Source organism: Mustela erminea, chromosome 2, assembly GCF_009829155.1.
Source record: "Mustela erminea isolate mMusErm1 chromosome 2, mMusErm1.Pri, whole genome shotgun sequence".
NCBI lineage: Eukaryota > Metazoa > Chordata > Mammalia > Carnivora > Mustelidae > Mustela > Mustela erminea.
This window is the reverse complement of record NC_045615.1, coordinates 138,595,498-138,721,589: the sequence shown is the minus strand read 5'-3', so window position 1 is coordinate 138,721,589 and position 126,092 is coordinate 138,595,498. Positions and strand designations below refer to the sequence as shown.

Sequence of the window (126,092 nt, the reverse complement as noted above, 5' to 3'; positions counted from 1 at the left end):
GGGGTGACAGAAGGGTCTAATTTCAGGCGTATGTACGTAGATATCCCAGTTTTCCAACACCATTTACTGGAGAGACTCGCCTTTCCACCTTGTGTGTTCTTGGCACCCTTGTCAAAACATCAACTGACTGTAAATAAATGTGAACATTTATTTCTAGATTCTCTTTTCTGTTCCATGGGTCTGTTTTCAGGCTGTCACCATACAGTTTTGATTATTATGGCTTTATATTCCATTTTAAAATCAGGAAATGTGATACCCCCGCTTTGTTCTTTCTGTACAAGACTGATTCGGCTACTTGGAGTCTTTTGATGTTGTACTGAATTTTAGAACTGGTTATTTCCATTTCTGTGAAAAAATGCCCCTGGAATTTTAGAAGGGATTGCATTGAATCTGTAGATCACTTTGTGTAGAATGGACATTTTTAACAATATTAATTCTTCCAGTCCATGAACACAACCTATCTTCCATTATTCTGTGTCTTCTTTAATTTTTTTCATCATGTTTTATAGTTTTCAGTGTACAGCTATTTAATCTCCTTGGGGAAATTTATTCCTGGGTCTTTTATTGTTTTTGATGGTATTGTAAATGGGATTGTTTTCCTTATTTAATTTTTGGATGGTTTGCTCTTACTGTACAGAAATGTCACTGATGTTTGTATGTTGCTTTCATATCCTGCAACTTCACTGCATTTTATCACCACTAACAGCTTTGGGGAGTATTTACAGTTTTCTCTACAGAAGATGGTGTCATACACAATATTTCGATATCTTTATAATGAGTAGAATCACACTAGCGAACGCCAGCCCAGGACTAGCCTCCCTTTACGTTCTTAATGAAGCTCTTCCTAAAACCTTTCAAATTCTGCAGCACTCAACTTGGGAGAGAGGAAATTTGTCTGTATCTGGGGCACCTTAGCCAGGAAAACAACCAAGGGATCTGGATCGGGTTTACGGGCTTTAGGGGGAGTAGGAGAGGGATGTCAGCAGCTAGCCAGCTGGAAAATCAAGGAAGAGCCAGGTAAGCTATGGTAAGGATGTGGGCAAAAGGAAGTTGGAGAGAGTGAGTGGAAAAACACCTCTTCCTGCCCTCTTTTCCAGGGTGTGTGTAGAGCCCTGGTCTCAATAATTAAGCTCGTAAACATTAAAAGTAGAGACACTTAATAGTTTCAGCTTCCCCCCCCACCACTCCACTGGGGCTCAGATCAAATCACAACACAGATTTGCAAACCAACTCGATAACTGGTCAGTTCAGGGAAAAGTTAGCTTTTGTACGTACCCAGGCAGGCGCGGTGGCTTTTTGGCATCTGGTGGGCACAGTCTCCGTGTAGCCTCCTTTCCCTTCTTCCATCAAGAGGTGGTGATTTTGACAGACAAGAAAGCTGGAAGCCAAACAGGAAATGGAATAAACAGCAAAGAGCCTGGAGAACATTCCAGAAGAACTGAATGGAAGGCAGCACCCTCCACTGGAGAAGTTTCCACCATCATCCAGTTAAGAATCCTCCCCATGCTGGTGTGTGTGTGTGTGTGTGCACGTCCGCTCACGTGCTCGCACACTCACACACACGCATGTGTGTCCACGTGCAAGCTAACGGTCATACGCACACCTGTGCTCATGCCCACACCTGTGTTCATGCCCATGGACAGGTGCAGCTGCTCATATTTTATTGAGGCATAACCAGAAGGATGTGGGAATGTCAGTTCCAGGACAGCAAATAATTCGTGGAAGCGCTTTGACACGTACTCCCTGAAGTGGTAAAGCAGCTGTTTCCAGCTACATTTTCTCTCTATTTCCCTTCTTCTTCCTCACATCTTCTGTCCTCCTCACCCCTCATTCGCAGAAACTGTGATTCCGGATACGTCTGCGGACTGGTTGGGTTTGGGAAAAATGATCACAGGCAGTAGGAAAGGAGGAGAAACCCGATGTAGGGCGAATGGAGCATGGCAGCGCTGAAAATAGTGTCTGTTGAGTGACTAAGGGATGGGCTAGAGTGAAAACAGGTAGGAGGTACTAGCTAATTAGGGGCTGGCTAGTAACAGCAACCACACTGAACACTCTACACCAGATGCTTCCTGGGTATTTTACATACAGCCGTACCTCGTTTGTTGTGCCCTGTTTGTTCTTTGCGGATAGTGCATTTTTGACAAATCAAAGGCTTGTGGCAGTGCTGCATCTAGAACTTTCAGTTAGAGAGAAGAAATCAATGTCTAGCTTCAAGCTTCAAAGGACAGGCTGACCCTCTTGTGAGGGGCTAATGCAGCTGGTGACATTAGGTTGAAACCAGTGCCACTTTACCATCTCAGAAATCCTAGTGCCCTTAAGAATGATGTTGAATCTACTCTGTGTTTTAGCAACAGCACGACACAGCCTGGATGGCAGCACATCTGTTTACAGCATGGTTTACTGAATACCTTAAGCCCACTGTTGAGATCTGCTGCTCAGAAAAAAATTTCCTTTGAAAATATGACTGCTCACTGGCCATCACCTGGTCAGGCACCCAAGAGTTCTGACAGATGGACGAGGTCAATGGTTTTGCATGCCCGCTAATGCGACATCCATTCTTCAGCTCATGGATTAAGGAGTCATTTTGACTTTCCAATCTTATTAATTAAGAAATTTTAAAGAAATTTTATAGGGCTATAGTTGCCATAAACAATGATTTCTCTGAGGGAGCCAGGCAAAGTACACCGAAAACCTTCCGGAAAGGATTCACCATTCAAGATGCCATTAAGAACATTCATGATTCATGGAGAAAGATCCAAATAGTCACATTAACAGAAGTTTGGAAGAAGTGGATTCCAAACCTCATGGAGGGCTTTAGGGGTTCCAGACTTCAGCAGAGGAAGGAAGCACAGGTGTGGTGGAAATAGCAAGAGATCTAGACTGAGAAGCGGAGCCTGAAGAGGGGACTGGATGGCTACAAGCTCATGATCCGACCTCAACAGATGAGGGGCTGCTTCTCATGATGAGCAAAGAAAGTGGTTCTCGAGATGGAAATGCCTCTTGGGGAAGATGCTGTGAAGATTGTTGAGATGACAACAACAGATTTAGAATTTTACCTAAGCTTAGTGGATAAAGCAGCAGCAGGGTTCGAGAAGATTGACTCCAATTTGGAAAAGTGGTCTACTGTGGCTAAGATGCTATCAAACAGCACCATGTGCTACAGAGAGATCGTTTGTGAAAGGAAGACCATAGATGAGGCAAGCTTCATTGTCGTCTTGCTTCGAGAAACTGCCACAGCCACCCCAGCCTTCAGCAACCACCACCCCGATCTGACAGCAGCCCCTAATATCTAGACAAGACCCTCCACCAGCAAAACAGTTATGATTTGCTAAAGGCTAAGATGAGGTTTAACATTTTTTAGCCATATCTTTAAATTGAAGTATGTACATTATTTTTAGACATAATATTATTGAGCACTCACTGGACTCCAGTAGCGGGTCAAGATAACTTTTACATGCACTGGGACCCCAGAAAGTTCGCTGGACTTGCTCTATCATGATGTTGGCTCTCCTGTGGCAATCTGGAATCCAACCTGCGCGATCTCCAAGGTGTTGCTGTACGTGATCTCATTTAACTCTCACGAGACCCCCATGGGGTAAACCCTGTTGTCGATCCCAACACGTGGATGAAGAAACTAGGCTCCGAGGCCGAGAAGGGCTGGTCAGTGTTTAACAAGCAGCTTGGGGAGGGAGGACGGTGCTAATCTGCAGCATTTGTCCATGTTCATGGCATGAAACATCACCATGGCCAAGGTCAAGCGGCCAACAGAAAGTCACTGAACACAGAGCTGGGAAAAGACATAGCAAGGCGGTTCGCACGTGCCCGCCCAATCGAGGCAGCTCTGGTGCATGGGCTTGGAGGGAGGCTGGGCAGCTTCCCCACAAGTGCTCACCATGGCACACGAGTGGCAAAGCCAGGGCTCGAACCCAGTCTCACTCCAGACTACCCTTCTCACTGAGGTGCTCTCGCACGCCTTCTGAACTACCAAGACGTCAAAAGGGTCCGCACTGGGGAGATGACTGTGCCATGGGGGAGGAAAGAATAGATGCGGGTTTGCAGAAAGCACTCTAAGACACATGGTTTTCCACAGTTGCAGCCCAGCAGCCTGAAAGTAAAAAAAGCAGAGTTCAAAGATCAGTGACTAATTAACATCCAGCTGCCAAAAAAATTACTGTGCTTTGATCTCAGCAGAATATTACATAAACTCTCCCTGGGGAAGAGACACCTCAGGGAGAATTAAGAGGTGGGACAGGGAGAGTTCATTTAGGAAGGCTCAGAAGTACTTTCCTGTATAATCCCTGGAATTCTGGCGGAAGGGTGGAGCCCAGGGTGGGGTGGGGTCGGGTGGGGTGAAGTGGGGGGAGGGTGGGAGAGGGTGGGGGGTGGGGCAGCTCTGTCACAGCGCTTGGTATTATGGGATTAAAGAGTCAGGTTTCAACAGGTATTCCCAAACTGAAGACAGGGGAGGGGGGTGGTATTGGGGGTAATTTCCAAATTCTGCCCTTAAGCTTCCGTGCTGCCTTATGGACCCAAACTGGACTGTCGTGGCAAAGGCTCTGGCTTCATCAGGGCCCTTGGCACATGGTGACAGCGGAGCACAGTGTGGCATGTTGGAAAGAGCTCTGGACTGGATTCTAGTCCCAGCCCGCCCTTACGGGCTGGCCCCTGTCGGCTCTGCTACTCGGAGCCTGTTTTAGTCATTTACAACACAAAATGTTTGGACTGGATTAATTTTTTTTAAAAATCCGTTTCCATTCTAAAAGGCTCCAATTCTGTGCCGCTTAAATATATTCATTTCCTAAGTCCTGTGCTGCACGAAGACACTCTGATGAAGCAAATCTAACGTGAAAATAGAGTCACGTCCGTAAGCTTTTATACGGTGCTCGGGAGCACCAGACACTGTTTTAAGGGCTTTGCCCGTGTTCAATTATTTAATCCATACAGGCCATCATTTGAAGTGACTTTATATGAGATGATAGAGGCTAATGGAAGTTACTGTAATGATCTTTTCACACTATATGTGCGTCAAGTCATTGTGGTGAGCACCGCAAATGGATACAGTCTGGATGTCAGTTATAGCTCTATGAAACCGGGAGGGGAGAGAAATAAGTTATATTATTATCTTCATTTTGCGGATAAGGAAACTGAGGCACAAAGTGGTTCTATAAGCCAATGGGATAGGTGCTATTCTTTTTTTTTTTTTTTTTAAAGATTTTATGTATTTATTTGACAGAGAGAAATCACAAGTAGATGGAGAGGCAGGCAGAGAGAGAGAGGGAAGCAGGCTCCCTGCTGAGCAGAGAGCCCGATGCGGGACTCCATCCCAGGACCCTGAGATCATGACCTGAGCCGAAGGCAGCGGCTTAACCCACTGAGCCACCCAGGCACCCCGGTATAGGTGCTATTCTTATCCCTGTTACAAGGATGAAGAAAATGAGGTTTAGGACCCAGCAGCACATGGCCCAAGGAGGCTGGGGAGGCACCTGCATCAGGTCCAGTAAAGGCCTCTGGGGGATGGTGGGACGGGCTGGGTCTGAGCCACACCGCAGGGCTACAAGGAGCGGCTCTGGGAAGCTCACTTCCAGCCCCTCATCTCCAAACCATGCTGCATGGCTGAGTCTGCCTCTTGGCTGTGGTGGCCCCAGGTCTGTGGGGAGATGTGGCGGGAGGGCGGTCTGAGGTATTCCCTTCCCAGAGCCCTGACTGATGCCGTCAGCATTTCCCCGGGCTCATGTCACCCATCTTGAGGGACCCTGGTCTCATCCTCCTCCATACTGAGGAAGCACAACTCCTTCCTGCCTTCCTACTTCCGCTCTCCTTACCCCCTCCAGTGCCTCAGACCAGCAGGGGCAGCTTCCGACTTTCCACTTCCATGATTTCAGATCCTCCCGTCCTCAACAGCAAGCCTGTGGCCTAGGCTTGGTGAGCAGAGCAGGATCTACTCCATTCAGTGAAGGAAATTCCTGGGCTGGGTCCTCTGAGACTGGTTCTTGACCTCGTTGGGAGAGGCAACCCGCCATGTTCTTCCTGGGTGTGCCAAGAAGGCAAGCAAGGCTTTCTCCTCCTTTTCTGGATGCTTCTCAGGGAGCAGCCTGAGGGCTGAGGTGACCTCTTGCCACAGACGAAGAGCAGGCCTTCTCTAACAGGGTTGCCTCCCTAAACTCTGTGTTCCCTGGCCATGACACACACCGTTCTCACCACCTTGTCCCCAGCTTTTCTTGTGAGCATGTGGGGAGACCAGTGAAGAATGTGCAAATGGGTACAAATGTGGTAGCTCCAAGGGATTCTGTATTCCTGTGCTGGTCACACTCAGCCTTCAGCAATCCATTACAAATCTTCGTTAAATTCTTGTTACTGGCTTGTACGCACCCAGCAGCCTCCGCCTGGGGCCGAGCAAGGGCTCATGGCCCCTTCCTCCTGGGAGGTGCCTGGCTTCCCTTAGATTTCAAGTCTGTGGGTTGATCTGTGACTTCAGCTCCCTGAGAGGTTCGAGAAAAGTGGGGAGTTTTCAGATTTCTCGGCAGACCCTCACTTGCTTGATTCAGACCCAAAAACACTGAAGAGAAAGGCTGAGCTAAACCAACCGGATGAAATGATTCAGCAGTGAACAGAGACATCAGGGAACAAATCACCCAGCAGTAAGAGGAAGTTCTTGGAAATTAAAAAACGTGATAAGGAGTGGCCTGAGCTGAGAATGAGTCCACAGGTGACTTGGTTGTCGCTAGACTCCCGTCCGAATGTCACCATCCATGACCATGTCCATGTTTTACTTCGATGGGAAAGCTTTAAAGTTACAGGAGGACAGAAAAGTCTGATTACTAACAAAGTCAGAATAACAGGGAAAGTGTCTGATGGCACGTGGTCAGTAGCTGCCGTAGTGTGGGAATGTACGAGCAAAACAACAGAACCCGAGTCTGGCCCACTGAGAACATCTGAATCAGCTCCTCTCCAAGAAACAGAAACCAGAAGTCCAGGCAGGGTTGGCTCCTTAGAAACTTGGCATGTCTATGCTTCTTGTTCACCTATTCAGTGACTGTAAAAAATCGAGTTGCAGCAACACCAACTCAGCATCTAAGTATCCCTTAAAATGTGTCTTCCTAGAATTAAGCTGCATGAGATGAGCTGTGGGTAGCAGGCCTTACACCCAGACAAGCAGACACATTGCAGCGGTTACAACAATTCATGTTGGCTTCAGCCAAGCTTCCTTGCAGCCAAGAAAGGCTTTGCCATCTGCGGACCCCCAGCAGATCAGAGTTCTCGGAAAGATCGCACCCCTAAACATTCAGCCATGTCGGGGTTCTACTGGTCTGAAATCACTTTCCTCAGCCAAGCATTTCCAGAAACACATTTCCAGAAGGAAATGAGTCATAATGACACGATACGTAATATTTTAGCCGTTAGAGAATTACTTGAACCTTTTCCATTTAGTTGCTTCAAAGTTAATTTGAAGAAATAACTAGCTTTCCCTTACTATAAGATGAAGTCAGATCAAGCAGAAATTTGGAACTTTGGAAATGCAGAACAATCTTACCAGCTTACGGGAAAGAAATGGTTATCAATATTCGGATTGCTGGTTTCCACCTTGGCCCTGTGGCTCATCAGAAAAACAAAACAAAGCAAAAAACAAATTCATTGAATTTCATCTATCTTCCTGGGCACAGATAAATCAAAACCAAGAAGCTCTAACAAAAAATACACTGGAGTCCCATTGAGAAAAGTCTAATGTTATAAAATGATATGCAGTCCATATTCTCTCTTTTTCCTGAGAAGTGAGGATTTGGAGCCAACAGGGTCTTGAGCAGAACAGAGTTCTGCAAAGAGAGGATTCCTACTGCTTCCAGAAATGGATAGAATTGCTCGTTGTCACAGCCAGGCTCGCCTAGGGTCAGAAGCTTCTAGTTGCTAAGCAGCCTCCCCTAATTCCAAGCTTCCTGCTTTACTAGGCAGGAGGGAGAGTTTTCTATTACAAATCTGCCAAAGCAAGGGCTTTCCACACTGATGAGTTTCTAACCACAGCCAGCAGAGGGGGAAAAAAATTTCCTTGGGTGGGAAGAATAGTCTTCCAGTGCATAAAAAGCTGTATTCCTTCTGTATGGTTATGGAGCATATATGCAAATGCAGTTTGGAAAGTTGCTAATTAGCCTGGAGGAGCCGTGTGGTTAGAAGTTAAGAGTCTGGGGCTCTGTGGCCAGATTGTCTGGTTCGAAGTTTGTCTCTTCTCTTCTTTGTGACTTTGGAGAAGTTGTTACACCAGTGTGTGCCTTTGATAATTTCATCTGTTTAATGAGGATAATACATTTGTAGTGAGGGCTTCAATGAGTTATTGTCTACAAAATGCTTAGGACAGAGCCTGGGGCATACAAAGCACTCAGCAGAGGGTACCCATGATTATTTTGGTGGCAAACTTCTCATGTCTCAATTGCTTGTGATCCCTGAGCCATCCTCTACTGACCAACAGAGGAGGAACAGGACAGTTCCCACAGGGTGTTCGTTAAGGGACCCTCTTTCAAACCCCCATCCCAGAAAGGATTTTCCTAAATCATCTTCTGGTCTTTGAGGTCATTGACAGCTTTGTGGTTCCGTCATGCCAGCTGAGGAATTTATCTTTTTGCGTACTATATCACATCTGTATCACAACTGCATCACATCTATATCACATCTGTATCGCAACTGTACACATCTATATCACATCTGTATCACAACTGTACACATCTGTATCACATCTGCATCATATCTATATAACATCTGCATCACCTCTATATCACATCTGCATCACATCTATATAACATCTGTATCACATCTGTATCACATCTATAGCTCTGCATTGGGCCCACTGGCCTGATTCTTGGGCTATATGAGGGTTTACACACTCCTAGGCTAAATTATTGCTGTCTTCCAGAACAAGAACCAGGAAATTCAAAGATTTTGGAACTTCCAGAAAATGGGTGATATCCTATTCTATCATGTTAGTATAAGTTCTTTGATTGACCTAAAATACATATACCAAAAAAGGGTACAAACAGTAAGTGAACCACTTCGTGAGTTGTCACAAAGTGAGGAAACATGTATTACAATCATCCTAAGATAAAGTTAAGGCCAGAACCTTGAACTTTGAACTTCGCCCCTCACCCATTCTCTTTCCAAATGATCACTCCTTCTCTCTTACTCAGAGCTAGCCACTGTCCTGATTTCTAACACGATAAATTAGTTTTCTTGGTTTTGAAACTTAAATACATGGAATAACAGAGAATGAATTTGCAACTTGTTTCTTTCATTTTATATTAGAACCAAAACAATCACATACGCTGTTGTATGTAGTTTGTTCTGAACATAGATTTCGTGCTCACTTTGGCAACACATTTACTAAAATTGAACATAGATTTCAATGTCTTTTTAAATTTTTTTAGATTTTATTTATTTGAGGAAGAAAGAATGAGCATAAGCAGAGGAAGCAGAGGGACAGGGAGGATCTTGCTTCCAGCTGAGCAGGAAGCCCCACATGGGACTCGATCCCAGGTCCCTGGGGTCATGATCCAAGCCGAAGGCAGATGTCTAACTGACTGAGCCACCCAAGTGCCCCTATGTAAGCATTTCTTTTTTTTTTTAAATTTTTATTATTTTTTTATAAACATATAATGTATTATTAGCCCCAGGAGTACAGGTCTGTGAATTGCCAGGTTTACATACTTCACAGCACTCACCATAGCACATACCCTCTATGTAAGCTTTTCTGATGAGTATATAACTAGTGGGGAAATGATCAATCACTGCATATCTGTATGATAAAACCAAACAATTTTCCACAGTATTTGTACCAAATTGCACTTGTGCTAGACACACATGAGTTCCAGTTGCTCCGTATTCTCATCAAAACTGGGTATTGTCAGTCATTTTATTCTAGAGTGAGAATAGGAGTGTCTCCCTGGGATTCTGATTTGCATCTTTCAGATGATTAACTGTTATGAATCATCAGATGCTTAATTAATGAATCTCAGATGCTTAGTTGTATGAAATCTTTTATCTAGGAAGATTATATAAATTATATGATTTTTTCTTATTTTATAAATACAGTAGATTGCATTGATTGATTTTCAAAAGTGAAACCAATTTTTCATTTCTGGAATAAGCTCAATTTGATGATCTTTATATTTTGGTTCAATCTGATGTGATAATTTAGAGCTTTGTACCTATGTCTTAAAAGAAATTGACCTACAATACTTTTTCCTGTAGAGTTCCTAGGTTACAATGACATTATAAAACAAGATTCGAAGTGTTAGTGTATCTCTTCCTTCAGTGTTTGGAAGAACTCATTGGTTGGGACACCTAGGCTTGAAGTTTTGTTTTATTTTGCTTTGTAGGAGGGTTTTGCTGCTATTGTTAGCTTCTTGGGCAGAACATTAGGAAAGTGCTCATAAGTACACAGCAATACATTTCCAAACTGAGTATAAAGCCACAAGGCCAGATCCCAGATTGAGAAACACAATCAGAACATAATCAGCACGTAATCAACATTCCAGTGGCGTTTTCTGGTCTTATTCCAGCCATTAGCTCCCTTCCCAGGGTAACTGCTCTCCTGAATTCTGAGACCATTATTTAGTTTTGCAGTATTGGTACTTGATCAGATATCCGTTGAGACTTACTTTTTGATCCAGCATATGGTTAGTTTTGGTATTGTTTTGTGTTTGCTTAAAAAATAAATTGCCTATTTTGAAGTTGTTGAAAGCAGTGTCCTATGTGTCAAATTAGTCAAGTTTGATAATTGTGTTGATCACATGTTGAGTAGCTTTCATGCCTAGTTGTTGGCTTGTTCTATCGGTCAGTGAGAGAGATGGGATAAAATCTCCAACTATGTAGACTTGTCAGTTTCTCCTTTCGGTCCTATCACTTTTGGCTTCTTATATCTCGAAGTCATGTTACAAGGTTCATAAGATTTAGAATTATTTTATTCTCTTGGTGGATTGAACATTTTACAGCTCTGAAATCTCCCTCCTTATCTTCAGTAATGTTAATTGTCTTGAAATCCATTTTGTCTGATGTTAGAAGTGCTTTACCGGCCTTGTCTTTGGTAATGTTTGCAATGACTCATCTTAACCTACCCTATTATTTAAATATTTTGGTATTAAGAGTTGCCTCTTACAGGCAGCATATAGTTAGGGTCATGTTGTTGTTGTTCTAAAGATCTTTGTCTTTTAAGTCATGTAATTTGTCCATTTGCAATGAATCTAATTCCTGATGTATTTGGGTTTACGTGTACTATCTTACTGTATGTATTATACTATGTATCCTGTGTTTATCTCTTTTCTTTTCTTTTTTTGCTTATCTCTTGTCTTCTCTTCATTTTCATTAGTTAGATTACTCCATTGCTTCCCTTTTATTAACTTGTCCTACACATTCTGTACCATTTATATCTGATAGGATTTCAATTCAGCCTGAACAATTTCCTTTAATATTTCTCATACTACAAAACTGCTGGGAACATATTTTCTTGATTTTCAGTTATCTGAAAATGTCTTTGCCTTTATTTTTGAAGGATATTTGCACTGAGTGTAGAAATTCTGGGTTAACAATCTTATTATTGATGTTAGCTTTCTGAAGGTATTGGTCCAAGATCTTCTCAAATTCTTTGTGTTTGATGAGAAGTGAAGGTTACTGAAATGATTGTTCTGTGTATAGTGCTTTGGTTTTTTTACCCTGCTACGTATGTGATTTTCTTTTTCTTTAGTTTTCAGCAGTTTGACTATGATGTGCCTAGGCATGGTTTTACTCGTATTTATCTTATTTCAGGTTTCCTGAACTTCTTAAACCTACAAATGTATGTGTTACACTAATTTGGGGGGAAATCTTGCCTTTGGTTCTTTATGGGTTTTTGGTTTGTCTTTTTTCTTTTTGTCTCATTTTTCCCATTTTTTCCATCTGAAACTCCAAACATAATGTATTTTAGATCTTTGCTGGTGTCCCATAGATGCATGAGCTTCTATTCATTTCTTTAAAATTTTCCTGTTTTTCAAATTGGATTACTATTCAGTAATCTATCTTCATTTTTATTGAATCTTCTTCTTGTGAACTTTTCATTTGAGGTATTTTTTACTGCTAGAATTCCCATTTGGATGTATTTTATAGTTCTTATTCTTCTATTGAGATCTCCCATCCTTTCCCTTCAAAATGACCATGTTTTCCTTTATGTTTTTAGCCAGTCATTACATCCACTTTAAAATTCTTATCTGCTAATTCTAACATTTGGATCACCTCAAGACCAGCCTCCATTGATAATTTTATCTCCTGAGATTTGGTTATATTTTATTGATTCTTCACAAGTCAAGTAAGTTGGGGTTGTATCCTGGATATTGTGATTGCTTTGTTGTGGAAATTCTGTGTTCTGTTATATTCCTCCAAAGGGTGTTCGTTAACTTGCTTAGGTTCAAATAGCAAATTCTGTCTATTGTGTGGCACCTCACATTTCAGTGATTTGATCTTTAGCTGGGCTACTGGCAGCCTGCCCTGCATATGCGTGATTCAAGGATTGGCTTAACATTTGGACAGAGTTTATGTGCAGAATTTGGGATTTCTCCTTCTTGGCTCTGTTTCTGGGATTCCCCTTCACTTTCTAGAGGCTATGGTTGCCCTGAAATCTGATTTCTGGTTATTAGAAAGGCTGCAGAGTTTCTTGAAGTTTTGCTCATCTCATGTGGTGCAGACTGGAGCATCACAAAAAGCTAAAAAGCTAAACTCAACTAAAAGCTGTCAAAAATGAAAAACTTTTTCTGTGCCATTCTCTTAACTCAGGTGTCAACTAACCTTCAGACTCTGCCTGTTTTTGCCTGCTCTTCAGTGTTTTCAGGTCATTATTTGTTTTTCATTTATCTTCAGTATTTTATGGTTTCTACTTTAACATGTGGCTGCTTTTTAAGGTTTTCTGTCTTGTTTATTTCAGAGGTTTTACTTGTATATTGCTTTGTATTTGTCCTGTGTGGGTCTTGAATTGGGGCCTCCTATTTTCATTAGTTTAGGAAAATTCGTAAGCATTGTTTTTAAAATATTCCCCTGCCATGTCCTCTGTCCTCTTTTCCCAGGTCTGAAATTATTGGTATTTTAGACCTTTTCACTGTGCTGTAAATCTCTTGACTTGTTTCTATGTTTTCCACCTTTTTATTTCTTTTTTAGTTTCTTGGTTCTTCAGTCTAGATGTTTTCTGATGTATTTTTTATTCATTAATTCTGTCTTGGTTGGGCTTATTACTCTTCTGTGAACTCCTATCCACTGGGTTATTAATTTCATCTATTAAAATTTTCACTTCTATAATTTCCATTAGATTCTTTTTTTACAGTTTCCAATACTCTGCTGAAATAGTCTCTCATAAATATAATTTATAGTTATTTAAAGGCCACATCAGTTAATCCTCATATCCAAATTTCTTATGGGCCCTTTTTCTATTGTTTTTTTTCCTTCCTTAATAAAGTCTAGCCGCTTTTTGTAGGTTTGGTTATTTTTGAATGATTAACATTAAATAACATTACATTGTATACAAGAAATCATAGATACAGTGTAAAGTTCTGTATGATATTTCTTTAATAAAAGAAATCACTTCATGGTTTCAATAGTCTTATAGATCTGGATATAAAAAAGTGGAGCAAAGACAGCTGGGAAAATGGGTTCTGGTCTTGGAACTTTGAGGACTAAAACTGCTCCATCTGTCTTTCAGGGAACGGCATATCTCGTAGTTGCTTTTTACTGATGCTCTGTGCCAATCAGCTTTTTACTTATTGACATATAAACAATGTAAAATGACAATCTAGGAACACCTGGGCAGCTCAGTTAAGCTTCTGCCTTCGGGTCAGGTCATGATCCCCGGGTCCTAGAATCAAGTCCCATGCCAGCCTCCTTGCCCAGTGGGGAGCCTGCATCTTCCTCTGCCTATTCTGTCTGCCATTTCCCCTGCTTGTGCCCTGTCCCTCTCTAACAAATAAATAAATAAATAAATAAATAATAAATAAATAAATAAATAGACAATCTATCCCAAATCATCATGATATTATAGATCTCATACCTGTCTGTTTCCTCCTGTCTGTTTCAGTATATTTTCATTCAGATTTCTGAAAAAGAGAGTGTGAGAGGCTCAGTGAAGTCTATGGATTGGTACCTACTGGGACAGGCATGTACCCTGGGTTAGTCAGCCATAGCCGTATCCATAGGTGTGAACTCACATATTCAAAAAGGGCAGAAAGACTTACTGAGAAGTAAGTCTCAGCAGGCATGCCTGGGTGGCTCAGCTGGTTGGGTGTCCGAATCTTGACTTCAGCCCACATCACAGTCTCAGCGTCATGAGATGAAGCCCTACATTGGGCTCCATGCTGAGCACGGAGCCTGCTTAAGATTCTCTCCCTCCAAGGTCCCCGGGTGGCTCAGTCATTTAAGAGTCTGCCTTCAGTTGGGGTCATAATCTTAGTGTCCTGGGATTGAGCCCCACGTCGGGCTCCTTGTTCAGTGGGGAGCCTCTTTCTCCCTCTCCCTCTTCCTGCTGCTACCCTATTTGTGCCGTCAAATAAATAAAGTCTTAAAAAATATGGAGCACTGGGTGTGGTGCAAAAACGATGAATCCTGTTACGCTGAAAAGAAATTTAAAAAAAGAATATATATATATATATATATATATATATATATATATATATATATATATATATATCCTTTCTCCAGTGACCTCAATTTCATGGCTGAAGTGTAACCAACCCATATGTTCCCACTTCTGAAAATCATCCTCTCCCTGAACTCTGTGTTTCCCCCGGATTTGATAAAATTAGCAGAAGGCGGCACCGGGAAGTCCATCAGAGACCCAAGCAGCACACATAGGGCTTACATGCCTCACCTTTCCTTGTGGCAACCTTTTTCGCCATATCACATGGCCCCCTCCCAAGCTGCTGGAGGTGAAGACATCTGCCCGAGTCTAACCCTCACTCTCCCACCTTCCAGCCATGTGACTTAGCACGAGCTACGTAAACATTCCAAACCTCAGTTTCTTTGGTATACTTCCCATGATTCTTGAAAGGTGTCTCAGGAGACCAGGGTCAAATACTGGTGTTTACACAGTATAAAACCTCACTGGCTGCCTTCTTTTCTGAAAGGAGTTAAATATTGTCAGTAAACCACCAACTGGCCCTCCTGTCTCCTACCTCCCTTGAATCCATTACAGTTTGCTGGCAATCAAGTCTCAAAATCCGCGAGTACATACATGACATCAGTATAGAAGGTAGCAAAGATGATTGTGTTATACCAGAAAGTCTCACGTATTTTTTTTCTTGCTCCCTGTCATGGGTATGTCACCTGCAATGTCATCTCACTGTGGTCAGAATTGAAAAAGTACTTGACCTCAAATGCCCCTTTATATCCCCAAATCTCCATGCTGGAGCAAGAGGGAGAGAAGGTTGTAGGAGCCTTCTAGCAACTTATCCTGAGAACGGCGGTGGGCTACGGGGGAGACCTAAGTCCTCCAACTGCTTCGCTGCAAAGATTGTGACAATTGGACAGTACTGGGTCTCTGCTAGCCCATGCTCTCCCTGTGCCTGGGATTGGGGTCTCTGGAAATTTGTCAGTAGGGGAACTCCCTTTTTTCTGAGCACTGTCCACAGGTTGGCCCTGCTTGCTTCATGGCTCCCCCCGCCGCCGCTGGAGGTTCCCTACCCCTAAATCTCTCTGCCACACAGTCTGACCCTTCATCTCCTCAGCTTCCCACTCCCCTTGCAGAACCCTTGGGGGTCTTCCTCCCATGGGTGTCCTCCCTTCTATGAAAATGCTTCATGGCTGGGCCTGGGGAAGGACACTCCTGGAAGACAGACCTCCCCATTCTCTCTCTTGTGGGGAGTGGGCTGGGGTGCTCTGCACCTGTCACTTCCATCTGGTGAGTGGACAGGCTTACGGCCAGTCTCCAAAGGCAGGCAGAGGGGTACACCCTCCAGGAGAGGGAAAAGAGGGCATTTCTCAGTGGCTAGAAGCCTCGCACTGTGTGGGAGTTTTGAACTATAGTCGGATGTCCTCAGAGTGAACTCTGGGGATCTGGGAGGTCATTCCTCCATGACGGAACGTGCTTTACCATCTCCTGCTTGATGTAGCTGCCTCGGTACATTTCATATCCTTTTTCCCGAGATATTTCTTCTGTTGGAATTTTTTGGGTCAATTACATATCTCTTCATGACAACCACAAACGCCCTGTCTTGAAAAGCCCAGTCTCTCTACTGTCCCTATATCCTATCTCTGTGTCTTCCGTAGCACCCAAGAGTCAACCCACACCAAGTCCCAGCTAACCCTATAATGCCGTATTCTCCAGAGGAATTCTTGGCACCAACAGAGTGTCTTTCTGGTCTACCACTTATCAGTGGCTTATGCCACTTACACCAATGGGCACAGACCCCCACGCCCCGAGGTCCTTCCAGATTTTTCAATCTGTCGATTTTCTATTTATCCCAGTCCCCCACTCGGCACACTTAAAGATTTTAATGCCTGTGTTCCCAATTTCACCTAAGAGTTGTGCCTAACGTACAGTTGAAGTCTGTTGCTACAATGATCACACTGCAAATGTGAAAATCAACCTCGATGAGAGAAATAGAGGAGGAGGAATTTGAAGCACTAGTGAGCATTCAGGCATGCAGAATAGGGTGCGAAAAGGCACGCAGTATTCTATTAGGGTGATCTGTGATGGAGTCATAACTCCTGTCCAAGTCCCACTTTCAAGAAGGTGTAGGTAGCAGCCCCCACAGGTAATGAAGCCAAAATAAAAAATAAGCGAGTAGACACGAAATGGAGTGGCTTTTTTTTTTTTCTTTTAGAGATGGAGGCGGGGAGGGAGGAAAACAGAGAGAGAGAGAGAGAAGTGGGGACGGACAGAGGGAGAGAATCTTAAGCAGGCTCCACGCCCAGCACGGAGCCTGCCATGAGGTTCAATCTCACGACCCTGAGAACATGACCTGAGCCAAGATCAGGAGTCGGACACTTAACTGACTGAGCCACTCAGCCGCCCCGAAATGCGGGGGCTTTTAATATACTATTGAACGTTGGCGACAACTTTTTGGTGAATGAGTTCACCGGCTGTGAGTACAGCTGCAACTCTCATCATCACATTTATCCCGAGATTTCTAGAAAATACTAGTTTGAATTTCAAATATTCAAATTTCGGTAATTCCGAGATGTCTCAGCTAGTAAGTGCCAGAGGCAAAAAAATAAACAAAAAAAACAAAACAAAAAACCCTCCTCAGCTTACCTTCTCATCGCCCCGGCTCTTCACAGCCCACATGCTTCAGAGAGTGGTTGCAAAGGCGTTATTTCCAAAGGACTGAATACATTTCCTCAGAAGAGATTACATTTTAAATGATGTTTGAAAAATTTCCATTTAATTAGCGTAGACAATTTGTGTTTCTCAGTTTCCAATTATTATTGTCAGCATAGCCCACTTACTCACTGTAATTTCTGAGCAAGGACTTGTACACAGGGGACGGTTTTGGGTTTTGTTGTGGCAATTAAAGATAAATGTTACGAACAGATTCTGGTGGGAAATAAACCCGACCGTCTGCTGCTGAATGTGCCAAGAGCGGTGAGCAAGCTGTTTGGGATTCCCTTCTGCCCCAAGGGCTTAGGCTAGTAGACAGGGCCAGGAAGCTCTTGTATCATTTCCTCACGCGCTAGGTTTTCCCCTTCCAAGCTGTCACTAGGTTCCACGGGCAATTCTCCTTTAAAGGGATCACAGAAGCTTCTCTCTCATCTTCTACCTGGAAGTTCCTTCTTCACACGAAGATATGGGGAGAAGGTTCAGGGGAGTCAAAAGGGGGGGATGCATGTTGCTCTGTGGGGAGCACATCCTGCCTCCCTGTGGGTTCAGATGAATCAAGAAAGGTGCTGTCCGGGAGCTCCCTCCCCTCCTCACCCCTCTAGCTCTGGGGCGGAGTCCGTGATCTTCCATCTTTTCCTGCAGGTAATGTTTTCCATTTTCTGTTCACTGTGCCTCTATGTCCCATTATTTCAAATAGCGGTCTTTAAAAAATGCGCTTCTGGGGGCGCCAGAGTGGCTCAGTGGGTTAAAGCCCTCTGCCTTTGGCTCAGGTCATGATCTCAAGGTCCTAGGATCAGCATCGGGCTCCCTGCTCAGCAGGGAGCCTGCTTCCCCTCCACCCCCGCCCTCTCTCTGCCTTCTTATGATCTGTCAAATAAATAAAATCTTCAAATTTCGGTAATGTGCTTCTGTTGGAGCAACCATCCTGCAACCTCTTGCTTTCATAGGTCTGCGGCAATGCAGCTCAAGCTGGGTGTGTGCGTGTGCATGTGCGTGTGCATGTGCGCGTGTGTGTGTGGGGGGCAGGCATTAGTCATCTATGCCCTCCCCAGGGCATCCTGCTCATTACATTGCTGGAGAACCTCATTTCAATGACTGGGGTTTTTATGCGGACTAGTATTGCCTAGAGAAACCCACCTCGTGTTCCTGTTTTGTAGGGTTGCACAAAGTGCCTCGTGACTTTCTGCTGTTCCCTGCGGCCCAGGTTGGGCCCGTCCTACCGCTGGCCCTCTCCCAGTGCTGGCCGTCCATAGCCAATGAAGCTTTTCCTTCATCTCTACCTACTGACTCTGTAGGCGTCTGCAAGAGGATTTTCCAGAGTTGAGCCCAGCTTTGGTCCAAATGATAGCGGAAAGCCCATCTGTGTCACCAATTTAAAATGGAGATTCTGTTTTAGGAACCTTGTCTTCTACCTCCTGTCTTGTCTTCAAGCTCCTGGGAGTCTTAAATAAAAGTCTGGATCAGTCCTTGTGGGTTCTCTGATCTTTACGTGAGGTTTCTTAGGTCCTCACGATTCTCTGCCCTGCATGGTCTTGTGACTTGCTTCCTTCTACGTGCATTTTCGGGGCACCCGCGCTGTGCCAGAGGTCTGTCACTGGCGAGCTGATACTCCACCATCAGACAAGTTCAGAGTGCTAAGCGGGGCTGATACTCGCTAGAAACTAATTGGATGGTAGTACCAGAGGCAGTGAAGTGGGCACTTCTGCCTGGCTCTGGCATTTTCCAAGCACTCAATTATTAGCTCAGTTTTAGAAATCTGCAGCGTATGATTGCGTATCTTTTTAATTCACTGTCTGGCTGAGGAGGGTTTGTACTGTTCCAGATGAAGAGACTAGAGAGAGGCAGGACAGCTACGTATGGTGCTTTTCCCCGGATTACGAATGAAATTGCTATCAAGGCCAATATTGGTATGAAGAGAGAGATTTTAATCTAGACTGTTTATTAGGTAATAGAACTGTATCAATGTGAAATTTCTTGAGTGTGATCCTTGTATCGTGGTTCTTAAACTGTCCTTGCTTCGAAATACTAGGTATCAAGCATCATAATGTAATTTACTCTTGGTTCAGGAAGAAAAGTGTTATCTATCCACAGAGAGAAGTGTACGTATGTACAGACAGACAGACAGACACACACACACACACACACACACACACACACTCAGAACGCCACAGAAAAGGCGGCAAAACGTTAACAGGCAGAAAATCTAGGTGATAAGTATATGGATGGGTTGAAGTTCATTATATTTCTTGAATTTTTTTTCTGTAGCTTTGATTCTTCGGTATAAAGAGTTTGGTGGCGGGGGAGGGAGGGACCAAAAAGTAAAAGAGAAAATGCTTTAAAACTACCTTAAGTGGTTTTTGAAGCAAAATCCCAAGAAGAGAAGAAAGAACTCACGAATTGGTTCTGAAACCAAACACAAATACTTTTTATTTATGGGATATCATTTTACATCAATTCCATTAAAACCTAAAACCAGTTTGCTGTACTCAAGTTAGGTGGCAGAACAGGGTTTCAGTTAAGCTGGAGTCACAGAACTTGCACACGTCTATGGGCGGAATGCAGATACTGACGACACGAAGCGTTCACAGTTACAGGCTGGCTGCCGTCCGTTTAACAGTAACCCCCCAGGGAAAGGCCTTAGGATGAAAAGCAACCCACGTTTTGGTCTCATTTACAGACACCCAACACTTAGTTGGTCAATGAATTTTATACATTTATTATACAACATATGAAAGAATAAAAGATAAGGCTTACAGAGGTATTTTAGCAGTCGTAAGAATAAAAACCAAGGGCACACACTAACTCGGAAAGCTTTCTGTATAAACTTCAAAAGCACTGTTAAAATGGAGACGGAGAGGCAACAGATGTGTGTTGTTAAAGGAGACGGTTAGAGGCTTGTCTAGTCGGACTTGTAAAAACTTAATTCAGAGTTCATGCTTTGAAAAGGCTGCATGTAACATTATAGTGGGTGTTTATGGCAAATCCAATCGTGAAATTTCTGACCTACCAGTAAACACCGCAAAGTTTTATCATGACGACAGAGTATTGCAATGTGTAGTTCAAGACACCGTGGGAAGAGAGAAAGGGTGTAGACAGGTAAGAAAGAAAAACCAGAAGAAGGCACCCTAATTTCTTGAACATTAGCCAGTAAGTAAGTGTCTGATGACTGCTCAATTTTATGTAACTTAGGGACATTTTTTAAAAAGAAAAGCATCTTGTTACTCGTTTGGCCCCTTTTCGTCTCCCTAAAAATAACTGCATAAAATCAAGAGCCAAGGGCAAGCAGTCCACAGGCACAGAGGCTTCCTTTTCAAGGGAGCTCGAAAACTATCTAGAGTCTTCTAAATGTACGAGATGGTCACCGCTTGGGGATACTTACTTTCCATATTCCAGATCACGAATAGTTTTCCCTTGGGTTTCTTCCCCACTGATCAAAATGTTCACAGTGGCTGAAATGGAACATCTCCCCATAACCATCCTCTTATGTTAGGATTAACTGTGCTTAGTGTTCCCAAACATTCTCCAGTACTAACCGTAACTCTGAAAATAATTTCATCTATGATTTCTACTTGTTTGAACAAAACTAGAGCGGATCGAATCTAAGAACTATTGCCTTTAAAGTGTGATTTTTTTTTTTTTTTAACTTTGAGGGATACTTCTGAAAATGAATCAAGTTCTTCACAAATTCACACCTGCCTCTGGCCCATCACCCTGGAACACGAGGCACCTGCTGGGATGGAACAGATCGGTCCCGAGGGCTGTGCCTGCATCAACACCTTCTCTTCTCTTCGGTTATTAACTTGTGCAAACTGGTATGAGGTTGTAAGGTAGAGAGGCGAGTCTACCATTCCTAAGCAAGGAATGATGAAGTCTGCTTAATCATTACAGAGTTTTTCACACTTCTGGTTTATTTCACAGCAAACCAAACCTTTCTTTTTGGTAGAAAAAGGGAGTGATTTCATTCTACCGCATCATGATTTTGTATATGCACACACACCGTATATACATACAAAATTTCTGTCTTTGGTGGTTCAGTTAGGGAGAAAATAATATGAAAATCCAAACACTGTTTGCAAAGAAACTGTGACATAGTGGTCAGGAGTAGCATTGTCTGTGTGCTTTTGCTCATTTAATGCCATTTAAAGGTTCACATTTAGTCCAAGAGATTTTTTTTGGCCAGATTTTGTGATAACCCGAACCTCTTCCAATCATTATCCCATCATGGATCTTACTCATACCTACTGCATGCACCTGTCCGAATGCACCATTAGCTTTTTATCGGTTTAAATCATTAGACTTTTATGTTTTCACAAAACTTTAGGGACTAAATTAGTCATTCAATAGCACCAGATAGTTGAGGGGGAAACAGGTTATCTATACATTTCCTCAAGAAGGGTAAGGCAAGGAAAAAAAAAAAAGAGAAAAAAAAAGACATAAAATACAAACCTAAAAATACCATCCTGTTTACTCTCGTTTCCTCATCCACATAAATAATGGCTATCACCTTTCTGTACAAACTACTCGGGTAATGAATGACGAGTGGCCCCTCTAGGAAAGGTCCTACCGTGTGATAAAATGAGCTCAATGCTGGTGGTTTCGTGTCCATTGCCTGCAATGGACATTCTGCCAGGAAAAGCCTAGCATGAAAGAAAATGAAACAAAACACCTCTCACTTATAGTATAGTTCTTTTTCCAAAAAAACTAGAAAATTAGACACCATGAAAGCTTAACTAAAAATCTAAACCACAACTAAAGGTGCTTTGTGGTTACAAACTGCCAGCAAACCATCAGGTTTCCACGGAGCAGGCAAAATCAATGTTACCTAGAATGGCACAGGAAGCATCGGGAGACCCAACACTGACAAGGAGAAGGCAAAAGGGAAAACAAAAACAAAAACAAAAACAAAAACCCAAAACAAAAAGAGCAAAGGAAGTTTACAAGAGTTTCAAACTCATTTAAAAAAGGTGCAATTTTAATTTGTTCATTTGTACCAATATTCAAACTACTACGGCCTAACATCAGAGAATAAAAACCTACACCCTGCGTGGTGGAAAGCATCTGTGGCATGGTACGTGTCGAGATGTTCAAATAATTGTTCCTTCCATCATTTAAAAACACTCACATTGAAGTAAACCAAATTATATTTGGCGTGTGCCTCTGAGAAGGTCTGACTCGCACCTCTTTCCACTAGTTGGCCTCTTAAACGATGAGGTTAATTCTGGCAACATTCGCTTATGGTAAAGGTTGTTCTCTCTTGTGTTCTGAAATGCTACACTGGAGACCAAATAGAGTATAACTGGTTCGTTTGAAAAAAGGGACTAGAAATATGCCACAAAAATTATTTTTACAATACAGTTTTGCAGAAATAATCTCTAGGTGAAGCTTTGTCTTTTTATACACATATACAAAATTTAAACAGCAATATACACATCATCACAGTGAGGGCGCTGGCCAAGTCACCAATCTGTAGTGTTAGGTACAAACTGCAAAGCAGCCTGCCAAGAGGACGAGGCTACACAGCAAGCAGAGCCGGCCCGTTCAATAGCAAACACCAAAACGTCCCTGCAAACGGGAGACAGTGCAAGAAAAGCAGCATGCGCTTGGATACAAACAGCAATTTATGGCTAATGGTTGACAGATCTGTGGTAACAGTGACTCTCTCGCTGCTATGCATAAAGTCCTAGGACATCTGTTTGTCTTTATACCACTCCACAAACTCGTCCAACAAAACTGGCCCTGAAGAAAGAGAGAAAACAAAGGGGCTATAAGGCTCTTCCCAGTGAGGAGGGTGTGCTGATGGACGGGGCGGCTGGGATGGGGGCGGGGTTGATGTGTGTGTGAGTGTGTGTGTGTGTGTGTGTGTGTGAGAGAGAGAGAGAGAGAGAGAGAGAGATTGAGAGAAAGAGAGAGAGACTGAGAGAGAGAGAGAGAGCGAGCACGAGTGCACAGCCAGTGCCCGGTACTTACACGCTCCGTCTTCGTCGTAGTTGCTGAGGTCAAGGTTAATTGTCCTGCTAAACTCTAGCACATTGCACCACTGGTCTTTGTTAATAACTTTATATTTTGATTGCTGATGGAGGGAAAAGTAACATGAATTACTGACACTTACAATGAACAAATGACCCAGTTTCAACGGCTGTGTGCATCAACTTAATAAAGTTCATGAAGGTTAACTCTTTCATCTGAGGCATGTTAAGCACCAATCTAGGAGAGGGACAGAGACAGCAAGAGTAGAACTTAAGATGACAATTCCCATTAGGAAAATATTATGAGGGCGCAACACAAAGTGACAAGCACATCAAAGAAAAATGATTTTTATCCCTAGAAGTGAAATTTCTAGACTGCCAAAGCCCTTATTAACCTACTTCATAGAGATTCTGCAAGAATTACAAGAGATAATTTATGTAAAGTACCTCATTCAGTGCTTGGCAGAAAGCAGGTGCTAAATAAAGAGTAGCTCCCCATTAATAATCCCTGGCCTGATCAGCATGTTCAATGTCAAGTACACACACAGCAGGAAGTTACTCTCCAGGAACTGACAAAGGGCTAAGCAGCGGTCTCAGAGCTAGGTGCTCTAGCTGTTGGAGAGAGTTACTGTTCTAATCATTCAAACCTTGAATGTGATCATAAAAGTAATAAATCAGAACACCCATGAAGTACTTCTCCTATTCCACTCAGACAAAAAATATGCCACAGGTATTTTTTTTTTTCAAAGTACACAATTCCTGTATAAGGACTGAAAAATTAAAACTCAGATTGAACAGTTTTTAAATCCTACCCACTAAAAGTCAGGAACACTGGGAACCAATACGAGGAGGGGAAAAGCAGAGAGAGCTGAGCCCACGGTTTTGAGGGTGCAAACACAAGAGAAGCTCAAAGGAAACGCTCCCTGTGTCCTTTGAAAAGAAAAAAAAAAAGCCAACTAATGTAAAAGAAGAACAAAGCACAGACTACAAGTTGAACTTCTGAAGCAACTCAAAGCAAACATCAGTCTTGGAAACAGCTAAAGATGCTCCTGGAACCATGCAAAGTCAGATTGGCTTGCGGCAAGGTCTTTCAGCTACAAAACTCCTTGCACCGGGGCTCAAATTCTGCTCTACTCTGAGAACAGGACTTACTTTTACTCATTTTTTGAAGAAAGCTAACATTTCATGGGATGGCCAGAGAAATTAGAACAGATCGCTTGTAGCCATGGACTGTCACATCAATAAATACTTCTTATAGTAAAAACTGTATCTTATACCCGTCTTGAGGAGTCCTGGTTAGTGACCGTTAAAAGCAATTTTTAGTAACAATCCTCAAAGAATCAGATCAGCTGAAAGTTTTTCTGGATCACTGCATAAAGTGGGCTGTAAGAAAGATTAAGGAAAGAGTGAAGCTGGAGTCAGGGTAGGTGCCAAGTTTTTCTCAAAGACCCAGGACCCTCGTCCTTTGAAGCAAAGGGCACTTTTTAAGGGGTCTGGGTCTGGAGGGCAAGAAGGATGCCGTCCGTGACAACCCCGAAGCTGAAACTTACGTCTCCATTACTTTCAGGTCCTACAGTATCACAGGGCATCAAAACCAGCTCCGATAACGAGCAGCTCAAAACGTTTGATCATTAACACTTAGAGCAAGCAAACCTCGGTGGAGTCAAGCTCTGGAGACTTTTTCTAATGCAAACGCAAAGGAAATGGAAACCGAGGAAGATGCCGTCAGTGTGCCTAACCCTTAGATTGAGCTAGGTGCCCGCATTCTTGGAGATAAAGAGTACAGGACCAACTCCTATCATCAGAAGGTGCACAGCTGTTTCTGAACCTTTGCTTCATAAGAGTGAAAATTCATCTACAGCCACAAAAGAAAGTAAGCCTTGTTTTACTGCTGCTATACAGAGCAGGATATCCTAGCGGAGGTCAAGGGGGGCAAGAGAGTGGGAAGGACAGAGCCATGGCCGTCTCCGATGCACCCGCACCCGAAGTGATGCGGCACAGACACCCGGCCCCCCCAGACAGCCTCAGAGAAAACGGGGAACTGCTCACGGACAACGATTATGTCACCATCATTCCTATAGGCAGAAAAGTACAACAAACAGAAAATTATGTGAAATGGTTAAATGAAGTATACTTGGTAGTTCTAAGCAAGCAAACATACATTCCATAAAATAACAATTTGGTACCTCTAAGAATTGGTGAAAAACTGGAAAAAGGGGCCAGATTTTTCCTAATAACAGTCCCAACATGCACTTGGCAGTGTTTATGTCTAGGCTGCGCTGGTCCTTTTCCTGTTTAACAAACAAAAACAAGGATGAGCCAGATGCCCCCAAATAATAAATTCCAATAATCCAAATTTCTATTTCACTTCAACACAAAATTAGTAAATAGCTCATTTGTCATACACCATAAAATCCCTGAACCAAACCTGAGGTGGGGGAGGGGGATGGTTCAAATGCAAGGGACGGCTTAATCAGTTCGGTGCTGTATCAGTTTACCGTGGGCAAGATTCATGTCAACTGAGTGATCGCCCTAATGCAAAAGCAATTAGTTAGGTAGTCACGGTATCTATGATCATTTCATGGGATAAAGAAAAATCTACAACTCAATCACTTGCTGCGACATTTACAATAATTATCCAAATCATAATTATGGACCCCAAAGCCTGTAACTTTACTAAATGGAATTTAAAGGTTTCGATTTCCATGCTTAGGAATCAGGTTTCCTTAAGAAAAATCATTTTTTCCCACAATTTTATTTCACTGCTAAGTGTTTTTCATTGTTTTTCTTGAACCTAAAAAGCTGGAATTAAATCAACTCCTAATAAATGCTGGGGCTCTGGAGATTCCGAGAGGATGAACGCATCCACGCACTGGGGAGCACAGTGTCTAACATGCTGTGCTACAGTCCTCCTTACCTTGGATTTATTAGATGTGGAATATCTTAGCAGAACACCCCTAACTAGGAGCCAAGGGAAAGACAACATTTTATAAGGAAACCAGAAAAGCAATAATACATAAACCTGAATATGGGCAGATAAAGTTCAAGTTCACTTCTACTTGCGATGAAGGATCCTACTTTCTCGTTCTCACCTTTCCCACAAGTTTCCATTCCAGAAATACAAGCAGGCTGTTTCTAAGTAAAGGGACCGAGGACCTGGGCCCATGAGCGGTAACCTCACATACCCGAAGCTAGCCTCCTTGTGGTATTTTAACTACAGCGGAAATGGGCAAAAGGATTTTCGACAAAGGGAGAGTGAGCGCCTGGCCATCCCGCTTGGGACGGAATCTCGGTGTTCGTCAGATTCAGGGATGATGCTGGGACCACCCCGGTCAGCCATGTCTGAGCCACACATACCTTGCGACCAAATTAACTGTTACCTCGAGGACTCTAACACTGAGGTGCTCATTAGTACACACGGAATCTCTGGCCATGACACTGGATTTGAAAGTGAAGGACTTGAACAATATGGCCCATGGGAGGGCCCCGCTCAACAACAGTACACAGGGCAGATGCAGATACAGGAAGATGGGCAACAGGTCTGTCTTCGGTCCCAGTCACAAAGGGTTAAGGACTGTTCCCCGACAGACCAGGTCAGTTGGTCCAAGTCCCCCTTCTCCATTACAGGCCACGCATACGGAGTCTGACGATGGTGGGGGCCCAGCTCCACAGTTCCATGCAAACAGGTGGGACCTCCTTTCCACGGCGTTCTCTGCCTGTCTCCTGGCCACGCATATGCTCTTGCTCAGGGCTGCGGGACTCACTTCCAGGGAGAGGAGGACAGGAGGAGAGGCGCACCCGAGACTGCCCACCTCTCGCCAACCACCCTCCTCGGTTTGCTGCATTTCAGGGGCTCACACTTCTGCGAGGCACTGTGCAAGCAAAGGGACAACTTCCCCTTATCCTGTAACACGGGTGTGGCACACAGCAACAGCACACCACACTATAAAGCAATCCACAAAAAAATAAAATAACGAGCAAACTGTTGAAAACACACGCGGCACCACGGGACGGGGCCCAAAGTTCATTTGCTGAACAACCGCTCAGGTAGCACAGGGCTGAGGCCACCGGTGTCCTGCACACCCTCTCCCCCTGAGGAGTTTGTAATCGCTCACTACGCCTAACGTCGCTAGTCTTGCCTCGATACAGTTGTGCCTTCTTCCAACATCAATGCCTCTGTCCCCATCACGATGGACATACACTAAGGTGACAAAAAAAAAAAAAAAGATACAAAGGACCTGGACAGACTCTTTGCAACAATATAATCATCTGACAAACTGATGATCATGAAGGAATTTCAATGCATGTGTTTGGCAGTGATGCCAAAACATGGAGGAAAGGCATCAGACTCACAGGACCGGAAGCTGAACAGCACTCACTTACTCCTGCTCTGCAAGGGTGCCAGCCGGCAGCTCGCAATCACTAACACCATCTTCTGCCTAGCAAATAAGAGAAAGATATTATGGACGCACTCGCGGTCTGAACGGTGGCATCTCGCTGAAAACCAACATTGCCAGTGGGGGGGATACAGACTAAGTGCAAATGAACATGAATGGAAACGCTCAAAGTTCCTGGGAACAGCACGGTTGAGAGCTCCCACAGCACACATCTCCTAACCAGCAAAACTGGAGACACGCCCAGGGGGTTCTAGACAATGATCCTAATGGCCGTCTCCGCAAAAGGGCTCCCAATCAGAAGTGAAAAGAATCTTCTAGGATGCTATGAGGCAGCCATCGACATCATGGGCAGTTAAAAAAAGAAAAAAAAAATCACCTTAACAAATTCAAGGAGTACAACAAAGAAATACTGAAGCTCCTTGAGAGAAATTTGAATAGTACCTTGTCAACACTGACCTGATGACCCTCTGCTCTTGGAGCAACCAGGGAGCAAAGGACAGATTTCTGCATCTCAAGGTCAGAATCTAAGCAGAAAGGACCTTGAGGCAGTCTTGTCAAGAGCCCGTCAGCACCCCCAAAGGCCCATCAAGGCTAAAGGAGAAGAAACCAAACTTTCCTTCCTCCCTACTCCTGACCCAAGAAGTGGGGGTATCTCTTGCACGCACTTCCATTGTCTAGGAGAACAGCTTAGAAAAGCAGTTTATTTTTCAAGTAATAATAGGAACCAAACAGGTTCTAGACACCAAGGATACACTAACTCCCTACAACACACAACTAGAACTAGATTCTGCCTTGCTGTCTTCCTTAAACAGAGATTTTTAAAAGCGCAGTTACAGACGAATCGGGCCTCTTCATGGGGCAGCCGTAAAACCAAAGGAATGTACTCTGGAGATCTGAGGAAGTTATGTGTCATCTCTGGACTAAATGCATTCCTCAAGCTAAAGTCTAACAGCAGCGAATGTAGAAAGTGATGATGTTTATCAAGGTCTGATTTTTTAAAGTTGCAGTACCTATTTACATATATTCAATATATACATAAAAATTACCTTTGTTTATGTAAGACTGTTCCAGGATAGGTCTTCTTGTAAAATATGAAAATTAAGCACTTTTTTTCTTAAATGGCTCAAATGACTTAACAATAACAGAAACAAAGCGATTTAAATATGTAAATACGGTATTACAAAATGAATCTGTCACCACCTAGGTATCTAGATATTCTGTACAAGAGGTTCCCAACTTCCAGATTCTCTATTTCCAATTTTCACAGTGTTAACAGCTTAAAACTTGTATGTGAAATGGGGCGCCTGGGTGGCTCAGTGGGCTGAAGCCTCTGCCTTTGGCTCTGGTCATGATCTCAGGGTCCTGGAATCGAGCCCCACAACAGGCTCTCTGCACAAAAGGGCGCCTGCTTCCTCCTCTCTCTCTCTCTCTCTGCCTGCTTCTCTGCCTACTTGTGATCTCTGTCAAATAAATAAATAAAATCTTAAAAAAAAAAAAACTTGTATGTGAAAAGGGGAGCCCCAAATTATTAAAAGTATAAAGAAAAAAAAAACCTTAAAAAAAAATCCCTCTTGTTTTCAAGAGAGACTAGGTGAACTCAAGAAACCGACAGTGACTACAACTCACAAACATAAATGGAAAATACCAAGGCAGAAATTGGTGCGTGAAATCAAAAGGCCTAAACTGAAGACCTATGACACATGCCCTGCAATTCTTCTAAGTCACTACTGGCATTATAAAAAAGAAAGCAAAAACGCAGTCCTCCTAAACACAGCTACCTAAGGGAACAAATGCAAGGTAAAGACAGCGCTAAAGAACTCGAATTTTGCTACGGTTCTGTTTTTGAAACTGATAATACAATAAATCAGTTTTTCAAGTGGGAGTCTTTTTTTTTTTTTAATGCATGTGAAAAAACAAGCAAAATGTCAAAAAACCCAAGAGTGCCCTTCCACTGGGAAAAGTGAAATAGTTTTGCTCTTAGAACTTACCCAGCATTCATTAAGATAACAATGTTTGCAAAACAATTACTTAATTAAGCTAAACTATTGACACTTCCTTTAAAACAAAAGAAAAAAAAATCTGCCAACAGTCTTTCCTTGTCATTTTACTTGGCACAGATTCCCTGACTGTAAGCACTACTCTTGGAAAACAAGTCATTATTTGGAACTTGAGCTTTGCAGACAACCTAAACCATGTCAGTGTAGAATAATTGAACAACTGTTCCTAATTCTATAGGGTAATTTAAGGACTACTTCAACTGCACCAAAAGCTGTGAAAGGCGCCTTATACTGAAACACATTTAATACAACGACTCTGTCAGGACAGGGGCTATTATAACCCCCACTTTATAAATAAGGAAACTGAGGCACGGGGAGCTGAAAGACCGTCGTCAACCAGTCGGTGAAGTCCACGCCCGAGCTCTTCCGTGAGTAGCACAGCACCTCCCTGAGAACGGTTCAGAGGCAGCGAAGTCGCATCAGCTTTACAGCTAGCGGCTGAGCAACCGCGTCCGCCCCGCTGACCCATGCGGCTGAGCAACCGCGTCCGCCCCGCGGACCGATGCGGCTGAGCAACCGCGTCTGCCCCGCTGACCCATGCGGCTGAGCAACCCGTCTGCCCCGTGGACCGATGCCGCTGAGCAACCGCGTCTGCCCCGCTGACCCATGCGGCTGAGCAACCGCGTCTGCCCCGCGGACCGATGCCGCTGAGCAACCGCGTCTGCCCCGCGGACCGATGCGGCTGAGCAACCGGTCTGCCCCGCGGACCCGATGCCGCTGAGCAACCGCGTCTGCCCCGCGGACCGATGCGGCTGAGCAACCGGTCTGCCCCGCGGACCCGATGCCCAGGGTAAGGAAGCGGGGGTGAGCGCACCGCCCCTCCTGCCTACTTTCATCCTCCCCGGGGTCTACCCCGTTTTCTTCCGAATTCACAATGAAGAGCAGGAGAAGAAAGTGGAAGGATGGCGGGCGGCTGTGTGCCGCGGGGGCGTAGACAGGGAAACGAGGCGACTGCGCCGCTGACGCCCCGAGACCGACCCACGCGAGGAGAGAAGACCAGCGGCTCCGAGATCGCAGCGGACTCGGTCGGCGTCAGCGTCGGGCCCAACTCTCTGCCGACACGGGCCGCTGCGCCAGGCCTGCGAAATGCTCCTTAGCAGCTTCTGCGTTGCTGGTTTGCAGGGAAATGACTCAGCTGCCGTTTCACTTAGAGGGAGACGTGTGACCTCTGCCATCCCACCCAGGTGCTGGGGCCCGCCCCCCGCAAAGCGCGCGCCGCCGGGGACCGCCGCGGGGAGCACCGCACCAGCCGCGGGGAGCACCGCACCAGCCGCCGGGAGCGCCCCGCCTGCGCCGGGAGCAGCCTGCCGCCCACTAAGCCCGCGACCGCGCCTCCCAGGAAGGGGCGCTCGGGCTCTTCTGCCTCCGTGGAGCCCTCCGGTTCCACTTCTTCAAGCTGGACCTCCAGGAGTGCGGGGTCAAGAACTCCCGCCAGAGAACTTGCCCGCTCTTCCCGGCGCCTCAACGGAAGGCCTCCCTGCCTCCAGCGGTGGCCCCTCCCACCTCCTCTTCCTGCCCTCGGTCTGTCCATCCGGATCATCTCCTGCACTCTAGGAGGCCCCCCACGTCCCCTCTCTCTCCTTTCTGTTCCGGGCCGGACCCGTGACCGCAGCTGGCTACCTGCCTCTGCCATAGAAAATGGGAAAAACCAAATGTAACATATTTAATAACTCTTCCCAGATCAACACAAATTACTATACTTAGTCTTTTACCTCATTCCATTCGTCCAATCTTATTCTCACTAGATCCTTAAAAAAAGAAACGAATCAAGAAAAAATGGCTGTTTTATTTTAAATGAGTCCATATAATGATACTTGTTTATGTAGTAATATTTACATTTGGGGGGGGAACCCTTCTGCAAAAATGCCCACTTGTATGAAAGAATTGGCCATTTCAACCCCTGAATGTGTGTGTTCCACCATCTTCCTCCACCAAGACACCACAAGATGGGGACAGTGTGAAGTCAGGGAAGGCAGCGGGGCTCTGCGAGAGCCCCGTGCTGTTCCCTCCTCTCTGGCTTCCAGTCTCAACATCTGCATAATGACAACACTGGACCACATGGTCTCTTGTGGTTTCTTTCAGCTCTAAAGTTTCACAATTCTAAGACATCCATGAGACTATAAAAATAAGTTCAAGTCAAAAATTAAGTTAGAAAAATAATGACAACAAACCACTATTTTTAATTGGCTACAAGTTTGAAAGTGAGGGAAAAAAAACATCACATTCATAGGGCTATGTAATCTTGGTGGTGTCAAAGAGGTCATCTTGCCATCTTCTGGTACTGTATCATAGCTTCTTTCCTCATATATTAAAGTATATTGGAAGTATTTAACATAAACCATTGTTATTTATAATAGCGAATACTTAGGATACTGAAACAATAAGAAAGCTTAATTTCTGTTAAAAGTTTGGTTTTAAAAGGTCTGCTGTGTTAATTATATGTTATTACCTCTAGGAGTTCTTTCTTAGTAAGGAAAAAATAAATATTAGAGGGCAAAAAGAGGAGATGGACTTTTCCCAACCAAGATGAAGTTAGAGAAATCAGATTTCCCCTCTCACTTTGAAAGACTGGGAAACTGGACCAATTATCTGAAATGATGGCTGTCACACGATGGACAACAGGCAGCACAGGACCATGACCGCTAGAAGGAGATAGGACGGAAGGCCTAGGGTGATACCCGCTCATTGTTCTGAGGCAGGTTCCAACCCAGAACACAGGAGGAAGAAGCCAAACCAAGCCCAGGGGTTCTTGCTGAGTTGGAAAGGACAGAGGCTATAGTTCAAGGAGGCAAAGGTGATTATGATTTGTGGGACAAAATACCAGCAAGGTGGGGGCCTACACAGAGAGGTATCTGGAAATCCATAGAGTGTCTCCCCTAGTCATTGGCCAAGGACTTATCTGTGCAAGTGCGAGAAGAGACTGAGTGCAGGGAAGGCAGCAACCACTCACTGAAAAGGAGTAAGAAGAAAGTCCCAGACCTCCGCAGGGCTGGGGAAAACCCTGTGTTCCCACCAGCTACAGTGGAAAGATCTAATACACATGGCCTTGGGTAGAATCCTCAAAAGAGACTTACCAGTGGGGTTGAGTCATCCCAAAACTGAAGGTTGCTCCAGACCAGGACTTTCATAGGACCAGTCTGGTTCCAAGGAACTATAACTGTACACCAGGAAAATGCTTAAGCTCAATCTTATTTAAAGGAATACAGCAAAACTCAGGAACCAATAACACCTGGCATCCAATCAAAAGCCAAAAAAACAAAAACTACTAGGAATGCAGAGAACTTGTCAAATATGATCACAATCAAGACAAAAATTAAGGAATAGAAAGATACGTAAAAACGAGAGACGTGATGGTACCAGGAAACAGAGTTTTTAAAACACCTGTCATAAACATGTTCTAGATGTTCAAGAAGGTAGAAGATATTATCACATAACGAGGAGAGAAATGGATATAAAAAAGGCTCAGATGGAACTTCTCCAGCTGAAAAATACAGCACCTAAAATGATAAATATACAGGCCAGGATTAACAGCAGAATTAGACACTGAAGAAGAAAAAAATCAGTATTAGCAGGCATCATAAGAAATATTACAAAGGGTAAGGGGAGACCCCAAAACTGAACATGGAATCACTTGGCTTGTGGAACAAAAATCAAGCTTCTAACACAGGTGTTAACTCCTGACCCAGAAAGACAGAAAGGGGGAACAGAAAAAATGCTGAAGAAATAATAGCTGACAATTTTCCCAACGTAATACAAACTGTAAGTCCACACATTCAAAAAGTGAACAAACCCTAACCAGAATGAACAGAAGGAAAATTATGCCAGGGCCTATCGTAATCTACTCGCCAGAAAGGAGGGAAAATGAATAAAACCAGCTACAAAACAAGACACTATGTTCAACGGAAAAATGAACATCAGACTTATCATCGGAAACTATTTAAGACAGAAGACAAGGGAAAGAGATCATTTAAAGAATATTAAGAGTCAATCTCTAATCTTTTATCCAGAGAAGCACCTCCTGTATCGAAGGCAAATTAACTTTAGAGAACTCACCGCCGGAAAGTCTGTACTATGAGGAATGTTAAAGGGAATTTTTTAGGCAGAAGGCAAAGAATACCAGGAAGAAATGTGGATCTACGTCAAAGAGCACAGACATGGCTCATAAAAGATATCTTTGTCTATTTAAAGCAAAAGTGATAACAATGTATGCTATGGTCTGATGTTTGTGGCTCCCCCTGAATTTGTATGTTGAAATCCTAACCCCCAAGGTCATGGGTATTAGGAGATGTGGCCTTTGAGAGGTGGTTAGGTCATGAGGCTGGAGGTGAATGCCATTCTAAAAGGAGACCCCAGAGAACTCCCTCTTCCCCTCTGCCACGTGAGGGTACAGCAGAGAGCCATCCAAGATCAGGCTTCAGGCAACCACCAGAGACCTAACCTGCTGGCACCTTGACCCTGGCCTTCCCAGCCTCCAGAACTGTAAGAAACAGATTTCTGTTACTTAATAAGCTACTTAGTCTCTGGTATCTTGTTATAGTAGCCTGAACAGACTAAGACAATATACTGTGAAATTTATGGTACAAGTAAGTACAATGTCCCACAGCAGTAGCAGAGAGTATGGGAGGGCAAAAGGAAAGTCTGCTATTGTAAAGGTTCTTGCATTATACATAAAGTGGTAAAATATTATTTGTAGATTGTGAAAATATAAAGATGTATACATCAAGCCTAGAGCAACCACAAGAAAAATGAAACAGAGAGGCAGCTATTAAGGCAATGCTGGAATGGAATGATTAAAATGGGACCATTTAAAAAAAATACCTCAATCCAAGAAATCATGATAAAGGGGAAAAAGGAACAAACAGATGAGACAAACAGGGAAAAAAATACTATAGGACACGTAAGTTTAACCATACCGATAATTACATTAAATGTACATGGTTTAAGCATCTCGAGAGGGTATTTTCAGACTGTCTATATGTTATCCATAGGAAACTATATCCTACCTGTAAGAAACCCACTTTAAACATAAAGACACGAATGGGTTTAAAGTAAAAGGGTGGAAAAAAACAGATCCTGCAGACTTTAATCAAAAGAAAGTAGGAACGGCTGTATCTGTATCAGACAAAGTAAATTTCCGAACAAGGAACATTACTGGAGATAAAGAGACATTTCATGATGCTAAAGGATCAATGCTTTAAAAATCTGTAACCATATGAACTGTATGTACACCTAATGTCTGCACTTCAGAACACGTGAGGAAAACGACAGGAGGACTAAGGCTGGAGAGTTCAGTGCTCCTCTCTCGGCAACGGACACCACCCAGAAGGCAGGCAACGGGAAGGACAGAGAAGACCGGAACAACACTATCAACCCGCGCGACCTAACTGACCGTCCTAAAACACTTCACCCAACAGCTGCGGGTACCCACTCTTTATGCGTTTTACACAAAAACACATTCATCACGGCAGGTTGCGTTCTGGACCGCAGACCAAGTCTCCACGCGTGTGGTGAACTGAAATGACACGTGCTGTGTGTGCTCTGACCACAACAGAATTCAACCAGGGATCACCGCGAGGATTACCTGGAAAGCCCTAAATACGTGGAAAATAACACCAACGACACGTTTCTAAATAACCAACGTGTCAAAGAAGAAATCACAAGGGAAAATGGAGAATATCTTGAACCGAATGCCAACGAAAACACGTACAACACCTCAAAATGGCGGATGCGGTGACGCAAACCGAACCGAAGGGTCCAATGACAAAGCCATCTCAGAGCGTATTTCGGCCCAGCTGAGTGTGTCTGGTGAGGACTAATATGGGCGGCAGTTACTCATCTTACCTACCAGTAAGATGAGTTCACTGGCAGCGCTCAGTAAAGGAAGGATCTCTGCTGGCTGCTACTGGGGATGCAAGGAAGGAAAATGCCGACTTCCTGGCTGCGTCCGAGACAGGGCAGGCCCGTGCCCAAACCCCACAGCCGCGCTGGAGGAGGCAGCAGTGGTGGGCGGGGGCAGGACCCGAGGGTGTGAGGGCAGGGGAGGCTGTGGGCAAGGGGACAAGGGGATGCGGGTGGCTGGGCCCAGAAGCCCGACGCGGCAGAGAGCTGTGGGAGCGCAAGCAGGGCTCCGGGCGGGGGGCCCGATGACGAAAGGCAGGAAGCAGAAAGGCCAGAGCAGATTCAGCAAACAGTAGGCTGGACGTCACAACACATGTGTCCCATGAGAAAGGAAACCCGAGGTACCCATGGCCTGGACGTGGGACCGGAACCTGGGTTTGAGTCCGGATCTACTGCTGATGGACGGCGCGACCATGGTGCAATGTCTCTGCTTCTCCGCAGCCCACTCCCCTCCTCTGTGAAGGAGGCTGAACCCACCCCTGCTTGTCACACACCATGTATTGCGGGACAGCCACACCGAACACATGGCGAAGCACGACATACCCTGAAGGCCCAGGGGGCGGAAGGAAGGCTCTGCAGAGCCGGAAGGTGGCCCGGTGACCCTGGGGCTGAAGGCAGACGAGGGACACCCTCCTGACGGGATGCTGGATGAGAAGTGACAGGATGTGGAAACAAGGTGACTGTGGCGGCGCAGGCCTGGAGTAACTAGGGCCTCGAGTGGTGAGGCTGTGGTGGAAGCACCAAGGAAGAGGCCAGCAAAGGGGGCTTCTGCGACAGGCCACACTGACAGGCCACACTGATGGGCCACGGATGCGGCAAGCCGGGGCGAGGAGTAAAATGGAACTCGGGGCTAAAGCAGTGGGTGCGTGGCAATCTCTGACCCCCAAACAGAAAAGCTAGAAAACGGCTTATTTTGGTGAGAAGCTATAATGCTTTGAAACACACTTCGCCCATACAGTAAGAACAGTGGACTCTGGGAGGAAACCGGTCTCATGTAATCAAATGGTTAATCCTAAAAACCATGTAGCTATTCTAAAAGCATCAGGCAAATAACTCCCATGTACAACTTCACAAATGCCATTTAGTACAACACTGTGTCTGAGCTGCACCATATCATTTCTAACATAAACTTTGATGTGTTGTGATTTTATTGGTAGGTTATAGAAATGGAAAAATTCACAAATGAGGCCATGCTAGAGAACTACTAATGTGTTATTACAGATGCACCAGAATTTACCGTCAAGTAAACCCTTGGGGCTGACCTACCAGAGTCAACGCATGTAAAAAGGGAAAAAGATCAGCATGGTGATTATGTTTAAAAAAAAAAAAAAAAAAGAGTTCTCTGTCCCTGAACTCTCTGCTTTAAAACCCAATCAATCAAGAAAGCCTCATCACCTGAATCCACCAAATGCACAAGCCTAACAGAGACCGCAACACCGTTCCTGAATAGAGTATAACCGTATGGGCCGTGGGCTGTGTGTGAATGAACACAGCGCCAGCCCGAGCCTCGGGACTCCCCACCCACGGTGACTCGGCTGAGAAAACGAGACTTCATTCACTCCAGCAGAACCACGGTCACACACTCAGATGGGCCTCACCACGTGACAAACAAGATTGCTCACTTTTCAGCACGATGACTAGAAATTATGTCTGAGTCACGTTCACTGGAATCCGCTTGGGTCTAAACTTCAAACGATTCCCAAACACAACACAGCACCCAGAGGGAAGCTGGATTCTACCTGAGTGGTTTACTCCGGTAACGCAATGGGTGAAGGTCTGCTGTTTCACCAGAATGACAAGCTTTCCCAAGCCTGTCTCAAAGACATTTAAGAAAACGGTCTACCGCATGCCCATTTGTAATTGACTTCTAAGCCAATCTCAAGAACAACTGAAGGTCTGCCATCACAGCTTTCTGCTAACATGCTACATTTTTGCCCAGAATCAGTTAGTTTAGAAAGCGTACATGTAGAAAGAAGTTCTAACTAGCATCCTGGGAGTAACTTACTCAACTTTGTTGCTTGCAGCATGTAAAAACAAACCTCAAAAGGCAGTAAGAAAAGGGGGTGGGGGAGGGAAACATCTGGAGAGGCTCCAGAGAACTCACCCGTGCAAAGTCAAATGCATATCTGTAAATAAGTTTAAAGTTTGTAGAATCATTTAATAATGATCTTAAGTATTCCAAAGTATTTCTGAGTTTTTCTGTTGTATCACATCTAGAAAAACAGAATAAAGGCAAATTATAACCTGAGTTTTTTTCTTAACTGGGTCGTTACATAAAACAGAATATCTAAAGAACACATTCATGACAATCTTATTTTTCCCACATTTTTGACTTAAAAAATTTTCCAATGTACAGAAAAATGGAAAGGACAGTAAACAGGCACCCACATACCCATCCCCTAGGTTCATAACAAATACTGTCAGATTTGCACCTTCTCACATACAGGCACTTTTTTCCCGTACCAGCTACTACTTCAAAGTAGCTGGCCAACATTACGACGCTTCAATCCTAAACGTATGAATACCATCATCACTCTTAATATTTTACCAATGTCAACTTTCTTAGCTAATGTACAATCCATATACAAAACTTCCAACTGTTCCCCCAATTTTCTTTATAGATGCTTTTTCTTGATCCAGGATCCAATCAAAGCTCATGTACTGCGTTTAGCTGTTCATCTCCTTAGTCTCTAGAAGGACGTCCTGCCTTTTTCTGTCTTTCTTGACAATGCCATTTTAGAAAAAAGCCGTTCTGCAGAATCCCAGTTTGTCAGATAATTTCCCTAGGATTATACTTCAGCTAACTACTTATGGTAAGAACACTGCCCATGAGATCCTTCTCCCTGTGTCCCATGGGGAAGCTCCTAATGTCAGTCTGGCCCATTGTGAGTGATTCTAAATTGCTTCATTCAATTTAAGTACCATCCCCCAGATTCTCCACTAACAGGTACTTTCCCTCCTCTGAAATGGTATATAATTTATGGGCTGCTATCTTGAGACTGAATCCTGTTCTCCTCAACAACTTTCATCCGGTGGCTTTAGCACCCACCTGCTTGAATCGACTTCAAATTTGAAGATGTGAAATGGTGATTTTTCTGACTCTCTCCTGCTGTGACACTACCGGCTGGAGCTCTTCTATAAAGAGAAGTTCTACTCACCCCCTTTCTTCTCTTCTGGACTTAAGGATTTTTGCTTTTTATTCAGTGTTATAATCTTGCATTGCCTTTCGTCTTTGTGATGCACAAATTGTCCTCATTTGGGCAGCAGCCCCTCCAAGCTGGTGCCACTGTCCTTCTGACATGTCCCCGTCAGTCTCTGAGCACGTCCTTGCTTCTGGCACAAGACATCCTAGCTCACTTTGTACTATCTCTACCCTAGACCTGAAATCAGCTATTTCTCCAGGAAGCTTTGGTGATAAAAACCCATTTTTTACAGGTAAATGACACACGGTTTATTTTTCCTAAGGAAGCAGACTAATTGGCTATTTTTACAAACTGATTTTCTGTTCCTAATATCTAGCCCTTAAAAAGGAGAACCAAGAGTCACCACTTCCACCAGTGATATTAACCTTTTCAATGCTGGATGTGCTTCTTACTAAGTATAAATAATGCATACTATAAGTCTTATCAAAGTAAACATTTTACATACTTGATAAACTAAAATATGATTCATACTAGAGCACACTGATCTATTTTTAGCAATAAATCTCTAAAGGTTTCTTTTTTGTAGCTAACTACAAAACAGTTCCCATAATCTAATGAGATAATAAAATATTTAAAAGCCAAAAATTAGAGTAAATGCTTCATTTCTATGAATCTACCACAATTCAGAATGTCCTCTATTTCTTCCTGTTTAGAAAGTAAAAAAAAAAAAAAAAGATAACAATTAGAGTATTTTAGAAGTCAGAGAAGGCTTCTTGAAGGGACTGAAATGTTTGCTGACAGTTAAAAGCAGACACCAAATATTTTTAGCAGAGAGGGTCTTTCAGATAAAAGGAACAGCACGTGCAAAGGCCCAGTGGCAGAAGGGGGGCATGCCAAGTTAAGATGAAAAGGAAACCACTGTGACTAGACAGGGTAGATGAAGAGGGGAAGTGAAAGGGAGGTGGGGCCAGGCTGTAAAGGGTTTTGCGGTCCAGACTGTTTTGTTTTTTTAATTGAATGCTAGAAAAAAAAAATGGAAGCCACCCTCTACACCATGGGAGAGACCACAATAACTGGGCTTGCATCTTGAAAAGCCCACTCTGGATCTCTATGGAGAAAGATTGGGGAAGACAAAAAAAAAAAAAAAAGATGTTGCTAGCCTAGATAGATCTAGTGTCAGACCCCAAATGTGGGGTGAACAGTGGCTCAAAGGTGATACAAGAAAGCAGTAAGTGGGAGTCTAGGAAACAGGAGGGGAACAAGCTATCTCTGCATTGGGCATTCTACTGTATGGTTTGATTTTTTATTGTTTATATATACATAACTAATAATATTTTATTAATAATATGGGGGAGGGTCAAGGAGGAGAGCAACCAGCTAACCCCAAACATTTAAGGCCGAGGCCTCTGCTCTTCACAGGAAGGGCAGGTGAAGGACCAAAGCCACAGGACATCGGCCAGATATGGGCAGGTGGTTTAGGGGACTCCTGCCCAATGAGAGGAAGAAGAAAGATGTTTGTTGCAGCAGATTCGAGGGCAGGGACCACTCATCTAGACAAGAGCTCTGGCTGCACAGCTAACAGAAAAGGAAGGAGCTGCGAGTCTTCAGGCAGGACCACAAGGCCAAACGTGAATGAAGCTCAGTTGCCTGCCTGCGAGTCCTGCCCCCACCCCGGCCAAAGACATCCTTCTGCTTGAAAGACACCCAGAGCTCCTGTCTGGAGTGTAAAGCATAAAATGCCTGAAGTAAAATTTTCACTTTGTGGATGTACCGAAGACAGTGATGTGGTTTAGGGCTAATATCATCAATAAAGGGTTTAATCTGCTTAAAAAGGGGCCCTGATATGTACCCCAGTGTTCGCAGCAGCAATGGCCACAATCACCAAGCTGTGGAAAGAGCCAAGATGCCCTTCAATGGACGAATGGATAAAGAAGACATAATCCATATATACAATGGAATATTATGCCTCCATCAGAAAGGATGAATACCCAACTTTTGTATCAACATGGATGGGACTGGAAGAGATTATGCTGAGTGAAAGAAGTCAAGCAGAGAGAGTCAATTATCATATGGTTTCATAATACGGAGGACATTGGGAAGAGGAAAGGAAAAGTGAATTGGGGGAAACCGGAGGGGGAGACAAACCTTGAGAGACTGTGGACTCTGAGAAACAAACTGAGGGTTTTGGAAGGGAGGGGGTCAGGAGGATGCGTGAGCCTGGTGGTAGGTATTAAGGAGGGCACCTATTACATGGGGCGCTGGGTGTTGTGCATAAACAATGAATCTTGGGACACTGAAAAAATAAAATTAAAAATAAAATAAAATAAAATTTAATTTAATTTAATGTAATTTAATTTTAAAAAGGGGGGGTCCTGCCACACAGTCTCTAGACTGACCCCCATCAGGGAACAGGCCGCTGAGCGACCCTGTTTGAGCCACAGATCGCCATCTAGTGGTCACTCCACAAGATCACGTGCAGGGCCTGTGAAGAAACCAATTTGGGGTACCGAAGCGAGCCACCAGAGACTTTCCAGAAAGCAGTCACATCTTCAGCCCATCTTCCCTGCTTTTCATTGTAGCACAAGTGAGAAAACTCCTATCGGCCCAAGCCCAAGAGTGACAGACCATGCCACTCCACTCAGGGACATCACCTCCCAAAACAAAATGTGCACTTATCGTGGGATGGTTTCTTTTGTGATTTTGCTCCTGTAACAGACTCAGAAGCACCAGAAACTGGAACAATAAGCCTCAAAGGTTCTGAAACCAAAAGTAAATTCTCTATTACCTGGGGAAAGGCCTTTATCCCTTCACTTAGCCACAGGTATTTTTCTGGCCCCTCATCAGCTCTATGCTGAGTCAGCTACCTCTCTGACACTGTTTTGTTCTGTTTAGGGTAAACATCCCTATAAGCTTAATTCATCAGAGGTAACCTAAAGCCTACATGTTGCAATAAGGCGATAAGCCAAACAAAGAGTCGACTGAAATGAGCTGTGCCTTCTGACTGAGAATGATCTACAAAGCTTAGCAATGACTGTCCCCCACCAGCTGCTGTCACTCCTTCCAACACTCACGAAACAAGGCCCCGGTGGGGCCAGGCAGAGTTCTGAGAGCTCAGGTGTGAACCACAGCGCACCACTCCCCCTTCCTGATTCGAGAGGCGCTGGCGGAGATACCCAGGAAGTGGCGGAGCTCATTCAAACCTCTGGTTCCAAAACCCATGGGCTGTCTGTCTTTGGCACATTCCCACTGTACAGTAACCATTTTTTTTTAAGCTTAGCATTTTCATCAAATATACTGTTATAAATACAGGTACTGTCATATAATTTTAATTCCACTTTGAGTTCAAAACACTTCCCTAGGCACGTTTAATAAAACTAAAAGAGAGCAAAAAAGAAAAAAAAAATCCAAAACAGAAGACAAAACAAGTAATTCAGAAGATGGACCACCTTCTGTCTTTCCAGCCTATGAGTGATTAGTTTCCATCCTTATGTACTTCTTGTCCATATTTACTGGGCGTGCACACCGTATAAACACAGTACTTACTCAATTCAAGAAGCCTAGAGAAAAGTGGCCTTATTACTTTTAGATCTTTTGCCTGAACTTTGCTTCCGAAACCCTGCCCTGAACGGACTGTCTTGTTCATGGACTTTGTTTCCCTAGGATGTAGAAACACTGCGCTTGGCACGACCCGGCCATTCAAATACTTGCTAAACAAATGATGCCTCTAGGGAGGCCAGAGGGAGGGGGAGTGGAGGTTCTTAAAACTTGACAAGATGAAAATGCTAATTCTGAACTATAAAGAACCTTAGAGGTTATTCCGAGTAATTATCTCTTCCCTCGTCAAGGGGAAAGCTGTCTCAGAGCTGCACAAGGAGGAAAGAAAGCAGGCTCCTCAGTGTCCTGAGTGGTCGGGCTTGTCATTCCGCCCCAAATGGGAAGGACCAAGTTTCGTACAGGAACACACCTGCCACCAAGTGTGTCACACCAAGTGTTAACCAGGGCTCCCAACGAAGGACTAGCAGGGTTCCTGTAATCCCCCTCTGCACCCCCTGAACATATGCACACCTCCTCCAGGGAGCTGCGCACTTCCCAGCGAAGGTGGCCCCCACATGGGAAAAGCTTGGCATTGTGTAACTTTCTTTGGTAAAGGCAAACGGCAAGAAGAATCCAGAATGACGTAAATTGGATATTCTACACTCCCTCTTAAGACAAATTAAAGTGTGTCTGAAAAATAAGAATGGTGCCTCCTCTGAAGCCTTGATATGAAATAAAACCTTGATATGGCCATGCCATCATCAAGACAAGGATCCTTATAATGGAGCAGCCATCCTGTGCCGTGTTCGGAAGGCAGCAGAAAAAGACAGCGAGGAAACCACGGAAGTGAGTAGATGTAAAACTGTCAAGGAGATGTGCCCAACACCAAAAACACAATTTTTAAAAGAGATTTCGGAGGACTTAATCCCTCAAACTCTAGGCGCCGTGCTATTGACTTTTACCTAAAACTCATTCGCCATCAGACAATAGGTGATACAGGAAGAATGTTGACTTAAGAATCAGAAGTCTGGGGCCTTCTTCTCCTTTCTGCCCCTTTTATCATGTACCCCTGCCTAGCCTCAGTTTCCTCATTTGTAAAATGTGCAGGAGAAAGCCTGATCTGTCTTCTTCACCAGGCAGCTGTGAAAACCGTAATCAACTACTACAGCCAGGTGCAAAGACAGCATTTTTACCAGTAACAAATGTATGACGCTAGTAAGCTGGCAAGTTCCAAATTGTTTCAATAAAACCATAAAACCATTTCCACTCCAATGTCAATCCAATAAATATCAAAGTCTATTATTCCAAGTTGAAGTGCAAAAAAAAAAGATCAAAGTTACCATGTTTAGAATCAGCACTTCACCTTCTAGGACCATGAAATATTTACGTACCCGTCCCAACCGTATCCTTCAGTGCCCAGCAGAGGGTAACAACTGTTTCCTTGAATGAAACTCTTAGTGTGTGCTCTCCCTCACTCACACACACACACGCATGCGTGGAAAGTGAACTCATAAAACCACTGGGTTTTTTTTTTTCCCCTTATTCTGGCTCAGGTAATACAAATAGAATCATTATTATCACTTTTTAATTACCAGCGTAATGAAGTTCCATTTTTCCCCAAAGCTAACATCAGAATATATAAAATAGAAGATATCAAATATTTTCATTTCTAAGTTAAACTCAAGTCAAAGTCTTCCCCCTACCTGAAAGCCGGATGCTATTACGCCTTTACTGTTTAAGCTTTAAGTCTGTGCTGATAGGACAGCAACCAGACACACGTGGCCACCGAGCTCTTCAGATGCAATTAATGCAAACGGAGGTGGACCAGAAATGTAAAACATGCACCAGAGTTGGAAGATTTAATATGAAAAATAGAACAGCTCATTAATTTTTAAAATACTGATTATACATTGGAATATTAACAGTTTGGATATCTGGAGTTAAATAAAATATATTAAAATTGATTTTACCTGTTTCTTTTAACCTTTATTAATGGAACTATTAGAAAGTTTAAAATGACACACTGGTTCACATCTATGAGAAGAGGCTTCTATTGGGCAGATCTGCTCTAGAAGAATACTAAAATAAACAATATACATTCCATACAAATTTTAATTTAAATTCATGCATAATGTCCTCTTCACCAGGTAAAAATGGGATTTGGTCTTTACACCTACGGCCACAGATGAAGTCTGCCAGATCACCTGGCTTCCTCCAGTCACCCAGCCCGGGCTCCCTAACCTCCCTTAGAAACAGCCAGCTGGGAAGTGCATGGAGGCCTCCCCCACAAATCCACTCCCAGGGCAGCCTCGGGACTTACTGTAGAGAAGTCATTCCTTTCAACCATTCCTGCAGAGTGAAATAACCCATGTTTTGTGCATCCAATTTCCAAGCTAGGACAAGCATAACTACCTGTATAAAAACAAACAAACAAAAAATTAGAACAACCAATCAAATCAGAATGACAGATCTGAGGAATTAAAACATATCAACAACTTTCCAGATGCCTGTGTTTATGGTAGTTTAGTCACTGAAATATGAACAGGGTAACTTCAAAGATGCGTTCTAGTTTGGAAAACATCTTAAAAAAAGTTTGATCATCCGTCTGTTGACAAAGGCTGGGAGGAACATGAACTGTTACAATGCATGACAGTGCAAGTGTAAAGCCATTAACCACTCCAGAGCGCAATTCCGCAATATTTACCAAAATTAAAACCAGATACTGACCCAGCAACTCCACTTACGGAAAGTTACCTTACAGATACATGTATACAAAGATGTTATTATTCAACAATATTTTCTGCAGTATTACTTACAGTATCAAAAGCCTGAGAACCACCACACATCTATTAATAAGGGCCTAATTAAATACTTCCTTGTTGAATGCTTTCTGCACAAAGAAATACTATGCCACCATTAAGACACATGAAGTAGAGCCATCAGCAGAAATGGGGAACAATCTCCAAGGTTTACTAAGTGAAAAGAGCAGGTGCAGAGCAGCAGGCTACAAAAATAAAAAGGCGGGTGATGGGTCATATAGTAATGGAGTTTTATCACAGACACATAATAATGTTTTTGAATTTAACTGTATAGACTGGAGGAAAATTATCTGAGAGGAGCCCAACATTCCGCTTGAAAACGCATGGTGCCTGGACCGAGCACAGGCTGAGTGGCCCAGCCCAATCACTTCTCAGTGTGGCACTGCTCTGGCTTCTAGGGAACCCTCGGAAACGCGGTATCAGGAACCGCAAAAACTCTTGTTTACGGCACAGCTTATCACTTAGCAGCTTTAGAGAAAAGACGGCCCACAGCTCCTGATGGTGAGCTTAATGAATGCCTGAAGGTATGAAGCCAATGTTTCAAAGGGATGTCCAGCTTCTAACTATCCAGGGATCTGCACAGCGACAGAGCTGACCCTGCCCATCCATGAGTGTGGAAGAGGAGGAAGCCTTCCCATCTCGTCTACCTCAAAGACCCAACATAAGACGAGGAGTAACTGAAAAGGAAAGGAGGTCATCCCTAGACAGGTAAAGAAGAGGGATGGGGATTTGCTAGGACCACCCCACCACTCTGTGGGGCTGGTTCTCTCTGGACAGTTGGCCATACCTAAGGGACACCCAAGTCCTGAACTGGGGCTATACACTGACAAATGGCTACCTGTCTGCCTGTTGTAAGAACAGCAAAAACAATGGGAAGAAAACAGATGTTTCTGCAAATGTTGGCCAGGGACTAACATGTTCCATGTTTGGCAGTTAATCTGATTTCTTTACACAGGACTCGAAGGCTTCATTTCAGCTACCAGAAGAACTTCCCCAAACATCAAGCCACCAGCCAAATGGCTCCACTGGGTCCGACAGTGATGGTGGTAAGAGGATGACATAACAGGAAAAAAGTAAGGCAAGCAGTCAATTAGAAATCACTTGAGATGATTTAATTAGCCTCTGAGAGCCAACACACACATTAAGTACTTGAGAACAATAGTATTTAGGAGATGCAGCAAGTCTGTCCTTTTGTTCTCCAACAAGCTAGTTTGTAGATTAAAAATGTCCAGTTTTATCTAATTTCTAACTGCAAGATTAATGAAAAGCTTTCTCTTCATGCTGACTTTATGGTGAAATTTCCACCTTGGAAATTATTATCTGTGAGAACTGATTCTCTAAGCCCTTGCACCAAATCTCAATTAAATCAATACATGTCAATTTTTAAAGTTACTACGTTTCTTAGATTAAAAAATCTAGATTACTAGGTAGATTGCTAGAACTGATTAGTAAACCAATATTTCCACATACCACGCGTATCATCACAAAATACCATTGCTTAACAGGTTAAAAAATTTTAACTTAAGAGACCAGGAGGCTACTCAGAAGAACTTCCCAAAAAAAGCTTACACGTTCTTCCAAATATATACACAGTAGTGGATCTCTCCCTAACCCTTAGCTTTTCTTGGAATTTTGACTCTGGCATATCAATTTACCTAGGTGAAATGACCCACATTTTCTAATTCAAACTTGGTATCTTCTCACATAATATGTATACTCAATCTTCTACTGAAGAGATTTAAAGTTCACATAAACACTTGTTAAGTTAAAACAACGATTAGGACACAGAAACATACACACACACACAAATATGCAAGAAATGTGGCTAAAAAGCCAAGTCGATATTTGCGATGAGTATTTCTTTACACAAAATGGACTTTTTCTTATGGTAGCTAATCAGGATGCTAATTACTTAAAGGATTTTGTTGTTGCCTTAGTAAATGACAGCACATTTGAATTTTACGAGCCTGCTTAAATTTTATAAGCTGTAAGTCTCAGGCAAGGAGAGGGCTTTACAACCTGTATTTTTTTTTTTTTTTAAGATTTTATTCATTATTTATTGCTTCCCACTGAGCCCCAATGTGGGGCTCGATCTCAGAACCCTGGGACCTGAGCCGAAGACAGACACTTAATGACTGAGCCACCCAGGTGCCCTACAACCTACTTTTAAGGTGTTTTCAAGTGCTAAGTCAACAGAGCAGACAAACCTTTAAAAAAAAATCTCATCACTTATTTTTCAAATGTTAACACTTCTGATATTGGGACGTGTTCACAACTGATGCATATCAGTTTACTTAGCAACATGTTTTCCTTTCTTAGTGATGATATAAAACATAACTTCTATTGGTGTCTTAGAACTGAAGCACGCTAATAAATATTTTAGGATAATATTCTGAATTCGGTCTCCTAGGCTTCAGTGTGATTTCACATTTCAAGACTATTTCTTTTCCTACAGAAATCGAGAACTAAAGGCCTCATCACTGCTCCACAGAAGGATACTAACAGTAGCTCTCTGTAACTGAGTACAGCTATTTGAAGAACCAGAATCAAGGGCAGCACTCCCTCTTCCCCAACAGGCCTTCTCGGGCCCAACTCACTCTTATCCCTCTTACCATTCAGTCCAGAAAACACTCTGCCAACCTCGACCCAGTCACCATCAGGAAATTTCCTTCATAAAGCTGGTGAAATATTCTTTTCTGTGTCTATGACTAGTAGTCTATGGGCCTCATCAAGCAAATACTCTGTATTGGCCCTGCTGTCCCTAAACCTTTAGAGCAGGCTGAGTAATTTATTAAGATCCCTGAACTAGATCACATTAAAATAACAAATATAAGGACAGAAATCCATGTAATGAGCTAAAAGCTCTTTAGAAAAAGTAAAGTGTTGGGGGGAGTTGGGGGAGGACAGAGGCATAGAAATGTTAAGGATAAAGAAAAGTTTTAAGAAAAAGTGTTAAGTCTTCATTTCCAGTTGTCTTTAAGAGCATGGGCACCAGCAATCTTGCCAAGAAGAGAATGAGAGGGATGATCTCTTGAGATCTCTTCTAGATCATAAATTCATTTAGGAGCTAAGACATATTTGTTAAATCGGAGGCTAATGCAATATTAGACTGCATGGTTAATGAGCCAGGACACTTGTATGAGTATCGTTTTTCATTTTAGTGTAAGAGAGATGATGTAGGAACAGGAAAAAATGTTCAACAATACCATGATGATAAGAATTAAGAAAAAATAATTAAGTGTATAAAGTAACTTCTAATTAAATTTTTTAAGGACATATTTAGGGCCTTTATATACTAAAAAGTAATCCCTGTGTTAAATCTGATCAGAAGTGGAAAAGCTACAAAAAATTCTTGATCATTACAACCTACTCAAAACCCTGATGAATAATTAATTATTCAAAGATCTGGACAAACTCTACATTGGGCTGGAACGCCTACAGAGGGGGACAGATAGACTGTGACTCAGTCTCCCAACTGATCTCCCACTGAAGGCACACAGGCCCATACCACTTTTTAAACATCTAGCCTAATTACTTTATTATAACCAGGACTTTCAGATACAAGAACGTAAACAAGAAAAAAATGACTAACCAGTCCCACCATACCAACTGCAACGAAAAAATTTTGCTTAGAAATCAAATTAGATTGGAACTTGTTGCCTAGATTGCTTCATAAAACTAACACACACCGTTACGTTTTTACTGTTGTTTTATTTGTCAAGGGATAAAAGAGGTAAGAAAATAGTCAACTGATTTGCCTACCTTAATAGGCTACACTTACATTTTCTGGTTCGACACCAATGTCTTCACAGAATTTCTCCATGCCTTCAGGGCCTACGACATCATCAGTACCTGTGATGAAATGAAACCTTATATAAATTTAATCTTACCAGGTACACTATTACTCCTATAGTAGTGTTATACAGTTAAAATATGATTAAAGGAAACTAAAATCAAGTAACACTTACAGGCCATAATCCTTTCTGAAAAAAAGAAGTCACCAAGTATAAACTATAAAATATTCTGGAATTTCCATTACTTTTAAAAGAATTCGGCTCTGCACAATGATTTAAGTCAGTTTATTGCCACGTCTTCCAACCTGAGGACACAGGCTACACATAATTTGCATCTCAAGATAAGGCTACCTGAGTTCAACTCCTTCTCTTTCAAGGAGCTCACAGCTCTATCTTATTTTGGTCATAATTTCAATATATACAATAATCTCCGGAAACCCAACAGGAACCACATAACATTCTTTACAAAATTAACTGGGAAATAACATAATTGCTTCTCTTCCGTAGGAGAAAAGCAAGCAGTCTTTCTGTTCTTGATAAGGCAATAAAGCCTCTTTCTTCCCACTCTGGCTTCAGCTTTGTTTCCTCCTAAAAGAACTGCCTACATGTTCTATCTCTACTTTATCTCCCATTCATTCTTCAACCACTGCAATTTAGTTTCTGCTCCTCTCTCTCTACTGAAACGCTTCTTGCCAAGGTCACCAACGACACCGTCACTGCCAAATCTAACAGACAGCCGGTTTTTATCTGACCTCCCCGTGCTATCTGAAACTCTGGAGTTCTTTCTTCACAAAGTTTGCCTCCTCCCACAGCTTCTGGAAGTACCCTCTCTCATCTGGTTTTCCTCCTCCTTCTCTTTTGGCCTCTTCATGGGTTCCTTTGCTTTCTCTCAACTTGTTAAATTTGACGTGTAGAGTTCCATCTTGAAGGCTTTCCTAGTCCATTCTATACCTCTGCCAAGGAAGTTGCAAGGGCGCTCAAGCTCTCGGGTCCACGCTTTCCCACTTAGCTTGGGACTGTCTACCACGTCCTGTCGGACGGCCACAGCTGAACTCATCTTCTGCCCTGAGCCACCTCCTGCATTTCATTTTCAGCCACCACCTCACTGACCAGATCATCTCTCCATGCCACACCTGCTCATCCTCCTGTAGTCCCTCTCAGCTGGTGGCCCCACCAGAAAACAGAAACCTGGGAGTCATCCTGGACTTCTCCCTTCTTCTACACGCTCCATGTCCGGTCAACTAGCAGGTGCAATGCCAATTTTGCCTTCCAAATATTTCTAAGGGGCTCCTATCCTGTACTAGCCTGTTCAGGCTTTATTCTCCCACGCAGATGACCACAGCAGTCTCCTTGGGATCTCCTGAATTCCACAGCCCCGCACCCCCGGACCCACCCTGCGCACAGCCACCTAAAGGAGCCATCCCAGACATAACCCCATGCTGGCTTCACGCCCTTCAGTGGCTCCCCACGCCCCGAGGATGAGGTCCAAAGTTCGGCATATCCCGTAAGGTTCTCTACGATGTAGAGCCTCCCTTCCTCTTCAGCCTCCCATCTCTCCACCTTCAGCTCAAGTTTCTTAGAAAGAAATGAATCAATAAGCAGTCCTCAATGAATAAAAACTGAGCCGCAGAAACACTTACCTGTGGTTTGCTCCGCACACACGTCCTGCCACACACCTAACACCAGACTGTTCTCTGTGGCCTCAGCTCGTCCTCCTCTCCCCCTTCCCAGCGTCAGCTGGCCGGCTTGTTCAGTCCTGAAGACTGAAACCAGACAGGGAGTCCTCCACTCCCCCCCCACGCCCCCCTGCAGAGACTGGGAGGGGCAGTCCTCTGTGACCCCGCCACTCCAGGAGCATCTTCCCACATGCGGCCCATCTGCGTTAAGTCCTGGCTCCTGTGTCTTTCCCTCAGGATTCCTCCAAAGTAAGAGTTCCTGTATTTCCAGGGGACCCTCAGCACCCCACCTGGCACGGAGCAGGTGCTTTTAGAAAGCGTACTGAATGAATGAGTGAAGAGTGGAATACAGGAGTCGCTCTACAATCTCTGCACAGCCCCCTAGATCGAGCAAGCCCTGCAGAATCCCACCATCTTCATAGCTCTGTTTCATCCAGGTAACATTGACCTGACACACGGTGGACCTTTGCTAAAGACGGAGAAAACATGGGCCCTGCCCTCCAGGAAGGAAGACAGAGCATAGGAGTAATTCCTTTTTTTTTTTTTTTTTAAAGTAATCTGTACACCCAACGTGGGCTTGAACTCACAATCCGGAGATCAAGAGTTGCCTGCTTAACCACCCGAGCCAGCCAGGAGTAATTTCAACACAAAATAATGATATACAGAGGCACCTAGGGGGACAGGATCCACAGAGCATGAGACGCTCGCTCGATCTTGGGGCTGTGGTCTAAGCGCTACGTTGGATGTAGAGATTATTTAAAAAAAAAAAAAAAAAAAAAACTTAAAAAAAATAAACAACAATAAATGTATAAGGTTGCTGTCCTCAACATAAAATGAATATTGAAATCACCTAGAGGGCTTGTTGGAAAGTCTTATGTCATTTCCCTGCTTCGAAGCCTTGGCTCCCCGCAAGTCAAACCCAGGCCTTTCCCTTGTAACCCAAGTTACTGGCCGCTGCAAATACTTTCTCTGCATGTTGTTACTCTCCTTTGCATCACAAATGTGCTGTTTTGTTACAAAATGTTTTGTTTCACACATTCAAATCTGTTCCCCTTTTCAGGGATTTTCTTTTTTTCTCCTTTTATTTTACAGGTTTTTCTACATAGTCCTAATTTACTTATCTTGATGACTGGGGGGAAAGTTCTTGTTCAAACAAAAATTTAAATACTGAAATCTTTAAATAATACTTAAACAATAAGACAATAATAAAAGTTATTATCTGAATAAAAGAACTGCATTTTAATCCGGTTATGTTTCCCTACATTAACACACACACACACACACACACACACACACACACACACAATACCAAAGTTCATGTCAAAGTGAAAGTGAAAAAAAATTAGAAAGCAAGTTTCCCCTCCAACCCTTCCCTACTCCTCAGAGACAATCATTTATCAAACAGTCCTTTAAGTAGCCTTCCCAAAATAAGTTGCTTATAGAATTCCACAGGCATGGAATAGGTCCATGTTTATTTGCTGTTTCTGTTCGTCCATGAAATTCTCTGTGGCTTTCCAGGGAGAATCTGATCATTTCATCTCCAGCCAATGTTCGTGTTTGCCTGCTCCTTTCCAATGACTTGTTCCCCATTCTTTCCATCTCTTGTCTAACAGCACTGGCTCATCATTTCCAAAACTTGGGCAAATAAGCATCGCCAGGGGTGAGCACTCTTATCTCTCTTCACTCAAATGAAAACACATTCAGCATTTTACCACCTGACAGGCTGCACGCTCTGCCTTTGAGGGTGTGGACACCGACACATGGGCAGCACGTAAATATTCTGCAAATGACACAGGAATACAGCCACATGGGAAAACGCTCCAGTAGACAAAGGCAGGGCAAAGTAGACTATAAAGAAAAAGGTGTTTTCTCCCTTTCCTACCAGGCGGGCACAGGACCTCTCAGACCTTCCTGCTCGGACTTAGGTATGCGCAAATACACGATGAAATCACTTATCAGTTTGCTGACACACAAGGGTTCACGCTAGGCCTGTAAATCCTGCCCCTCGCATACCTGGTGGTCTGCCAGGCGAGGGCCCGCACATGCGCTCTGCTAGTGGCCTGTCTTCCATCACCTCCCTGCACGGAGGCGTGTGTACGGGTCACTGTCCTGGCCATGGTTCTACTACTGTAAAGATTCCAGCGACAAGATCCAAGAAGAATTCTTCTTGTGATGAAATATCCACCCGTTCCTATTATGCTAAGAGGTTTTGTTCTTAGGAACAGATGCCGTTTTTTGGTATCTACTGGGAGGACCCCTTGAGAGGTAGTTGCAGATGTGGAAAAAAAAAGTTACTTTATAATTCATTTAAAATTCCTGTCTTTGGTTTCCATTCCTCCCAACTGGAAAGGGCTCTTCTGCCATAACCTTGAGCCTTGAGCCTTGAGCCTTGCAAGGTGCCTCTTTTTCCCCAGGCCTGCGCACAGGCACTTGGTGGGTCCCAGCTGACTTTCCTACCTTGTCCACCCTCCAGCCTGGCCACTGACGCCCCTCTCTGCCAGCATTCGGCCCAAAGACGATGCTTCTCAGGTCTGTCTGTTGGCCTGAGTGCACCCCAGAGTCTGGCACCCAGCAGGCCCTAAGGGGAGGTTTGCTGACATATACTGTGTGGCTGTTATGTTAAGTTCTCCACGGTTCTTCCTTTCCCCCAGATTCTATATGAGGCCGTTGTCCTATTACCTACAATACTTGCCTCTGTTGTTTCTAAGAGCAAGTTTTAACCATATGCCTTGCAGGGGCATGACTCTGCCCAAAGTAGTATTTTATCCTAAAAACCGTAAACTATAGCTTGTCAATCAACATTATTTAAAAGATACCCATAATTCCGCTACTTAAAACAATTTTTCTCTTTTAGCCATGGTCTTTCTCGTGCATGCACTGAGATTTAGTTGTAATCACGCTGCTCGTTGGGATCAGAAATTTATCAATTCACGCACAGAATTCAGCCATCTTAACTCCACCATAAGAACTGAGAATTCTTCGTTCTGAATACAGAACTGGCTGACACGAAGTGGTTAGAGGTGAAGCATGAAGGAGATGATTTTTAAAAGTTGTATCGAAAATCCTAAGCTGTGGATTGCCCTGGTAACAAGCTAGTGGAGATATATTTGGAAGGCAGATATACTGACAACGCTCTAAAAAAAAAGTAGCCCCCCCACTTTCCCCACCATCCTAAGCAGGGGCCCCTCATAAATATATTTAACCTTTTTCATGGTGGCCTCAGGCCCTCAGGGGAAAGTTTCCATAATGCCACGACGCTGCATCCCCGAGGCAAACGAGGCCACACTGTCCCTTGCCTCTGTTCCCTTGCTGACAGATCACTTGGTCACTTAGCATCTGCTCCTGGTCCTTAATCTCACTTTGGTAAACCCAAACACAATCCTGTCATAGAACTTAATCCAAAACAGAAACTAAGGACCTAGAGTCAGGACTTGGGAGAACTTCTATGATTTACATATATGTGAGCTTCCTTGGAACTCTGACTTTGACAATGGCACGTGTTTGGCTTAATTCCTTATTCTTAGATAGACTTCAGAAAGTAGACATTATCGGGTCAATTGCTCGGGTAACACGTTATTTTTCATCCTAATGGAAAGAGCTGGGACTCCTGTTGCAGATGGAGGTCTGCCATGGGCAGTGGGGGGCAGGGTAAGGAGTGGAATGAACTCTGGGAAGAAGGGAAGAGGCACCCCCGTGAGACGACTACACCACGAAGGCCCCTACCGCCCCTCTACCCACCCCAGATGAGAGTGCAAGGAGTCAAGCCCATGCCAGTTGCTCTTTCTCAAGGAAACAGAACTCACCCTGGGTGCTAAAGCCTGCCTCTTGCTAGCTAGCGCCCCAATCCCCTCTCCTGCCCTACCGCAGCCTCCTAGCCTGCCCCCCCCCCACCCCAGACTCATCCCACAGCACAACCTGACAGTCACCCTGGGTCATGTCACCATTTGCTTTTCTTGAATAATGACCTACAGCCTTTATTCATGTGCTTGGGATATTAGAAGGGAAAGCAGGTATCAGCTGGAGCTCCTCATTAGACCCATTTTCAAGCCATTTTCCCCACCAACACAGGAAAAGAAGACAAAATGGGGGAGGGGAGTAAAAACAGGGATGGCCACACCCACAAAGACTGTTTGCAGAGATGAACTGCAAGGAACCACCCGGCAGGGATTTCAAGGAACCTAAAGAATGTGGCTTAATCTTTATCCCAAATGTCACCTTCCTGAGCCAGAGAAAAGCAAACAACAAGGAAAACTGTAGCCTGCCCTTTTTAAAGGACACAGAAATGTGGCCATACCATGAAAAAATGATGTTTGCTTGGAAAGACACACACACACACACACACACACACACACACACATCAAAATAGCTATGCTCTGATGGCAGAATTAGGTGTACTTTTTGTCTGTTTAAAAGACAAAACTTGGGCGCCTGGGTGGCTCAGTGGGTTAAGCCGCTGCCTTCGGCTCGGGTCATGATCTCAGGGTCCTGGGATCGAGTCCCGCATCGGGCTCTCTGCTCAGCAGGGAGCCTGCTTCCTCCTCTCTCTCTCTCTGCCTGCCTCTCTGCCTACTTGTGATGTCTCTCTGTCAAATAAATAAATAAATAAATCTTTAAAAAAATAAAAAAATAAAAGACAAAACTTTTTCCTTTTCATAACCTACGTCCATAAAAATCAATGTGAACCAAGACAAGAAAGCAAAAAAACTTCATAACCAAAGTAATATAAATATGAAAAGACCACATTCAGCACCCAAGTATCAAACACCTGGCAAAGGGCCAACAGCTTTTCCTAGGAATACAAAATGTCTTTGAGAGATTCACTTTCTCTCGATGTAACATGAAAACACATACATTCTAATACTATGTATTTGTACTAAGGTCCATGCCCTGCAAACAAAATCCGGCTCCAACTAGTTCAAGCAATGAAGGAGAATTCATTAAAAAGATATGGGAGTAGCTCGGGAAAATCCAAAGACCTGCAGGGAAACGGGATCATGTCCTTTCAAGTCTACCACCCAGGAGAGAAAATGCGCTTCTCCTAGCTTCAATCTGAAACTCCCTGGGAACTTGATCTGATTGGCCTGGCCTCAGTCACCTGCCAGCCCCTGGAACAACTTCTGTGGCCAAAGGGACAAGGTTCTTACCAGAAAACGAACAGGGTGAGGTAGGGGATGGGGTGCAGGGGGTGGGGGTGGGGGGTAGATCAGACCAACAGGAGGAACCCACGCTTTGACACATAATAAAAGGGTATGTGAACCAGTCAGCAAAAGGTCGTGGGTCAGTACAAAGAAGGCTATTAAGCTAATGACGAGGCTTCGAAGCTGACCAGCAAGAGCTGTCAGATGGCAGAGCGGAGAGGAAACCCTCCAAGCGGAGGGACGCGGTGCATCCGGGAGCGGTCTTTTAACCTGGGGGGAGCATGGAGTTTGCAGCAGGAGGCGAGGCTGGAACGGAGTGTTAGGGAATGACATGTCCGATTTGCTCAGTTTTTTGTTTTGGTTTTGTTTTTTTAAGTAAGACCACAGGAGGTCCATGAAACCTAGTTGGGAGCAGAGAGAGAGGACAGGAAAATCGGTCTGAAAGGGGCTGAAATTGTCAAACGCACAGGCTAGGAGAGGGCCAGAAACACCGCAAAGAGGAAGGGGAGAAGAGCCTCCAGCTCAGACTTGTCTGGAAATACTCCTTTTCTTTTTACCCTGCACACAGCCACAGTGACAAGCCACCCTGGATTTCAGTCTGATATTATCCGACCAGTTATTGTGAGCTGCAAACACAGGACGGAATTTGAGACACTTTAAATGACAAAACAAACATTTTCTGCCAAATGATCTTTCAAAATAGACACTTAATATAAGAAATTCCATTGCACATAAGGGTTCAAAGCAGCAAAGCTTATTTTAACTTTGATGTACAAACCAAAGAGTCCCCCACTACCAGCATTCTAAGTAGGTTTCCTAGCAATCCCGAGTATTTCTCCCAAGTGTATTCATCTTTTCAGTTCCCTTCTAGTGTTCTGAATTCTTTGGCTTAGCTGCTGGCTATAAATAGGACATTTGGTGACTTGTTTCGACTATGTTCCCTCTCTCAAACAGGAAGAGACGGCACACATACCACATTAGAAAAGTACACATTTTTAAATTCTTCACTCTTTCCTAAGGCAGTCCTTCCTTTCATGAGGGATAGTCCCAAATCTGAACGAGGACCTACCTGCATATTCGTAGAACCACTCTAAGCATCTCTTACTTGAAAAGGCTTCTTCTTCCGTCTTTATTCTGGTTGAATCATATTTCCTATACATGCTAGAAATGGAGAAAGGAGTCTGAAATTATTTAAAGATGCGGAGTTTCTTTTAAGTGGCAGACAGTTTTTTCCTCTTTTACCCAAACCAGACATCTATTCAACCAGTATTTCCAGTATATTTTAAACATTTTGCTTCCTGCACGTGGACGTTTCAGCTTTTATAACTACACTTTTAAACACAGTCAGACCCAAAACAGAATTAAATGGTAAATACTTGATACAGGCTTTGCTCTGATTAACAAGTACTCAGTAAGGACTGATTTAATATACCCCCCTCTACCTCACGAGCCAGAACCACCTACAGAAGGATATAGTGAGACGCAGCCAGAACTGGCTAAAGTGTTTCCTCCCAGCAATGACCCTACAACTCACTCCTGTCTCTGCGTTAGATTCTCCTTTCAGGTCTTACAAATCAGGGTGGGCAGAGAATGCAGGCTAAGGAAGAACCCATCAGTATTGGACACGTCAAGGGAATATTAAGCAAATAAAAAGAAACATAAAATTATGTCCAAGCATCTAAGGGGAAAAAACCTCAGAAGAGAGAAGTACAGGAGCCTGGCTTCGGCCCCTCTCCTGTCGTGCCCCACTGGTATGGAAACACCCAGCATAAGCTGCAGAACCAAGTCAGGAAGCCCAGCAGCCTACTCCTGCAACACGGACTCCGCAGGAGTTCTGCATTTTGTGATGACTGGGACCTAAGAACCAAGATGTTTCCCATCTGGGGAAGGGAGAGAAGGCCAAGATCTTTAAAGTAGTCCTTTCAACAGAAAATTTCTGACTATATACCTTTTCTTTTCCTCATTTATATATAAATTGCCTAAACACGTATGTGTATGCATATATATATATATGTCAACACTTAAGAATATAGTTTTAATTTACATATTATATTTTACAAAGATCATACACAAGTACATTTTAGTAAAAATTTATTCATGACCTAGACATTCACCAGAGTATCTGTATATACCGATTAGAGTTTCTGGGTTTTCATACCGAGCATGGCTATAGGGTATCAAGATACTGAAACAGCAAACCCCCCAGTTTTGTATTTCTTCTATAGACCACACTACCCAGAAACAAAGGTGGGACTGGCCAACGGTTCAGAGAGCTTCCAATCCTGGGCTGAGACATTCTCAGCTCACGAACTGTAACCGATCAACAACATGGAGACCTACACAGGACATTGCCATGTTTGAACCGCTTTGAAGTGCTCTACATAAAAAAGGACAATTGAGTACTATTTGGTAAATAAAAGATACCAATACATGTGATTATATGAATGAACCTCCGAAACAACATGCTAAGTCAAAGAAGCGTGAAACAAACACACCGCTCACGTGAAATGCCCAGGAAAGGCCAATCTGTACACGGCCGCTAAATGGGGCGTTGTAGGCATCTGGGGGTGAGAACGGGGTTGGGGGTGGGGGACTGTGAATGGGTCTCAGGTATCTCACTGGGGAGGTGGACATCTTCTAAAACTGGTTTGTGTGATGGTTGCATTAACCCTTAACTACTTGGTAAAAATCACTAACTGTACGCTTAACGTGGATGAGAGCTACGGTATGTAAATAAAGTTGGTGTTTTTTTTTTAAAAGACCAAGAATGAAACTCAGCCAAAGCTACAGACCCCTATCCCTTGGGTGGCCAGTGAAATACTATCCTATTGGCAAGAGGACATCAACCCTCCCGCAATGCAGCTACCAGTTTCTAAGCAGCTTTCTCATACGGAGTTATCCCAGCGAGTGGTGAGAAGGAACGAGGGCTGTGGATGGAGTCACAAACTCCATGTGACTATCAGCATGTAACAGCTCCATGACCAGAGCATCAACACCACCAAAGAAGTATCAAGTGCCTGTCTTCCCAAAGCTGAAAATCACTGGTTGAAGCCTTGCTGGTGATTGTCTTAGTCACTGCTACCTTCTTACAGATCACATTTGCTGCTCATCCGGGCTAGGATGAGGGATGCCATTTTCAGAGTCGAGTTCTCTATCCTTCCAAATGAGGCAGAGCATATTAAGTACCATGGCAAGAAAACAACAGAAAGATCTCATCTAAATCCCCTTGGTTCACAGATGTGAATATTCAGGCCCATGAGTGAAGTAACCTACAGAGCCAGAATGGAGGAAAGTGGAAAAAAGGCAGAAAAGATTGAAATTATGATGTCTGTTCCCAACGACTCACGAAAATCCAGGTGAAAGATTAAAGATGCGTAAGATACACAAGTCTACTGACTTCCAGAGTGACCAAAACCACTTCTCTAAGAGAGAAGTGGTTTGCAGGGTCTTATTTTTCACGGTTTCTAAAGAAATTCTCACTCATCTGAGACTGGTCTGCCTGGCTAACACTCCAAGCAGGCTAAGAGTGGCCAGACCCCCGGCGCCCCCCCAGCCACTCGGCCCTGGGGGCCCTCATGAAAGCAATTATGGATTCCTGTGATTGTGTTTGGTGAGACCCTCTTAGAGGACAGATACATACCAATCCTGTGGTCCTCAACGGGCACAGACGGCAAGCCCTTGAAAGGAAAGAAAGAGACTCTACACCAGTTTTGGTGGCTCAACGGACCGAGATAAAAGTTCAATTTCTAAGAACTCGACTTACCTAATTTGGATTTCATTCATAAACCCACACATAAAATAAATATCCCAAGATAATTACACTCTGAAAGTGTGCCTCTTTGATACACGTCATCGTGTCTGATCTACCGGCTCTGCGACATACCCATCGTGTCTACTTTTCTTGGCGGATAAGTCATCTCCAGACGCGGGTCTTCTCTTTTTCCTCGGCGGCATCACTTTACTAAAGCAGTCTGAAGAGCTGCACGAGCGCAGGCTTCCTAGGGACAAAGGGTCACAGGGCACAACAGCCAGTTTAGCCACATCCTACGTCCCCAGAGCGCGCCACCCGCCAAATTAAGAACATCTGCGGCTTGTATTGTAAAGGGTTTTGATGTTATTTGTAAATGTTCTAAGGTGAAAAAAAAGGTTTTTGGTTCCTCTTTGGGAAAATGTTTCCGTCAAGAAATAAACCTAGAAAATGACACAAGTAAGTTAATATCCCCCCGCCCCAAAAAAACACATTAGAAACGGAAGTTATCATGATCTCCATTTACTCTCCAAAAACACGAACGTAAATCATCAAAGCTTTCGGTCTCTTTCATAGGTCAGTGTTCCTTCAAAAGGAACTGCACTGCCATCTCATTTGTGTATTTCATTAGGCAAGGTCAGATCAACCAGTAACCTTGAATCTAAAGCACTAACAAGTACATTAGTCCCAATACTATTAAGCTTCAAGGGATAGCTGATATCAGAGAAACAAGATTTAGATTTTTTGGACAGAAGCCTGACAGGATCTTGAGCAAAATTCCCATACTAATTTTTAGTCTGCTTCTGCCACTTTTGGTCAGGATTTTCAGAAGCAAACCTTCATTTGGTAAAAGATACTAAAATGTACTAACAGATGATCCCAATAGGGAACATGTACAGGGACCTCACGGTCAGCCAGGCCCAGTTTCTAACACTTACACGATGTCTTCACTTGTTAACCTCCTACCCGGTGGCTTACGAAAAGAGAATCCTCACTACTGCCTACGCCGGTAAGAGAATGGGGGCAGGGAGAGCTTGGGTTAAGTGGCGAAATTGGAGTTCAAACCCAGACAGTCTTGCTTTGGACTGTCTAAAGCCATTACAACTTACAAAACAATTATAAGATAATTAAAACGTGTCCATCCTGGCACAGGTGCTACCGGATATGCCATCTGGGTCCCACACTAACCCTGAATGTCAGTCTGGCAAGGTAGAGATTGTTATCTCTGCTCGACAGATGAGAAAAACCAAAGCTTGGACATTCAAGTGGTTTTCCAAGGTCCCCAAAGTGTTGAGGGGTGAATTCAGGACCCCCATGTCTCTCTTCCTGCCACTAGTCCCTTGGTAGAAGGCCCTGGGCTCTCCCTGAGTCAGAGGACAAGAGGGAGCTTAAGAAGGGTGCTGGTGTTTGAATGATCTGTGTTCAGTGAGTAAGTTTATGCAGCTTGATCCATCACTGACCTATTCTGTTTTAAGAGCAAGAACTATGATGCCTCCCTCTCGGGAGTTTCGTGAAGAAACACACGCCTTGGAAGTGCTTCGCTGCCAAGCACTGTGTGTAGAGAGATGGTGGGGGTATAAACAGACACACATTCTAATGGCAGGGATGCAGGGATGCCCGCGCTGCTCAGGGGGACCCCAGTGCCCCTGTGTAAGCATTGCTAGAATCCCCAGTTTCACAGATGAAGAAACTGAAGAAGAGCGATTAAGTCCCAGCCGGAAAGCAGCAGGTGAAGTGGATGATGGAAGCCAAGCAGCTCCACAGCCAAGTCCCCGCGCTCAGCCACTACTCAGTGTCGCCTCCCTGAGGCCGTCCCAGCAGAGACGGAGAAGCAGAGAACTCGGGACAGAGCCCCAGGTGAGGGGGGATGTGTCAGAGCTGAGAAAGACCCGGGCGGGGAGAAACACTCGGAAGGGAAAAAGCGTTGTGCTCTACAAGCCAAAGGAGGAAAGTGGGTTTGGAGGTGTGGTCCAGGGCAGCCGAGGTCAGCTCAGGAAGGAGCGAAGGCCCCCACGAAGACCCCCACCAGACTGAGGGATGAAGGGCCCACAGCAGCAGGGGGCAGGGGCAAGGGTGGAGGCCAGGCTGTGGCGGGCCTGGCTGCAGAGGGATGCGGGTGAGGGAGCCCGCACAGGGCACAAGAGAGCTCTTTCTAGAAACCTGCTCTGAGGGCAGGGAGAGAGCTGTCCATAGCTACAGGTCACAGCCCCAGGAAGAGCGCTGATCAGGACTGGAACCTAAATCCCGGTTCACAGTGAGGCTCACAAATGGAGCTAGGTTCCCAGGGCGCCGTGCTTCAGGCACGGATGGGCTGAGAGCACCTCTTCTGTCATAAGCCACGACCACAGTCCGCACAGGGCAGCTGCCCAGTGCCAGGCACTGAGCGATGCATGAGCTCCTCCTCCTGCCTCCTCCTCTAGCTCGGAAGCAGACCCCAGACAGGGCGAAAAAGACAACCCGCAGTCACCCTTCTCCAGCTCCCGCCCAGATCCTGTGCAAGGATGCCAACGGAGAGTTTTCGGAGACAAAAGGCGGACAGTATCTCGGACCCCAGCAACAGCAGCGGCAACTGGAAGAGGAAGGTGGGGAAAGAGCCTCCCACCACCGCACACTCCCCGTCTTCCCTACAGAATGGTCCTGTTTATAAATAACACTAAAGCGTACAAAAAGGTCCGAAGAGTTTCACAGTGACCCAAGCTTTTTAAAAAAAAAAAAGAAAGAGAAAAGGAAAAGATTTACTCTTGTTCCATGAATGCTTTGGGGTAAGGTCTGCAGAGTGTAACAGTGTGTCCCGCCTGGCTGGAAAGCCGGCCACAGGGCTTGGAAACAACAGTGTGTCCAAGGAACAGCGCGTGTTGGCGAGGACGTGGGGCTAACAAGACCATCGTGCACTGCTGGTGGGCAGACAAGCTGGTGCAGCCACTCTGGAAAACGGTACAGAGGTCCCCCCAAAAACTGAAAATAGGAATACCTATGACCCAGCAATTCTGCTGCTCGGTTTTTATACCCAAGAAAAACAAAAACACTAATTTGAAAAGACTATATGGACTCCAATGCTAGGTGCAGCATTATTTACAACAGCCCAGAACGGAAACAATTTTAGTGGCCAGCAATAGATGAATGGATAAAGAAGAGGTGGGGCATACAGATAGTGGAATATTATTCGGCCATTAAAAAATAATCAAGTCTTGCCATATGCAACAACGCAGATGACCTGGAGAGTATTATACTAAGTGAAGTAAGTCGGAAAAAGACAAACACCGTCTGATTTCACTTATATATGTAGAGTCTAAAAAAAAAAAAAGAAAGAAAAAAGAAAAAACAAACAGAAACAGACTCATAAATAACAAAGAACAATTTGGTGGCTGACAGAGGGGATGTGGGCTGGGGGGATGGGCAAAATAAGAAAATAAGTGAAAGGGATTAAGAGATACAAACTTCCACTTATAGGTAAGTCACAGGGATGCAAAGTAGAGCACAGGGAATAGAGTCGATAATATTGTAATAACCTTATAGGGTGAGCGATGGTAACGATGCTTTTCCTGGGGAGCCCCATGTACTGTACAGAATTATCCAATCAGTATGTGGTACACCTGAAACTAATACAACATCATATGTCAACTACACTTCAATTTAAAAAAAGAAAGGAAGGAAGGAAGAGTGGTCTGTCTTAAACCTCAAAGCTCATTTTCCCCTCCTTGATGTTTATTTATAAAGAGAAGTCAGGGCGCCTAGGTGACACAGTCCGTTAAGCATCGGACTCTTGATTTCAGCTCAGGTCATGACCGCAGGGTCATGAGATCGAGCACTGCCTCCATTTTAAGATTCTCTCCCTCTCCTCCTGCCCTTCCCTGCCCCCTTCCACTCTGCTCACTTTCCTTCTCCCTCTTAAAAAAAAAAAAAAGTCATTTCCATCCAGTACTGGGGATGGGTTGGTTCTGAGCACCTCATGTGGCAATAACCACCCCTTTACACCAGGGTCTGCAGAACATGGAGAACACACCATATCCCCGCAGCCCACGAACAATGCACACTGCTTAAAATGATGTCTCCACCAACATTCACCAATGAAAGTTAAGCCACTAGCTCCTCTGCGATCTGCTTCCTCGCAGACACACTGGCACAACGTCTGGCTTTCGCTGAGGCCTCCTTTTCAAGGGTATCCTATTTTCGGTAAACACAAACATCTTAGGCTCACTTGTTCAACTTTCCCTTATTTTCTTCCTTATTGTTGAATGTTTTCTGTGAGAAGTTTCACAAATCACTCTTTTTTTGGGTGGTTGTATAAAATGCACTCCTATTTGAGCCCCAATCTGGCATTTTATTCTTTGATTAAAATGTTTATCTTCTAACTCGGCTTTTGCTTAGACCGCTCCACTCTAATGACCAGCATAGGCGAGTGGCTGCCTGGGGCCATCTTTCACCAAGAAACAACGTCTGTTCACCTTCCCAGCGCCCTCACCGGCTCGCTGACCCATTCACCCCGTCCCAGAGGAAAGACGTGTCAAACTTATCCCCCAGTGTAGATACAAAGGCCACACAGCATAGCTCCAGAGGTAGAACCCTAGAACCCGTAATGTCCGGGAAAAGGCTACATGAAGCAATTTTTTAATGCTGAGGAAAGCAAGCTTACTTACAATACACTTTGCCACAGGAACCAAATCAACAAAATACACAACTCAAGGCTTATGTGCTCCAAACCTGCTCCCCTTCCCCCGACCCCGACAGAGCTCCAGGGAGTCTACCTGAGCAAGGGCAACACCGAGCGCTTGTAAGTGCACACACAAAGGCACACCCTGGCTTGGAGGGCCCCATCTGGTTCACCTGTGCATACACAGCAGCTGATACAGTATCTTAGTACAATAATAAGATACATACATTACTGAGAATCCTACAGTAGGCCCTCAATAAATAAGTGTTCCTAAAACATGTGTAAATCAAATTCTATTTAAAAAGTCAGTACAGGGGCACCTGGGTGGCTCAGTGGGTGAAGCCCTTGCCTTCGGCTCAGGTCCTGATCTCAGGGTCCTGGGATCAAGCCCTACACTGGGCTCTCTGCTCAGCGGGGAGTCTGCTTCCTATGCATCCCCCACCCCAACCCCTGCCTGCCTCTCGGCCTACTTGTGATCTCTGTCTGTCAAATAAATTAAAAAAAAAAAAAAAAAAAAAAAAGGAAGTTTCCTCAGTGCCTTTCCAGATATTTAAAATACCAATGAATAGACACTCTTATCATCATTTCAGATTTTTTTTTCCGTTTGTCAATAAAATAAGCACTCAACTTTAAGTCGCCTGGCAAGTAAGACTATTTTTTAAACAAAAAATATTCGAGAATGTTTGCTTTTTTTTTTTTTTTTAAGATTTAATGTATTTATTTGACAGAGAGAGATACAGCGAGAGAGGGAACAGCAGGCTCCCTGCCAAGCAAGGAGCCAGACATGGGGCTTGGTCCCAAGACTCTGGGATCATGACCTGGGCCGAAGGCAGACACTTAACGACTGAGCCACCCAGATGCCCCGAGAATGTTTGCTTCTTAAAATACCTCTGAAATGTCTTTTATAATAAAAATTATAATCACTTAAATGAATATTTTATAAATTTGTATTTATTTGTATCATTAAAATTTGGCTTTACTGACTCAGAATTTGTATCACTTAATCCACTTCAATTAAACTTTAAACTAGAAAAACAACTTAAAAAAAAGGTTATGAAATGTTGTCTACTTCAAATAATGTACTATTTATCCCCAAGAAGTAGCTATGGAAGTACAATCAATGTGACATTATCGATCGAGGCAAAATGTAAAGGTGGACATTTTAAAGAATAACTCTGAAGCATTTTTAAAGTTATCCTCACAAGTCTGAGAGATATTATTACCATCCCAATTCTACAGATGAGAAAACTGACCTATAGAGTTGAGCACCCAAAAGTTCCTAGATCAATAAGTGCTTAACAAAGAAAAAGCAACTTCCATAGATGAACTTTAAGAAATCCCAAAATTCATTTGAAATGATCACAGGTACAAGTTTTCATTCTTTGCCAATCATCCAAGAGAAAGCACTGAATGAAAAAGATTTTAAAGATCCATCTTATATCATGAGAAATATTTGCCACACAGGAAAGAAATGCCTTTTGATAATAGTAATAATAATAAAGAAAGAGGAAGGGGGGAGAAGAATCTCAACTAACAATCACAAACTCTGACATTCTTTAATATTATCTTGATGTCCTGGTGTTCAGTCTCAGTATTTCTACACTAGATGGACAGTCTGAAATCTACCCTGATGCTGGGGTGTGTGTGTGTGTGTGTGTGTGTGTGTGTGTGTGTTAGTCCTTAAGAAGGCAAGAAAAACTGCTTATATTTTTTACCCAAGGGTTATAACTTGAGTTCAGGTTCACTTATTTTTGATTTAGTGTTAAAAGAACTTCGGATCACTAAACTGGATCCAAAGTGATCTCAGGTATTAAATAGAACAAATGAAATCTTCTATTCACTGCCTATATTTTCAAATAAATCGGGTAGTCGGTGAAGTCTTTTCACATTAAACAATCAGAAATACTACCAACATCCTTCAGCTTATTTATTTTAATAGTTGGTCCCACAAAATCTATTTTAAATAGCAACTCGAGTTCACCTGGATCAGACCAAAGGCTGTTTAATGACTATCCTGCTTGCTATTTTGAGGATAATTTGGCTAAACTTACTACTTTTTTTTTTTTTAAAGATTTTATTTATTTACCTGATAGATAAAGTGCACAAACACAAGAAGGCAGAGCAGCAGGCAGAGAGAGAGAGGAAGGGAAGCAGGCTCCCCGCTGAGCAGGGAGCCCGATGTGGCGCTCGATCCCAGAACCCTGAGATCATGACCTGAGATGAAGGCAGAGGCTTTACCCACTGAGCCACCCAGGCACCCCACTTTTTTTTTTAAGATTGTATTTATTTGAGAGTGTGTGCACGAGAGGGAGAAGTAGATGCCCCACTGAGTAGGGAGACTGATGCAGGGCTAGATCCCAGCGACACTGAGATCATGACCTGAGCCTAAGGCAGACACTTAACCAACTGAACACCCAGGCATCCCTAAACCTGTTATTCTTAATAAACAGTATCTAAGTAGGTGCTCCACTGCCTTTTCTTTTTTAATGTTTTTGTTTGGGGGCCTCAAGAGATCCATAAAATCAGAGAATTTGTCTGACTTTTCCTAACAGCGTAAATGCATGTTCTAACGCAAAAAAATCTCACTAATTTTTCGTTTTATTGAGTTTATTATAACCTTGTTTCACTTAATAACATACACAGCTCATTCCGCCACTTCAGTACTTTTCACATGGCTGTTTCGCCTCACTTGTCACTGAACAATGTCACAAAGACATAGTGATTTCGGTTGATAAACAGATCACATTTCAAAACACCTTTCTAGTACCTAATATTTTCTTTCATGTCCTTGAACAGATCATTGAACTACTTGCTTGCCTGAGTGAAACTATTTGGGTCTAAATGGGAAACTTTTTCCCTATTTAAGATAAGAAAATTTTGCCGTTCCTTTCTAAATACTGACTTCTGACATTGTAGTCTTTCTCCTCATTCATTGTTTTTTGTCCCTTCCATTTGGCTTTTCTTATTCATTCCCTAATCTGGATTTGGAGCTACTTGTCCAAGATGAACTCTGTCTGTCTCTCTTTTTCTTTTTTTGGTGGGAGGAAGACCGGAAGCAGCAAAGGAAAGTGTGAGAAGAGACAGAGCAGGAAGACAGCAGCCTCTCTTGGACTTAGGACTGGCTCCTCCATGTACAGTTCCTTATAGAGACTGCTGAGACCACGGCTGAGCCAAAAAGATTCAAAGCAGCATCACGGTGATTAATGTTCTCGGATTTCCAAACATAGCAGATTTAATGTTTCATTTTTAAAGCACACTCTGTCAGGTATGGTAATCACAAGTGATGCTATAACCAAATAGGGAAATGCTAACGAAATGGACTATTCGAAGAAATTACTAATGCTAATTGACACTGACGGGCACGTACGAGGTACCAGGCATTGCACCAGCACGTTACATACCACACAGCACACACATCCTCTGTCCCCAAGGGTGAGAGAGGAGGCATGAGGCCAGATACATTTTCCACTTTCATTTTCTTAATTATAGTTTCCAGTTTTTAAATTGCCACATTCAGGTTAAATATTTAGACATAAAATTACTATAGTAACAATATTCATTTAAATCTAAAGTTCCGAATTAACTACATAATGTACAAAATTCAGAACTTAAGAGGTTTTAATCACTTCTGCTAAAGAAGAGACAACCTCAAGGCTGTACCAACACAAAATTCAGTTTTCAGTCAAAATTGCGTGAACTCAGAAGTTTAAAAAACTCCTCAGAGCCCACCAATATATCAGTTCAGAATTGGAGAGAAACGTGCTTTACTTCTGAACTATTAAAACTGGCCCTGAAAATTTTATTTCAGCATAATTGAGAGTAGCCGAGTCAAAGAGACTTAAATGTGTATCAGTAGGAGGCTGCAGAAATATTATGATAGATCTATGAACTTTAAAAATGCAGAGACATGAAAATATAGAGCAGATGCTTTATAAATGTGCTACTAGAAAAAGATCGAGATGCACTGAGTGACAAACACAAGAGGCACATATAAATATATACTGTTGAGGGGGGATACCATCATCATTGGGGAGACAAACAAGAATGGAAGAGTTACCCCTAGAGAGTCAAATGCAGACTGCTAACAGGGGATGACAGCTGGGGTAATAAAATGGAAAAGAAACTTTCATTTTTTTAGTTTATACCTTTTCGACATTTCTTTTAAAACCATGTGCAAACATTGTTTTCAAAATGTACTAAGCAAATTGCATTTGATTGCCCTTGAGTTGATTTACTGACACAGAAAGATCAGGTGAAGAGAACCTCTGTGGCCTGGCCTTCTAGAACACTCCCTAGCATAGACTCTGCCCCCCACCCCCACCCCCCACCACCTCTCTCACTCCTTGCCCTGGAAGGAGAAGTGTCTGATCGAATTAGTGGTCCAGGGAGAAAGAGCTGAGCAGAGGGGCCCAGCCCCTTCTGAACTCCCTTTCAGACTGGTCTGCTGGCAGACGCTCGCACTCCTCCGCGGTCATAACTGGCGGGGCGTGGGGGGGGGGCACAGCAGGTGCGCCCCCCTGGGCTCGTCTGGCTGTGGCGGCGACTGGGCGTCAGGCTATCTCCCTCAGGTGAAATACAGAAAAGCCGCCGCCTTCTCGCCGCACACCAGAGCTGTGTTCTCCAACAAAACTGTTACTTCAATCTCCATCTTACACCTCATTTTCAACTGGTTCTGAACCAATCTGGAGGAGAAGGGAGGAGAGCTCTAAATCCCCAAACCTCCAAGATATACCATTAAATGAAAAAAACAGCAAGATGCTGTATAGTATGTCCATTGTGATCTTAGAGATGCTGAATTTTTAAAGTACTATAAAAGTATACGCATACATGGACTGTCTGAAAGAACACATATTCAACAGCGTAACGGGGGAAGGCTGGACTGGGAGACGAGAAGGACTGTCACTTTTTATTCCATTCGCTTTTGTGCTGCTCAAAATTCACCAACAAGCCTGGACTCCTGTGGTCATTTTCAAAAACTTTAAAATACATTTTAATGATTTTTGCTGGGAGATGTAGTAACCACAGATCAAGTCCAAGCTTCTGTGAACCTTCAGATTAGCAACAGTTTGGGGAAGTGGTTCTCAAAGGGTGGTCTTCTGACCAGCTGCACCAGCATCATCTGAGACCTTGTTAGAAATGCACACTCTAGGGGCGCCTCGGTGGCTCAGTGGGTTAAAGCCTCTGCCTTCGGCTTGGGTCATGATCCCAGGGTCCTGGGATGGAGCCCCCCCCACCCCCACCCCGCATCAGGCTCTCTGCTCAGCAGGGAGCCTGCTTCCTCCTCTCTCTGCCTGCTTCTCTGGCTGTCAAATAAATAAATAAAATCTTAAAAAAAAAAAAAAGAAAGAGAGAAAGAAATGCACAAAATGCACGCTCTGGGGCCCCAGCCCCAGTCTACAGAATCAGAAACTCTGGGGGAGGAGATTAGCAATCTATTTTAACGTGCCCTCCCTGGAGGGTTATAAGCTAGCTAAAGTTTAAGAACTACAGGACTAGAGAGCTGTTTGTAATTATTAATTTCCATTTCCCAATTCATAAATCCTCAAGACCTATACAACACATACACCCAACACTCTACTCATCTATCCAATGATCAGTCATCTCAATTCTGAATAATAACCAGTGTGGGATACTTTTCGAACCACATCACCGTAGTAAGTTTTTAATATAAACTAAAATACCTGAGTAAAAAAACAGTACTGTGAAACCGCTAGGGAGGATTCCCAGCCCCTTTAAAGAGACTGAATTACTCTGACAGAAGCCAGAGCCCCACAACAGATAGGCTGCTGGGAGGGAGCTATAACATGGCTTCCCTCAGACACCCTAAGAAACACCTCAACCAAGTAACAGCTTGTTGCTGTATTACAACACAGAGCATTCTCAACTCGTGTTTCTCCTTCATAACTTTATATTACAAGGCTTATTTAAAATTAAGTAGTGTAAGCATTTACAGATACCTGTTGGGTGATCGTCTTGGCCAACGTCTTCTGTTAGATTCTGTAAGAAATATGTTCATTATTACCAAGAAATCACACACCACACAGCAATTATGAAAATTCATAAACATTTTCATAAACAGCCAGAATCTTCATATCTGTAATCTAAATTTTTACCAAATACACGTAAAACAATTACTTTAAACAGCTGGTAGTTTTGTCTTTAAGAGGTTGACTTACTAGCTTATTAAGGGTGTGGTAGATCTTATGAATATTTGCCAGTGTTGAGAGATGAGGGTTCAGCTGGAAGTCTTTAAAAGAAAAAGAAGAAAATTCAGTGTCATTTATTTCCCAGGCTGCCAAAACAGTGTAAAAGAAGAAAACTCAGAAATGAAGAAAAACAAATGTTTGGATACCACTGAATGGTATTCTCCATTAATCTGATACTTATTAAATAAAATACAACATGCAACTACTGACCTATCTCTTAGAAATAAAGTCTGGCAATAAAGTCAAATTCCCAACCGAATTTGTTTAAGTTCATGAAATTTTCATGTGAACGGTAAGGAAAAACAAAAACCCCACAGTAGTTGTAAAATCCTACCAGCAATGAACCTGAACATAAGAGAAAAATGTCAATAATGTTAGCGAATTAAAGTCACACAAATAGAAGAAAGATCTCAGAAGAAACATGTTCACTTTCTCTTTCTCTTTCCTTTTCCCCTTCTTCCCCGGAATTACTAATACAGTATCAAAGCAAGCTCCTGGACAGCAAAGTATAAAAAAGCATCTCAACCATTTGGCATTTCTTGCAATATATTTATTTTGTTGGCTCTTATACAAGAGAGACCAAAAATGGAACCTAAGCCCCTCCCCTCCCATCCAGCAAACACAGACAAATCAAAGGACTCCACTGCAAGCTGAGGCCAGGAGCCCAGAGACCAGGGATAGAGCCTACAGTTACTTGCACTGCAAGATTAAAAAATGCCACAAACCCAGGAACGCAGAAGCAGAAATCATGCTCATAAACCTGTCCAAATCCAAGAACATTATCCCCCATCATCTCTAATAATTTCAGGATCACATGCTCAATCATACCCCCATCTTAGAATCCCACACAACATAAAACGTTCAACTGTTAGGCTTTTTGAACATCTAAGTTCAAATGTTTCTTGTCGCTTGCACACACATATGAGGCTACATAAATATAAGTTGAAAGTCTACAAACCATTTTATATTTGAATAAACATCAAAGAGTATTTTCATAAAATATCAAGATTTATACTAGTTCCTTTACCATCAGAAAAGTTAGCCTGAAAGTAACCTTGAAGAGATACTGTAACTCCCCCAAGTTAGGCCATTCTGATTTTTAAAAAAAGGAAAAAAATTGCCTTTCACTGGAACAGTTTCTTTGGGACATGTATTAGATGCAAAGAAAAGACCAAAGAGCAGACACTACAAGTTGTCTGTGCTGGGCTGGACTCTGGGCTGCTGCTCCGAGGCTGGAAAGCAAGCTGACTTCCCTGCCAGTATTTAGAAGGCTTTACTTTCTTTTCGAAATTGTGCCAGGAATCCAGTTCTGGGCAGGCCGGTAGAGCAGAGCCCTTGGCATTCACAAGTCACTGTCGGGAACAGCAGGCACATATGCACACACACACACACACACACACACACACACACACACACAGGTGTGCTGCTGGACCCACCTGGTGGCAGAGATGGTCAGAGGCTCTGCTCACAGTCATGGAGAACTGCCCAACTAACCAGATTTTTTGGCTGAGAGACAACCAGAGCAGGGCCTCAGACTCTAAATGGGCTTGACAAAAGACAAGTGTTACTTGTTTAGCATCTGAATGCTTCAGCCATACTTAAGGTAAATGATGACATAATGTGGCCCAGAATCATGATTTTCCATCTTAATCAGTGCAGTTGCACAGAAGACGTTTAGGAACGCATTTGGAGTATGTGAACATATGTGTGTGCGTTTATTTACTTATGCGTATATTTAGTAAACATTGGTGGGGTCTCTAGAGCTAGGAGCAGCAGTGCTCTCTGATCCACAAGAGGCTTTGGGGAGCCTGAACAAAGCAGCCCCCCTGCCCCACATTATCACCACACCATGACCTCCCCTTCTTCGTACTCTCTCAATTTCAAAATCAGAAGACAAACGATACACTCCATCATCATCTCTAAATTAAATGCTGAAATAAACTCCTGCCCACCCCCCCAAAAACTAAAAACTGAAGAAATTTAAGGATCTAGATTCTGTCTTCACTGAAGCCACACGGTGGGGGGGGGGGGGGCACAGAAAAAGAGGCTTGCCAAAGATCATTCAAGCACCCAGGTTTCCAGATGCCCCACCCCCATGCTAGACTTTTTCACCACTCTGATGTTAATTCAACTGTTGAAATTCACATAAAAGAATCTAAATGACGGACCCCTGGGTGGCTCAGTTGGTTAAACATATGACTTTGGATCTCTGCTCAGGTCATGGTCTCAGGGTTAAGAGATCGAGCCTGGCATCAGGCTGGGTATGACGCCTGCTTAAGATTCTCTCTCTTGGGGCACCTGGGTGGCTCAGTTATTAAGTGTCTGCCTTTGGCTCAGGTCATGATCTCAGGGTCCTGGAATCGAGCCCTCCATCGGGCTCCCTGCTCCGTGGGAAGCCTGCTTCTCCTCCCATTTCCCCTGCTTGTGTTCCTGCTCTTGCTCTCTCTCTCTCTGTCAAACAAATAAATAAAATCTGAAAAAAAAAAAAAAGAAAAAGAAAAAACTCCTCCCTCTCCCTTTGTCCCCCCTTAAAAAAAAAAAAAAAAACCTAAATGAATTAAAATTTCTAAATCCTTCTATACACACACACAGAGTTCTGTACTAAAAATCACAGCCAAAATACCACTTCGATTTACCAGCTCTCTGTGAAGACCGAAAGGTGATGTGAATCTCAGGACTACCAGTTATTTAACCTAAATCTCACCGCTCTTATCTATAAAATGAGATTATGATTCCTAGATAAGGCAGACATCCATTATAATGCCTAGACCATATTAAGTGTCCAATAAAAGAGACCAATTATCACTACATTCGCTAAAATCATTTTCCGTATCACACCGCTATCTAAAATGGTCCCTAATTTCCACTAGTCCAAGTCAAACCCCAAAACCCCAACTCCCAAATTGGGGCCACTTCTGTGATTGAGGCATGTGGCCTGGTATGTCTTTACAGCCTATGATGGCATTTCTATATTCATATACCATCAACTGGTGTCCATGAGGACAGTCAAAGATAACCTTGACATAGTGGGGAAAAAAAGACGAGCATTTAAGACCAGGTTCTACATATGAACTTTCAGCTCACAGGCAATGTGGCTAAAAGGTTTATTTCGCAAATCACACAATACAGTCAGGGATTTTCCATTTCCACCTCCATTGTCATCACCACCTCATCACTGCATCACCAAAAGGAAAAAGAAACCAGCAACACGTATACTTTCTCTTTAGCTTCACCAAGGAAAGCAGCAGCTAAGGAGGAGACACAAATTCAGAGAAAAAAAAGACCAAAATGGCATTAAAAGATAAATCCACAAAGGTTAACACATATTGAATTTATGGTTCATCTGTTTAGTGCTCAGGGCAAGTAACAGACCTTGAAATCTAAAATAGATTTCACATCCTTAAGGAATAGATATTAAGGGTAAAGATCAAATGCTTTCCAGAGAACGTATTTAGGAAAGCACTAACTGATTCATAAAAATTTTCTTCTGCTCGTATTTCAATTCCAAAGGATAAATGCTAGGTTAAGTCACCTTTATTCCATGATCAAATGACTCTCCAGAGTAAAGCACTGACTGGGTTTCACTCTCCTCTACGACATGCAAACCCTATTATCCTGTATTAAAAGCCAAACCTGGCTGTGCAAAAAAAGCATAGCCTGCTTAATAAACAGCACGCCTAAATGAGCTGGTATTCTTACAACCATCAACAAAGAATGACTGGGATAAAGCTTCCTGCGTTTTTGTTTATTGTTTTGTAATTACCATTTGCTGTGACCTATATATGATAAAAGAAAAAAATGAATAACAAGTGGGGGAGGGGGGAAGGGAAGGGGCCAAAGTCCATGTCCCCAACCTACCCTACATATAGAGTTCCACGATAAAACAGGCCCAAACATTAGGAAGGAAACAATTATGTAACTTCAGACAATGACCACCAACCAAAAGAATCAAATTTTAAAAACGAACAGTCCTAATAGGAGTTTGTTTCCAGAAGATCAGAAACAATTTCAACTCCTAAAAATCCAATCCTTCCCTCATACCATATAGTCAGTTGTCAAAAACAGCGCGGAGATGATCTCAATTACAATAGCAACAAAAAGCAATCATACACACAAGAATAAACAAATACGGAACATACCAATGAAAAAACCATGAAAGTTCACTGAAACACACAAGTGTGAGATATCAGAGATATTACACCACTGGAATGCAAACAGTATTATAAAAAGCAACCACTTTCCCTTTGCACTAAACTACAAATTAAATGCAATCAAATTCCTCCTCTTCCTGCCTTCCAGATCTCCACCCCAAAAGAGGTGGAGAAAAGGAAGGGAGTCAGGCAGACTGATTCTAAAGTTCATCTGAAAGAATAAACACTCTGGCCTTGCCAAGAAATCGCTGAAAAGGAAGAATGAGGAAGAACGTGCCCTATCAGATAGCAATACACAGTATAAAGCAGAGGTTGGTCAATTCTTTGTAGAGGGCCAGATCGTAAACACTTTTAGCTCTGTGGGCCATGCCATCTCTGCTGCAACTGCTGGTGCCATTAGAGGGCAAAGCAGCCATAAACAACACATAAATAAATGAGGACAGCTGTGTTCCAATAAAACTTTATTTATAAAATCTAGGTAGTAGGCCGAATTTGGCCCGTGGGCCGTAATTTGCCAATGCTGGGTATAAAGGCACAATAATTACAACAGAATGGTAGATGTGCGAGAAGATAAATCAATGGAAGAGCGCTGATCAACATATGTACATCTGTGTAAACACACATACGTAATTAATATACGATAAAATGACACTCAAATCAATGAGGAGGAGAGAATCAGTAAAGAGAGGGGCAAATGCTAGCATGTGGAACAGACTACAGTTAATTTTAACCTCACCCAGAAGTTATAGATGGAAGGGGAAGGCGTTTGAGCTGAAAGAAAATCCCTTCTCTTGGGTTCGGGGCCGTGCACGCTCTGCCTCTGCCCGTCTCTGGTCTCATCTCCTACCCGACCTCCTCTCGCTTATTCGCCTCAGCCTCGTGAGCTTCCCGCTGTTCTGTGAATATTCTCCAATCTCAGGCCTTCACTCGTGCTTTGCCTCAAGCCTTCTGCTCTCTGATGAGAATATGGCTGCTCTCATATTTCCCCGGGCTGCACCACCACGTGCCTTCTTACACAACCTCGCCGGACCAACAAATAGGACCCCTTCTTCAATCTTTATCACTTTCCCACACGTTCCTTTCCTTTTTCTTTTCTTTGTATCACAGCTTTGTCATCCTCTTCTCCCTTTAAAGGGTAAGCTTCATGGAAGCCAGGACTTGGTCTTGCCCATTACTGCATCCCTAGTACCTAAAACGATACCTGGCACATAATAGGCACTCAATAAATACTCAATGAATGCACGCAGATCAAAGGCACCAAATGTTAATTTCGGTACATTCAGGGCATTTCAAGGGAATCCACACCATTAGACCTTCAGATGTGAGAAGCAGCATGGTAAAAGACGAAACTCATCAAGAAGGCCAAGGTGAGAACATGAAGAATCTGTGAACCCTGCTTACCAGTCTAGATTTACTCTCTCCACCTGGGCCACCTGGGGGTATGCAAATCACACAGACAGACATGGCACATTCAAACAGCATCAATTCTACTCAGGAGTAATTCACCTGACACACAAAGACAGGAGTACGGCACACGACTTCGAGGAGATGTCACCACACCGAGCTCTGCTGCCAGGATCCTGGGGACACTGAAGTCACTGAACCTCTGTCAGAGCAGAATGTTGGTGGAGAACTCTGAGGAGCACTGCTGTGGGTCCAGGTGCTGCAGTGTTCAATTTGGGAACTGTCTAGAAGGATCACTTGGCAGCAAATGTGTGGCATGGACGGTGGGTGGCCTGGCTTCAGAATGGCCTCTCACAAAGACCACCGGAAGAGACTGAGGCGAGGAAGGATTAGGGCCTGATTTGAGATGGGGCAGGACCAGTGGAGAGGAACAACACTGAGTACAGTGGGGCCTCCCCACACCCGCAGGGAACTCACACAAATCCGACCTCATTCACTTGGCCAAAAAAAAAAAAAAAAGGAAAAAGAAAAAAGAAAAAACAAAAGAAAGGAGGAAGAGAGAAGAAAAGAAACTTCACTTGTCCCATAACCGCCGTCCATGCTACTGAATAAGCCAGAGACAGGCACACAGATCCCAAAGCTGCTCGGTCAGTCCATTCCCACATGCTAGTCACATTTTGTGACTCTCACAACACTGGATGAGTCTAGTATTTAAAAATGTATTTTCCATAAAACATGGTCCCTAAATGCAAGCCAGCTGCTTCAACTGGTGCTCCGCTGAAGAGCCAGAGATCTGTTCCAGCGCCGGAGGAAAGAACCGGCCGTGCTGGGCTGATCTCAGGGAACCTCCAGCGGGGCACCTTCTGAAAGCATTTCCAAGGGACGTTTTTAATACAGGGGGTTTTGACCTTACACCAGGACTCAGAACTATCGTCCAGATAAAACGTGATTGCACTATCGGGAAAACCCACTATGACTGCATTCAGGAGACGGCGCGGAGGAGTTCAGTATTTCGTGTCCATCTGTCCAATTCTCCCTTTACTGGCTCAGGCAGGATCGCACAGCTGGCTGTGGCCAAGCTGGGAGTGATTCACAGATCTTCGAATTCCCAATTCAAAGCCCATTCCTCCATTCTAGCTTATTTCTAATCAGAGCGAGAACAGATCGATCTCCAGGCTCCGTTAAAGGAAAAAAGAGCAACACTCTCTCCCACTCGAAGTTGTTAAAAATCAAGTACACAAACTTAGACTAACATTTTCTTAAAAGTTACTAAAACTGGCTAAATCTAAAACAACTTACCAACTTTTTTTGTTTATTTATTTATTTTAGGGGGAGGCAGAGGGAGATGGAGAACTTAAGCAGACTCCACACCAAGCTCCACAGGGGCCTTGATCCCAGGACCCTGAGATCAGGACCTCGGCCGAAGCAGAGTCAGACACTCAACCAACTGTGCCATGCAGGGGTCCCCACCACCTTTATTTAAAGGGAAGAGATGGGCAGACAAGATACCACCAACGCCACCAATGTTATTTTGACTTCAAGTGCACCTCTTTCTTCTCAGCACTAACAATCAATAAAAGTATTTCATTATTTTTCTAAAGATTTTATTTATCTTAGAGAGCGCGAGAGCACACGCATGCCTGCAAGGGAAGAAGAGGAGGGAGCGGGACAGGCCTGACATGCAGCTCCATCCCAGGACCTTGAGATCATGACCTGAATCGAAATCAAGAGTCAGACGCCTAACTGACTGAGCCATCCAGGCGCCCCTAAAAATATTTTATTATTAGCTAGACTCTAGTTGGCCCATCAGTGGGCAATGTGCTCAGGTATAAAGGATTTTAATGCAGCACTGTGCACAGGTATGTGCTTAATAAATGCTTCTTGATGACAATGAAAATGATGAACAAAAGCAGTAAAGGCTCTTGGGGAGGGGAGGGGCAGAATAATGACCATGTTAATGACAAAGAAGTGAAACAAAAATCAGACAAAAATTAAAGGTTATCAAAATCAGCATTGGTCCTGAATGTTTCTCAGACAGATCCAGAACATGAGCGAGCAGAGCCTGGCCTCTCTAACTGGGGTACAGAACGCTCAGGGGCTCTCCAAGTTACAGGTTATATGGCCTGTTCTCCTGAAACGTCAATTTTACTCAGTGATAAGGAAAAAGAAAAATACTCTGTTATCAAAGTCAAGGGTGTATGGTAGCTGAAATGTATTCTTCAGGTTTGCCTTGTCTCCTTCCTTCTAGAAACAGGAGCCCTCTTTCCTGCGGGCTTCAGACAGACAGAATGAGAATGCCAGTGATGTCAAGAAGAGACCCCTACCAACCTATAAAGAGAACACGTAACAATGTCTGATTTCAGTCAATAAGATTTTAGATTTGTTACTGCAGCATAAAAGAAATTAAAACAAAAAACAAAAAACACCCAAGTCTTCAATAAGCCCTTACAAGGCCCTACATGATCTGACCTAAGTCATCTCGTTCCATTATCCCTGCTCACTCCATTCCAGCCACTCTCTTCCTTGAAGACTCAAGTGAATTCCTACCTCAGGGCCTTTGCATTTAATATGCCCTCCGTGTCAATGACTTCTGGTGTTCACAAAGCCTCGCAGCCAACTGCACTCCCTATTCAAATGTCACATCATCAGAGAGGCTCTCCCCACTCCCTATCAAAAGCAGCACCTCCTCCCCCCACCAGCTTTAGATTTCTGTTTGTGTGCTAGGTTTGCAGTTCAGCTTCATCCGACATGCCCCTCTTTGCTAGGAAGTAGGAATCTCTTTTTTTTTGTTTTTTAATATTTTATTTATTTATTTGACAGACAGAGATGACAAGCAGGCAGAGAGGCAGGCGGAGAGAGAGGAGAAAGGAGGAAGCAGGCTCCTCACTGAGCAGAGAGCCCGATGCGGGGCTCAATCCCAGGACCCTACGACCATGACCTGAGCTGAAGGCAGAGGCTTTAATCCACTGAGCCACCCAGGCGCCCCAGGAATCTCTTTTTAAAATGCCTAAAAGCGCCTGCCTCATAGGGATACCGCGAGGCCGGAATGAGTCCATGATGTGATGGGCTTAGAACAGTAGCCAGCGCGAGGTAGGCACTACCGGGGATGCACTATCGGCCCAGCGCCCTCTTCCCCACAGCCCAAACCAAGCCTGCCGGTGAAGCCTCTTTCAAACTAATCCAGCAGCTGCCCATAGAGAATCACCTGGGAAGCTTGAAAAAACGGCCAGGGCCACCATCCGGATGGGAGTGGGGTCACTGATGTTTCAGCAGCCCAGATGATTCTAATAAGCAGCAAGAGAAGGGAGCTCTAGCCCCACTCTAGACTCAGTCCCCAGCCTGCGGGCAGCCAACCCGCTAACGGGACAAGCTCCGCACGCTACAGACCAGAATCTAACTCAGTCATTGGTACCCCAGCAGCGCATTTAAAAGAACCAGAGCAAGATCCAGGGAAAAGATGACGAAACTGAAAAGCCAGGTGAAAATGAGAAACCAAGTAGCAGCGGGAAGATATTAGCATCTCTCTCCTCATCAATAAGTATATACCACTTTACAAGGCACAAAAGCCAGAAGGTGGCAAGGGGAACCCGGATAGGGGGTGGGAGGCAGGTCATCGTGGGTGACTCAGCGTTTTCACGGAACGCAGGCTCCAAAATGAAAGCCATCCAAGCATACCGCGGCTGGCTTTTTCCTTGGGGCTCTCCCAGGACCCATAAAAGAGGCTGTGAGGAGAAGCCATCCGGCACAGAGAGGCGGCGTGCCACCTAGCCGCGTCATCCACTCCGCGGCCTGTGCCTGCCAGTGCCATCTCAAAGGAGCCGGCCACTTCAGGACACCCTGCATGGCTGCACTCCAAGTGTGACAAGGTACAAGGGGCCCTAGATTCATTCCCTGTGCCCCGCCTCACCCACTGAGGAACACAGATCCACTCCACAGTTCAGAGGAAAAATCATCCTTTAATCTCACTGATGTGACAAGAGTTCTACTGCTCTGGCGTCGGAAAGGCCTGAGCTAGAGTCTCAGCTCTGTGACATTCCAGCGGAGTGACCCTGCCCGTGACCCAGTCTCACTGTGCCTCAGTGTCCCCATCTGTACAGCTGCTCTAACGGGCCCCTTTGCACAAGGCTTCTGTGACAGTGAAACGAGATGGTGCCTAAGAAGCACGAGCAGAGCACAGGCCCGTCCCATGCGCCCATCAGGTGCACCGTTTTACTCCCCTGTTATTATCAGAACGTAAAAGAGACTAAGACACACTGAAGCCAGATCAGAAAGTAAAGACAAGGCCGAAGGGATGACAAGGTGACAGGTCATTCAAAGTATGACACCAACAGCCAGCTGCCTGGACTTGAATGTATAACCAACCATCTTCTTCAGCTTCTTGTTTAATTAAGAACAAGTAATCTGTGGTCAAATTTTGGGAATGGCATTTGAAGAAAGGGATATTAAAGCGGAAAAGGACTTAATCTCAACTACAGAAAAAAAAAGAAAAAAATAATTTCAAAGATATTATATGAAAACACATTAGTAGTTCTACTAAGAGGTAAGGGGTTTGGGTTTCGGTTTTGGGTTTTTTTTTTTTTTTTTTTAAAGATTTTATTGATTTATTTGACAGAGAGAAATCACAAGTAGATGGAGAGGCAGGCAGAGAGAGAGAGAGGGAACAGGCTCCCTGCTGAGCAGAAAGCCCGATGCGGGACTCAATCCCAGGATCCTGAGATCATGACCTGAGCTGAAGGCAGCGGCTTAACCCACTGAGCCACTCAGGCACCCCTGGTTTTGGGTTTTTTTTTTTGGTTAAGGTTAATTTACTTATTTGAGAGAGAGCATACCAAGAGGGAAGAGTGGCAGGGGGCGAGGGGAAGAAAATCTTAAGCAGACTCCTGGTGAGCACAGAGCTCAATGTGGGGTTCAATCCCACGACCCTGATATCACCACTTGAGCCAAAACCAAGAGTCAGACGCTTAACCAATGTGCCACTCAGACGCCCCTAAAAGGTAAACTTTATGTTTTGTAGCTTTTCTGCAATGTTGTCCGGTATCTTCTATATTTAAAAATACTATAAAAAGTGTACTTAAAAAGTAGTTAACACAGGTCTGTTTAAAATTAAGACCCCAGAAGACTAAAATGCCGACATCACTAGTGAGTTAAGGAATGCAAGACTTCTCTTTGCCATGATCAGTTCCCCCATTTAGAATCAGTTTCTAAAACCTACTGTCACTGAGGGGAAGACGACAGAAACGAGGGGACAGGAGGGATGGGAAAGAAGGAATTCCTCCTACATCCTGATGCTACTGGGGCCCCTTCTAAGAACAAAAGAACCAAAAGCAAAATGGAGATGACCACATCAGCTGGTTCTGCCATCAACATTCACAGGCCAAAGACAAAAATAGAATGTTGAGTTCCCTGGCACTGGTGGGGCCCCTAGACCCTGGAGTCAGAATGCCCGAGTGAGAATCTCCATTCACCACTTAGAAGCTGTGTGATCTTGAGAAGATTAATTAACCTTTCTGCACCTCAACTTCCTCATCTGTAAAATGGGCGCACTAACAGTACACAATCTGCCTCTGCGGGTGGTTGTGAGGACTGAATGTATTAACGAAGGCAAAGCGGCTGGAACAGCCCAACAATCATCACCAAACATGTGTCAGCCCCACTCCCCCTTGTTGGCCACACTCCCTGCGCCCTGCCTGTGGCTTTTCTCCTCTCCTCTCTCTGCTCCCTCTTCTCAGCCTTTCACGACCAGTTCCTGCCCACCCTCACCTTACCCCCTTGCACCCCAGCCTACCAACGCCCCCCTTCCCCAGCCCCAGTTCTCAGTACTTTGACCCTTGCTATCTCTTTCCCTGAGAAAGCACCCCCCTCCGGCACCCCCGGGGGTGGGCACATACAAAACTTTTTCCTCAGCGGGGAAAACTTCAGAAGTGAAACCCACATGATAAATGCTAACCCTTCCATGAAGTCTAATTTTAATGACTTCCCATTTGTTTCCAAAGCACTCTGGGCAACCCAACCAACCTAGCTGCCACCGTGCCATACCTAAGCTGTCCATTACTTCTCTGCCTGCACCGCTAAAGCTGCCAGAAGAAGCTCTTTGGACACCGGGCCCCAACCCCAAACCCCCAGTCACGTGTGTTACGGCACTGCCTGGCAACAAGAAACCCTCACATGTTTGGTGAATGACTAAGTGAGGGAATGCCTCATTTGGTTCTTTCTGATAACCTCTCTTCCTCTCCAGGGTCTCCTTTTAAAGCCTAACGAGGACAGCGTCATTACACAGCAATCATTAGCAACTAAAACAGAAGAGAGCCAAGCACTTCTCTTAACTGTGTTTGTTTTTTTTCTCATTTAATCCTTGGGATCACTCTGATTTCACCTCCTACCTCCTCCTCTCTGCCCAGCTCCCCACTCCACTCCAAGGCCACCGGCCTCCATGGAATTCCTACCACAGGTCTGCTCCCTCCCAGAGCCCCTGCATTCCTCTTCCCACCGCCCGGAATGCCCCTCACTCCCAGCAGTGACCCTGCTATTAAAAACTACAACATCCTCCACTCCACTCCACTCCCCTCCGTGCTCACGCACCTGTGTGCCCCACCTCCTGCTTTACCCTTCTCTACGGAACTTCCAACCACACTGTATGGTTTACGGGCTTACAGGCTCCCTCCCCTAAGCCATACTGAGAACTTCACAAGAGACAAGAAGAGGGCCTGGTACATGGTAGATACTCAGTAAGCAGTGTAGACCGAACAGCTCCATACCCTGCGGCAGGTACGTTTTAGGCGTGAGGACACAGGTGTGCACTCAGAGAAGCTGATGAGAAACTCACCTGCGGTCACGCAGCTAAGACATAACAGAGCAAGGATGTGAATCCAGGCAATCTGACTCTAGGGCCAACTCTAAACTATTAAGTGTCTCCCAACCTGACCCAGATAATAGTTAAAAGGCATCATCACATTCAGGGAGCAAATGCTAGCCGTCTGTGTCTTTGGGCGGTACAGAACAGCCATCCACTGGAAAACTTGAAAAGGATGAGTAACTTCACTCTAGACAGTTCCATGCGGTAAAGCACGACCGGATTTATAATTTATATAGCACTGAGAGTTTTTCTCTGGACTTAATAGTTCAGGGAAAAAAAAAAAAAAAAAGGAGAGATTTATCACACCTTTTTATACTGTAATATCCCGATGAACAGCAAGATGACAAATCATCAACTAACATGAAGGCGGCTTCCGATGACATATACGAAAAGCCAAAAGTTGTGGTAGGAGATGGAGAAGTACAGACTGCAAGGGAACACACAGGAACCTTTGGGGGGTCAAGAAAACATTCTGGACCTTAATTTTAGTAGCCGTTATGCCAGTATAGATATTTATCAAAATTCATCAAGCTTTACACTTAAAATAGGTTCAATTTTATAGTATGTCTAGGATACTCAGTAAATACTAAAAAGCAATAAAGACTATCAGATAGAGTTCTACCCAAAAAAAGGCACAAAGAATATTTCCAGGCTAATACTCCCAAATTAGATCCAAAAAGACACACCAGAAGTTAGGCATTATTAGCTCCTGAGCATCACACCTCTCTCTCTCTCTCTTTTTTTTTTTAAGGACAAAGAGGTGATTGGAAAAAGACAAGCAGTGAGGAGCTCTCTATAATGAGATCCAGCAGCGTGGCTGATGCGCAGCTCAGAGCCCGCCTGACCATTGGCAAAGGCGGTGCCCACAACTGACATTGACTGTGTGCTCCTTCTGTCCTTTGGATAACCTCAGATCAGGACCCTAGGACCCTGAACAGAGTCCAGTCGGGGCAGTAAGGCACATCACGGCTCGTCTCTTCCAGAGCCTCTGCCCCATCTTGACCAGTGACAGGTACAGATGTTCAATCTGTCAGGATTCTGAGTTTCCAGCATCAGAAACCAACCAGCTAATAGAACAGGACCGTGATTTCTTTTTTTAAAGGGCCATTGGTTAGTTCACAGAAGGACTAGGAAATCCAGAAAACCAAGTCACACAACTTAAGGACACACAGCAGAGCACATGGACACAGCCAGAACTGGCCTGGCCCCTGGGACCAAAGCCGGCAGCTGCCCCCCACTATCTGTCCCCTCCAAAGGGCCTCCAGGGGCTCCCTGCTTCTTTCCAACACTTGCCTCCACCTTCGGAGTCACATTCTGGTGGGCGTGTCTGAGCAGCCTGGCCTGCAAAGGTAGGAATTTCCCAATCAGGGAAAGAGCCAGGGCCCTTTAAGACTGATGATGCCCACCACGAACAGAAAAGGATGACACGCCATCATTGGGAATACTAGTGACAGCAAGTAATAAAAGGTTTTCAAAAAATATTTACAAGAAAAAAATCCTCAAAGAGGGAACTTAAAGGAATCATAACCACAGGTAATGCTACTTGGGGAGGGTGGGAGTTTTTTTCATATCATTTAGTGTTGTACTCAGTATATTAGTTTCAAAAACTACAAGCCTACCTTCCTAAATTGAAAATGACTCATTAAGAGTGTTTTCTAATTAAAAGAAAATTCAAATCCAGAGTAGCAAATACTTTGTCTGCTAGAATAAAGGACACAAGAGAAAAAAAGTCCTTAGCTCTGAAACAGTGATGTGATAATCGCTAAAATATATGATTCTACTTAAAATGCATTTCGATATCTTTTTCTACTTAAAGCATATTTTTTAATTTTTTTTTTAAGATTTTATTTATTTATTTGACAGACAGAGATCAGAAGTAGCAGAGAGACAGGCAGAGAGAGAGAGAGAGAGGAGGAAGCAGGCTTCCTGCTAAGCAGAGAGCCTGATGTGGGGCTCGATCCCAGGATCCTGGGATCATGACTTGAGCTGAAGGCAGAGGCTTTAACCCACTGAGCCACCCAGGCACCCCAAAGCATATTTTTTAAATGTATGTTCTGCTTAAAAGAATAATTCTCAAGAGGTACTTCTCCTAACCCCAATCTCAGAATAAGAAAAAAAAACAAGCTATGAAAAGCTATTAACACTAATTCAAGATGACCAACTATAGAAAGATATCTGCGTCAATATCAGATCATCAGAAAATGCGCCTCCAACTAACAAAGTTTATTTTCTAAACGAAAAAAGCCTTCCAGTGATCTCAATGTGTAGGTAACATGAAATAAACCCTACGGACCAGAATCTGGCCATAAAACAAAAAGACAGGGAATGTCAGACCTGTCAAGCCCTGCCTTAACCTTATCTACACAAGACTTACATACCAGATCCAAAATGGAAGCACACATTTTCACACACAGACTCCGGGGCCCTTAGTCCATCAACAGCATTTTACTTGCTCCTTGAGAATTTCTTCATGCCACAGACATTCTTCAAAACTGGTATCTTTGCACATATTTAAAAAGAACGATTGTTTAAACTGGTTTGCTTATGGTTGACTTTGTCAAAAAAGACCGAATGAATAAGTAAGAGTTTGTATTCCCTGAAGAGACAAACTGAAGATAATGAAAGACAATTCAGAAGCATGCTGGATAGCACAAGGGAGAACTAAAATTTTCCAGATAATTCACTACTTAAGAGTTGACCATTTAAGTGCAATTCAATACCTATTTGAGGCCCTAAACAAAGTGCCATCGTGGATGAGAAATGGATACTAAACAGACGGTCCTAGATCTCAAAGGGGTAAGACTCTAATTGTGGAAGGGACAAGTAAACGAGCAGCTATTGCTGTATTAGACAGAACTGAGAACAAAGGTAAACCCAACTCTGGAGATTCAACGGAGGGAAAGGATGAGTCTGCTAGAGAGGGAACAGGAACCCAGTAAAGAACAGTTCTGCAGAAGCAGCGCTGAGGGCAGCGGGCAAGGAGGCCGCAGTGGGCAGGGGGTGGGAGGGGGCAGAAATGGAGCTTGAACCGCACAAACCAATTCATCCCCAGGTTCTGAGGAGTCTGCATTTTTCATTAAGCAAACAGGAGCCCTTGAGGTTTTGTGTGGGGCAATCCTAAGGACAAAGGTGATTAAACTGGTGATGCAGAGGACAAAGTGAGAGGGGCAGAGGCTAGTAAAAGGATTACTTCAGATTAACAACAAGATGGGTGAGCCCTAGGACAGCAGCAACAGGTAGGAGAGTGTTCGATCGGGGGAGGAGAGGCAGTCTCGCTCTCACCACCAGCCAGGAAAACGAGAGGATGAAGAATGACTTAGTTTCCACCTTGCGTTATTAAATGAATTGTGAATGAATGAAATTAGTCTTGTTTTCCTCTTTGTTTGGACTACTAGGAAGCTCAGAGCCAAATATATGGCTTATTTCTAACATATGGCAAGCAATTATGTGCAGCCTATAAATCTATGGTTTATTTTCCTTCTGTTTTTTAAATTTACTTATGAGAGAGAGACAGGAGGTCAGGAGGGAGAAAGAGAATTCCAAGGAGACCCCATACCGAGTGTGGAGTCTGACCCTGGGATCAATCGCACAACCCCCAGATCATGACCTGAGCTGAGATTAAGAGTCGGACGCTTAATTGACTGAGCCACCCCAGCGCCCCTAATTTCCTTCTCTTTGCAGGCTTTTATCTATACTTAGTAAGTCACCTTTAATTATTTTTAAATGAGGCAGAAAATAAATCGACGTATTAAAAAAAGATTGAGACCAAGCCAGAGACAGCTGGACAAAGTAGCTGGATCAGGGATATAACCTGTAGGCTGCCAACCCAGAGCATTCTCCTCACTGCTCTACCACTCTAGCAAAGGCCACATCTCCCAAAAGAAACTGAAAAAATGCCAGACTTCCAGTTTTTCAAACTTACTTACAAGTAGCAGTGCCATGAAACCAGTTCTCCCCAATGAAACTGAATGGGAAGTCTCCAAGGTGACCTTCTAGAAGACTCCTCTCTGCTAAGAGGGCGTTATAAGAAAACATCTTCCTTCCTTCCCTGTCTCACACAGGCATAATGTCTGGGGCCACAGCAACCACATTGCCAACATGAAGCAATGAGCCCCAGGCTTTCCATAAGCCAAAATACTAAAAATAGAAGAATAAAAGGATGCAAAAAGACTAGAGTCTTCAAAAACATCATTCAGACACTGCACCACCCTTACAACCAACTATTTTCTACACTTCTTGCTACTGGACAACAATAAATTCTGTTATCTATGCCATTTTTTGTAGTGTATTGTTACTTCCCAATGATGGATACAACACTGGTCAAATCATGAGGTCAGTTTCTGACAGGCTGATTTTTATTCTGCTGAGTTAACAAAATCATTACTCTTGAGACGAGAAAATGCAGACATGTATTACAAACATGTATTGCAGTCAAGAAGAAAGCAGTAACCTGTAAGAGCTGTTGGGGGCAGCTAAAGATAAAAACAGAAAGGGATGTAATGATAAATAACATTTGTGATCAAGTATTAATTGACAGGAGCACTTCTTGGAGGCAGGACCAAAGGAAGGAAAGAGTAATGTGCAGAAGTCCTCTAAAATGGAGAAAATGAGGGAGACTTTCTCTTCTGGCAATGTTATAAACAAGATAACCTAAAAATCCTTCCCAATATGAAATAACAAAAAATTCTGTATAAAGTAGAAGAAACATCTGTTTAAACACGCATCTTAGTTCACATGAAAATAAAGAACCTCCCCAAAGACCAAAAATCGAAGAGGAACCCAAAATCCACAGCATAAAGTAGAAGCTGATCATGTTTAGAAACCTAGGGTTTGGGAGACGGGAGGATGGGGAATCGTGTGTGTGTAAAGGGCACCTGATCTTTGCACTGTAACAAAAACAAAAAGGGAAAGAAATTACTGGCATAATATTTTCTTTAAAATATTATATTTTATAATATAATACAATTATAACACAATTATAACTAGTTTTCAACCTCAGACACTTCAAGCTTTATATAAACAAATTCCAGCATTAAGTGCGTATTTTAAAAAACATGTCCATATTACATACTTACATATCACAACACGCTTCCTGAATATTTCATCATAAGATTAAATAAAATATAAGATGAACAGAAATCTTTTCCTGAAAAAACCATACATTGCCCAATTTTTTGGCCATGACTTAATCATTAATCTCTTCATCAAGTTCAGTATATCTGTAACCACACTAAAAGGTTTCCAAATTTCAGGACTTTTGGTAAAATTTTATCATTAGGGTCATTGTAATATTCTTCTAGCGACTAAGCTACCAATAGTTTCATAATACCTTATATATCACAGAAAAATAGTCTGTCATCTTTGAGCTAATGTTACAGCCCTCTACATGACAGATTCTGCAATGTTCAAATTCAGCATATAAATGGTAATTCAGCATATAAATAAATGGTAATAGGAACTGGCAAAGGATGTCGGGTCTGGGGCATCTACAGAGAGGAAGGTCTCTAATATTAAAGAGGCCAAGAGAAAAGAATTACACCCCCAACTTTAAAAAAAAAAAAAAACCTCTTAAGGTCGTCCACTGAGTTTACCTTCTGCTAGCCTCATTTGCTTCCCACATTCCCTTTAAAATTGAAGACATCTTATATTCCCTTTGCTCAGCTTCATGCGGGGTTTATGAATGGGCACAGTTCCACCCTAAATTCCACTAAGCCACCTTCATTACTCAATTCATTTCAAGGCCATCTTCTTTCAGGAAGTCCTATCTTTGGGCAGTTCAAAGAGCCCAGGAAATGCAAGCACATAATTTATATTATAGGCAGAAGGGTTCCATGGGTCTCCACTGCATTCCCAGATTTACCTAAAGACGAAAACCTTTTAACCTTCTGTTTAACGCTGGATGCCACAATAAATACAGCATCCTAAACTCTGCTTTGGACGGTGCTGCACCCTGAATGCTTCTCCAAACCTGTGTGCTATAAGGTAAAAGGCTAAGCATTTACTCTACAAATAAGGCCACTAAATGCAGGGGGAAGTAATCAACTCGGGAATCAAGAACCCAAGTGTGAAAGGACTGCGTTTGGCTTGGTTCTCCCCCTCCCGCCGACTCAGGGAGAAGGTCCAATGAATCGCTCCAGTCCCAGGGGACGAGAGAGGTTCCCAAGGGCTCGCTCGGGTGCTCCGGGAATAAACCACGAGTTAGCAGCGCCGGGAGGCTCCGAGGGGCGCGCTGCATTCTGGGACTCGTTTCCACAGTTACCCACGTGCACCCAACCCAACCGCGACTCCGCGCGGCGCGGACTACAAGTCCCAGAATTCCGCGCGACCGCCTTTCCCCTTCACACCCGGCCACTAGAGCCAGACCCTAAAGGAAACCCCTAAAGCGTCCTCCCCGCAAGCTTGGCAGAGGTCGCGCCCCGCGAGCGCTACGCGGGGCCTCTGGCCCGGCCCTCCCTGCAGGGAAGCGGGTCCCCAGGCACCAGCGTCCACACCTGACGACCAGAAATTAGACAACTGCGTCACAGACTGCCAATCCCACGGACTGCCTGGGACCCCAACACCTCCCCTGCGCAAAACCCCACACCCGGTCTCCGGGGCCCGACCCCTCCGGATCCCGCCGCGGAAAACCCGCAGCCCGCGCCCCGGCCCCGCCTCCCAGTCCCGCAGCCGGAGCCCGCGCCAGCGCTGACCTCGCTTCCCGCCGCTCTGGGGGAACCGCGGCCAGCGCCAACCTCAGGGCACCTCCCCGCCCCCTCCACCTCAGCCCCGCCCCCTCCACTCCCCGCACCCGAAGCTCAGGGCTCCCCCTTCCACGGACTCTGTCTTGATCGGGGGGGAGGGATCCCCTCCCAGAAAACATAGTCTGACACCTCCCCCTCCCACCCCGAGCCCCGCGCGGACCGAATCTGGACTTGACAGTCCTCCCCCTGCCCTGGCCCCTCCCAACCCCCCTTTCCTCCCAACTAGCTCTACACCCCCACCGCACTCCTTTACCCCTGCCCCCATCCTGTCACCCCAAACCCTCCCCTCTTCTCTCTCCTCTCACTCCCAATTACCCTCTCTTCCCAACACCTGCTCAATCCCATTACCCCAACGTCTGCCCCCTCTCACCACTCCCAGTTACCCCACCACCCTTCTATGCCTCTCCAGCCCGCCGGACTCCCCAACTATCCCATCACACCCCAATCCCTCCCACCACCTCGCTCTCCCGTTACATCAGCCCTCATCTCCGTGCCCGCCCTCCTGCCCCGCTCGGCCGCTACCCCCATTCCCCCACCGCATTGTTCCCCCCACCCCCGCCATCCAGCCCTTCTTCCCATTGTCCCCGCCCCCGCGCTCCCCTCGCACTCACCCGCCTTTCTCACGGAGCCGCCCGCACCGCTCAGCCCCTAGGAAATCCTCACCCCTGCGCCCCGCTCGCTCGCTCCCTCGCTCTCTCTTCCCGCGCCGGTGCCACCCCCGGCCCTGCCCGCTAGCGCCCGCCGCCGCCTCCACCTCCATTCACCCCAGGCACTCCGGTCCCAGCCCTTCATCGCACGTCCCGCCCCCCCTGCCCCCAACACTGAAAAGGAGCCAGTCCCCACCCCCCTCACCTCCGCCCTCCCCCGGCAGGCCGGCCCCTTCCCCCCCACGCCCGCCCCCGCCCCGCGCCGCCCGCAGCGTCACCGCCCGCCGCGGCCCCGGGAGGGGAAGGGGTGGCTCCCGGGCAGGGGCTCCCGGCGCGTTTCGGGACAGGAGGCGCGGGGCGGGGACTGCGGGAGCGGAGTGGAGAGTGTTGGCAACCGCCCGGCCCCGGCCCGCTCGCTCTCTGTTACTCACTGACAGCGGCGGCATCCGAGTGCATTTTCGGGCAGCTCACACCCCACTCTCCGCCCAGGCTCCCGCGCTCGCCTCGCGGTCCCCCCACCGGCTCGCCGCACCTCTGCTCGGAGCTGAGGACCAGCCGCCAGCACACCCGACCCGCCCACCTCGGCTCCAAGCATTGGCTGAACCTCGGCTGCGGGACCGCCCCTCCGCGTCGCTCATTTGACAAAAGGAGTGCGGAGGGCGCCGGTCTAGAGCTGGCAATGAGGCCACGCCCCTTGAGCTCCAATGCGATTGGCCCCGGCGCCTCGTCCCCGGAACGCCCCTGGCGGAGGCCACGGTCTGGAGCAGCAGGTTGGACCCGGCTGCTGTCACTCATCCCCGGGGGTCCGAAAGCGCGTGTAGGGGCGAGGCTGGGGAATTGGTCCACCTTGACCCTGAAGCCCCGCCCCGTCACGGGCGGGATTGGTGGAGCTGCAGACCAACCGAGAAAGATGCGTCGGCTCTGAAACAAAGCACGCGTGGTGTTCCGCGAAGAGCCGAGGAGGGAAAGCACAGTTGGGGCAGCTCGTGTCCCGTACAAGGAGTGGGGGAGTCCCCCCCTACTGAGATCCCCCACTTGTCTCGCACGCCTCCGAGGCGTTCTCAGCGGGAGCCCAGTCCGCGCGGAACTTGGACTGGGACTTCTCTTGCGAGGGGTTTCCTACTGCTGGAAACTGGGTAGAGAATCGCCGCGTCCTCACTTCCAGCAAACCCTCGGGTGAGGAACAAATTCCCGGTTCTTGTACAACAATTACAACAATCTGTCCTCTCCCCCTTTTCGAGATGCACGTCTCTTCCAGGATCATCACACTTCTTCCCCCTTGGTCACGAGTAAGCTTTTCTAAAGGCTTCGAATGCTCCAGGCATTGTCCGTCATGCACACGTGTGTATACGCCCCACACCGCATACAGGAAATTAGGGCCACGCTCTGAGCTTCCGTCTGGCGCACTGGCAAGTCCAGAAGGTAGGTGCTGAGCCCTCAAGGACACCTAACCTGAATCTAACTCACGGACTCTGAGAGGGCCTCATTTGGCTGTTACTTGGCAAAAGAAGGTGTTAATGTAAGTAAATTAGTCGGACCATTGAGCTTCCTAAGTCAAGAATTCGCACCATTTTCACGAGTTGCAACCACTTTTTTCAATGCTTCCCAACCTACTCGTCACACTTAACCATAGTGTAGCAGAATGATATTTTGAGATATTTAGGGAGGACAGCCCCCTCCCACCCCAATCACAGGATACATGCACCACTTATCTGTATCCCAAGGCTATACCCCAACCTACAGCCAGAGCATTATACAATCAAGGAATAAGATTACATCACATACAATTGGTAACAAAACAGTCATTTTGGTTTTCGATTACTTCAGCCAATGGTTTCGAGTTTCAGGGTTCTGAAATTTAGGTTTCAAATCGGGATAAATGTCATGCCATAACCAAGGTATTTTTAAAGAACTGGATCAAACCAGTTCCTCTGTCCCACACCACTCCTGCTGTATACTACGTCCCTCTTAATCCCTAATGTCTCATGGGTAAATTGCATCCTTGTAATTTTATATCTATCATACTTCTATCATTCGAATATTTATGAATCACTTCACCTAATCATAGAATCTCAGAATTGTCCTGAATTTATCCACTGTAGGTTTCTTCTCAAGATTCTGATCCATATTGGTGAATTTTAACAATGACAGGTTGGTCAGCTGGGCCTTGCAGAGATGGTAAGCACTTCTAAAGTCTAAAAGAGGCGTTCCTTGGTTCCTTTTTGGGTAGATCTAACTCTAAGAATGTCCCTCCTTACTCAAAATGGATAAGCTGCTCCTGTATTCTTTATCCTGTTTATGTTTGCAACCTATTCATTATCTAGAAGTAATAAATTCTGTAGAACTTAAATCATAAAATTTTATATATATAAAACGTATGTTTTTATTGATCATGTTACTTTAAGGGCTGAGGTACAACTGTTGTTTTGCACAGAAATATGTTTGCTTCTTGACACCTCCAAATTAAAATAAGCTCACAATTAATTTGTTTTAGGTAGCCATTTACTATATTCATTTATTTGCTGCAAACTTGGTGATCATGTATGTAATGGCTAAGCTACATGAGTGACCTGCCCGCTTCTTTGCCCGTGGCACCCAGCTCTTTACTGGCTGGTGGTGTCCACAAAAATATATAGAATGTTCAACCTTTGTTACTTCTCAGCATCACTTTCAGTGAGGTCACTATGGTTATTTTATAATGAAAAATAGACTCAGAGAGTAATTTAAAACATCTTTTTGGTAGGTCAACTACAGCCTGAAGATCGAGGGGCTAAGCTTATTCTTAGTCTGCTAAAACTCAGGACCCCACATGTATGAATAGTAAAATAGGTGTAATTGAGTGATTACATGATATTCTGCAGATATCACCCCCATCATTTTAATAATCCACAAGACTATAAACCTTTGAGGGCAGGAATTTTCTTATATTTATCTTTATGTCCTTAGCATCATGTATAGTGCTTTCAAATAGTAGACACAACTTAATTGTTCCTTAGAGTGTACTGAATGTTGACTGTAATGTGAAATTTTAGATCTGAGAGGAGCCTTGGGAAAATCCAACTTCCTCATTTTAAGCATATGAAAGTTGAGGTCCAAAGGAGTTAAATGTCTAATTCAACTTACTCAACTAGTTAATTACAAAGCAATAACTAAACTTGGGTTTTTTAACTCCTAGACCAGGTCTTTCCCCCATACCCATATCAAAGCCTCAAAACTCCAAAGATGGGTAAACTACTCTTCCTTCCCATTTAAGAGTTGTAATAGCAATCTAATACAAATCCTATACTTCCTGGCTGAAATACTGCCTTCCCTTTTATGAAATTCAACAGGAAATTTTTTCAAAATGTAATAGAACATTTGACTTTTTTCTCATTGGTACCATCTCCAAATAACTTGATCTCTGTGTGTGGGGGATGTTTAGTAAGATAATAATGTTACACTTCTGTGCCTTTATATTCAGATCCTTGGGGGGAAAATTAATAAGTGTCTTGGGACTGAGATGGTAGAGTAAAACTTTTCCCCAAATCCCACACATCCCACCATAGCATGCTGTTCTGCTTATGTTGGGGGATGGGGGCACAGAGTGGAGAATAGCATAGTCCTAAGACTGAAATAAACTTGAGCCTGCTTAGACAAATTGATAAATAAGCCCCTGATAAAATTGGAAGAGAGCTGGAAAGAAGTCATGTCAGGGAGGAATCCATTCAGCCTCAGACTGAAGTGAGAGAGTGTATAGAGCTCCACTGGTTATCAAAAGTCAGGCTAGAGGTGCCTGGGTGGCTCAATGGGTTAAGCCTCTGCCTTTGGTTCAGGTCATGATCTCTGGGGTCCTGGGATCAAGCCCTGCATCAGGCTCTCTGCTCAGCGGGGAGCCTGCTCCCCCCACCCCCACTCTTTCTCTCTCTGTTTGCCTCTCTGCCTACTTGTGATCTCTCAAGTTGATCTGTCAAATAAATAAAATCTTTTTTAAAAAAAAATTCAGGCTAGATGGGATTACATGGAAACAGACAAACCAAAAAAAGTAAATCTATCGGTAGAAGTCAGGATAGTTCATTTCTCCAAACTTATAACCAACTAACAGTTTGCTGATCCAAGTGATTCCAACTTTTTTTTTTAGTTGTTTCCCATGTGGTAGGCATTACTCTTATACTCTTATAGTGCTTTCCTTGTGAAAGTACTCCACATAACCTCAAAACACTCTAAGGGAGGGGCGGGCGGGGCGGTTACTAATATTATTCCCATTTTACAGATAAGTTAACTGAGGCTTAGACCTTTCAGTAACTTGCTCTCTAGCTAATAAGGAACAGCGTGCCTAAGTGGTCAAACTCCCTGTGTTATATAATATTCCCTCTCTTCTTAATCAGGTTAACGTATGCCCTCCATGCCTGAGAGATTTACTTAAGGATACAGTAATAAGGAGGTGAATGTGTTTTTAAAAGATAGTGAAACTCGGCCTCTTTCTAGAGTTGAGTATGTAGACACTCGGGCTGCCTTTGTTGATATATATTATGAAAAAACGAGTCTGAAAGATTATTTCCAGGTGACTCAGTCCTTCTTATCTATTTTAGCCTTTTGACCTTATTTCAATAACAGCTATCGACTTCGTGATATATTATTAATGAGATTATTTATCTAGAGTATCCAATGAGGCACTGCTGAGTATAATTTCCTTACTCTGATAGATGAGTGGGAGGGGGCAGCCCCTTCAGCCTACAAGAATTAGCCTTTTAACCGTTGAGGCCTATGCTTCTGGGAAACAGTTTCAGCTGTCTAGCTTTTAATTTCCTAAGAATATCACCGTAACTTTTCACATATATACATAGAACAGTTTTGCAATTAGCCACTTACCAATGCTAATAGGGTAGGAAAAATGTAGGTTTTGTTTTTCAATACCTGTACGTAGTCATGTTCCAATCATTAGGTTAATGGAAAAGCATAGAAATAGACATTTTCCTCCAGTGTCACCAATAGGGACAGTCCTTCCTCAAAACTGGTCATGATTGGCAAGCTGAAAAGATGGCATCATCCTCTCCTTTCATCAGCTTCCTTTGCCCCTGCCCCTCTTCTGCTAGAGGTCAGAACACTGACAATGACACACAAGCAAGTGACCTCTTGGTAATCGCTCCAGGTTACTTCATATAAAATTGGTATCCTGTCATGCGCATTCATAATGTACATTAAAAGGTTTTCTTTTCTTTTTTTTTTTTTCATCAACTTCTGTTGGGGCAATAGTGTAACTCCCACAATAAAAAAGAGATCTTAAGGGATGGAACTTTCTGGAACCAACGCTACACTGAGCATTGTTAGCCGTGGCAACACTTTTGATACTTTTTTCCTGAAGCAGAATATAGGCTTAATTCAGATGGCCTGGATTAAAGACCCATTGGCTTAAGAAGACAATGCATCATGTAGAAGAAATTATTTCACGTCTCTGTGTGTTTCGGTTTCCTCATCTGCAAAATAGTGATAATAATAGGAACTACCTTATAGTTATGATGTAAGAACTATGTGAATGAGTCAGTATAAGTAGAGGACAGAAAGGTACCTGTCTCCATACCTGTTAGCCTCACCATATCCTTGAATCAATCCCTCCCCCACACAGCCAGCTGTCATCCCAAACCTTCCATTTCCTCTAAGCTGGTCCCTGCCTCCACAGTCACTGTGTTTTATTAACTTGGCTTCCTTTCTCCTTTCTAGAGTTTACAGTGAACATTGATTTAGGGACAAAATCGTTCTTCACCAAGACATGCCACCCATGTGAAATTAGTCTAGTTTGAAACTGAAATGTGAGATTTTACACAATAAAGAAAAAAAAATGAGTACCCAGTATCAATGCTGTGTCACTCCAACTAACTAGCTTAGTGAAAATTGATTGATACTGGAAGTTCAGATGTACATAGGAAATTCCTAAATAATTAAACAGATTGTAGTAAATTACAGGGGATTCTACATAACTAGAGGTACATATGGTCTTCTCATAGTTAGTAATTTCTCTTCCTCGTCCTTTGAAGTCATATTACCCTTCTCTGAGTGACGCAGCTACTGGTAAAGATTTTTAATCTGCTGTACCAGAGGCAAAGTGTCTTTAAGTATTACCTTTGGGCCAGCCTGGGATAAGATTCAGACCCTCCCACTTAAGGAGGCATTAAACTTGTTTGGGCCTTAATTCCTCCATCTATAAACATAGGATTAATACCTTCTAGGGATAAATATGATAACATATGTACAAGCACTTATAAAAGTAGGAGACAGAAGCAGGAATAAATGCATGAGCCCCAATTATGTGATGTTTTCACATACTTCGTTGTGAACTTCATGCAGTTGTGTGAGGAACGGTTTAATTTTTATGCTTGGAGCTATTTTCAAGTAAAAATGAGTCTTTGTTTCTAAGTTATCCGGAAAATCCGGGTTTCCTTCTTTATGAACTGCCATTTTAGGGATCTCTCAGAAAAGCTAAGAATTTTCTAATTCTGCTGAGATTTGACATCAGTGTTTCAATTTCAATTTTTTTTTTGTTAATTTCTCCAGCACAACTACAGAATGCTTAAACTGGCATTTTTATTTTCTTTCTTTCTTTCTTTCTTTTTTCTTTTTACCCAGGGCCTTCTATTTTTCAGAAATCATACCTGCGTAGGGATTTAACAGAGTGTTTGAATAAAATAGTGTTCATTACCACATGTTCTTTTCTGAATTGGATATTTTCACCTCATTCGCATCGAGCTAATCAAGTCCTAATGATGTTGCATTAAATTCGATCTCAGAAGGTATAATTTTCCAATCGAATCTAAACAATGCATGAGGTTTATAGTGACTTTCATAAATATACCATTGCTTCACTTACTCCAGCTAGCAGGGTATGGGCAGGAAAAAATAACCATTTTACTTGTACAATGGCTTCTGTGTGCTGTCAGGCTCTTCATTTCTCCTCGCCTTTTCTAGCCCGCTTCCATGAATACAATGTCTTTCTAACATCCCTCTCAGGGCAGTACAGGAGGCCCCATCCATCTCCAGACGTCGGTGGCTGCACGGCAGCCGAGCATCTCATTATGGCAAAGTGAAGCATTCTGGGAGAGTGGATGGAGCCGGCAGGCAGCAGTAGGCAGTGGGGGAGGGAAGAGGAGAACAGGCACCGAGGAAAATATATGCTCACTTCCTTGGTGATAACATGTTATGGAAGTAAGAACTTCCTGTTCTAGAAAGGAAGAGGATGTAGGATGTCAGAAACCTGTGACTAAGCAGATTCCCACTCCTACAAGCTGGTTACATCTGCCTCAGTGACCACAAGCCCCCGACACACCTGAAACCCAACCCCCAACTGAAGTTACCACAGAAGCCATGTTGTGGGAAGAAAGTAATGAATCCAAGTATTTCAGAAAAAGATCTATCGTTCCAAATTAGAAAAAGGAAAGAATTTGGAGGCATGTGCGTGTGTGCAGGTGCGTGTGTACACACGTGTGCAGGCACACTTACACACATATAGAGAGAGATTTATCCAACTGGAATGTATTTCCTTCCAACTGACCTGAATGTTGACACTTTAGTTTGTTATACTGCCTTAGCCAGGATAGGTTAAAGCGAATGCCCTTAACATGTTGGGAGTCACAGGATCCCTTTAAGAATCATTGAAAATGATGTCTCCCTGTCAAAGGCCTGAAATCCCTCTACGTCCATCCCATCACCCCCTAAATTAAGAACTCCTAGATTAGACATTTGTTTGAGTTCACAAGTATTTCCCTTTAAAAATCCAGACACTTGAGGGACGATTCAGTGGCCATCAGAATTTGTTGGCAAGAGAGGAGTTTCCCAGTCTGATTGTCATCTGGGCCTATGCTCAAGTAATGGAAACTGGTGGGTGAGGTGAATGGTTTCAAGCTGTGGAACAGTAGGAGAGGAGGGAAGCCTTGGCTCTGGGGGGCGCAGCAGTTTCAAGGCAGTGTGGTGTCTTGGACCATTGGACAAAGAGCAAGAGAGAAGCAGTGCTCTTTGGAGAGGAGATGCCAAAAATAAACTCCTGTTTCCAAGTTTCGTTCACCTCCAATTCCAAACTGGGTTGCAGTCAAAGCTGCTTTTTCTGCAGCCACGCCCAGCCAGACTCTGGGTCCTCCCCTGCCCACAGTCACCCTTTGCTTTCTTTCCCTCTCATCTAATTGTTCCATTTTCTCATCCCCTGATCCCGGGCCCTGAGCAGCTCCCACTGGGCTGGGGCCCCGAGCCACCTTGCCCCACCCCCATAGTCTGGTCAGTTTCCTGGGCAAGTCTGACCTTGACTCCCTGCACCTGCTTTCATCTCATTCTTCATCCCTCCACCTCACAGGCACTGGTTCTGGTTTCAAAGCTCTGTCACTACAACCTTCATCTGTTCTAAACCTCCATTCAAATTTTAGATAACCGTAGCTTGGGGACACATTTCCAATTCACAGATAATAGACTAGGGGCTATAAATAGTGTGCTGGCAAACACTTAATTTAAGTACCACTCACTTATTACCAGGCACTATTCTAGTGTTCCTGTCGACTCATTTAATTCTCTCAACAATCCTGAGAGGTAGAAACTTTTGTTAAACTCGCTTTACAGGTGAGGCGACTGAGGCACAGACAGATAAAGTAACTTCCCCAAAGTCACACAGCTAGTTAAGGGCAGAACTGGGAGAATTAAGCCCAGGCAATCTGGATTCAGATCTGTATTTTTCATCACTTTGCTTCTTCATATGGCCTCATACAAAGGGCTGTTGGCCCACCCTGTGCAACATCCCCCCCCCAACCCAACACACATTCCAAGTCCTTTATTGTGGAAACTACACCTATTTTTCTTGTACCAGTAGTCAGTCAAGCCCAACATAACTCTAGGCGGCCAGGGCAAAGGTCCCGTGTTCTCTCTGCCCATCGTCAGTGGCAACATGAAACATGGTTTCCCTAGTTCCGGGGTGTGGAACTTTATTCTCTTCCTTGTTAAAACAATCTGGGGATCTGGCACCAGGACTACCCATTGGGGGAAATAAGAGTAGGGCTCAGGGGCACCTGGGTGGCTCAGTTGGTTAAGTGTCTGACTCCTGATCTCAGCTCGGGTCTTGATCTCAGGGTCGTGGGTTCAAGCTCCATATTAGGCTCGAAGCTGGGCATGGAGCTAACATTTAAAAAAAAAAAAAAAAAGAGTGGGGCTCAAAGTAGCAGAGTATGGTTATAGGTGATTCAGCTTTAAAGGATTACCACTGCATGGGGGTCAAAACTCTGCCACTTCGATTCAGAGACTTGTACCCCTGGGGATAAAAATACATTATATGTTTATAAAAAAATTAAAAAGTTAAAAAAAAAAAAAAAAACCTCTGCCACTTGCCCCCTGCCCCACCACTAGCCTTTTCTCCCTTTTCCAGCTCCCCTGCCAGGAGCCCAGGGCTCCTGTCATCGTGGCGCTTGGTGGCCAGCCCTCCTGGACAAACCCCTGCCCTTTTTAGAACGAGGTCCATCCTCAGTGAGAGAAGGTGAACCTCTCTATTCCCTAGTAAGAGCAAGACTGAAACAAGCTTAAACAATATCCCAGAGGAAAGACACAGAGGAGTTGCCTGAGAATCGGAAGGAGACCAGACTGATACTGAGAGATCATGGTACTCAGGGGCCACAGGAAGGGTGAAATTCCCGAAATTCCTCACGCCACTTTTGGGGTAGGAAATGGAGACACTTCCTTCTCCCCTGCCTCTGAGTCACTCTGCCGCTAATGGAACAAAAGGAGGCCCGCCGCCCCACAGCAGGCAGGCAAAATACAGAGGCCAGCGCCATCAGCCTGCTCCACGCACCGCAGAGCCGCATGTAGTCCCTGGGACCTATTTTGATGATCAAAACTTACCCGTCCAATGTCTCGTTCCCTCAGCTCCTTGTGCATGACTGGCTTGCTGTTCTCCGATAAGCTAACCCAGGGGAAATACACAAGCGTGAACATAGTACCCCTCGCAAAGATATTTACCCTTGATATAAGACTCCTAACAAACACGTGGCCCAGCACCAACAACATACCTCCCCCAGCCAGCATCCCACCCTCAAGCCTGTCCTCCTCCCTGTCTCCGTGGCAGCTCTGTCCCAGCCCTTCCCGACTCTGCTTCAGGCTCACCTCCATTAAGCCCTTCTTTGCCTGAGGTTGCCCACAGTCATGTCTTTTTCCACTGAACACCTGCCTCACTAGAACGGAACTTGGCAGGAAGGAACAGAATGGGAACAAAAGGGAATAGAATGTTTGGACAGGACAATCTCAGAGGTGAGCCGGGCACATTCCCTCATCCCACAGGTGAGGAGACAAAGACACAGAAGCAGTGGGGCCACTTGGACTTTCTCCTGCCTGGCCTTCCCCTCTTTTGCTAGGAAGACCCCTGCTTCTTTAGGGGGAACCGCTCACCTCACCATTCATCAGATGAAGTTTTGATAGCCAACCAGGATCCCTCCCACTCCCAGTGGGCACGTGATCTCTTGCTTGCTCATTCATCTATTCATGAAATAACCATCAGCAAGGGCCTTCCATGTGCCAGACACTGCCGGGTTCTAGGAATAACACGTTGAGCAAAAACAGCCCCACTTGGTGCCCTCATGGGGCTTATGAGCTTGCAGAGGAGGCATTCCTTAAGTAACCATGCAAGCAAAGTAAAACGGCTCTTTTGACAAGTAGGAGAAAATGAGCACAGTTTTTGAGAGCATGCGATAGCAGAGCTGACTCAGCAACTTTGTACAGGTGTACAATTCGTGCACTGCACAAAGGAGCACAGCCCAGGGGGCAAAGGGGCTGGAGTACCACTTATAGTCTGCTCACAGACCCATGGACTTGGTGTGAAGCTGCGTCTGCTCAGAGGGGCATCTTGTTCTTCACATCTTGGTGGTCCAAAAGACCACCACCAAATGACCCCCCAAAAGGGTCATCTTTTTCTAATATGCCCCAAAGTCTCAAAAGCTCTGGTTGTGCTTCAGTCAGGGAAGAGAGTGGAAAGAAGGGAGGCTCCCCTGAGGAGGTGAGTGGAGACACACGAATAACGAGTAGTGAATAAACTCAGTGGGAAGGAAGAGGTTTCCAGACACCCGGAAGAGCCCAGGCAGTGGCCTCGGCATGATGGCCATCTGGTCCCTAGTTCCAAGCACTTCTGAGGCTTAGCCGATCCCCTGCCTTCCCAGACAATTGCTCTCAAGACGTTCCATTTCCTATTTGTAGTTCAAAATTAGTTTCTGTCACTTGCACTTGGAGAGTCCTGGCTCAAAGAGCAAAGCTGGCCCAGCTCTTTTTCCTCCTAAGTTCATGGGCCTCCTCCCTCTGCCAGGCCCCATCCTTCCATGCTAGAAACCTCTCCTCTCTCAGGCTGACACCTTCAGAGCCCAAACTCTGCCTTGGATGATCTCGTATTGTCTCCAGCATGAAACGGAAACTCAGTAAACGTTTCATGAATCAAGACTCGATTAACTCTCTATGGGCGGCCATTTTGTCCCCTGGGACTGGATAAAGTGGAAATAGTGGAGTACAGAGTAGCTTTCCTGTACGTCTCTCATCTCCACCAGTTCACCCATGGTTTCTACAGGCTCGAGCATATGCAGACTCCAGCTTTTGTTTATGTTAACAAAGGGCTCTGGTTTGTCTAGAATTTGGCTTTGGAGAGCCGATGGCCCTGATTTCATAGGGAAGAGTCACAGCTTTTACTCTGTCCGTGCATGCTGAGTGCTAGGGGGCTGCCTTTAAGATCAAGCATTTTCCAGATCTCAAAGTCCATAGCTGAACATTAAAGACGGTTTTCACCTTGTACCTAATATCAACTAAGGCCTGGTCTAAAGGGGTCAGGCTACCTGAGATGCTCTGTGGTTCTGTCAGCCGAGAACAGTCTACTGTCTCACCACCAGTCTTTGTATTATTCCCAAGTTAAGGACAATCGCTCTTTTGGGTACATCCTTCCCCTGGAACTCCAGGGCCTGAAGAATTTCAGCTTCGTATTCTATCTCATGCCACTGTTGCTCTTAGCTTTGTTAAAGGAGCTGGTATTTGAGGTTTTTTTGAGACTCATGTCCCCTTTAAATAAGGCCAGCTCTATTGGCTTGAGATGGAGGCTGCTGAATAAGCCAGCATTTGGAAATAGGGATCATAGAACTAGGGTGCTTCTCTTCACTGTATCTCACAATCCAAGGGTTTTGTCTTCTCTCAATTCATCAGATTAGAAGGGAAACACAAAGATGATGCATCAGTCAGATCCTGTCCATATTTCCATCACCAAGACTCCCAAACCAGCCACTCTACTGAAGCCAAGTGGTAAGGTTGTGAAAGGGTAACACACCAGATTTTGGAAAAGCAGCCGAGACTTGAACATGGACTCTTCTGCTCAACACAGGACACATTATCTAAACTCTCTGGGCAAGATTTCTTGATTTTTTAAATGAGCACAGTAGCACCACTTACCTCACAGGAGTGTGGTGAGGACTCAACAGATGATTCATGTGGCAGAACATTGGCACCCCTAGCGTGTCCCATGCCCTCATCTGTGGAACCTGTGAATGTGTTCCTTTACGTGGCAAAAAGGGACTTGGTAGATATGATTAAGAATTTTGAGATGGGGCGATTATCCTGGATTCTCCCAGTGGGCCCTATGTAATTGCAAGGGTCCTTGTAAGTGAAAGAGGAAGGCAGGAGAGTCAGTCAGAGAAGATGTGATGGGGTCTGAGTGAAAGCAGTTACTGCCGCAACTTCTGTGGCAGGATCTGGATCTGGCTCTACTCTACTTGGCTCTTGCTTCAGCTAGGTTATTCCAACTTCCCGTGCATTCTGTGAGCGTCCCAGGGCTCTCCCACTGAATTCCTCATCTGTGGAAGTCAACCAGAGTAGTTGCATTGTATGCAGTTGAGAATCCTGTCAGCTGAGATAGTACAGCTTCAGGGTCTACTGGATTCAGGAACTAGAGCTCAAAAGTAGGCTCTCCCCATTCTGTCTTGTTGCCACTCCCATCTGTTTTGACCTGTTTTTATGATGGCAGTGGTTTTGTTGGTTGTTTTGCATGTTTCTAAATTTGGTAGGATGCATTCTCTTACAATTGGTCGGGGGGTGGGGGTCGATCCTTAAAACAGGTGATCTCAGGACAGAACTCTAATTGACAGGGCCTGACTCACGTGATCATACCAAAGCCTTTCCGTATGGCAGGAGATGGGATGGAACTGGCCAGCCCTGAGTCATATACTGTCTTCCAGGGCCAGGGGGTGGTGGACACTGTGGTATGAAACCCCAAAAGAACAACACAAAGTTAGTGAGGGGTAGTTTTCCAAGCCTGCGTGAGTGTTCTTTCCTGAAGAATAGAGGGAAGGAATGCTAAGCAGGATATTTTTTTAGAGATGTCCACTTCGTAATCATTATTGTTGTAATTTTATGAGAATTCATTTATTTGTTCAAATAATACTTGTTTAGCATTTACTGTGTATCAAGCACTGTCCTAAACTCCGGGGATATAACAATTAACGAAACAGATAAGAATTCATCTCTGGCAATTCAAGGAACCCCAAATAGCCAAAACAATCTTGAAAATATGAATAAGGCTGGATGACTCACTTCCTAATTTCAAAACTTACCACAAACTACAGTAGTCAGGGCGGTGTGGTACTGGCATAATGGTAGACATGCAGATCAATAGAATAGAATTGAGAGTGCACACATTAAAATTACAAGCATTTATATTTAAGTAATTTTCAGCAAGGGGTCAAGACAGTTCAATGGAGAAAGGATAGTCCTTTCAACAGCGATACTGGGACAACTGGATGTCCACAGGCAAAGGATAAACTTGTACTGCTCCCTCACATCATACAGTAATGAGCCCCAAATGAATCATGGACCTAAATGTAACAGGTAAAACTATAGAACTCTTATAAGAAAACATAGGCAGAAACCTTTGTGAACGTAAGCATGGATTAGACCATGCTTTCTCAGTTATGACACCAAGAGCACAAACAACAAAAGAAAAATACAGATGAATTGGACTTCATCAAAACTAAAAACTTGTGCTACTAAGGGTACCATCTTGAAAGTAAAAAAACACTCCACAGAATGGAAGAAAATATTGCAAATTGTTTAGCTAGTAAGCGACTTGTAGCTAAACAACATAAAGAACTCTCACACCTTTAAAAAGTTACCTGTACTTGGAGAACATAAAACACTGATGAAGGAAATTGAAGATGACACAAAGAAATGGAAAAACATCCCAATCTTCCAATCATGGATTGGAAGAACAAATATTGTTAAAATGTCTACCCAAAGTACTCTACACATTAAATTCAATCCCTATCAAAATACCAACAGCATTTTTACCAGAGATAAAATCCTAAAATTCACAATCCTAAAATTTGTAGGGAACCATAAGAAACCCCAATAGCCAAAGCAACTTTGAAAAAGAAAAGCAAAGCTGGAGGCATCACATTTCTAGACTTCAAGATATATTAGAAAGCTATAGTGATCAAAACAGTATGGAACTGGCATAGAAATAGACACATAGATCAGTGGAACAGAATAGAAACCCCAGAAATGAACCCACAAGTATATGATCGATTAATCTTTGGCAAAGCAGGAAAGAATAGCCCATGGGGAAAAGACAGTCTCTTCAACAAGTAGTGTTGGGGAAACTGGACAGCAACATGCAAAATAATGAGACTAGACCACTTTCTTTCACCAAACACAAAATGAATTCAAAATGGACTAAAGATCTAAATGTGAGACAGGAAACCATGAAAATCTGAGAAGTGAACACAGGCAGTAACCTCTTTGACATTAGCTGTAGCAACTTCTTTCTGGATATGAGCTACCTTATGGTCCAGCAATTGCATTACTAGGTCATTACCCAAAGAATACAAAACTACTAATTCAAAGGGATACAGACACCCCAATGTTTAAAGCAGCATTATCTACAATAGCCAAATTATGGAAACAGCCCAAGTGTTCATCCACTGATGAATGAATAAAGAAGATGTATATATATACATATATATATGTATATATGTATACATACACACAATGAAATAGTACTCAACCATAAAAAGAATGAAATCTTGCCTTTTGCAATAATATGGACAGAGTTAGAGAGTACTAATTTGCTAAATTGAAATAAGTCAGTGAAAAGCAGATACCATATGATTTTACTCAAATGTGGAATTTAAGCAACAGATGAGCAAAGGGGGAAAAAAGAGACGGGGAGGCAAACCAAGAAACAGACTCTTAGCTATAGCGAACAAAATAATGGTTACCGGAGTGGAGATGGGTGGGGGAATGGGTGAAATAAGTGAAGGGGATTAAGGAGGGCACTTGTGATGAGCACTGGGTGATGTATGGAAGTGCTGAATCACTGTATTGTACACCTGAAACTATTATTACATTGTACGTTAACTAACCAGAATTTAAATAAAAACCTAAAAAAGAAGATACATAACCCAATCAAGAAATGGGCAAAAGATCTGTATAAACATTTCTCCAAAGAAGGTATACAAATGTCCAAGAAGAACATGAAAAGGTGCTCAGCATCTTAGCTATTAGGGAAATGCAGATCAAAACCTCAGTAAAAGACACTGAACATCTAGTAGGATGAATGTTATAAAAAAAAAAAAAGGCAGATAATAACAAGTCTCAGCAAAAGTGTTGGAAAACAAGTGTTGAAGAAATTGGAACCCTCATACATTGCTAGTAAGAATGTAAAACTGTACAGCTGCTTGGAAAATAGTTCGGCATTCCTTTTAAGGTTAAAAATAGAGTTACTATGTGACCCAGACTCAGCAATTCTTCTCCTAGTTATATGCCCAAGAGATACAAAAACATATATACACATAAAAACTTGTACACAAATGCTCATGGAAACATTATTCATATCTATTAACTGATGAATAGATAAATAAAATGTGCATAGTTATACAATGGAATATTACTTAGCAATGAAAAGGAACAAAGTGCTGATACATGCTCCAACATTGACCTTGAAAACATGCTAAGCAAAAGAAGCCAGTAACAAAAGATCATGCATTGTATAATTCCAATTTTATGGAATGTCCATAATTCCAATTCTGGAGTGTCCAGAATAGGTAAATTTATAGAGACAAAAAGTCAGTTAGTTATTGCATGCGAGGGGATGACAAGAAGGAGAGTGACTGCTAACGGGACTGTATTTGTGGGGGGAAGGAATGAAAATATTCTAAAATTGTGATGATGGTTAGGCAAATCTGATTATTTTTAAAAATCCATTAAATTGTATGCTTAAGTAGGTGTATGCTTAAGTAGGTAAATTGTGTTAAGTAGGTAAATTGTGTGGTATATGAATTATATCTTAATGTTTAAAAAAAATCCATGCCTTCATGGACTTCTATTTCTGTTGGAAGATGAAAACAAACAGAAATATATAAATAAATATGGTATTTTCAGTGTTGCTAAAGAAAATTATAAAGCAGAATGAGGGATAGGGAGTTTCAGAGAGTGGATGGAGGCTGCAGTTATGACTAGAGTGTTGTTGAAAGCTTTACAAAGAAGGTTCCATATGAGCAGACACCTAAAGGAGATGAGGGTACAAGCCATGTGGGGAAAGAGTACTCCTCAGAAGAAACAGCAAGTACAAAGATCCTGAGGCAGAAGTATCCCAATCATATGGTTGAACGGCAAAGTCAGTGTGGCTTCAGTGTGGCTTCAGATATTAGGTTAGTTGTTGTCCTGCCTGATACTGTTTTAGACCTTATACCAGTTTTTGGTACACAGGAATCAAGAGTACATCATCCTATTCTTGAACCTGGACCCTTGGTCTAGGAAAGTGATTCTCAATCTTTTTTCTGCCTTGATACTCCTGAAAAATATGTTCCAGTGAGCAACTTGATCCACAGACATTAAGATTAGGAGTGAGATAATCTATACCATATAGGTTTGCATATATGTATACTGTCCTAAGTCTTCCACTCAAGAAAGTATATCAGAATGAAAAGGACTGAAACTAATGTTAGTATAAAGATAATTTTGAAACTATTCAATTTATTTTAAAAAACATAGGACAACCTATAGAATGGGAGAAAGTATTTTCTTTTTTTTTATTGCCACAGCTCTAGTTTACTTATTTATTTATTATTTTTATTATGTTATGTTAGTCACCATACAGTACGTCATTAGTTTTTGATGTAGTGTTCCAAGATTCATTGTTTGCGTATAACACCCAGTTCTCCATGCAATACATGCCCAGATGTGGTCCATACACACAATGGAATTTTACTCAGCCATCAAAAGGAATGAATACCCAGCTTTTGCATCAACATGGATGGGACTGGAGAAAGTATTTTCAAATCGTATTGTCTGATAAAGGCCTGGGGCCTAGAATATATAAGAGCTTTTACAACTCAGTAACAAAAACACAACCATGTCAACTATATTCAGATTTTTTTTTAATGATACCAATGAGACCTAAAGGGGAAAAAGAACATATTTTCTACTGTGTTTGTAACTCTGCATCGTACCCAAATGCACCACATTCATTAGGTTCACAATAAATATTGTTAACAGTCTGAATGATAAGAAAGGGGGGAAGAAAAAAAAAGGACAGCTAACTCTTAAAATGGGCAAAGGGCTTGAATAGACATTTCTCCAGAGAAGATATACAAATAACCAACCAACAAACAAAAAGATGCTCAACATTGGTAGTCATTAGGGAGATGCAAATAAAAGCCACAATGAGATAGCATTTTATACCCACCAAAATAGCTATAATTAAAAAAGAAATAAACACAAATACCAAGTGTTGCAAAGATGTGGAGAAATTGGAACCCTTGTCCATTTCTGATGAGGATGTCAAATGGTTCAGCCACTGGGAAAAATAGTTTGGCAGTTCCTCAAAAGCTAAACAGAATCACCACATGACCCAGCAATTTCACCCATGGATATATATGCCCAAAACAATTGAGAACAGCTACTCAAACAAATCCATGCACTTGATTTGATGATAGCCAAAAGGTGGAAACAACCCAAATGTCCATGAATGGATGAATAAATAAACTAACTGTGGCATATGCATACAATGGAGTGTTATTAGCCATAAAAAGGAATGAATACTGATACATGCTACAACATGGATGAAACTTGGAAGCTTGGAGACATGTGCCGCGTGAAAGAACACATACGCAAAAAGTCCCATATCATATGACTCCATTTTACATGAAACATCCAGAATAGACAAATCTGTAGAGACAGAGTAGATCAGCAGTTGCCAGGAACTGGGGGTAGGAGTCAGGGCTGAATAACTGCTTCCTGGGAAAGAGTTTTATTGTAGGATGATGCAAAAGATTTGGAATCAGATAGTCGGGATGGCTATACAACATTGTGAATGGACCAACTGCCACTGAGTTGTCCACTCTAAAATGGTGAATTTGATGTTCACTTACTTCAATAAAAAACATCATAATGCATTCCAATGTAGGCCTTTTATTATTGATAAGAAATAACCTAGTAACATATCTATAAGGACACTGTAATCTAAAATGCTCTACCATGGCTATGCCACTGCCCCCGCCTCCACCAGTCTACTTTGATATCCTTTTAATTCTCAGGTAAGGGCTTGCCACTGTGTATCACATAGGACGGGTAGGCAGGTGTGCTCTTAGAGGTGGACAGATTCACTCCCTTCTCCATCAGCTGGCTTGTTTTAAGGGGGTCATAACTCTTGATTCTCTTGATGACCGTAGTTCATATCCATCCTGTCTTACCATCTCTTAGGTACCTGTAGGTCTTACTTCCTTGCACTTTTTAACATCTCAGGCCCACTTTGTCTGTCCCCATGCCACCACACTAGTTTCTCAAAAGTGACCACTGTAGACCGGTTGCATCAGAATCACCTCATCCCAAAGCCAGACTTACTGAATCAAATTATCGGGGTGGGGGGGCAGCAGGGAGGGAGAGAATCCCCAGGAATCTGCATTTTCATTAAGCAACATTGCCATATGCTTTTGCATGTAGACATTTAAGACCTTTACCTTTGTTCTGGATTCCCCATTAATAGTTAATTTACTAATTCATTCAACATTGAGTGTCCATCCAGGCAGTAGCCTAGATCTAAGGCGAGGAAAAGAAATGGGAACCCCAATTTGCAAAAACAAACATATAAACAAAAAAAATTTAAAAACCCTGTACTTTGATTTTTCAAAAGTACCAAACCATTATTCAATATAAACTATCTAAACCCAAATTATTTCAACACCAGTTCATTCAGACCCGTATGTTTCTAACTAAGACTATAGTAACAGTAACATCACATGGATTTATGTGTTCCAAAGACCACAGACAGTTCTAGCAACTGGCCAGATGTACAAATTCTGTCAATCTTGACAGAATGGGATGTCCTTCAGTCCTATAAACTCTGTAAGTATCCTTCCCTAACTTCTCTCTTTGGAGACCCTACTAAGACTTTGTCAGCTCATGTTTTTTCTTTCTCAGCAACTTCAATAAATTTAGCTTTATAAGCAGCAGGTTTCCTTGGTGTTCTTTTTGTTGGGCTCTAAGAGCAGGCACAGATATAATATTATTATTTTCTACCATGAATTATTGTTTATCTCCCTCACTATTATTTTGCATTCTGTATTATGTGATACTATCCCTAGAATCTAAATCTATAGTGTTTCTGTGCATTTTCCTCTTAAGGCACATCAATCAAGACCCAGCCTTTGGCTCCTTGTTCTGTACACCTTGAGAACAGAGTATAGGAGAGTTATTTCAGGAATTGAGTTACTGAAGCAGTAGCAATCCCACAGTCTTAAGCAATTTTGAAATGTGTCTAGATCCAGTAGCAACAAGGACTGTGATTTCTGAAATGTCGCCAGGGTGTCTCTTGACTTGGATTTAGTCTCCTTCATCCTATTCAGGATTTAGAGGATATGTTCTATGAGAAGATTCCCTTTGTACAGCCCTGAACATTTTTCTTCTACTATTTCTTTATTTCTTCCCCTCCAGTCTCTTCATTATTCCCTTCTACACAAATGCATAAACTTCTAGGTCTATCCACCATAAATCTTAACTTTTTTCCCCCTTTAGCCATCTTCTTTTTGAGTTCTAGCCCAATCTCTTGGGTTGGTCTTCCTATTCAGTAGTTCAGTTGTCAGCTATGTGCTATATAACAACCCATCAGCAAAGGGTTTTCTCCCCTTGTTTTATGAATGTAACAGCTTCTTAGACCTCCCTGAGTTTAGTTGTGGCATGGGGAATTGTAATGGACTGAATGTTTATGTCCCTCTAAAATTGGTATGTTGAGGCCCTAACCACCAATGCATTTGGAGGTAGGACCTTTGGAAGGTAATTAGGTTTAGAGGAAGTCTGGAGGATGGAGCTCCCATAATGGGATTAGCATCCTTACAAAAGAGGAGGAGACCCCAGAGCTTGCTTTCTCCACCAAGTGAGGACGGAGAGAGAGGGCAGCTGTCTACAAACCAGGAACCAAATTTGCCTGCATTTCGATCTTGGACTTTCCAGCCTCCAGAACTGTGAGAAATAAATATCTGTTGCATGAAGCCACTGGTCTGTGGTTATTTTGTTATAGCAGCCTGAGCAGACCGAGACAGAAGGTGGAGTCCTCTGCTTTCCTTCCTGGTACCTCAATGTATCATGCAGTTGGACAGCTTGCTACATTCCTCAGTCCAATCCCATCTGCTTCTGTCTTTTGTGAATTTCTCAGCAATATTTCTAGGAACGCTCAATCTGTAATCTGCTAACAGTACCATCTTTTGTATCCCCACACTATCACGGACTTACCCTTTTAAAAATGTTTGCTCTGCCTTTACAACAAGACTTTGGACAGGAGATAGGTAGGCACATGTGTTCAGTCAGTCATCTCGGTTCAATAGCAGAACTCTGATCTCCATTCTAGGCATGGCTTCTCGCAGTGACTTTGCGAAAGCCTGGGGTGGTAAAAAGGGCATTGATCCAGAAGCCAAGATACCTAGATTTCATTCCCGGGTCTGTGCCTCACTTGCTATGTGATTTCAGGTGAGCCACTCACTTCTCCAGGCTTCTTGTCCTCCTCTGAAACCCAAGAGGGTTGGCCGGATTAGAGGCTCTCAACCTTCGGATCCCAGCACGTGTCAAAAAGCCAGAAATAACAATGGTTTAAATAGGATGGAAATAAAGTTCTCTATATTGTAAATAGACAGCCCAAGGATCTCATGACAGCTCCAGCATCTTCAGGCACCCAGGCTCCTCCTTCTTGGCTTTCCCTTGTCGTCCTCAATACCTGCTTTCCGCACCATGGTCCAAGATGGCTGCTTTAGCTTTCATCTCCACATTTCGGCAACAGAAGGAAGGAAAGGGAATGGCCCCCTTTAAGGACCCTGTCTGAAACCTCACATGCCACTTCCTTTTATATCCTGTCCCCAGGAACTCGTTCCTAACCCCTACAATGATCGCTGTAGCTGCAAGAGAGGCTGGGAAATGTAGTTCCCCGCCTCCGCCCCTACCACCCTGGGTGTCCATGTGCCCAGCTAAAATTTGAAGGTTCTTACAGAGGCCCAAGGAAAAGAAACATCAGGGGACAGCCACAGGCTCTGCCACGGTGATGTGCCAGTGGTGATTTGTGCACCAGGAAACCTAGTAATTGAGTAATTAAGTACTCAGATTACTGATGAATTATTTGAAAAACCATGGGTGGATTCAAGGTCATCCCTATATTAACACCTATTCTCTCTTCTTTATATCTTGATGAGTTTTCCTTTTGAGGCAGTGTTTAGTTCAACAGTAGGGAACTTAGTGAAACATAGCCTTTTCAGGGCCTCGGTCTGCAAGGAATTATTGCAGCTGATAGGGAGTCCTTACCAACGTTTGTGGTTTTGTCCAGTGTGAATACATTAATAAAAAAGTGTCATGCACTTATCTTAATGGCAATCACTTTGGCTTTTGTGAAGGGAAGAAGGTTAAGAAATCTTACAGCAAGTGAGCTCGGAAAGGGCTTATCATCTTGAAGACATGTGCGATTCAGGGCATATAAAATCTCTTCTGCCCGAGCCCTTTACAGTCTTTCACCTGGGAAGCTTGTTCGCAGTACAGTGGACAATACAGTTCACTGAACAGTTCACAGAACAAACACAGCTCACAATACAGTGGGTCCCTGGCCTACTTCATACCATAGACTAAAAATCTCTGGGAGTGAGGCCCAGAAATGCACCAAGGGCACAGGCTCTCCAGGTGATTCCTAAGGACGCTGGAGGTTAGGAGTACTTCTAGGGATCTTGGGAAGAGCTCTAGCCAGCCCTTTTTCCAATCTCCCGTGGACTCCTTGCCCTGTGTCTGGCTGCCAGGCAGCTCGGGCAGCTGGAGGCTGAGGCTCCCGCCTTTCTGAGGATGTTCGGTGATGTTGTGGTTTTACCAAGCGTCCCTCACAGCACGAGGTTGAACCGCTACAGTCTCTAGCCCCATCCCCTACACAGCTCTTCTTCACAGCTTAAAATTATAAGCAACTCTTGGAAGGTCAATACGTCCAGTAAACTCATTTGCTGCCTTCTCCACCTGTCTTTCTGGTCCAGGCTTCACCAAGTGTAATGTACCAGGTTGTAGCCTGCAGATGTAAGAGATCTTTTCGGCTTCCGTACATACACGGATGAGCTCGGGACTGATAGATCTCCCCTAGCAGGCAGAAAAGCATAAGCCGCTGGGCTGTGGGGTCCACAGCCGTCTGGGGCGGAGGCGGGTGGGGAGGGGTGGTGGGGAAGAAGCGAGCATCTGTTCTGTGCTCAGGGCTCACCACGGGTTTCTGATGTACACAAACTCAGGACACTCCCAAGAGTCCCGCGGGAGAGAGTGACATCTCACTTGATTCTCATTCTCCGGAGTGCTTAAGTAACCTACTTCATCTCACCCAGGAAGTACAAGAGGCTAACTGACCCTCCTTGACTCAGGGTCGATTAGCAAAGTAGAAGAAAAGGGACAAGGATATCTGTGGTTCTCGAATTAACACATGTCTGCCACAGCACATCTTCAAACTTTTGTGTTTGCCCATCCTCGCAGGAGAAGCTTCCAAGTGTGTCTCCCATATGTACTTAATTATAAATATATACATCAGAAACCAGTCTGCTCGTCAGACCTTAGTGGGTGACAGCAGCAGCTGTGGTGTTCAGGCACAGCTTCTCCGGCCCCCTCCCCAGAGCACCAGACACCCCGTAGGTTTGACATGTGACCCAAGAGTTTGTACTTTTAACCATCACCTGGTTCCCTGGTGATGTCGAAGCGGCCTCTGTTGGACCTGGCTTTCAATAGCATTGCCATCACCATAACCCCAAGGCAGAAATTTAAAGCACTAAAATACAACGGAATAAAATAATAATTCTAATTAATATTTTTCCTGCACCCAGATAATTGTCTTAGGCTGTTCCAGGAGCCAGAGATTCCATTTTGGAAACCGGGGCATTACACGGAGCCACACTGCCAGAGAGGCAGGCCAGGTGGTACTTCAGAAATCACAGAAATTTCCCAAACCTCAAACGTTGCGAATAAAGGAGATAATAAAGGGACACATCAGATGGGCACAGCTCTCGGGCCCACTAATATCCCCCTGGCGAGCTCAAGCACTCTGCCTTTCATCTTGAGCTAACTCTACTCCTATCATCTTTCCTCTGCCTTAATTTTTTTTCCCTTTGTGATAACAGCTACCATCACTTTCAGGTAACGCAATCTAGCACCCCTGTTGTTCCTTTTATGGAAATTCTAGCCACTGCAAGTACATGTGGTACTTGATATCCACAAAGCAAAAATGTTCTGAGTGAATGATGCTTTGATTGAACTTTAATTTTGCTGTTGCTTTGAAGTCCTCGCCCTGTGTAAGTGATGTGCTGTTCAGCCTGGTTACTTTCAGAAGCACTTGGAAGGGAATTTTTCCCTACTCAACATATGATGTACATTTCCACTGTGCCCTTGTAGATTTCTTCAGTGCGTTAGCTGTTTTGGGTGAAAAATGAGGCAGGCTTAAACGCAGTAAATAAAACCAGTCCCAGCACTTTGAAAGAGAAGAGACAAGGTATTTACAAAAACTTGGTGCATAAATTTAAATTGAAAGGTTATTATATAGCATTGGGCTATAGTAGCAGGAGGTTATTGTAGGAATATGATTATATTATAAATAATATCTGACATAATTAAGATATATTATAAATATTATAAATTACAGCAATAGGCTGTATTATAAAAGAAAGATGAAAAAAAGTTAATCAGTGCTTCAGCAGTTGAGAAAAGAAACATCTTTTGAAATTTCAACATAAAGGCAGCTGGAAGCGTAGCTTATTGGTAAAGACAAAATGCCTTCTTCCAGAAATAATCCCGGAGTTTCCTGTGACCAAATCCAAGCAAGAGAGCAAATGTCATGGACTGAGAAGTGCTTTGCAAAAAGCCATTTGCACCGCACAGGAAGACCGCTGTGACCCATTGCTGGCTTCGGTGGAATTAAGTCTTGATTAACCATCTTCCACTTTCTCCCTCTTGCCCCTCGCCTCATTCCTGCCTCAGACAGGACAAACAGGAGAAGAGAGGCACTGGGGACATGCACCATCAGAAACAGAAACAGAAACAGAACGCCCATCTGGGCCTCGGATGCCGCAGACGTCTCCAGTGACTTTCCAAAGAGGAAGAGCAAAACAAGAAGCAGTGTTTGCATATTGTGTCCCTCAAAAAATATTTATTTGAGTCCAGTAAGATGTCCTGCAATGTATGGACGCCGGTCTTAGAATCAGCAGTTACTAAATGTGCTATCCTAGGCAAGTCAACTTAGTTAGACTGAGTGTGAGTTTCCTTGGCTAGAGAATGCAGAAGATGCCTCCTGAAATCTAGCTGTGGCGGGGTAAGGATGGCCACACATTTTCCTATTGAGAAGTGGGGTCTTGGCTCAGGATCTTTGAATAGTGAATAGGATATGGCAGAAGTGACATTATTCCAATTTCCAAGTCTAGGCCTTACTCTTCTAGAAGCTTCCATTTTCTATCAAGAAATACTTTGGGTGCCCTGAGCCACCATATATAAAGTCCAACTACCCAACAACGTAGAGAAAACAGCTAAAGGGCTCAGCTAAATCTAGGCTTCCAGCTTTCCTCATCAAGACACAGTTGTATGGGAAAACCAACTTGGACTCTCCGGTCCAGCCCAGCCACCATACACATGCCGGCTAGTGACCCCAGTCAGTGCCACTTAGAAGGACTGCCAGCCAAGTTCTGCCCAAATTTCTAACCTGCAAATCATGAGACATAAGTTATTATATAATAATAGGTAATCTGTTTTAGATGATAGTGGGACTCAAGAAGAGATTATAGATGGAAAAGGACTTGTCAACTGCAAAGCAACAAGTTTTGTCACTAGTATAGAAAAGAACAAATTCAGTCTCTGAACACAGGCGTTTACTAAGTAGTAATTTTGGTGACATTTGCCACTACTACTTAAGGATGCAGTCACTTGCCATCTGGTGACAGTAGTGGAGATTAAGAGAAATACCTTCAATGTCTAGATATTTATGTTGCTAAGGGCCAAGGTTCTGTAAGTGAGGGACACTAGCGCAAAGTCCCGCTGAGCAAAGAACATACCGTCAGGCTTCGAGTTATTTATTTGGTGAAAGAATTGGGAGCAATGACTTCTTTTCTTTTCCTATGATTATATTCACTTTAGAGTATTTTGAAATAATCAAATCAATTAGCCAGAATACACAAAAACCTGGTACTGTATCTGAAAATTCCATCAATGCTTCTCGTTGGAAATCTTTCCAAAATGCACTAATAGCTTTCTTGCCTCAGTCAGTTGTTTGGGAAATCCAAGACCTTTGAAGACTGTGAAAAGTTACCTCATACGTTGAGTGTTTGAAACTTATAGTGCATTTCCCCCCTGAAAAGCCCCTATAAATGAAAATAAGATTCCAAGATACAAAGCCAATAGAATTACCAATGTTTTATAAGGCTGCATAATTATGTATTTTAAGGGTTTTTTTTAAGTTTTTTTTTAAAGATTTTATTTATTTATTTGACAGACAGAGATCACAAGTAGGCAGAGAGGCAGGCAGAGAGAGAGGAAGGGAAGCAGGCTCCTTGCTGAGCAGAGAGCCGATGCGGGTCTCGATCCCAGGACTTTGGGATCATGACCTGAGCCGAAGGCAAAGGCTTTAACCCACTGAGCCACCCAGGCACCCCGTATTTTAAGGTTTAAAAAAAAACTCCAAAGATTAGTGTATTCATATCACTATGACTCTTTATCTTGATTAACAGTTTTCTTATGTAATTGGCTGCTCCCATATTGGGGGCATAGATATTTACAATTGTTAGATCATCTTGGTGGATAGTCCCTTTAAGAATGATGTAGTGTCCTTCTGTATCTCTGAATACAGTCTTTAGTTTAAAATCTAACTGATATGAGAATCGCTACCCCAGCCTTCTTTTGAGGCCCATTGGCATGAAAGATGCTTCTCCATCCCTTCACTTTCAGTCTGGGTGTATCTTTAGGTTCAAAATGGGTCTCTTGTAGACAACATATGGATGGGTCCTGTCGTTTTATCCAGTCTGCAACTCTGTGCTGTTTTATGGGCGCATTTAGGCCATTCACATTGAGGGTGATTATTGATAGATACGTTTTTATTGACATCGTGTTACCTTTGAAGTCTTTCTTTCTGTAGATTGTCTCTATATTTCCGTTGAATGCTATTCTTGGGCTTTTTCCTCCTTTAAAGAAGCCCCCTTAATATTTCCTGCAGTATCGGCTTGGTGGTTGCATAGTCTTTTAAGCCTTGCCGGCCCTGGAAACTCTTTATCTCTCCCTCCATTTTGAATGTCAGTCTTGCTGGATAAAGTATTCTTGGCTGCATGTTCTTCTCATTCAGTGCCCTGAATATATCTTGCCAGCCCTTTCTGGTTTGCCAGGTCTCTGTGGACAGGTCTGACGTTATTCTGATGGGCTTTCCTCTGTACGTAAGGATCTTCTTTGTCCTAGCTGCTTTTAAGAGGTTCTGCCTACAATTATAATTCTTCATTCTTACTATTAGGTGTCTCGAGGACTTTCGAGAATCTGTAGTCTTGGGGGGAAACCTTTCGGCCTCTAGTACATGAACGCTGGTTCCATTCATGAGATTTGGAAAATTTTCATGAAGAACTTGTTCCACTATATCTTCTAGACTTCTTTCTTTCTCCTCCCCTTCAGGGATTCCAATAATTCTGACGTTGGAACATTTCATGGCATCATTTATTTCCCTGATTCTGTTTTCGTGGCTTCTAAGCTCTTTGTTCCAGGCTTCCTCCTGATCCTTTCTCTCTATCTGTGAAGAAGTCAAACTCTCTCTCTTTGCAGATGACATGATTCTTTATATGGAAAACCCAAAAGACTCCACCCCCAAACTACTAGAACTCATACAACAATTCAGCAACATGGCAGGATACAAAATAAATGTACAGAAATCAGTGGCTTTCTTATACACTAATAATGAAAATAAAGAAAGGGAAATTAGAGAATCGATTCCATTTACTATAGCACCAAGAACCATAAGATACCTGGGAATAAACCTAACCAAAGAGGTAAAGGATCTATACTCGAGAAACTACAGAACACTCATGAAAGAAATCGAAGAAGACACAAAAAGATGGAAGACCATTCCATGCTCTTGGATCAGAAGAATAAACATTGTTAAAATGTCTATACTACCTAGAGCAATCTATACTTTTAATGCTATTCCGATCAAAATTCCACCAGTATTCTTCAAAGAGCTGGAACAAATAATCCTAAAATTTGTATGGAATCAGAAGAGACTCCGAATCGCTAAGGAAGTGTTGAAAAACAAAAATAAAACTGGGGGCATCACATTACCTGATTTCAAGCTTTACTACAAAGCTGTGATCACCAAGACAGCATGGTACTGGCATAAAAACAGACACATAAACCAGTGGAACAGAGTAGAGAGCCCAGATATGGACCCTCAACTCTATGGTCAAATAATCTTCGACAAAACAGGGAAAAATATACAGTGGAAAAAAGACAGTCTCTTCAATAAATGGTGCTGGGAAAACTGGGCAACTATATGTAGAAGAATGAAACTCGACCATTCTCTTACACCGTACACAAAGATAAACTTAAAATGGATAAAAGACCTCAACGTGAGACAGGAATCCATCAGAATCCTAGAGGAGAACATAGGTAGTAATCTCTTCAATGTCAGCCACAGCAACTTCTTTCAAGATATGTCTCCAAAGGCAAAGGAAACAAAAGCAAAGATAAACTTTTGGGACTTCATCAAAATCAAAAGCTTCTGCACAGCCAAGGAAACAGTCAAGAAAACAAAGAGGCAACCCATGGAATGGGAGAAGATATTTGCAAATGACAGTACAGACAAAAGGTTGATATCCAGGATCTATAATGAACTCCTCAAACTCAACACACACAAAACAGACAATCATATTAAAAAATGGGCTGAAGATATGGACAGACACTTCTCCAATAAAGACACAAATGGCTATCAGACACATGAAAAAATGTTCATCATCACTAGCCATCAGGGAGATTCAAATTAAAACTACATTGAGATATCACCTTATACCAGTTAGAATGGCCAAAATTAGCAAGACAGGAAACAACATGTGTTGGAGAGGATGTGGAGAAAGGGGAATCCTCTTACACTGTTGGTGGGAATGCAAGTTGGTGCAGCCTCTTTGGAGAACAGTGTGGAGATTCCTCAAGAGATTAAAAATAGAACTTCCCTATGACCCTGCCATTGCACTCCTGGGTATTTACCCCAAAGATACAGATGTTGTGAAAAGAAGGGCCATCTGTACCCCAATGTTTATAGCAGCAATGGCCACGGTCGCCAAACTGTGGAAAGAACCAAGATGCCCTTCAACGGATGAATGGATAAGGAAGATGTGGTCCATATACACTATGGAGTATTATGCCTCCATCAGAAAGGATGAATACCTAACTTTTGTAGCAGCCTGGACGGGACTGGAAGAGATTATGCTGAGTGAAATAAGTCAAGCAGAGAGAGTCAATTATCATATGGTTTCACTTATTTGTGGAGCATAACAAATAGCATGGAGGACATGGGGAGTTAGAGAAGAGAAGGGAGTTGGGGGAAATTGGAAGGGGAGGTGAACCATGAGAGACTATGGATTCTGAAAAACAATCCGAGGGTTTTGAAGGGGCGGGGGGTGGGAGGTCGCGATACCAGGTGGTGGGTATTATAAAGGGCACGGATTGCATGGAGCACTGGGTGTGGTGCAAAAATAATGAATACTGTTATGCTGAAAATAAAAAATAAATTTAAAAAAATGTCCCCAGCAAATTCCATGCAGTGATTTCTTTAAACCTCATAAAATAGGCTCCACTTTATCAAACTCTTTTCAGTCAGATCTAAGGGAGTCCACAGGATGTCAGAGCCCACCCAGGAGGGCAACAGCTTTAGGGAGGTAGCGTCTGCTACCTGCTGTCTGTCTGTCCAGGGCTCAGCAGAGAGCCCAAGCCCCGGAAGCCCTCAGCAGCAGTCTGCTGTTGACCCCGGAAGAAGCAGGTACAGCGACCAAAATGTGGTTCAAATCAGAGAGACCGAACTTGGATTGTGCCCTGCCTCTTGCTGGTGGTGATCATGAACTGAACTCAGCATCCGTTTCCTCAACAATAAAATGAGAATCAATAATGCTAACCACATGGTGCCCCGGCATGAATTCCATGGAACATTTTAAGGGAGGCCTTGGCGCCATGCCTGGCACACAGGAGGTCCTCCAAAAGGGGCAGCAATTGTTATTACTACTCCTGAATGCCAACACGTCCCATTCGTGGTTCCATCCACTGCCTACCTCTATAGTTCTGGGGAGGGGTGGGGGAGGGAGGAAGTGTAACGAGAAACTATTATGACTTCTGTATTTATTTCTTTTTACCCCAAAATATTGGAGGGAAATTAAGCTTTACTTATATTTGATATATGAATTTGTAGGCAAACATACATGTAAGTTACAAATAGATACATCGAGAGTATACACTGCACTGCTCCATGTTTAAATTCTAAATAATACAGAGATACACATTAAAAATGTTCAAAGAGCCCTGGCCTGATCCTTCAGCTAAGTCGCTGGAAGGGAACATGGGCTATGATAGTAGACCCTGACCCCAAAGGAGCCCCGCTGTCGGTAGAAGGAGCTAATGTCCTTAACCACAAGAGGGTCCTTGAGTCTCTGTCGCCTCAAAATTTCCAGCAGAGGCAAAGTCCTGCCTCCTCCAGGTGGGAGTGTTGTTGGAGGGGCAGAAGAGAGAGGGGGTGTAGGGGAAAGTGGGATGGACTCTAACAGCCAGCCAGCCAGTAGGCAATCCATTGGTGACCAAGTTAGCCAGCGGGTGGACATGGCTTCCCTCTCGTCAAGGGACCTCACGAGATGGAGGAAGTAGAGCTTCCACAAGGCGGCTGACGCTGGGTCTGACAAAGTGAAGGGGGCACATGAGGTCAGAGGGGTGGCTGGGAAAGAAATCTGCCCCAGAAATGTGGGCCCTGCCCCAGTGGGGGATCAACTCTGCCCTAGCAGGGTGGTAAATCCAGGACGAGGGCCCCGTCCGTGTATCTGAGACATGTGTAAGTCAGGCAGCTGTAACTCAGTTTGGAATGTCAGTTTTCATAGTAGAGAGCTTTGGACTACGCATCAGATTTTCATGATATTCCCTGGAAATGCTTTTCCCCAACAAATTTTACAAGAGGCAGGACCCTGAGGAAGGTGGAATGCTGGGCCAGGGAGTCAAGAAAACTGTGGGGGCACCTGGGGGGTTCAGTGGGTTAAGCGTCTGCCGTTGGCTCAGGTTATGATCTCAGGGTCCTGGGATCGAGCCCCGAGTTGGGCTCTCTGCTCAGCAGGGAGCCTGCTTCCCCGCCTCTTTCTCTGCCTGCCTCTCTGCCTACTTGTGATCTCTGTCAGTCAAATAAATAAATAAAATATTTTTTAAAAAGAAAACTGCGTTCTTGTTCCAGCTTTTCAACCATTTAGTTGTATCCTTCCATCAGTCACCCAGTGCCTCTGAATTCCGTCTTCTCACCTGTAGAGTGAGAGCTGATTTACCTGGGTTCTGGAGTCCTCTCCAGCCCTGTGATGATGAACTCCAGGATGCTGAAATGGGCAAATTCTCTTAGGATTTGCCTAAATCCTAAATTTGATCCCAGGGTCCTGGGATTGAGCCCCGCATCGGGCTTCCTGCTCAGCCAGGAGCCCGCTTCTCTCTCCCTCTGCCTGCTGCTCCCCCTGCTTGTGTGTACTCTCTCTTTCTCTCTCTGTGTCAAATAAATAAAGTCTTTAAAAACATTTAAAAGAGCATACTGATGTTCAAAAAGCAAATAAGAGGGGCGCCTGGGTGGCTCAGTGGGTTAAAGCCTCTGCTTTCAGCTCAGGTCATGATCCCAGGGCCCTCGGATTGAGCCCCGCATCGGGCTCTCTGCTCAGCAGGGAGCCTGCTTCCCTTCCTCTCTCTCTGCCTGTCTCTCTGCCTACTTGTGATCTCTGTCTGTCAAATAAATAAATAAAATCTTAAAAAAAAAAATAAGAAATGAGAGGCAAGAGAATACAACTCTTGAGTTACCAGATTCCACTAAGTGAAAATTTTGTTGGAGAGCAAAGAGAGAAGAAAGGTGAAGCCCGGTCTCCGGAACAGAGGAGACATCAGCTATTACAAGAGTGACCACTGTCAAGTAGGGTTAGAGATTGGGATGTTTCCATTTCTCCCCACTGGACTCCCTTCCTCTCTACTGACCACCCTCACCCCTGGTTGAGTCACTGGGTTATCAGAGCTGTTCTAGTCTGTTTGGGCCGATATAACAAATGACCATCGACTGGGTGGCTTCAACGAACAACAAATACTTCCCACAACTCTGGAGAGGGGGAAGTCCCAGATCAAGGGGCCGGCAGATCCACTATCTGGTGAGGGCTCTTTTCCTGGTGTGTAGACGGCTGTCTTCTCCTTGTATGGTCACATGGTAAAGAGAAGAGAGAGAGACAGAAAGCTTTTGGGTCTCTTCTTTATAAGGGCACCAATCGGATTCATGACAGCTCCACTCTTGTGACCAAATTTCTTCTCAAAGGCTCTACCTCCTAATGCCGTCATATTAGACAGTAGGATTCCAAAATAGGAATTTGGGGGGGCACACAGTCCGTCCATAATACCTGTCCCCCTAGAGGCATACTGAAGAAACAAGTGAATTATCATCTTAAATGTAAAAAGAATCTGGAAAAAAAAAAAGAAAGAAAACAAAAGCCATAGTCAACATATTGCTAGATAGCTAAAATGTTTAAGGGAAAAAAAATAAATCCAAGTGGAAAACTGCCAGAAACATTAGAAAATGTTTACAAGGATATTGTTAGAAAATTTCTGTTATGGCAAAGAAAATGTTTATATAGTATCTTACTCTGCCAGGAAGCAGTACAAACATGAGGAATCTGTCCACTTTCCTTCTCTACAAAGTAAGCTAGAATTGAGGAGGAATTAGAATTCCCAGTCATCCTGTAGCCAATTATAGAGTAGGAACTCTGGTGCTATCATTAACAGGAACCCCAAATTTCCCTAGAGTTGATTTAACTTCTAATCCATAGATTTCTTCAGAAGCCCTAAAAATAAGGATTGCTAAGAGGATGTTGTATTTCGCAGGGTTGCCAGCTTATTAATCATTTCGAGTTTAGCCACCTTCTCGAAGTCTCCAAAGCAGTCCCCTTGAGCTTCTTTCCCCCAATCTACCACAGGCCTGAGCCTCCTACTTCAAGGCAGTCCAGCGGGTCTACTCAGAGGGCCCAGAGTCAGGGAAGTTGTGGTCAGCCACACCCTCAGCCCACCCCAAACATCAGGGCCTTTATTTTACCTCAGGACTCAGCAATGGCAAGCGTGTGCCAGACCACACGGTTAGAGGCCCTCTGACTAAACTCATTGGAATAACAACCATCAGGTTAAGGGGGATTACATAATACCAGGGCTCTGTGTACTTTATGTTAAAACCAGTGAAGGGTGTATCCTTAGACTTGCACAGAGCACACGACTTTGAAGCACACTAGCGTAAAGGTGTAAAGAGATTATTAAATATGTTTTTCTTTTTTTTTTCTAAGATTTTATTTATTTATTTGACAGACAGAGATCACAAGTGGGCAGAGAAGCAGGCAGAGAGCAAGGGGGAAGCAGACTCCCCACTGAGTAGAAAGCCCAACTTGGGGCTCAATCCCGGACCCTGGGATCATGACCTGAGCCAAAGGCAGAGGCTTAACCCACTGAGCCACCCAGGAGCCCCTACGTTTTTCTTTATGTGTAGACCAAAGATAATGTCTTTGCAAAAATAAAATGCATGCATTTGCCTTTTCCCCTTTTCTCTATTTCCTGGGAGACTTCCATCTCTGGATCTGAGTTTCTTCTTACCTATCTTCAGTTCTTCTGCTGGTTTTCTATTCTGGTATTAAAACGTTTCACTGAGGGCACGTAGGTGGCTCAGTCAGTTAAACTTCTGACTCCTGGTTTCATTTCAGGTCATGATCTCAGGGTCCTAAGATCAAGGCCTGCATGGAGCTCCCTGTTCATTGTCAAATCTGCTGGAAATTCTTTCTCCCTCTCCCTCTGCCCATACCCCTTGCCAGCTCTCTCTCTCAAATACATAAATAAAATCTTTTTTTTTTAAGATTTTATTTATGTATTTGAGAGACGGAGATCACAAGTAGGCAGAGAAGTAGGCAGAGAGAGGAAGGGAAGCAGGCTCCCCACCAAGCAGAGACTCCGATGTGGGGCTCCATCTCAGGACTCCGGGATCATAACCTGAGCCGAAGGCAGAGGCTTTAACCCACTGAGCCACCCAGGCGCCCCTCTTTATTTTTTTTTAAACATTTCGCTGAATTCTTAATTTCAAGTATAGTTTTTTGAGAATTCTAGAATTTTTTTTTTCAAACCTGCCACGTCACTTTTTATAGTTTTTGTTTCCTGTCAGAATATTCAAGCATGGCTTTTATGTCCTTGAACATAGTAAGCATAATTTTTGTAGTCTGTTTATGATAGATCCCATACCTGAAGCCTCAGTGTGTCTGTTTCTGTTGTTTCTGCTCATCATGGTTTATGGTGTCCTATCCCCTATTGTGCTCAGTTATCTTTGGTTATGTAGTGGACATTGTGTGTACGAATTACTTGTAGAAATACTTTGAGATCTATTAGCTCCCTCCTAAGAGGATTATTCATTGGATTTTATTTTATCGTATTTTATTTACTTATTTTGCCGAGAGTCTTGGGCCTTCAGCCATTTGGACTCACCTCAGTCTCAGTTCAGGGCTTGAGATTTTTTTGGTCCACCAAGATCAGAGCTTCTCCAACTGACATACCTTGTGGCTCTTGTTAAAGTGAAAATTTTGATATAGGAGAACTGAAGCAAACCTTGAGAATCCTCATTTTTCAGAAGCTCCCACCACCCCAGCGATGTCAGTGATGTGATGGTTAAGTTTACATGTCAACTTGACAGGCCAGAGGATGCCCAGATTAAGCATCATATCTGAGTATTTCTGGAAGGGTGTGTCTGGATGAGATTAGCATTTAGATCTGTGGACTCAGTATATCTCTCTCCTCATATGGGTGGACGACATACAGTTTAGTGGGGGCTTGAGTAAAACAAGAGGTGGAAGAAGAGGGAATTCACACTTTTTTTCTTCCTGCCTGGTTGCTTGAACAGAATATAGATCTTCTCCTGCCCTTAGCTCTCTTGGTTCTCGGGCCTTCAAACCCAGACTGGAATGTGTATCATTGGCTTTCCTGGTTCAGGCCTTCAGATTCAGACCGAATTATACCACCAGCTCCTCTGGGTCTCCAGTTTGCCGATGGTAGATTATAGGACTTCTCAGCCTCTGTAATTGTATGAACCAATTTCATATTGTAAATCCACTTATATAGGTGGATTTATCTATCTCTATCTATCTATCTAATCTCCATCCTATTGGTTCTGTCTCCCTGGAGAATCCTAATACAAGGCTGATGGTCCATGATTCCATACTTTAAGGAGCAAAGACTTAGAATGACTTGAAGCAGGCTTGAAGTTCTTTTGAGTGATGACTTATTTCCAGTTTGTCCTAACATGGGTTTTCCATTTCATTTCTGCTTCTAGTAATTCTAAAAGTTTATCTGTAGATTCTGGTGGGTTTTCTTGCATAAACAAATCATATGGTCTGAAATAATGACAATTTTATTTTTTCTTTTCCAATTCTTATACCTTTTATTTGTTTTTCCTTATACCTTTTATTTGTTTTTCTAGCCCTATTGCTCTGGGTAGGACCTCTAGGACAACTGAAATGGTCATAGCAGGCATTCTTTGACCTCATCAAAAAAGCCATGTCTGGGAACATCTGTGTGGCTCAGTTGGTTAAGTGTCTGCCTTCAGCTCAGGTCATGATTTCAGGGTCCTGGGATCAAGCCCCCACGTCAGGCTTCCTGTTCAGTGGGGAGCCTGTTTCTCCCTCTCCTTCCTCTTGTGCTCTCCCTCTTGCTCTCTCTCTCTCATATAAATAAATAAAATCTTAAAAAAAAAAAAAGCCATGCCTGATCTCAAGAAAAAAATTTTTTTTCAATAGTTTTCTCAATAGTTTTTTTTTCAATAGTTTTTTTTTCCAATCGTTTTTTTTTTTAGTAGTTCAGTGTTGCCATGTTCACTGTAAGTACATATACATTATTAAGTTTTCTTCTTATTCCCAGATTGCTAAGACATTTTCTAAAAAATAGTGAACGAGGGATGCCTTGGTGGCTCAGTCAGTTGGATGTCCAACTCTTGACTTCACCCCAGGTCATTATCTCAAGGTCATGGGATTGAGGCCCACGTGGGGCTCCACACTCAGCATGGAGTCTGTTTGGGATTCTTTCCCCTCCCTCTCCCTCCCCCTCTACTCCTCCCCCTGCTCACATTTTCTCTCTCTCATTCTCTTTCTCAAATAAATGAATGAAATCTTTTAAAAAATAATGAAGGGTATCAAGTTCTAACAAATGCTTTCTTAGATAAATCTTTTCA

The 126,092-nt window shown here is 43.8% G+C and overlaps 1 protein-coding gene across 8 annotated transcripts; it reads right to left on the bottom strand.

Moving 5' to 3' along the window:
• Window positions 1-20,499: 20,499 nt before the first annotated feature.
• DCUN1D4 (defective in cullin neddylation 1 domain containing 4) lies at window positions 20,500-100,314 on the bottom strand. 8 transcript variants are annotated; one of them, XM_032334275.1, is made up of 12 exons: window positions 100,235-100,314; window positions 99,974-100,034; window positions 70,309-70,379; window positions 70,090-70,129; window positions 59,617-59,731; window positions 56,803-56,894; window positions 48,907-48,977; window positions 44,627-44,718; window positions 37,734-37,842; window positions 25,464-25,568; window positions 23,279-23,381; window positions 20,500-23,047 (listed from the first exon to the last, which is right to left on the bottom strand). In XM_032334275.1, the coding sequence occupies exons 1-12, from the start codon at window positions 100,238-100,240 to the stop codon at window positions 22,992-22,994; spliced, it is 921 nt and encodes a 306-aa protein (XP_032190166.1). In that variant the 5' UTR covers window positions 100,241-100,314; the 3' UTR covers window positions 20,500-22,991. The 8 variants fall into 8 exon arrangements, 7 of the variants coding, with proteins under 7 accessions (XP_032190166.1, XP_032190165.1, XP_032190168.1 ...); XM_032334274.1 differs by lacking the exons at window positions 99,974-100,034; window positions 100,235-100,314 and adding an exon at window positions 90,150-90,298; XM_032334277.1 differs by lacking the exons at window positions 99,974-100,034; window positions 100,235-100,314 and adding an exon at window positions 90,098-90,195.
• Window positions 100,315-126,092: the final 25,778 nt, after the last annotated feature.

Bases quoted from the DNA above. Each gene is read 5' to 3' on its own strand.
- DCUN1D4 (XM_032334274.1), bottom strand. From the start codon at position 90,246: ATGGAGGTGGAGGCGGCGGCGGGCGCTAGCGGGCAGGGCCGGGGGTGG. The intron at 44,719-48,906 runs GTAAGTGTAGCC...GTTTTTATACAG, and splicing joins TTGGTGTCGAACCAGAAAAT to GTAGTTATGCTTGTCCTAGC. The intron at 23,382-25,463 runs GTACCAAATTGT...TCCCTCCATCAG, and splicing joins TTTTTCACCAATTCTTAGAG to CAATCAAAATATAAAGTTAT.